At 44.3% G+C, this 144,179-nt stretch overlaps 3 protein-coding genes across 4 annotated transcripts; all 3 read right to left on the reverse strand.

The window, feature by feature from the left end:
* Positions 1-35,165: 35,165 nt before the first annotated feature.
* On the reverse strand, positions 35,166-57,046 carry LOC123621067 (Golgi apparatus membrane protein TVP23 homolog B). Its single transcript, XM_045526832.1, has 7 exons — positions 56,885-57,046; positions 51,763-51,845; positions 50,139-50,283; positions 44,431-44,520; positions 43,111-43,242; positions 37,692-37,820; positions 35,166-36,334 (listed from the first exon to the last, which is right to left on the reverse strand). The coding sequence occupies exons 1-7, from the start codon at positions 56,894-56,896 to the stop codon at positions 36,308-36,310; spliced, it is 618 nt and encodes a 205-aa protein (XP_045382788.1). The 5' UTR covers positions 56,897-57,046; the 3' UTR covers positions 35,166-36,307.
* A 1,806-nt stretch (positions 57,047-58,852) lies between these two features.
* On the reverse strand, positions 58,853-89,107 carry FBXW10B (F-box and WD repeat domain containing 10B). 2 transcript variants are annotated; one of them, XM_045526834.1, is made up of 15 exons: positions 88,836-88,896; positions 88,247-88,325; positions 86,290-86,454; positions 85,265-85,465; positions 85,046-85,173; positions 84,146-84,268; positions 81,136-81,245; positions 79,059-79,259; positions 74,139-74,260; positions 70,473-70,621; positions 69,347-69,489; positions 64,521-64,679; positions 62,648-62,919; positions 61,258-61,401; positions 58,853-59,717 (listed from the first exon to the last, which is right to left on the reverse strand). In XM_045526834.1, exons 2-15 carry the CDS (start codon positions 88,323-88,325, stop codon positions 58,900-58,902), a joined length of 2,814 nt encoding a protein of 937 aa, XP_045382790.1. In that variant the 5' UTR covers positions 88,836-88,896; the 3' UTR covers positions 58,853-58,899. The 2 variants fall into 2 exon arrangements, with proteins under 2 accessions (XP_045382790.1, XP_045382789.1); XM_045526833.1 differs by having other exon boundaries at positions 88,247-89,107.
* A 5,393-nt stretch (positions 89,108-94,500) lies between these two features.
* Positions 94,501-115,830, reverse strand: TRIM16 (tripartite motif containing 16). Its single transcript, XM_045526835.1, has 6 exons — positions 115,255-115,830; positions 108,138-108,233; positions 102,866-103,099; positions 100,921-101,089; positions 100,360-100,452; positions 94,501-96,875 (listed from the first exon to the last, which is right to left on the reverse strand). Exons 1-6 carry the CDS (start codon positions 115,753-115,755, stop codon positions 96,292-96,294), a joined length of 1,677 nt encoding a protein of 558 aa, XP_045382791.1. The 5' UTR covers positions 115,756-115,830; the 3' UTR covers positions 94,501-96,291.
* Positions 115,831-144,179: the final 28,349 nt, after the last annotated feature.

Raw genomic sequence — 144,179 nt, forward strand, 5'->3', positions numbered from 1 at the left:
TTTCAAGCTTATCTTGTGAAGAAATGAGCCCAAGTTGGCAATTCTCCTTTTCCACCCTGAAGGATGCAGGCACTTGAAGGGAAAGTACTTACTGAGGTTTTGAAAGAAGCACGTACAATAAATATTTTTTCTTGATGAATGTTATGTCAGAAGAGGCCATTTTCATGATTTCAAGTCGGTTAATGCAGGTGATATATCTCACTGATATTTTGAATGTGGATTTTTCAACGCAAAGCTCCATTCCCACTGGGAGGGAATGGGGTTCAGAAGTGGATGCTGCCTGTGGGGTCCCAGAGCCAAGCACGGCCTGTGTACTCTCTTCTGTTGGGCTTCCAAGCCCATCTGGGGGCTCTCTTAACCACCCCCCAGTCTCATGCTTTGCAGTTTACTTTGTGAGAGAGGGGAGGGGCCAGGGGAACTTCTAAGAAGCTTGGCTCTATTAAAATAATTAATTGGGAGGCTATCAGACTCAGAAAGCTCCAGCACCTTGGGTTCCCACTTAAGCAAATCAAAACCCAAATCAATGTAAACAGTAAAACAAAACTTAACCCAATCAGAAAATACCAACCCACCTCTAACTAAGGACTTTCCACATTAACCAATCAAACATTGTCTTTGTCTTGTTTTCTCGAACACCCTATAAAAATTTCCCCCCTGAGCCCCTTCCGGGGAGCATTGAACCACCTGTCATCTTGTGCTGCCCAATTCATGAATCACTGAATGCTGAAATAAACTCAGTAAAAATTTACTATGCCTGAGTTTATCTTTTAACAGCTCTTTTGCTTCTCCTTCATTTTCTCTCCTCCATACCAAAGACAGCTTCTAATCCCCTCTTGGATGAGAATATTTCCACCACCACCACCCCCATGTGAAAGTGCCCACCAGGATAGTGGAACAGAGACTCCTGCATGGGGTACCCAGGTAACTGAGCTCTAGGTGACCTCATAGAGTCCTATACACCCCCCAGGGTTATGGGAGCAACATGTGGAACAGAGGGGAACAGGCATGGAGCTGAGAGCAAGTAGACTCAAGGTCCAAGGGCCAGGAAGCCAGAGCAGATGCAGTAGGGACCATAAGACGAGACCAAACGGGGACAAGGACACATCAGTGGGCACCAGTGCAGAACTATAACATCCCTACGACTGATGCCTCTCACCACCACCCCACCCCAGTGTTAGATAATGGGTATCTGAACTCCGATACCTTTCCTGAAAAACACCAGGAGGTGGGGGACTTCCAGTCTTGAATTTAAGCAAAAAACACAGAAGCCCCTTGAATCTACTGAATGAACTCCCAACTGACAAGGTTATGTTTTCTACTATCAGGCAAAACCTAAACCTCAGAATTGAGACTCTAATGATGATGGTTTTAATACAATGACTACAATAAACATGGCTCCCTTTCTTGCAAAGCCAAGAACAAGGTTTGAAAATGGGAGGCTCCCTACACTCATAAACTTAAAAAAGAAATGCAGAGACTCATAAGAAGATATGGACTTTTATCCCATAGATGGGGCAAAGCTCAAGAGAGGGAATACTAACCCTTGAGGCACCAACATTTGACAACTAAATGGCAAAATCTGGGGACAGCAATTCTTGCCTTGGCTTTCATCCTAACTACCATACAAACATGGGCTCTGTGACTAGGATAGGAGTGCTCTGGCCCCAGAGACATTTGGAGAGCATTGAGAACAAACATCTGTAATTTAGAACATTTCCTTGGAACAGATTGTTTGGGCGTTGGGGTCTTCAAAAACACTAGAATTTCCTTTGCAGAAACCAGGGTGAAAGCCAGGAACTGGAAAGAAGAGACAGCTACAAAAAGTTAGAGTTCCCAAGAGCCTGTGGATTCCTTTCAATAGAAGAAAATAAGCAGTTTCAGACAAGTCCTATCTTGAAATTTCCATATGAATACAAATTCCCAGAAAGCAACAAGTTAATCCAGTGGAGTGATAGCTATAGCCAAAGCAAATCCTTCTCTCTTGACAAGTGGGAAAGGGCGTAAGGCTGTAACTATACAATCACAATTATTTTCAAAGCTATCCTTTAAAGCTTACTCCAAAGATAAGGCGCACACCCACATAAACCAACAGACTATGGAGCTCATCAAATGTTAGAGCTGAGAAGTGCTTCCAAAATTATCCAGTCTAGCAACCTAGTTCTTCAGATAAGGACTTGGATGCCCAGAGGTGATATGCTCTGCCCATTGTTACCAAGTTAGTTGGAATTGAAAATAAAACTCTAGTTGGTCTTCTAATTCCTAGTGCAGGCTGATTTTATCCATTGCTAACAGTCTTTAAAAAAACAAAAAAAAAAGGCAACAGTAGTGGTGGTGTTTGTTTTTCCAATACTGACTTTGTCCAGGATGACAGCAGAACACAGCAAGGAACAAAAACATGACAATGAGAGCTGGAAGGTGGAAGGAGACAAGGGGCTTTAGTCAGGTGGGCCCTGGCCCTGAGTGGGGAATTGAGTTGGTTCCAATAGTCTGGAGCAGTGGTTTCCAAATGTTTTGTTCATACATCATTTAAAAGTTTGAGTATTAATTTCTAGACATGTACTGCAGTATCAATATATGTATATACAGAGAAACACATGTATCAAAAGGCAGAAAATTTAAAAGATGATATTTTAAAAAACAAATTTTAATAGAAGTTGACACAGTCAGTGCAGGCTGATCATTATAACAAATATATCCCCTAAATTTCAGTGGCTTGACAGAAGAAAGTTTGATTCTTGCTCATGTTGGGGGTTGGTGGAGAGGACTTTGCCCCTTGCATGCATTTGAGGCTGCAGGATCCTTCCATCTCATAGCTCTTCTCTCCTCTAGAGATTTGAGGTCCTCTTCATTTAATCAGCCAGTGGAGAACGACAGGGAGCCGTGAGGACTGCACAGTGCAGGGGGAATAAGAGCTAGAGCTGGAAGGGGTGGCATCATGGCATCATAGCATCATGGCTACCCTGATTCTATTGGTCCAATGCAGTCATGTGATCCCACCTAACTGCAAAGGAAGCTGGGAAATGTACTCCAGCTTGTGCCTGGGAGGAAAAAGCCAATGGGGTTTGGTGAACACATAGCAAACATCGACACAGAAATTCAAGTCCCTCCACACCCCTTAAATCCCAGAAGAGTTTTTGAGCACTCTGTGGTACATGATTCCCATTTGGAAGCCATTGTTCTGGAGGAGTAGGCATAGACTGACCCTGTCACCCCTGTTCCTCTCCCATAACACAGGACTGCCTGAGAGACAGATTTGGCATAAGACGGGAAGGTGGCAGTAATAGTTAATCTCAGGCACGGGCTCCAGAGTCTGTGCTGTCAGCCACTACACTGTGTTGAGCCTAGAGGGAAAGGGAGCATTAACCCAGCTCTGCAGGCTTTGCACACCACGCAGAGATGGCTGGAGAGGCACAGGCCTGGGCTCAGGGCGGGGCTGCCTGTGCAGGGACAGCAGAGGCAGACAGCGCTAGGAAGGTGGGCACCAAGGTAAGGGGGGTGAAGAAAGTGGGAGTGGGGCCAGGCGTGGTGGCTCTCACGCATAATCCTAGCACTCTGGGAGTCCGAGGCGGGAGGATTGCTTGAGCTCAGGAGTTTGAGACCAGCCTGAGCAGGAGCGAGATCCCATCTCTACCAAAAAAGAAAAAGTAGCCAGGGTTGGTGGCGCACACTGGTAGTCGCAGCTAATCAAGAGGCTGAAGCAGGAGGATCCCTTGAGCCCAAGAGTTTGAGGCTGCGGTGAGCTATAGTGATGCCACTTCACTCTAGCTGGGGTGACAGAGAGAGACTTAGTCTCAAAAAAAAAAGAAAGAAAGAAAGAAAGTGGGTGTGGGCTTGCAAAGTCAGGCCGTCGGAGCTTGGCCAGGTCATTCAGGAAGCAAGCACTACGTGGAGGCTGCAGAGGGCCTGGGTGGTACCCGCTGCCTAGGGGAGCCCCCTCACTCTGGTCCCTCTTGTCAAATTAGGCTCAGAATGACAACTGGAAGTAAGACAGCCCCAGAGGGGTGGGCATGGCCTGCCCACATCGACATCTGAGATGCTCCCAGAGCTCAAGCCTGCTGCATCCACGGGACAAGCTCAGCCTTTCCCTTGCCCTGGCAACAGGGTCCAGTTGTCACCTACGCTGTGGCAGCCCCTGAGGCAGGCTGGGTCCTGCAAGCTCAGCCAAAGGGAAGAAGCTGCACCCTGGCTCTTTCAGTGCCCTCACCCTTCCAGCTGCCTTCTGAGGAGTCCACCCTGTCCTGTCTCCACAGTGGAGGGACTTGATCTGCCCAGGTAGAGAAATCTTCACCAGGTGTCTCCAAGGCACCGTCACCACAGTCAGCCCACCTTATACTCTAAGCCAGGGGCTGAACAACCTTGGCCTCTCTTTGAATGTCTGTGGCTAAGAAACACAGACTCTGTCAGATCACACATTCACCTGTTGCTCCTGCCGTAACTGTCTGACTTCCAGCAAATCACGCAGTGCCTCAGTTTCTCTGTGTTAAAATGAGCTTAGAAATGTGATGACTCAAGCACCCAAGGAAACTGCTGAGTAGTTCTGCATCTCTTCACATCAACACTGGGGAGTCCTCTCTCCAGGAGAATAATGAATCTTCCTCTGGGGATATGTGGGGTTGTCATTTGTACCATTATAGCTGTCCCTGGGGAGCCCTCACCCTACCACCATCATATAGACAATGAAACACAAAGAATATAAGTGACTTGGTCAAAATCACAGAACCAGTCTGTGGCTAAGCTGGGATTCAAACCTGGGAATCACCTGACTCCAAATCCCAGCCACGTACACATCACTCTGCCTCATCAGGAAGAGAGAAAAATTACATAAGCCAAGGAGAGGTAGGTTAAGAGAAAAGAAATAAAATAAAGAGGGAAAGTGAGTGAACTCAGCCATGGAGGGTCTGACAATTCAGGCAGTACAATGTGGGTCTGTTACCTTGGAAGACTCTTATGTGCCTCTTTGAACTTGCAAGATTGTTTTTCATTCTATAACTTATTCATTCATTTTTCCAATAAGAATTTGTTGAGAAACTACGTGTGAAAATATCTAGTAAAGTCTTAAATATGTATGCAATTATTATTATATATATATATATTTTTTGAGACAGAGTCTCACTCTGTTGCCCGGGCTAGAGTGAGTGCCGTGGCGTCAGCCTAGCTCACAGCAACCTCAAACTCCTGGGCTTAAGCGATCCTCCTGCCTCAGCCTCCCAAGTAGCTGGGACTACAGGCATGTGCCACCATGCCCGGCTAATTTTTTCTATATATATTTTTAGTTGTCCAGATAATTTCTTTCTATTTTTAGTAGAGACGGGGTCTCGCTCTTGCCCAGGCTGGTCTAGAACTCCTGACCTCGAGCGATCCACCCGCCTCGGCCTCCCAGAGTGCTAGGGTTACAGGCGTGAGCCACCGCGCCCGGCCTGCAATTATTTTTAAGCTTTGTAGGAGATACAAAAGATGTAGAAGACACAATTTCTGCCCTTCAGGAGGTGGCAGCTTGTCTAGCCCATAATGCGTACTTCCCTTGTACTTGTCAGAGCAACACCTGAGCGTCCTCAAACAACAGTGGAAGGTTCGGGAAGTGGCTAACTCATTGCCGCAGGGTTTTCCCAGCATCCCCCTTCCTCTTCATCACTGCCCCTTCCTAATTACTCATTTCAACTTAGGATTCACCGTAATCACTAGATCCTTTTCTTCTCTCCTCTCTTCCCCTTGCAGCTCATTCTGGTCACTTGGAGATTATTCAGTTCCGTATTCGTAATGCCCACCTCCCCAGCCTTGAGCTGACTAGGCACCCAATGTCTCCCTGAGGAAAGAGGAGACTATTACACAAGTGGGACCAGCTGTGTACGCCCCCAGTCAGGAGCCTTAGGATGAATTACCTCTCCCCAGGGAGCCCCCCTGGGGAGAGGGGGCAGGAGAGAGGGCCTCACCGCAGGAAGCCAGCTTGGCCTGGCCTGGAAGCTCTGGGCCCTTCTTTCCATGCATTTCCATCAAAACACAAGAGCGATAGAGAAAGCTGATGAGGGCCATGGCGGGGCAGCCAGCTGCAGCGAGACTGAGGTGGAAATGATGTGATTTAGAGGGACAGGTATAAGATTCAGGGGCTGCCACCCAGCTTGAGAACAGAGTGACGCACAGGCCAAATGCTCTCCCACCTGGGCCACGAAGGCGTCCTCTGGCCACAGGAGTGGGAAGGAGAACCAGCCCTCACTCCCCAGACCCAAGGCTGGTCCCACTGAGGCACAGCCCGCGAGGGAGCTCAGCTGCCTCACCCCCAGTCTCCCTCCGTGTCCTTCCCCGGTGCCCTCCTTCCCTACCGAGAGCGAACAGTGACCGGACATCATTGGCCAGGTGATGCCGCAGCCTGTTAGACCCCGGGTAGTGAAATTAATTCGTCAACTTTTAAGAACGCTTTTCATTAGGAAGGCCCAGGAAAAAACAAAAGGCGAAATCAAATTGGGGAGAGGATCACTGCCCTGAAGGGTGATAGAAAAAAACACAGATAATTTCTGGAATTCGACCTGTTTAGCCTTCCCCATTAGTCACTGCCCTCAGAAGCGAAGGCATGTCATCTGCGAGGACACAGTGGCACGCAGAGGAGGAAGGTGGAAGGCCTCCACCCCTTCCCTCTTTGTCGCCGCCTAGGAGGGACCCTGATTCCAGTAAAAGAGGGACTGGCAGGCCCCGAGCTCTGGGGATGCCATCCGCCATCCTTTGTTAAGAACCCCCTGGCTCTCCTTCCTTCCTGAGGCCCCGTGGCCCTGTCCCCCAGGGCAGACGGGGCCGGAGTGGCCAGCCGAGGGGAGGGGAGCCACGTCCTTCCAGCAATGACACCCCCGTATCTTCTGTCTCTTCTCCTCCCTGTCCCCCTTCCCTTCCCTCGTTTTTCGAGCTCCCTGTTTCTCTCTCTTCCCCCCCCCCCCGCCTCCCCGCCCCGCCAAGGAGATGAGATGCAGATCTGTGTGCTGTGTTTAATGCATTCCAGATGCCGGACGAAACCTTGGCCGGGGCTCAGCGGCTTTTCTGCCATTGGCCCCTCCCCCGCTCCCGGCCCGGGAGGCCTCGGCGCGGACACGGGCGGGCTGGCGCCACCTGCCGGCCGCAGCCCGGAGCAGCGGGGAGGCGGCCTTGGGGGCGGGGCGGAGCTTTCCCGCTGCAAACTCGGTGCTGGGGGAGAACCGAGCCTGACGACAGGTCTTCCCGCAAAAGATCGCGTGCCGGGAACGCTCAGTGCTCAGGCACGAACAGCGAAGGGACTAGGTATTCGTGGAGCACTCGGAGAACGCTCTCGGTCCCATGTGGCTGCCTCATTATATTCTATGTCAACTTTTTAAAAAAATTACCATCTGGAAATCAGCTGGGTCATCGCTAATGTCAAATTCCTTGAAGGGTGGAGACTTTCGCATCCAATCCTACGTTAACCAAGATAAGCTAAGGGAAGAATCTGTGCAAAGTAACTTTGAAGTACACGGTCTGGTAAAATCGAATAAGTAAAGGAAGAGGGAAGTTTACAGTAAACGAAGCGCGTGGAAACAGACGGCTGCACAAAGACCAGGGGAAGGCGGTGGTGAGGATTTCCCAGGCTGGCATGCCGGCCCCCCGCGTTCTAGCCTAAGCAGAAGGAAGCTCTTTTAGGACGGTGAATGAAGGCAGGGTTCTAGAAGGAGTGGATTCCAGTCTGTTGGCAAATGGGCTGGGAAGGGTGTGGGGCAGCACATGAATGATGTCCCAAAGCCGGGGAGCCGGGCACACCCGGGGCCGCAGGAGCAGCACAAACGCCTAGAGGACAGTTTCTCAGGGAAACCCAGGATGCAGAGCCCCGTCCCCGAGGGCAGAGCGTGCGGCCCTGACTGTGCACGTCGCACCTGGACGTGGTCCTGCCTCCGCCAATCAGGCCTGGCTGAGGATTCTGAGACAGGCCCAGGCCCTGGGCCCTGACGCCCCGACAGCCTGGGACCCAGGTGCCCAGGCTGGAACAACCGGAAGCTTCCAGTACAGTGCTTCTCCTTCCTGCATTTTCCACAGGAACAACACTTTGTAGCATGTGGGTTCTCACCCCATTTCTCCTTCTCTTCTTGTTAAAGCCACCTCTGTCTCTGCCAGTTTGTTCCTGAGCTTCGGTGACGGAGAGACAGTGGCAGATACAGCAGACGGAGGCAGAATCAGAGTAGTGGTCGTGGGGTTTCTGTCTCTGCATGAGGCCAAGATTTACTTGGCTAAGAATATAAAAACAGGGACCTGCTTGGGGAGAAGAGCTGTGCAGGCGAAGCTTTTCGAGGGGTTTATGCTGAAGAGTTGAGAGCCAGGGAGGGAGAGAAAGCAGTTGGGAAATCAGCTGCCACTAGCATGGAGAACACTGAGACTCATTCCAGTGAGGAAGAGATTTTTAAGGTGATTCATTGCCCATCAAGAATGCATTTTCTTTCCCTCCCCTCCCAGTTTTAGAGGCCTCTTGAGGGACTAAAAATTGGCAATCACTTTTCATTGCTCTTCTGGGGGAGGACAAGGGCCAGTAAGACAGTTGTTTCTTTGACTCATCCTCATGCGCGGCCTGGGACACGTGGACCCCCAGGTATATGCGGATTCAGTGCACATTTGCGCTCAGCACTGAAGAGGTCGTGGTAACAAAGGCAGACGTGGAGATACAGTTCCAGATCTTTTTTTTCTCCTTTAATATTTAAAGTAAACATTTCCAGTTAAACAAAGGAAAAAAAAAAAAACCTATGTCAGTTTTTTTATTGAGACTGTTTGTCTCTCCAAGATGCATGGAAATCTTGTTCCAGGGCACATGAATGTTGATGAGCCTTCGGGTGGGGTGGGAGTTCGTGAGCGGGCCCGCGGGGCTCGGAGTATGTGTCAGTTCTCCCACCAGTCTCCAGCTGTGACGCCTAGTGGTGCAGAGCACAGGTCCTGGATCAAGATGCTCTGGATCTGAGCCCGGCCCTGCCCCTTCCTCCATTTGTGACTTGGACAAGTCACTTACCCTCTGTGTGCCTCCATTTTCTTATCTGTAAAGTGGGGATAAAAGTAGTACCACTCCCTAGAGTCCATGTAAGGATGAAATGAATTAATAGGTGAAGGTGTTAACACAGTGGTGGCCACACTGTAAATGCTTATTAAGTGTTAGTTACTAGCCAGGCAAGGACATCAACCCAGGGGCCAACCCACACCTGTCCCATGGACTGACTGCATCCGTGGGAAGAGCTTCTCTTTGGGGTCCAAGGTGGCTCTGAGTTGGTGGTGACTGGTGCCATGTCCTCTACCTGATCCTGGTGCACTTTGATTCTCTTGTCCACACCCCTGTAACAGCCACTCCACTTGTCCCTCACTGGAGAGGGCAAAGAAAGGACGTTGGCAGACAGCTGTGGGCAGCTGTGGCGTTTGTCCCGTTCCCACAGCCCTCAGGAAGGAATGGAGAGAATTTACAGGCGGAGGAGCTCAACTCAGACCCCATGTAAGTGCCCGCCCACACGGCCCAAGGTGGGCACATCCTGCCCAGGTCCTGAAGAGGCCCACGTGCCCTGCTCTGACCTGGCTGGGAGCTCCCTCCTGTTCCTCAGGGGCTGGGGGTCCCAACTTCTGGCTGCTCCTTCCTTGGGGTGCACAGGCCCTTGTTCCCCTTCCTGTGGCTTCCCTGTTTCTTCTCACCACCCCCAAGGTTCCACCACCTTATAGAGTCGCGAGATATTGCTTTGGGACCATTATAAATGGGTACAGAACAAGGTACGGTTGCAATGTTTAAAAATATTTCTGGGTATTTCTGGATCTACTTCTTGGTCATGACTTTTATAGCCCTTTCCTTCACCATGTTCCTCTTGCCTGTTTCTAAGACGAAGGGCAAATTCACTGCACTGACTGTCCGGACAGCGTCCGGCAGGTGGGTGCACTCACCCAGGGGGAGAGTCCACGACCAGTCACTGCGACGTGGACAGAAAATGCACTCACTTCCAACTCTGTTTGTTTTTATCTCCATTTTTAACTTCTACTTTTGGGCCTACATTTATAAATAAATACACAGTCCTGGGGACACGTGAGCAAATTTTGAAGATTTGGCAACTGGGGTCCTGGCCCACAGTACCTGTTTGTCATTCCCCTATCTGGCTCCAGGTGGGTTTCCCTGCTTTATGAGCCCCCAGAGTCGTTCTTCTCCCAGCCAGGGTGGCAGTCACAACCTCTAACAGAAGGAAGGGACTGTACCAACCGACCAGTCAGCCTGAGCCCATGTCAACCCCTCCGTTGCTGGACTGTGGGGAGGTGGCAGGGCAGGGATAGCCCAGGCGGATGCACGGGGGAGGCCCAGGGCAGGTGCCGGTTACAACTAGTGGAGAAATATTTCAGCGAGTTACCAGCCACCAGTAGCGCTGAGTGTTGGCTGTGACTGCACCTTCTTTCCAAGTGGTGGCTCCTATCAGTCCCACCTTTGCAAGTCTCTTGGCCTCTGCTAATACGGTTCCCTGAGAGTGACATGCCCTTCCACCTTCCTCTGCATGTGACAATTCCACTCACCTTCAAGATCACGTTTGGAATCTCCCTCCTCAGAGAGCACCGCCTGCTGCTCTGGGTCAGGAGGAAGAGCTCCCTCCCTCGCTGCAGGGCACCCCCTCTCACTGTCCTGTCCTGCACAGAGGCTGGTGCTCTGGCCTCCCTCTCCCTCTCTCCGCAGCCCTCGCCCTGCAGAGACGGCCGGCTCCTGGAGAGGAGAAACCACGGTGTTCCAGCAAACCTAAGATGCCACGGCTGTCAGATGCATCACTATTTTGTGGGCTTCTAAGAAAGAAAAGCACCTGTGACTAGATGAGAGGTCATAAGACACACCCTGACGTCAGAGATTTTGGAATTTTTTTAAAAAGCAAAAGCACCACTTACAATGGATGAAACGTGGGCCCAGACTGCATTTGTGTTTAAGGCGGTGTTCTGCATGTGTGTGTGTGTGTGTCCAGTAGCTACTCTCGTTTGCTCCGCTGGAGATCGTAGAGAGGAGTCCAGGAGACGAGGCAGACAGGCGAGCAGGGTTGGGGGACATGAAGGTGATGCTGGAAGGACTAAAAATTTGAGCTGAAATTTATGGAGCCATCCTCAGTGTCAGATGTGTCGGCTCCCCACTTCCTCATGGTCCAGGGAAAGGAATTTGGGGCAAAGAGTCCAGTCATTCCATACATAGCTCCAACTCTGAGATGGCCTATATGTCACCAAAGAGCCACCACTTCCTCTGAGATTCCCTGTATTAAACCAGACAATAGAATAATAATGACAACTACCACTTGCCAAGTTCTAACGTGCCAGTGCTTTCATATACTTTCATATCTTTTCTTAAAAAATAAACAACCAGCATCACTGGCCCTTCTTATTTTACAAAGGATAATGGGAGAGGCAGCCACCCACAGGCCGCGGGACCTTCACAAAGCACTGCCTGCGTGTCAGAGCTAAGGAAACAGGATCGCAGACGTTGATCACAGGTACCCAGCCTACATTAGAGGCATTTTATAAAGACAAAATACAAGACCAAATGTCAAAGAGCTTTAAAAACCACAGAGCCAGACAAGAGTGAGAGGTTATCACGAGTAAACAATGACATGACAGATTCGCAAGTGCGGAGTGCCCACAAGAACAAGAATTCTCTTCCACCCTGGTGTAGCCCCATAATACAGAGTCCCTGGGCTTACAGGCATACATTTTGCCCCACTGGAAGCCTTCAGAAAATGTTAAAATTGTAACTCATTTATAAATCAGCATCCTAAAAGTTTCTGCAATTTCCAGGAACCCAAAGGAACTGGTTTTATTTAGGTCCTAAGGAATTTGAACCATTAAGAAATATAAACTTTCTGGTAGTTCTACAATTTTTGGTCTCTATTAATAAACTGGAGGACAGATGTTTTTAAATTGGTCCCTCTTTTGTTTCTTTTTGTTCTAATCAAAAAATTGTACCAGTCCTTCCCTGTCCCTCGATCAGAATGGCCCCAAGTTCACAGAATGGGCTCCTCCTTCATGGCTCAAGAACACCCCCGTTATAGTCTGCCATTCCCTTTTCAGTAGCATTTTGTGACTCTCTGGAAAAATATTAGACACTTTCAAAATCTAATATGATATTATCTAATATGAGATACTTTCACTATCTAATATGGAAAAGTTAAATAATCTGATATCTTTAATGTTCAATGCCAGACTTAAATGACAGAAGTGCCAGAGTGGTTATTTAGACCAGCAGTTCTCAAAAATCACCTGGACCGCGTGTTAGAACACAGACTGCTGGGTCTCTTCCCCAGAGCTGCTGATTCGGTAGATCTGGGTGGGAAAGAACGAATTGTATCTCCAATAGCTTCCCGGGTGATGCGATGCTGCCGATCCTGGGACCGCACTTTGAGAACTGCGGCTTTAAATGGCTACTGGAAGAACCAAGAAAAACCACAGAAGCCTCCTCTTCTGTTTTTCCTGGGATGTGGGCTGCTCTGATGTTGAAGGGGTGGGGTTAGGAAGAGACTAGGGAATACGTTGCTGTCTTGGGCAGGGTGGCAGGTCTCCTTTGCAAAACTTTTGCCAGTTTCCTTCTTTAAGTCAGGCTTTAACCACGCACTGGCAGTCTCCCTCGTGAGCTAGAAATCATGAGACAGAAGGTCCTTCCAGTGAGACCAGGCTCTGAATCCATGTGACCCTGGGATCCCAAAGGGAACTTCCCTGAAAGGACACAAAGGGGCCAAGTCTACAGGGGGAATTCACCAGTACCGGTAACCATGGCTGATGCCCAAACCCCTGTGATGTTCAGGGGTTCATAGGAAAGGAGATGTTCTTGTCCTATCTGGTGGTACCCAGCCCCTGCTGTGCATACTGCTGCTTGGATGAACATCCATCAAGTCCGTGCATATGTGTGTGTATATAAAATTTAAATAGCCCGTAAAAGATCACTGATATATTTTTGTTAAATCTGTATAGTTCAGATCAGGAAATACGGAGTTACACCCATGCTTACCACCTCCTGAAGCAGCTATTGCATTTCAAGCAAACCGATCCTACTCCCGTGACCAAACCTCACTGGACCAAGGAAAGATGCCCACTTAGGGGATACACCAAATCAGAAAGGAGGTGAACCGTCTGCCTCCTGGCACCCTCCGTGCTTGAGAAGGCTGAAGACAGGGAGCAGGAGGGCCCTGTGGGACTTCGGGCAAATGCCCTGTCCTCCCTGGGCTTTAATTTCTTCTTCTGCAAAGCTGAAGTGCTAGATTTCATTAGCGCAGAAGCCCTTTTGGCTCTGACTGCCACAAACACAGTGACTTTCTGTTCTTTCACATGCCACTGCTGGGCCCCTCTTCTTTGTACTATGCTAGGAACTTGCCCCCTCATCAGATTTGGGGGGGGCGTGCTCAGCAAGGCTGAGAACAGTCCCTAGGAAACCATGGCAGACTTCAAAATATACGGTCAGACCCAAATGGCAGGGATCTTAGACAATGTTACATTGTGGAGTTTAAAAACATGCATTTTTAAGAGCCTGGGCTTACTGAGTCAGCGATCTGGAACATTCTCAAGAGACTAAAAATATCCTGAGAGTGGACTGAATTTTAAACTATGCTTTAAAAATCTTTCTATGTGAAAACAATTGAACATTTCTTCTTTAAAACAGTTATTCATTTTCTTTATTTAGATTTTTCACTACTGGAATTGGTAAGTACAGAGGAGGCTCAAGCCTTGGATGGGGGATCGAACACCGCAGTTCAAAGGGCTCCAGGCCTAGAGTCTGTAGCAAGGGGCCAAGACTTGGAACTTTAAATCTCTCAAATGATTTATATTTTCAAAGCAAAGACATAAAATGCTTTCTCTTTTCCTTCTGACAGTTTGAGGATTCTCTTTCATAGCATCGAATAGCAGGACAAAGGGTTCTTTTCAATCAGAAATTAGTATCTGCCAAATGCTTAGTTCTTGGTATTGCCTGGCTGCCCCCAGAGAGACACGAACAACAGATTCGTCAACAGTCTGAAATGTCCAGGGAAAAGGTACAGCTGAGTGTCACCACCACCACCCCATGCAACGGGTCCCTAATACATTCGGAGACATAGAGGAGGACATAGAAAAGACGAAAGCTCATGACAGTGAAGGCAACCACTGCCTGCATCTCAGCACAAAGCAAAAGGAGCTGGATGTAGAAAGGGACTTCCACGGTTTTCCCAAGTGTGCCCTGAGTCCGGGAAAGTGTGCCCTGAGTCCGGGAAACTGTGCCCTGAGTCCGGGGGCAGAAAACCGCAGCATCAAGAAGCAACCTGTGCCCACTGCCAAGAGGGCGTTTCTTTCACCGTTCTCGAGATGCAGCTATTTGTTAACACCTTGGGCTAACTGCTTGGGAGCAGAGGCTAGACTCTAAAGCTGAATATGGACCATCAATCTGGCAGCCCATGTACCCCTGAAAGCTGAAAGAATCTACTGTCAGGTTGGAGCAGTTTTTTCATCTGCTTAGCTTGGGCTGCCATCACAAAAAATGTAGACTGGGTGGCTTAAACGACAGAAATTTATTTTCTCACAGTTTTGGAAACAGGAAGTCTAAGATCAAGATGCCAGCATGGTCAGTTTCTGGTGAGGGCTGTCTCCTTGGCTTGCAAACAGCCACCTTCTTGCTGTGTCCTCCCATGGCAGAGGAAGACAGAGATAGAGAGACAGAGAGTTCTCTGGTGTCTCTTCTTATAAGGACACTAATCCCATCATGAAGGCCCCATGCTCATAACCTCATGTAAACCTAATTATCTCCCAAAGGCCACACCTCCAATATCATCACATATGGATTTGGGGTGGGGGGAACACAACTCAGTCCATAGTACATCCATTCAACATTCATTCATTGAGCATCTACTATGTACTGAGTGCCAAGGATATGGAAATTAGGACCAAGATCCTGATCTTAAGGAGTTCCCAGTTGGTAGGAGGTACATGAGTAGACAGATGATTACAATTCAATGCAGGAGCCACAATAGTAGAAGCAGGCAAGAAGTGCCATGGGAGCAAAGAGAGAGGCTGGTGGCATCAGGGGAGGCTTTCTGGAAGAGGTGGCATCTGAGCTGAGTCCTTTCTCTTCATTTTATTGGATTTTTTAAAATTATGAAAGTAATAATTGTGCCCATATAACAAGTAGAATAATATAAAAGTTTATATATTTTTAAAAAATACTGATCTTCCCTGCCTGGCTACAGTCCCACCCTTCTAATGTAATTAAGGTTGACAGTTTGGTATGGGCCATTGCTCACCTCTTTTGTGGCTCTTGCAAACAGACACGCACATATATGAAGGAGTTTTTCTTTCTTTTATTTTGAAATTAAAATGTAATTATTCTATGCACATCACTTTGCACCTTGCTTTCCTCAATTAACACTGTATCCTTGACTCAAGCTATGTATCAAAAACATTTGTACCCCCTTAATATTTTGAAACAAACAAAAACGCTGTATCACAGCCATCCCTTTGTGAAGCAGCTCAGTCCCACCTACTCTCCTTCAGCAGCCGTGCCCAGGGTAGCCATGCGCCTTCCAGCACATCTTCCTAGTTAGTACGAAAGCACCAATGCATTTTCTTTATCTATTCGTATTTTTCATTCCATTTTATTCCAACTAGCAATCTTACTCTTCTTAGAGGAGCGTGGTGATGAAACTTTCGACAGAGTAGCATACAGCTGTCCATGACTGCAGAGATTTGGGGAGATACAAGCCGACTGTCAGAAGTCTGGCTGCACAACAGGCTTGGAAATGCACACGATTCTTATTCACACCTTTCGTTGTCAGTTCCATGAATTAACAAAGTGCTTTTCACACCCCAGCTGGAATCTGGGGAAGTGTACCTAAGCATTTTGTAAGGGTGGCAGAAGACGGCAGATTGCCAACCAGAGGCTGTGAGCCATTGACACAGGTGGCCCAGGGCGGGGCAGGGCAGGCAGGCTCGGCCAGGGGCCAGGTGTGTCCCACCTGGGACAGAGTGTCCGAGGCACTGTGTCTGGCATGGTTAACCTCTCTGGAGTGGGAGGGGTGGGGTAGCCCAGGTACATACTGTGCCCAGATGGTTGGGTATATGCAAAGCAGGCGGTGTGACAGGCTAGTCCACATACAGAGTCTGTCCAGAGTGGTCAGTTTGTCTGAGCTGCTGAGAGGCAGACCTTACATTGTATTTCCCCTGGAGGTGGTTATAGGTGTGGATAAAGTCTCCTGCTTTGACTGGGTGGGGCTGCTGGGCTCCTGTCACTGTGGCTGGGACTTGGACTCCAATCTCCCAAAGTTCTTCAAGCCTGGCCTGAGGCCACACAGCCAGGAAGTGGTGAACTTGAACCCAGTCTGACTGTTCTTGGCCTAGGCGACCTCATGCCCTCCTCACTGTGCTGGTATGAGTGTCAGGGGTGACTGTGGTGGACGCTGGGCCATGGGCATGGTGGCTCTGAGGGTGTGAAAGTCCGGGGGAGTCTGTGACCGGCGATGGGAGCTATTAGGAGACCATCACTATGACTACTATTGTTTGTCCACATTTTATAATAATAAAACCAGGGCTTAGAGCCACTGAGTGCTTGCCCAAAATCATGGAAAAAAGACTCAACCCTAGGCGGGTCTGACTCCAAAAGCTGTGCTCCTAACCTCCGTGCTATCTACCTATACAGAGGGCAGGAGTGTTTTTCTCTGCAGTTCAGCTGGGCACGGTCTTCACCACGGACAGAAAGTCTGTTCACAGGAAAATCCTACCTTATTGGCAAGTCAAATGACAAGTGCGTAGGGACACTTTGAAAGAACAGTGTTTCTAGACAGTTATTTGCTTAATCTTTAAAAATGAATCTTGGGATTTCTGTCACATGTAACATTTAGCACATCACCGCTTTTCAAAAGCACTGGTTAAAATATTTGCAAGCTCCGCGTACCTTTCTGACCTTACTTGCTTAAAGAAGTGTGTGCACCCTCTAGCACTTATTTATTACTTTTAAAAATGACAAAAAGGCTAAAGTAGATATGATAGAAGACAGAGAGCACGCTGAGAAGAGGAAAAACTGGGAAGAAGGATCACAGCATTCCCAAGGACAGGGAGACAGGCCAGCCGGCCTCGGCGTGGCGGCGTGTGACGTAGGCTTTGCGGCAGCACCGAGGCAGTTCTACGGTGTCAACGGTGAGGTCAAAGGTTGGCTCTCCCCAGCACGTGAGTCCTCTCCTCTCTTACAAGGGCTATTTGCAGGAAATACACATGGAACAAAAAGTCCCAGAGGACAAACCCAAGAGGGAAACTGAACAGCGGCATCCCGACAGTGGGTCCCTCTCCCAGGTGGATCAAACCGGGCGCTCTCAGCGTGCCACCCACGTGCCCCGTCCCTTTTACTGCAGGTGCATCTTTCCCGGCTCCAGAGTGCTTTACGCCCCCCACAGCCTCTACTGCCCCTCTTCCCCCGCCCCCCGCCGGAATACATAAGCCCAGAGGAGCTGGGCGTGCCGTCCCGCAGTGGGCGTGGCCTGAACAATGATTGATGGGCGTGGGAGGCGGCGAGCCCAGCTCCTTGGCACACCCCGGAGGTCCCCCGTGGCATCCGGCTGAAGTTACCCCCCCCAGACTTGGCCTGAAATCCCACTCCCTCCTCCCCAGCTTCCCCCGCAATTCTCCCTGTCTCCCCTGGAACCAACAACCCTCATCTCTGGGTCTGCTCCTGGGCTCCGGGCCCGAGCCCAGCCCCCGCGCGAACCGGGCCCCCCAGGCACCGCGGGGAACCTACCCGGGGCCCCCTGCCGCCCCTCGGGGAGCGCACGTGCCCGGGCCGGGGGCGAGACATGAGCAAGGAGATTTTTATGCCGAAATGTCACCGAAGTACTTCGGATTCAGAGAAGTGAGCGCATGGGTATTTTTAAAAATCGTTTATGTTTGTGGAGAATCAGAATCTAGAAAGGCCAGGTGATAGAGGACGAGTCTCCGAACACCACACCGAGGAGTTGAGACTGTTAATTATCCTAAAACCCAGCCTACAGCGAGCCGCGCTCTGGCCCCGGGGCCTCTGACCGTGTCCTGGGCAGACGAGGCCGAGGCCGAGGACCAGGACGAGGACGAGGACGAGGCCGACAGCAAGATGCGTTACAGACACGGTGAGGCCCACGGGCACCCGCGGGCGGCGCGTGGCCTGGAGGACGCGGCAGGAGCGGGGCGATGCAGCGACAGCTGAGCATTTGGTGGCGGGACGTGAGAGGTCGGTGGCGGAGACGGTTAGCACGTCGGTTCGCTGGGGCTGCCGAAACCGAGGACCTCAGCCTGGCTGGACTGAAGAGCGGAGGTTTATTTCTCACAGTCCTGGAGGCTGGAAGTCCACGATCAAGGCGTCGCAGGGTTGGTTTCTTCTGAGGTCTCTCTCCTTGGCGAGACGATGCTGTCTTCTCCCTGCGTCTCCGCACGGTCCTTCTGTGTGTCTGTGTCCTAATCTCCTCCTCATAGGGACAGGGTGAGATTGGATTAGGGCCCGGCCGTACGACCTCATTACACCTTCATTCCCCCTTCCAAGGCCCTGTCTCCAAATACAGTCACATTCTGGGCACTGAGGGTTACGGCTTCGACGTGTGAATCTGGTGGCGGGTGGGTAAGAGATGGCAAAATGACGCAGAGTTTGCTTCCAGACAGCCCGAGTCGGAGGTGGTGGCCAGACCTCCCCCGTGTAATGTTCACCCCCAGCAGGCCGTGCTCCAGAGCTGCCGGAGGCTGGGCGAGCCTGCTTGCCTGCCCGGCTGGGAAACGCGACCGCACCGTCCCAGCGCCGACCAAGCCCTGGTGAGTCCGTTCCCACCAAGCAAAAGCGGCCGCCGTTTAAACGAGGGTGCCTGTTTAACGATTTACCCACAGAGGTTCCTGGCGGGATAACGAGCGCCAGTCCTTCCGTGGGACACGCCTCCCTGTGGACTGCCCCTTCCTCCTGCGTGTCATCCCCCAAGTGGTAATGAGCTTGCTGTGGCTTGGAACTGTGTCCTACTCAAGTTCATAGTCCTGCTCACTCAGTCCTAAATGTGCCTTACTAGTATTCACATCCTCCCAGCGTCTAACACAGCTTCCTGCAGGGAGGAAATATGCATCAGTGGCCACGCTGGGACATGGGTACTGGCCTCTGCAAGGGGCACAGTGGGGCGGTTAAGAGCACGGCCTCTGGGCCGGATGTCCTGAGTCTGAATCTTGTCTCTACCAAGTAATAGCTGCGTGACCCTCCCTGGGTAGAGTGAGCCTCTCTGTGCCTCAGTTTCCTCATCATATCAAATAAGGGTGATACTTAGCTCATCACCTGCCTTGCTCAGTTGTCGTGAGCATTAAGTGAGCTAATATACATAAAGGGCTTAGAGCAGCACATGGCACATAGTCAACCTATACAGGTGCTGCTAATTTTTCATATCCTTGGTGTGCTTGACACATTACCTGGGTTGTCTCATTAAATCTTCAAACAATGGCTTCAGGTGGACGTTGCTATCCCACCTTAACGAGGAGGCAGCCAGATCCAGCGAAGGTAAGTAATGTGCCGACGACCACACAACTGGGAAGTGGCAGAGACAGAATGTGAACTCAGAGCTGAGTCCTGTGCCCATTCTCTTCCTCCCGCGCCACAAATTAGACTGAAGATAATCCTCAGTCAAGAATGTCCCCAGCCTCTCACAAAGGACCCCACAGGCACTCAGAGTCAGAAGGTGGTGCCAGTGTAGCATCAGAATCTGCCCAAATGTAAGAGTGTTCAAAGGGGTGATCAGGTCCTAAATCCTACTCGACACGGTCACAACCCCTCACATCACATCCAAGCCATTACACAAAGCTTTTCATGGGTATCATCCAGAAGGCATGCCTAGCATTCAGTGGCCCAAAATGTCCCCTGTGGCACTCAGCCAAGGCACCAGCATGCCCACTGATGCTCCTACATCTGAAAAGCAGGTGACAGCTGGACTCCCCAGAAGCTAGTGCACAACATAGGTTGCAGCCAGGACAGGTGCCTTAGAGAATCCCAAGCCTCCCTTCAGCCCCAGGATGGCAAACTGTTAGACACTGTCAGTACTAGTTCTAATTAATTAGAAGTGATTGCCTAGCATCAGTGTTTCCAAGGAATTCCATGGCTAAGACTGGGCTTGCAGAAGAGCTCCATGGTTGACCAGTGATGTCTGCCCAGGGCACGGGAGAGAGGAGCTCACAGATGCAGGTTTGCTGTCCTTTTTCAGGCCAAACCACTATGCATTCACTCAGGAATTGGAGAAGCACCTGGTATCCACGTACTACTGGTTTACTGATGGGGGACACAAAAATGTGTATATGACATGGTCCATGCCTTCAAGAAAAGGCCCACAGAGTTGAGAAACCAAATAAAAATATAAATACAAATGATGAATGGGGAAGACTCTCTTTTAAAACCCTACCTACTCTGTTTTGTATAGGGAGGGATCTTCAGGGACTCTTAGTTTTCTCAACATGCTTTAAAAATAGTCAGTTGATGTTAGCTGCCTTTTATGGAGGCCAGGCTACAAAAACTTACCCATGAAAATTTTTAGAATGGAAGGGACCCTGGTTGCCATTGTGCTCAGTGCTTTGCCACTGCAGGAATCCCTTCAGCAACAGCCCCGCCTGCTTGCTCAGCCCCTTCACCCACTCAGCTGAGCAGGGCCACCCACTCCAGCCTTATCAACCGTGATTGCTATTATTAATAATACTAAAGTGTTTCCGTGGACTTAGCCAAAATCCTCCTCCTCCAGTTTCAACCCAAATCTCCTAATTCTGTCTTTCAGGACCATACAGAACACAAACAACCCCTGTGCAAGCATGAGACTTTTTCTAATCTCTAAAGACAGTTTTCCTGTTGCCCCCAGGTCTTCCCTAGTCCCAGTTCATTAGCCCCAAGACTTCCAGCTATTTTCCAGATGACATGGTTTCAGATCACCTACCCTACCCTGGGCTCCCTTCTCTGGATCAGCTTTGATCTGCTCAACTCAGAGAGGCTCCGGGCTCTGTTTGGGTTCCTCCTCCCTGATCCTACTGTCAGAAATTGCCTCCAGGCAGAAAGCCAGGGCAAGGACAGGGTTCATTTCACTTGCTTCCCTTTTCCCAGGGATCATAATCATGTACAGCCTATTGTCAAATGCCTGAAAATAAGTTATTTTATGTGACTTGTCCAGCTTTCTAGTTGCTTACAGGGAGAGAATGAATCTGTTCCTTGTTAACCACATCATGGCTGGAAGTGGACAGCCCCACAACATTGTTGAAACAATGGTTTCAACGTTTTACCATTAAACGTAGTTTCATAAATGTTCCCTTTAATATTGGGAGTAAGCAAGGGTGTTTGATGGCACCATGTCTTTACGCCATTATGCTGGAGTTCCCAGTCAAAGTAGTAAGGCATAAATACATAAATAAATAGATAGATAATATAAAGACTGGAAATGAAAGAACAAATTTGTCTTTATTTGTAGCTTGCATGATTGTCTATATAAAAGTCCCAAAGTATCCACACAAAAATTCTAAAATATATACATTTAAAATGAACATTTAGAAAATATGACTGTAAACTATATCACTAATTATAGCAACAAAAAATAAAAAAGTACCAACAATAAAGGTAACAAAGATAGAAAAGGTCCCTATGGAGAAAATTATAAAAACTTTATTGAAAGAAATCAAGGAACTAAGAGATACACAATGTTCATGGATAAGAAGACTCACTATTGGAAAGATGGAAATTCCCCCAATTGATATATTGTTCCAATGGAGTTATAATCAAAATCCCAGCAGTTGATTATAGAATTACTATAATCTACACTAAGTTGGTGTGGTATTGTACAGGAATATTCAAATAGAGAAATAGGAACGGAAAAGAGAGCCGAGAAACAGACCCACATACATACAGAAACTTAATTGATGGGAGAATTGGTATTGGAGATCAATGTGGAAAGGATGGACATTTCAATAATTGGTTGCTCATATGAAAAATAAAAAGAAATTAGATCTTGTGTTAGTCAGCCATGTTGCTGTAGTGATGCTGTGTAACAAACATCTTCCAAACCCTCAGTGGCTTACAACAAACATTTATTTCTCACACACAGGTCTGTGCGTCAGCTATTGGCATATTGCAGGTCAGCTCAGGTCGGTCCCATATGTCTCTCATTCTCTGAGCCAGACTGAAGGAGCAGTGGCCACCTGGGGCATCCACTTCTCACACTGCAGGTAAGGAATACAAGAGAGTAAACCAAACCACATGTTTATAGTCTCTTGTTGAGTAAAGCACACATATCTGTTTGCATTCTATTCATCAAACCAAGTCACATGGTTAAGCTCAAAATCAGTGGAGAAGTAGAGCATATTCTTCCCAAAATTAATCATGGCAAGGACAGGAAGGAAAGAAAGGATTGTAAGCAAATATACCATTTACTACAGATTCTACCTCATACCGTACCACCGCACCCCCCAAAAAAATCTATTTGAGGAGGCTTAAAGACATGTTATGAAACTTTCAGGAGATCATATAGGAGAATATCTTCATATCCTTAGAGTAAGATATTCTTAGATATGACACATAAAAAAGAAACTATAAAAGAAAAGGTTGATAATTTTAATTAAAACTAAGCTTATGTTTATCAGAAGTTCAAAGTGAGACAAGACATTTGCAACATATATCAGTGGCAAAGGATTAGTATTCAGGATATAGAAAGTACCCCTTTAAATAAATAAGGAAAAAATAGATTTGTGCACACTGGGAACTTGGTATTTGACGAAATGGCATTAAAAATCAGTGAGAAAAAGCTGGACTATTAAATTCAAGATGCTGAGACAATTGGATGTCTATATGGGGAAAGATAAAATAAGATACCTAATTCACACTATATACTGAAATAAATTCTAGATTATTTAAAAGTCTCAATATGAAAAGCAACATTTTATGACATTAGAAGAAATTGTAGAGCATCATTTTTATGTTGCATAAGGAAAGAGTATTTGAAATGAATATTGAAAAGCCAAGCCATAAAGCAAAATGTTGCTAAGTTTGACCACATTTATTTAAAAAAAAAAAAAAAACTTATATAGACACCCCAAAGTTAAAAGTGAAGTTATAGACCAGAAGAGGATATTTTTAACAAAAGATAAATATCCAGGATATTTCAAAGATGTTCCATACACTCTACAGAACACTGCTGCAGAGAGCCTGGCACACTGGGAGAACAACACAGTATTAACATTTCTCGTGGTTGTAGCACAGAATGGTGTGTGCGTGTGCGCACATACGTGTGCCTGTGCACGCTACTGTCCACATCTTTGCACAAGAAATTCCCTTGACCTAGAATGCCCTTTCCTCGTTTTGTTCCTGGAGCTGGAAAAGACTCCACGAAAATGAGCAGACTTTCCTTTACACTCCTCTGGCTCGTTTTACATTCTCTGTTAGACAAGTTTTAAAGTATTACAACTCGTGAGGAGTATCATGCCTCCCCCCACTCCCTACTCCTAACACGAGTGTTTCCTGTTTTTTCAAAGGGCCTTTGAGCATTGGCCACAGACCCTGCTCTGTCCTAGGGACTGCGGTATAAAGAGGAGTGTTTGGTTGTTGCCAGGCTGTGCTGTGAATTCTAAGGAAGGGGTGAAAGTCAGGATTCTAGGAGGTGGTATGATGCGAGCCCAGAGACAGGAGAGAGGAGGAGATGAGCCAGCCTTCCAGGACGTGTTTAAATCTCATCCAGTAGGAGGTGGCGCCGTTCTCTTTGATGTGGAGCGAGGTATGAAATCAGATGCCTGAGAAGCCTCCCCAGTGGCCATCCTAACTCTTGGTAGATGCTTGCACCATCTGGGTGGCATCCGCCACCCTGTCCTCTGTGTTTTCTCAGAAGGGGCTGCTGGGACTCCGAGGGACGCACACAGTGGCTCTAGGTGCTCACGGGTCCACAGTTCTACGCTCTTATATAACCTCGGCTGTTTTGCTGCTTGAAAACCTTTATGCCTTCATCCTAAGACACAAACTTGCAGACAGCACCAGGGGCTGGAAACAGGTGCCAGCTGTAACCTAAGAACAGAGACAGCGAGGGCACGGTGGCCTCCAAGGACCACCGCTCGGGTCTTGGCGGTGGCAGCTCTGCTCATGGCCAGCTGGCAGTGACCACCAGTCACTTCATCTTCTGAAGAGGAAACCTACCCCTCTGGCCAGGCTGGACCTCCGGCTAGGAGGTGTATCTGCCTTCTGCCTTCACAGCAGTCCTCCCGCTGCTCCATCAGGGCCCCCGAGACAGTCATATGTGAGTCGAACATGCAGGAAATCTGCACCTAGCCAGGTGCACAGCTGAGAACAGCATGCGTACATCTGCTTTCACCGAGGGCTGCTAAAGGGTGGGTACTGACTCAGGAAAAGTTTATCTAGTGGCATTGGGTGCCAGGCATTGGGACGTGCACTGGGAATATAAAGGTGAGTGAGAAAAAGAGGCTCCCTCCTGTCACAGAGCTTACAGACATCTGGAGGAGGGTGACAGTTAGTGTTCTGTGCCAGGCTGGCTAGGTTACAGTGCCCAACTATTTAATCAAATGCTGATCTAGGTGTTGCCATGAAGGCACTTTGCAGAGGTGGCTAACATCTACAATCCGTTACCTTTAAGTGAAAGACATTACTGTGTGGGTCGGTCTCATCCACTCAGGTGAAGGCCTTAAGAGCAGAACTGAGATTTCCCTGAGGAAGAAGAAGAAAGTCAACCTCGAGACTGCAACATCAGCTCCTGCCTGAGAGTTCTGGCCAGCTGGCCTGCCCTGCGGATTTTGGACTTGTCAGCTCCCATGATCACATAAGCCAATTCCTTGAAATAAACGTGTGTGTGTGTGTGTGTGTGTGTGTGTGTGTGTGTGTGTGTGTGTGTGTGTGTGTGTGCATTTCCTACTGGTTCTCTTTCTCTGGAGAACTCTGACACAAGGAGACCCACGTGCAAAGGTGGTGTCCTAAGTGTTATGATGGGGGAAATTTGTATGTGGTGCTTAGCTGCGTGTGCCTAAGGCAAACTGTCCAGATTTGGATTTTGGATCCATCTCGCACCATGACCTTGGGTCAATTCCTATATTCTCCAAGCCTCAGTCTCCTAGTTACGGCACTAGATAAACATTCATTGAGTCAGGACCCACCCTGTGGTAGCCTAGGTGAAAGCTGACGTGCACGTGCTGTTTTCAGCTGTGGGCCTGTGCTGGGCACAGACTGAGTATGTCTGACTGACACATGACTTTCTTGAGGGCTCCCCCGGTGGAGTGGCAGGAGGACTGTAAAATGGAAACACTATCTCCCTCATAGGTTATTGCAAGGCCTCAGAGAGGTTAAGTACCTCATGACATTTAGGAGGTTGAGTGCCCACGAATAACACACAGCTGGGAAGTATGAACCCAGGATCTAAACTCAGGTCTGTCTCCAATGCGTGTTCCCTTAACCCTTTGCCACTTTCTCCTTGCTCTTTAGGAATAACACTTCAGCTGTCAGTTCTTTAACAGACCCTTTTGCCATAGACCACCCACATTGTTATAACTTCAACTCTGGTCTACAGAGATGCCTCTTAAATGTACACCTTTGGCCTAATCCTCAGGTTAAGTTCCAGGTTTCCGCTGCAGTCTGCTACTTGACGTGACCCATGGCCTTCAAACCCAACGAGTCGTAAATTCAAGTTCATTATCTTCCCCTCACTATTGACAACTTCTGGCTCCACCTCTCTCTAGTTATATGACTCTCTACTCCTGTTTTCTCACTTGTTAAACAGGAAGATTTGACAGTCAGGAAGCAGACACATCACGCCTAGTTCCCATGTCTCTTTGCATCTGCAGTGCCTATCCTGGCGTCTGGTACACTGTGGGTGCTTTATTGTACCTATTCATTCAGCACCTAGTCATTCATCAGCATTGATTTTAATTAATTTCATGACAGGAGACAGATTTGCTCCTCACTAACTACTTGCAGGAAAACCATCATTTCTTACTAAACCAAGTAAACAGGGCACAGTACACGCTGTTTCATTTACAGCATATGTTGGTATACTGCCATCTAGTGGACTGTGTGCAGGTTACAAACCAAAACAGGAAACGGGGCTTGCAGAGAAAGGCAACATCCAGAAGAAATATTTAGAACTATAAAGACCGATTCATAGCGTTGTTGGATTTTAACAATTACCTGAAAAACAAAAGTAACAAGATGTTTTAAATGTAAAATAAATTAGAAATGAACACTATAGCAAGTTACCATCTCATAATCTTGAGATCTCTGTTAAATAAATAAAATGTATAGGAGACTGTTGGTCTGAACGGAGCTCCCGCACTAGGCCCACAGACCAAACCAAAACAGGGTCACTCGTGCTGCACTTCCAGGCCACCAGGCAAAACCAAGCTGTTTACCTGACCTTCAGAGAAATCAGGCCCGTCTTAGCCAGCACGATAACAAAATCCCTCTGCTTTAACCTTGACGAGGAAAGTAACTTCAAAACAACCAATCCACTTTCGAACTCCTTGCTTCTGCTTCTCCAGCCTTCTGTCTACGCATCCTCACTGTCCACCACGCCGAGTGGAGCTCTCTGGACTTCTTCTGGTTCTGAAGGTTGTCAGATGCATGATCATTCTTTGCTCAGATAAACCATGAAATTTATGTTGTCTAAAGTTTTTCTTTTACCATCTCTAACTTGCTCTAAGCAAAATAAAAAATAAAATAAATTCGGCATTCTTTCCCATAATTGACTGCTTTGCTCCATTTGGATAATCCGTGCCATATGCTGCATGAGAACCTAAATGAAAGAGGAGACACTTAACCAGGGCTTAGATTTCTGACTGCTCTGCCTTTAGCTCGAAAAGAAACTCAGTTTTCCATTCTGAATAAGTTACCATTGTTTCGTGCTTACTGTGAGCTTGGGACTGGACTGGACCATTTCCATGGATTATCTCATTTAATCCTCATGGACTCCTCCCCCGTCAAGACAGTAAGTACTTACTCATCCTTATGACTCTCACCCTGTTGCCTCATCTGTAAAAATGGAATAAGTGACTTGCTCAAAGTCTAGACCAGGATATGTATGAGCTGGATCCACAACTCAGATCTGCCTGAGTCAAACACAAGTTCTTAATGATGACATTCTACTAAATACAACTGCTCCTGCCTTCTAAGGATGTCATGAGGATGAACAATTCATGGAAAGCACTTTTAGGAGAAAGAACAAGGTTTGAATGCTCACATAACACAATGTTCATGCCAAAAATAGGCATAAAATGTTTTATATTCTATTGGAATGACTACTTTACAAAAGTATTCAGTAAGGATTGCTTTTTCAGTAAATAGTAATGACATCCCGTTTTATTCCTGATTTTAGATAATTTTAGTCTTCTTTCTTTCCGTGGTCTAAAGATTTGTAAATTTTATGAATCCTTTCAAAGAACCAACTTTGAGTTTTGTTGATTTTCTCTATAGTTTTTCTAGTCTTTATATTTTTTATTTCCTCTAATCTAATGTTTCCTTCCTTCTGCTTACTTTAGTTTAAATTGGTCTTCTAGTTTCTTAAGATGAAAGGTTAGACTATTGATTTGAGATCCCATCTTTTTTTTAAAAAAGTGTTAACAGTTATAAATTTTCCTCTAAACACTGTTAGAGCTGCATCCCATAAGTATTGGCATATTGTATTTTCATTTTTATTAATCTCAAAGTATTTTCTAACTTCCCTTATGATTTCTTCTTTGACTCATTGGTTATTTGGCAATATGTTGTTTAAGTTTCATGTATTTATAAATTCCCCAAATTCCCTTCCATTGTCGATTTCTAATTTAATTCCATTTGGGGCAGAGAACATATTTTGTATGACTTCAATTCTTTTAAATTTATTGAAGCCTGTTTTATGGCCTAACATATAGTCTATCCTGGAGAATGTTCTATGTGCATTGAGTAGAATGTGTATTCTGTTGCTGGATGGAGTCTCTGTAGATACCTATTAGGTCTAGTTCGATTATAGTGCTGTTGAATTCTCTATTTCCTGGTTGGTCTTCTGCCTACTTCTATCCATGATGAAAAGTGAAGTACTGAAGTCTCTAACCGCTATTGTTAGATTTCCTGACTTCTTCACTTTTAGCAAAGCAACTCAGTTTTTCTTTCTAAATAACAGTTACCATTATCAAGTGCCTGGGACTATGCTATTTTACATGAATTATCTCATTTAGTTATTATTTTTTAAATTACCTATTTATGCCTTTAATTTTGTCAGCTTTTGCTTCATGTGTTGAGGCTCTGTTGTTAAGTACATATTTGTTTAAAATTGTTATGGCTTCCTGATCAGTTGACCCTTTTATCAATATGTAATATGTCCTTCTGAGCTCCTTATAACAATCTTTGCCTTAAAGTCTATTTTGTCTGACACAATATAGTCACTCCAGATATCTTTTGGTTACTCTTCTTATGGTATGTTTGTATCCATCCTTTTACTTTCAACCTACTGTGTCTTTGAATCTAAAGTGTGTCTCTTGGGGACAGCATATAGTTGAATCATATTCTTGCCAATATTTGCCTTTTGATTGGAGTATTTAATTGATTTCTAATATAATTACTAATAAGGTGGGAGTTATGTCTGATATTTATTCTTTTCTTTTTATGTCTTGTCTTTTTGTTCTTCTGTTGCTCCACTACTACCTCTCTTTGTGTTAATGAAATAGGTATTTTCTACTATATCATTTTAATTTTCTTCTTGTTTCTTTACTGTATTTTTTTTTTTTTGAGCTTTTTTCATAGTGGTTGCCCTGTGGCAACCATTGTGGACTACAATTAATATCTTAAAATCTAATTCAGATTAATGCGAAGCTAATTTCAATAGTACTCACAAACTTTACTCCAGTATAGCTCTATTCCCTCCCCCCACCTTTATGCTATTAATGTCATACAAACTACATCTCTATAAGTTAAAAGCCTATCAACACCATTTCATAATTACTGCTTTATGTAGTTGTCTTTTAGGTCAGATGGAAGAATTACACAGAAAAATACAAATTCTATCATATTTCATATTTGCCTATGTAGTTACCTTTAATGAAGCTCTTTATTTCTTCACGTGGATTTGAGTTACTGTCTAGTGTCCTTTCATTTCAGCCTGAAGGACTTTCTTTAGCACTTCTGGTAAGGCAGGTCTGCTAGTAATGAATTCTTAGTGTTTCTTTACCTGGCAATGTTTTAAATTCTCCTACATTTTTGAAGAAGTCTGGCTAAACCTAAAATTCTTGGTTAAGTTTTTTCCTTTTAGCAGTTTGAATATGTCATTCTACAGCCTTCTGACCTCTGGTTTCTGATCAGTGGCTTTTAGTCTTATTGAGGACCCTTTAAATGTGATGAGTTGTTTTCCTCTTGCTGCTTTAAAGAGTCTCCTTATCTCTGACTTTTGACAGCTTGACTATGACGTGTTTAGGTATGGAACTCTTTGAGTTTATCCTACTTATAATCTATTTAGCTTCTCAGATGTGGAGTTCATGTATTTCATCAAATTTGGGACGTTTCAGCCATTATTTCTTCAAAGATTCTTTCTGCCCTTTTCTCTTCTCCTTCTGCAACTCCCATAATGCATGTGTTGGTACACTCGATGGCATCCCACAGGCACCTTAGGCTCTGTTCACTCTTCATTCTTTTTTCTTCCTGCTCCCTAGACTAATTATATTTGTCCTATTTTTAAGTTTGCTGATTCTTTCTTCTGCCTCCTCAAATCTGCTGAAGCCCTCTTAAGAATTTTTCATTTCAATTATTGTAGGTTTTCAGCTCCAGAATCCTATTTTATTCCTTTTATATTTTCTATCTCTTTACTGATATTCTTTGTTCATACATCATTTTCCTGATTTCTCTTAGTTTTTTGTCCATGTTTCCCTTTAACTCTTTGAGAATATTTAAGACAGTTGATTTAAAGTCTTTATTTAGTAGATCTGACGTCTGGGCTTTCTCAGGGATGGTTTTTGTTTATTTTTTTCCCCATGCATGAGTGGCCAGACTTTCCTGTTTCTTTGTGTGTCTCATTTTTCTTTTGTTGAAAACTGGACAACTTACATAATACAAGGTGGCAACTCTAGAAATGAGATTCATTGCCCCCTACCTTTGTAGAGTTATCATTGCTTTTTGTTGTTACTGTTTTTGTTGTGGTGGTGGTTTAGTGACTCTCCTGGACTAATTCTGTAAACTCTATATTCTTCATCATGTGCAGCATGAAACCTCTGCTTGGTTAGTCTTCAGCTTATGATCAGATAGGAATTTCATTAAGTGCTTGAAGTAGTAAGTCTCTCACCTGCACATGGCTTTCTAGATCCCCAGAAATATGTTGGAGCTTTTCAAAGCTCCCGTGGACATCTCATTCCCCATATTTTTAAAGTTTCTGGTCAGTCTCTCGTTTGTCCCAGTCTGTCTCAGGCAACTGTGCTATTTAAACAATTGCCACAAGCTGTTTCTGACAAACACCTGGGTATAGGGCTTTCTTCATTGAGTGACCCATGAGTCAGGTTAAATGAAGACAAGCCCTGTGATTAGGACTATTCCTGGGAGTTGCCAGATAGGTCAAAGAGTGACAGTCCTCTAGGTATAGATGGGGCTTTTTGGATAACTCCAAACCCATTCAGGGAACTCCAAACTCCTTCACTGGCTGCTAGGCTACTGGTTTTCACAGCTACTGCAGTTTCAAGGCTGCTGATTTTCAAGACTACCAGAGAGCTGGGTGAGGGGGATGGAAACAGGACACATTAAAAGCCCACAAAGCTTACTGATCTAACAGAGGTCCAGCGTTTTTCCTCAAACACATATTCTTCATATTGTTGCAATCCTTTAGTTAATTTCTGGAGTTTCAAAAAGTTGATTTTGATAGTTTCTGCCAGCCAGTGTTCTCATTGATTTTTATGGAGAATCAGATTTTCAAAGATCCTTACTCTACCACTCTGGAAATGCTTCTCCAGGATTTATTACAAAGTGGGATACATTGGATTTCTTTTACATTAATACAAGCAGCATATACTGAATTTACTTAGAACACTACACTTTACCACCTATGATATACCACCTGTGATGTGCCCTTGAGAAAACTGCTTAGTTTCTCAGATATCACAGTAGAATGTCCATGCCAGGCTCCAAAGCATATGGCATCAACATCCACCTTCAGTAAGCAACACAGAATATTAGAACACCAGAGTATAAGCTCAAATCCATCCACTCTCCAGCTCCAACTAAGGAGGTGTGAGGGACAGCCTGTCATCAATGACTGTAGAACAATGTTTTTCACCCCTTCAGACCCACAGCTAGTTTTTATTACAAATATTTTAAACATCTTTTTATTATTCTAAAAAAACTTAAAGGATAGATGACATAACTTACCTCAGGCATTTTTTAATCAATATAATATCTAACCATAACATAAAGGAGAAATAAAAGGAAGCAATTTATGGTAATATGTAATTCAACATGAAAATAAATGGCCACAACTGCTAAAGACACAAGCAGATGCTTGTGTGTGTGCATATAATTACTGTTAATGTGGCCACTACAGATGCAGACTACTGCAGTTTTGATTTGCAACTCAAATGCCACAAGCAGTGTTGCCACTGGTGACCATCTTCAAAATGGTGGACACCTCTCGGTAAAGCACCGAACAAAGAACACAACCTTCCCTCACTTGATTGGTAGTTGCCTTTTTGGGTATTGTAGATCTGCAACAAAAAATGTAAAATGGAGTTTTTTTATGTAAGGTGGAGTTATAGTCCAGGCTCAAATAATTATTGTCAGTGTCCACCAGCCAGACATCATGAGGAACAGATCTGTGATTGAATCAAGTTGGGTTTATCAGCACATTTTTTGCACAACGAAGACCACACACCATGGGGAACCATAGAGTACCCAGGTATGGGGGTGCTAGGAAGAGCTTTTTATAGGATTTGGGCTTGTGTAAGGTGATTGCAAGAAGAGTTCCATGAATCGCACATAGTTTGACTCTGGATTGGGTGCTTTCAGAAAGCAAGGCAATTCTAGGTGCAGATATCTGAAAAATTTTAATCTAGGAGGCAGGAGAACAGAATGGTCCAAAGCTGCAGTTAGCAAAGCAGCAGCAGTCAGAAAATAGGGATGTCTGGTTGTTTTTTGTAGTTTGCACACTACCTTGTTTCTATGCCCCCACATAGACTATGGGATGTCCTTATTTTTGTCTTGCTTCATCACAGAGTGGCCTTGTTGGATGTTGGTGTTCTGTAAAATTGTTTATGTTCAACAGATCATCGCCTAGCTGTTAGGGCCACGTCAGCTTCCAGCTGACAGCTGGGGGGGGGGTGCTTTTCCTTTCTCATTATAAACGGGATTTCCATGTACACAATTATCCAGTGGGGTACAAAGAAGTTATGATACAAGACAAATCTTTGTTGTATACAGGTGTCCTATACAGGCACCTAGCATCCCTAGTCTCCACCCACTACAATATTGGCAGCTCTCATCAGTCATGTGTTAACCAAGCCCTCCTCAAATTACAAAAATACCCACTGCGGGGGTGGCTCCATCCCCGTGAGAACCACTGTCTGGACAGTCTAAATCCAAACCCTGAATCACATTAAACAGGGATGCACCCTTAAGAGTACAGCAGCCTACACCCTCACAGAACTATCTTAACAAGTAGTGCTTTAATGGCTTTGCATCAAAAGTTGGCTAAAATAGATGCTGTGCAGATAGAATGCTGTTTATTTATTTTGGAAATGACACTGGAGGCATTAGCCACTGCATGCAGCATCTGATGTCCTCTGCACAAAACCCCACGAGAAGTGTGCGGTAGACACTGCTAGTTGCCCACCCAATGTCCCTTCCCCCTTTCCCATACTAACAAAATCTCACTTTTATTCAAGGCAGCAATGTGTCTACCTAAATATCTGTTTTCCCAAACTGCCTTACACCTGGGTGACACCATTTTAGCCACTGAAATGGAAGTAGAAGCAAGTCTCCTGTGATTTCTGAGAAAGCTTTTACTTTTGTGATAAAAGGGAACATATAACTGAAGCTTTCATCTTTTTTCCTTCCTTAAAATAGATGTCATCTTCCCTGTGACAGTCATCTTGTGACCATGAGACAAGCATGGGGACAGAAACCAGCTAAGGATGGCAGAGCATCAGGGTCCCTGATGGAGCTGTTAAATAGCTGCATTGACACCAGCAACTGCCTAGTTCCAGACTTCCTTTGCGGGAAAAAACACAAACTGTTTTTTGTTTTAGCCACTATTATTTGTGGGATTTTCTGTTATTTGCAAGTGAACTAATTCCTAACAGAGGAAATCAACAGGTGCAAAAGATAACTGATGGGACTAAAAAAAATAGAAATTTATGTACAACGTTTAGTATTACAAACAACTGAACAAAAAACACTGCTGAAACTCTATGTAGGGGAGGGGTTTGAGTTAAATCTTCCCTTTTTGTAGCAGGAAGTCAACAGTTAATACATAAAGTTGTTAAGTCTAGAAACACTATAAGCATTACAAGTGTATTATTTAGTGGTACAGAGATAACTATCACAAAACGTAAAAACAGAAGCAGTTCTGAGGAACAGAATTGAGAGTGGGATAAGAGACTGTTGCTTTTCTTTACAAGCCCTTCTATACTACTTGATTTTCTCACCATGTGTAGTTTTTTAATTAATCATAGTAGGGAAAAATTGTATTTAAGATTACATTTTTTCCCCAGCACTAAAAGATGACTTCTTGAGGAGATGCTATGCTTCTTTCTTTCTTTCTTAATAAGAATGACAATATAAAGGTTTTAGGGAGTATGTCCTGTTTTTTTTTTTTTTACAAGAATAAGATAATAATATCTCACTGTTTTACATACAATCTTAGAACGTATTCTTCAGAGCCAGGAAGAGACTCTGGTTTTGCTCTCTTGGGAGGCTGTAAGAACCCACTGTCAGGTTTTGAAGAAGCCCAGATAACCCCCCACACAGAAACCACACAGAGAGGTCACAAATGTAGATGTTAAAACCACTAGCCTAGCTGGAGCCCCAGGATGCAGCCAACGTTGACCTCCAGACCCGGGGCTGGAGACACCTTAGATATCTCCTGCTCCAGCTGCCAGGTCAAACTCAGCCCTCAAATCTTCCTAGCTAAGCCGCAGATACTGCTGAGCAGAGAAAAGCTGTCCCCACTGTGCTCCCTCCAAATTCCTGTCCCCCAGAACTTCTGAGAATAACATGACTGTTGTATACCGCTAACTTTTGGGGTGAATTTTTATGCAGCAAGTGGAACAGTGAAACTCATCAGCACCTATAATGTTCACTTAATTACTACACAGAGAAAAGATCAAATATGTATTTATTAAATTACTACATCTCAAATACTGTACTAATGGAAACAATTATGGGTGATGCTCAAAGTGCATTGTATTGACAAGAATTCAGTTAGGCTATGAGCAACAGAGAAGCCAGAACAATAACACTTAAAGATCTTTGTCTCTCAAAAATTTAGATAGGCAGTTCAGAGCTGCTGTACCCATCAGATGGGATTCAGACAATCTCTACCTTATTTCTCTGCCTCCACCCCACGGTCCAAGGTGGCTGCTCCAGCTCAGCTACTCTGTCTACATTTCTGCCAGCAGAAAGAAAAAGAGGAGGAAATGGGTATTATCCCTCCTTTTAAGGATACTTCCTGGAAGTGTATCATTGGCTAGAATTTAGTCACATGGCCACACCAAGCTGTAGCAATAAAATCTAGGAAAAGTTATCTGTATTCCAGATTGCCAAGCCCCAGCTAATTAAGTGAGAAACCTGGAGAAGGGAAAAAATGGATATTAGCAGATACATAGAATACATGCATGTTCCAAATTCAATTCTTATTTGGTTTAGGATTGCAGGTTCAAATAACAGTTACCTCAAGAACTGTATCAATGTATCTCCTGACAGAATCTCAATCCTAAAGATTTAGGTTAGATCTTTCAAATTAAATAAAATCATGTCTTTAGTGCAGTACCAACTTTTCTCACCAGATGGAATAGCTGAATATAAGTAAAATGGCAAACAAGCACTTAACAAATTAATGATTCTTAAGAAAGGGAAAGACATTTAGAGACAAATATTTCCTCTAAAAATAGTAACATATCCAGTTTTATATCCTATAGATATTCCTATAATATGTGTTTCCCTGGGAAAGTCACTCAATAATCTGAAGTTCAGTTTCATCATCTGAGGTATCACATATTTGGCGTGAGGGTTAAATGAGATTACACATGGCAAATGCTTTGTAAACAGTAGAGTTTTATGCAAATATAAAGTTTTGCACCTTCAAAGCTATCACTACAATAGAGATACTTATTCAGTTAAACATCTTAAAAAATATTTTAACAATGTATAAATACATTCACAACATAATCTGCTGATTAAAAGACTCCACCAAAGTTTACAGTACATACAACAGAATTTACAGATGCCTACAATAGTTTATAGATCAGTTTAGTTTACAGTTAAATATATTGCTTTAAGAAATACCATTAATACAAAAGTATGATTCACAATAGCAAGGAAAAAAAAGATTCATAAAATAAAAAGTCTTTTAGGCATTTATTTTGCCAAGTATTTAAATGACTATTCTTATCATGACATAAGAATAGTGCTCTTTTAGTGATAAAAGAGAGATCTTATTAGTCCAAGGAGTACTGAAGAGCTTCCAGAAAGTTCCAGAGTAGAATCTGGCTATCCTTGCCATAAAATAAATAGAACAGCAGCAACCTCTGGGTATCCCCTTAAACATAAACTGTGAAGATTCCATTTATGTTAATTGGGCCTTAAGTAAATGACTTGTTACAAATAAAAATAAACAAAATTTTAGAAACTAGGTAACACCACTGGCCCGAATTTGGTTTTTACTTGCTTGTGTATATCTAAGAAGTTTCATCATGAAGTACATATTTTAACAATATAAGCCAAAGTGCTGACTCTTACCATGGAAGCAAAGATTACTTCTGAAAATAATCTACACAAATAATATGTAAACACATAGAGCTTGGAGATAAACTAAGAACATCCTCTTATGTTCCGTGGATCAAAATGCAAAGGCCTCTGTTACATATATAAATGAACACAAACACTTTTATTAATTTGGGATATATTAATCCTACATAACTATGCACATATGTACACCATAAAACAAATTTTAACCATGTTTCTAATGACAACATACTTTCTAGCCCCAACTACTAGAAAGAAAATAAAAACTTAATATGAAAATTACTTTTCCTTTTTTTTAAATAAAATTGTTAAGTGGAAAAACAAACCCAACACTCCTCACTGCAACACAGACTGAGCTCTAAAAGGTTCAAAGTCAAGAATCTCTTCAGTTGTTCCCCAATGTAACAAAATTTATAACCTTTCTCTCTTTATTCAGGAAGTCTGATCATCTCCAGTGTTCTGCAAAAGAGAAAAAATTCTCCTTAATATTTAGTTATTTCACATACCTTGGCCTTCAAAGCACTAGGCCTAGGAAAACATTCCCTATTTCTAATCAGAGCCAGCTACTATTAATACTTTACCTTACATTCAATGGCCCATTCACGTTAAAAAGTAGACAAGCTGAAGATACAAACCCATGGAAACCATCACCCACCCAGATATCCAGCTTGTCCCGTTTGAGCAAAGAATCGCCAGGTGCCACGAAAGACACTAACCCCTCAACCATGTTACACCAGGCTCAAGGTTCAATATCACCTGTATTCAATGTCCCTCCCTACCTACAGAAACACTGAAAATCTTGAGGGGAAAAAACCTAATAAGCACATGCATGCATGAAAATTACCCTAAGGTGGACCACAGAAAAGGTGTATCTGCTTTCTCTACTTCTTATCTTCTGTAAGAGGGACTGTACAGTAGAATGGAAAGAACGATAAATTCTGAGTACACAGAGCTGGGTCCAATCAAGCCAGAGCTTTGTACCACTTATTAACTGTATATTCTTGAGTAAGTCACTTAATATCTCTCAGGGCTTTAGTTATCTAACGTGTAATCCTGGGACCAGCATCTCACTGAAACTTGTCAGAAATGCACATTATGAGATTCCACCCCAAGATCTACTGAATAAGAAGCCTGGGGGTGGAGCCTAGCAACCTTGTGCCCTCTACGTGATTCTGACGCATGTTCGAGTTTGAGAACCCTGTCCTAAATACTAACACTACTTGCCCAACCTACTGCACTAAAGAAACGCAAGGTATTACTCACATAAAGACCTAGTCAATTTTCCCAAGAGATCTAACCAATAACTATTTACCTATGACTACTATTTATCCCACTGAAAACCCTGATACTGGTGAATCATAGTAAAAACATTTATGTTCTGGGGGAAAGAAACATGAGTGCTTTAAAACACTCTTTTTAAAGATTAAAGATTAAAACAATCTTTAATGATATAGTCTTATGTTTCAACCTGTTCTTGCTATAAGCCCTAAAACCATTCGATATACATTCTTCAAGAATATTCATTTAAAAGCCAGCACACTTAATGGAAAGTACCTAAAAAAGTAACTTTTAAAAAATGTTATTATCAATGATAGTTTATCCCTCCTGGTTTTAAAATATTTTAGGACATTGACAATACATTTCTAGAATGTCCTAAAGGCTTCCAAAGAGCAATTAAAACATCTTTATCATTATCTCATATTTAAATAACTATGTGTCTTTAAAAAACTTTTTAAGAAGCATTTCATAAAAATTAAACTCTACAAAATTTAGAAATCATTGCATTGGTCACTGATTACATCCGGAAAACACTTACTTGTCTTAAAAACTGCTTTCCCAGATACGAAGTAGCCATGCTGGTGAAGTTCTTCCTGCTGCCCACTTTACACCTGATGTAACCATACAGGTTGGCACCCTGGAGCACCACACCCATGATAACCACCGCCTGCGACAGGGGGAAATAATCCATGGTTACTGACCTAAAACTGACCTTTCTCTGTGCCATAAATGAGACAAGACGGACTGTCACAGAAGAGGAAGGAAAGAGGAAGTTCTGCAAAGCAGGGGTTGTGCCAATGAGCCTCCTTCACTTGGCAGAACAGACCTATCTGATGATAAGCTCTGCACAAGGCACTGAGTAATTCACCCAAAAAACATTCATTGAACACAAATGCTGTATGCGCCAGGCGCCATGCTAGCCAGTGGCGATGCAGTGTAGGGGGAGCCTTCTAATGTTTCCCATGGCTCTGTGGGTAAAGTGACGAAGAAAATGAGACTCAGGAAAGGGTCAAATGTTAATTATTCCTTTAAGAATTACAAAACAATGGTCAGGAGGTAGATCAAGTTGAATAAACCTAGACCAGACAGAGGTGAATCTCTGCTTTATGCTAATGTATGTGTGACAACTGGCTTCTGGGAAGGGAGACTCAGTGCCCTGAGGCAACAATCAACAGATGTTTGCCTTCTGTGAGGAGAGAGCTCCTCCTGGAGCTGTCTTTTGCAGAGCTGTTTCTTGTGGCTACATCAGCAATCCTATAGGTGACCCCACTAAGATCACTGAGAACTGAGAATAAGAAACTCAAGCCTACTCTTTAAATATTAGGGAAGAAAAATTAATTAGGACAATGTGAGAAGGTCCAAAGGTGAAATATTCTAGAACAGGGATCAGCAAAGTTTTTCTATAAAGGGCCACATAATTATTTTACGCTTTGTGGGCTACATGGTCTCTGCTGCAACTACTAAACTCTGCTGTTCTAGCCCAAAGGCAGCCATAGACACTGTACAAATAAATGGGTAAGGCTGTGTTCCAATAAACCTTTACAGAAACAGGTATTGGGCCATCTTTGGCCTGCAGGCCATAGTTTGCCAACCCCTATTGGAGAATAAACAGCGCATCAACCCCTCTACTCTTTTACATCTGTGACAAGCAAAGCAGCTCAACAAAATGTCTGTTTTCCAACCCAGATTTATTCTCATTAACCCTTACTTAACAAGTTGTGTAGTTTATTTTAAGCAAGTCAGAGAATTTAAATGTTTAATTAAGGAACATGTTCAAACTCCTAGCAATAGAAGTAGAGCCAGTATTTTCTGTTCTAAACTTATGTTTCATGGAAATAAACACATTAGTATTATACAAACTTGCTAGTTACCTAAATAAACACAAAACTGTATTTTTATTTAAACAAATCTCTAAATTCCTACGCTTGTCATATTGGGGAGCTCTTAGGTACGTATGTACCAACATGCCAGGGGGCACCTGAATTCACAGACTAAGCACAGGTCTTGCTGAGATATTAATTTTGCTCAATGCCAACAAATTTTAAAATGTATTTATAAGTCAAAATAAGCAGACTTCTGGTTTAAGATGTTATATTAAAAGTCAGACATGAAGACCTTCCTCCCCTTAAGATACAGACAGCAAACAGTTTTTTGTTTTGTTTTGTTTTTAAAACAAAAAAGGCAAATAAACTAGTACCAATAAACACAAAAAAAGGATTGGTGGTCAGAGAAAAAGCCAGCTTGGTACAGTTCTACACAGCTCCTAACTCTCCAAAAAAAAACACTAAGGGAAATTTCACTAAAATTAGCAACCCAAACAACTTGGAGAGAAGCAGAAAGCCAGAAGAAGATACAGACAGCCCTGAGAAAAGAAAATGCAGAAATACCCACAAGAGCAGAAACTCCTCCCAAACAACAGTGACTCAAAAAGGCAAGAAAATCCCTGCACCTGGCCATGGCAGTTCCTCGCAGATGGGAAGGCAGCAGGAGAGGAAGCACAGAGGGTCACTGGTCGTGAGAACTGACCATCTTATGAGGGTAAGAGGCTCATAGTGAGCCTGACTCCCTTCATGTCCTGTGGTCTTCACACAGCACCAAACAGCCTTTCACATGAGCTCTCCCTGTTCTGTTTTAGGGAAGTGGAAACACTGGTAGAGAATCACTGGGCTGACTCTCCTAAATGGATGCTAAGGCTCTAGGGTCTCATCGAAAGCAGGAGAGAGGAACCAGAAGAGAACACAATCAGGATATGAGAACTCCACCAGGTAAGAGAAGACAAAACCCAAGCAAGCCAGCCAAGGCAGCCAGAGCCCAGCCGAGCTGTCCTCCTCACACCTGTGTCCTCAGGCCAGCAAACCCAGCACTCAAACTCTAGCTGAGAGCAGCAGCCACATGCCTCAGACGTGAGAAGGCAGCCAAAGAGGATTCACCAGAAAGGGATGGTCTGCACAGAGCTGCCACTGTAAGCATGAGCAAAATGGATAAGGAAAAAGGGAAATGCATCTATGTAAAACTATAGCAAAAAAAAGAAAATAAGAAAGGAACATAGTATATAATAACACAGGTGAAGAATCTACTCTAAAGAAATATAATCCACAAAAATAAAAGCATTCCTTGGACTGTTTCACTCTAAAGAATCTCAAGATAAGTCAAAAAACATGAAGGTACACCTGTAATCCCAACACTTTGAGAGGACGAGGTAGGAGGACTGCTTGAGGCTAGGAGTTTGAGATCAGCCTGGGCAACATAGCAAGACCCCCATCTCTACAAAAAAATTTTTTAAAATTAGCTGGGCATGATAGCGTGCACCTGTGAGCCATGATCACACCGCTGCACTCCAGCCCAGGCAACAGAGCAAGACTGTCTCCCTGCAAAAAAAAAAAAAAACCCTGAAGGTAAGACAACAGGAGATAAAAATGGAGCAATGGAGCTGGCAGAGCTAAGGAAATACAGAGCAAAGCCTTTGCTGATGCCTAATCTACAGTAGCCTATTACCTGGTGTCATTATTTAAGATCCCTATTACATTTTTTCATTGTCTGTCTACCCTCCATGACAAGATAAGCTCTACGGGAGAAGTTATCCTGTCTGTCTAGCCCCTAACTGTACCCCCCTCCTATATCCCCAGTGCCCAGAACAGTTCTGACATATGGTGAATTCTTAAAAATACTTGCTGGGGGAATGAATAGAAAATAAAAAGATGAACAATTAAAGCAATGAGAAAACAGTAGATGAGAACAGACAAAAATGATACAACATAGACATAACTGGAACCTCAGAATTAGGTCAAAAAATAGAACATAAATAAATTTTGAAGATTTAAAAGAAAACAATTATCTTGATCCCAAGCAAAACTGGGAGTCTGCATGTCAGAAGGGCATGTGAGTTCCAGAAATTTCACTATGGAAAGATAAAGAGACACATCCTGGTTATGATATTTTAAAATTTCAAGAATTAAAAAAAAAATCTTTAGGGAGAAAAATGATTCACTTACTTACATGGAAGTGAGCCTGGCCTCAGATTTCTTTAAAATATTCAATATAAGAACATGATGGAGTAACTTCTTCCAAGAAGACAGACACTGTGCCCCAAGAATACTAAATATTAACCCAGCCAAGTCATCATTCAAGAATAGTCAACAGGCTCTTACTCTTAAACAGAAAAGAATCAAAGGAAAATAACACCTACACGTTCTTTTGGAAAATATCACCCAACAATAAAATATAACCAACTAAGAGGTAAAAGGAGAAGTTGCAATAAAAGGACTGGTGGTAGGTCAGTGTATTTAAAAAATAGATCAAAAACTGAACAGCCAATAAGGAATATCATTTCAAAAACTAATTTGTTATAAAACTTGACAACACAAAAATAACATTGGAACACAGAATATAGGAAGAAATATAAAAATGTTTATTTTCTTCCCTTTCTAAACAGAATCTATTAAGTCAATTAAAAGGTTTAAGTATAATTACTTAATGTTATAAAGAAAACCACTGGAACAACTAAAATAAGACTATAACACATGAAAATCCAGGGCAGAAGCAGGAGAAATGGGAGAAAGTATATGAATGTTAACTTTCCCATCTTTCATAGCAGGAAATCCATAAATATTGAATAAATTTCCTAACTCACAAAAGAGGGTTATGATGTAAACATGTAAAATAATAAAGATTAACTACTAGAACTGAAAATGGACAATAAAGCTTCCAAATCCCAAAGTATGAATGTATGAGCACACACAAGGAAAAAGAGAACTTATATAGCAAAATAGCACAATACTAAAAATTGGGGGGAAAACATAATTAAGGTCAAAATGTATCTTATATCAATAAATGTTAAGTGGAATAAGCTCAACTATTAAAAGAACAAGTATATTTCTAAAGATGGCAGCCACAGTATCTCCTATTCTAAACACTCTTCCAGAACCTTCTCACGCCCCCATCAAGATAGAGCCTAATTAAATTCCCATTACCTTGAATGGGGGTGGGTGGCAAAAGTAATGTGTGACCTCTTAGGCTAAGTTGTAAAAAACAATTCAGTTTTTTTTTTTGTTTTTTTTTTTTGAGACAGAGTCTCGCTCGGTTGCCCGGCTAGAGTGAGTGCCGTGGCGTCAGCCTAGCTCACAGCAACCTCAAACTCCTGGGCTCAAGCAATCCTCCTGCCTCAGCCTCCCGAGTAGCTGGGACTACAGGCATGCGCCACCATGCCCGGCTAATTTTTTCTATATATATTTTTAGTTGGCCAGGTAATTTCTTTCTATTTTTAGTAGAGACGGGTTCTCACTCTTGCTCAGGCTGGTCTCGAACTCCTGACCTCGAGCGATCTACCCGCCTCGGCCTCCCAGAGTGCTAGGATTACAGGCGTGAGCCACCGCGCCCGGCCAACAATTCAGTTTTTAAGCTAGAACACCCCGAGCGGAGTTCTGGGCCTCCATGCAAGCATTCCCACTGCCAGAAGGCCACCATGTGAGGAAGCCCAAACTAAGCCACGTGGAGAGACATGTGGAGAGGCCATGGGACCTCATGAAGAGGAGATGTCTCGCAGCCTCCAACCACTCCAACCACCGTATGACTACAGCTCCTCAAGACCCCAAGCCAGAATCTCCCAGCAGAGCCCTTCCCAAGATCCTGACCCACAGAAACAGTGAAATAATAAAATTACTGCAGTTCTAAGCCACTGAATTTTGGGGTGATGTTAAGCAACAATAGGTAAACAAAGCAGGTTACCAACCACTATTTTCAGAAAAGACCACTCTGTTATAGACATACTGGTGAAATGGGGTCTTTTATAGGATCTGCTCTCTGGTACTTAGAGAAAAATGGAGTTGGGAAACAGAGCCTGGGAATACACGAGAAGCTGCCTGTTCAAGTGGGTCCCCAGTATGAAGGGCACAGAAGGTTTATTATGATTACCACCAGACATCCAGCGGATTATTTAAAAGTTCTACACTGACACTCACCAGCCACTTTACTCTGAAGGAGAAGAGGGCACTGAAGGCAAATATCACCCACAGCACTGGACAAGCAATAAGTCCTAACCAAAAGATTCTTGATTCAGCCTCTGAAACAGCTTTATTCTCTTGAGGGGACGCCTACAAAAGAACATAAATTCAATCATCACTGTTGTGAGATTTATCAGTACAAAGTTTAACATTTTTAATAAAAAACACTTTACCCTCAAATTCAAATATTAATACGGACAACCCAAGTCCTAAGTTATAAATCAGTTAATGACTCTACCACTGCTATAATTTTAGGAAATGATTTTAGTATACTTTAACTCAAGAATTTTGCATTTTTAGGGCAGAATGGACAGTTTATCATGACCTAAGACAATAAACACTGGTCTCTGGTAGGCTTCTCCTCAATTCTTCTCACACTTATACTACTTATTCATAAGGAAGCTTTGAATAATACCTTTTGCGTGAAGATCAAGGAAATCAAGGGTACAGTCATCCTGGAGACCAAAAGGTCAAGTCAGAGTCCATAGAAAGAAATGGAATCAAAGGATTCTGGACATGATCAAAATGTCTTAGCAATATCCAGGAAGTTACAAAGGTGGTGAATTGTTTCCAAAGTAGATTTTATGATATAAAGGAATACAGGCTCACTGAGCACAGTGCTGCTTTCTGAGAAGTATTACTTAATCAAGGCCCTTCCAAGCAGAAGGCAAGCAATTTAATTGGTACTGTCCTCTGCCTCCCAAATTGATTTCCACAGGCAAACTGAATATTTACTATTGAGTAGCAGGCTAACCCAAAACAGACAAGGGTCCCCTGCAGGACTCCTGAAGGCACAGGCTTAAAGAATAGACTGCTCTGATCAATTCAGATTTTCTATACAGTTGCAATCCTTCCCTTTCTTTTTCCTGCCCAGAAGTGGAAGATGACCATGGGAGCAGAGAGAACAAGATATTGGAAGCAGTTATCTGCTGGACATAGAGGGAGCCATGCAGACACCTGGCAAGGCAACAAAGCTGGGGGCAGCAGAAAGAGATCTTGTATCAGCAAACCCTGATAGACAGCTTAGTATACTGTATAAACTCTGACCTAATGTCCTCTCTCAGGACTCTGTCCTGTACATCCCTTGTTTCTGTCCTGAACTAGACAGAAAAATCTACTAAGTTTTAAAAGGCCATCTGGTTTAGTACTAATATGCCAAGTGATTGGGTGTAGTGATTTTAATCTTGAACACTTCTTCCTTAAATATTCAAATGTAATTTACACATAATTTATCAAATGATACTATTTTATTTAAAAAAAAAAAAAAAGGCAGCTTACCTTCCTGGACTCAAACACCCAATGGCTCTTTCCATCTTCATCAATATGATTCCACCAACGTAGGCCAACCATTAGTCTACCTGTGACATTCTGGTAAAGGTTAATATAAACACACATATTGTAAAACATTATTTGAAGATCTACCATAAGCGCACATCTTAGTGTAACATTTCACAATCAAAACTCTTCAGCTTTACCTCCATAATATCCAGTTAACAAAGACCACTATCTATCAGGCCTGTCTACAAGACCAAGTAAAATGGCAATGAGGCGACAGGGTAAGCAACAAGTCCATCCATAAACATTTACACCCCGCCCTTTTCCTTCATGAACACTTGTCCTTTCTCCAATTTCCTAATTTCTTCCTAAGCCCCTTGCTCTTTGGCAGCTGTGACCTATCTTATATTCTGACTATCGCTACATATATTTTACAAGTATATATCCCTAAAAATGGTTATAGGTACTGGCCTTCATTAAGTCCCTCAAATGTACCCAGCTCTTTTCCAGCTTACTAATGTAACACTTTACTTTGATAGCTTTCTTAATGTTTATTTACTCAACAAACATTTACTGAGCACCTACTATGTGCTGGTAATAGCAGGGTGACTAACAGACACCATCCTTGCCTTCAGGAGCTATTAAGTGTTGTGGGGAAGAGAGGCAGAAAACCACTGCACAAATGCACCATTACCAACTGTGGTAAGTGTTATGAGGAAAATGTGTGGGACGCTTGAAGAGTATACCAGGAAATCTGATCTAATCCGAGTATCAGAGAATGACTCCCCGAGGAATCAACCTTCAGAATGAAATGAAAAGGGTAAGTAGGAGTCACCAATACAGGGGATGTGTAATTAGTGATGTCCACTAATAGATTCAGGGGTTCTGATTCAGGAGAAAAAATTATCTTTATTTTCATTAAAATTTAATGTATTTTTAAATTATGAATGTTGACAAGAAACCATGTACACAGATAGAATTAACAGTACCCCTTACTTTGTCACAATAAAAACCACAGGTACTTTTTCACTTTGTACTACACTTGTTGCATTTATCTCAAAATATTGTTTATGCTCATCACTGCCTTGAAAGTAGTTATTAGACCTGTCGCTAGACCTTACTATTAATATATTCATAAAGTAGTACCAAAGTCTCCGCTTATTTGCTGAGGATATGTTCCAAGACCCCAAGTAGACGCCTGAAACCATGGATAGTACTGAGCCCTATGTATACTATGTTTTTTCCTATACATATTTACAATAAAATTTAACTTAAAAATTGGGGATAGTAAGAGATTAATAACAAAATAGAATAATTATAACAGCATACTGTAATAAAAGTTATATAAATGTTGTGTCTCTCTCAAAATACCTTACTGTACCATGCCATGGGTAACTGAAACCACAGAAAGGCAAACTGCAAATAAGAGGAAAGTACTGTACACATAATTAAATCAAAATTTTACCTTTTTAATATTTCAAAATTTTATCTCAATATAAGTTACTTCCTTTGTAATCTTATGTATTTAAAAACCTTCATAGTTTGAGGAGACTGTGAATGGGGTCCATGGCACAAAACAGATAGGGAACCCTGAATCAAGGTGATGCGGGAACAACAAGAGCACTCCAGATAGAGCAGCAGGCACAGAAACCCTAGGGAAGAAAGTGACTATGGGACCGGTGATTAACTGCATATGGGGTAGGAAAGAGGTAACTTATACATTTCTGGTTTGCTCAAGTAAAAAAATAGCAACTCCAGGCCCTGTGAAAGGGAACAGTTACAAAAAAGGAGCATTTTGGGTGTGGAGGATGACAAGTAGTATTTTATACATGTTGGATTGAGATGTCTTCAAGACAGCCATGGAAAAATGTCAAGACGACAGATGGAGAGGTCTGGAACTCTGAGGACAAAGCTGGATGGAGACACAGATCTGGGAGCCAACAAAGCTTACAGATCACCAGTCAAAACCAGAAGCACAGGTGGCCCTCTTTACCGCAGAAGAAAAGGAGGAGCCTTAGAGACCAAAATTCCTACCACAGAAATGCCAACGTTTAAAGGCTAAGGAGAAGAGAAGAGCTGGCAAAGGGGACCGAGAACAGCCACAGGTCTATTTTACTGGCATTTTCAAAGAACTCTCAGAATATTTTCAAACTCCTCCATGTTCCCATTTTCCATTCTTTACTTTCTATTTTTTTTTTTTTTTTTTGAGGCAGAGTCCCGCTGTGTCACCCGGCTAGAGCGCCGTGGCATCAGCCTAGCTCACAGCAACCTCAAACTCCTGGGCTCAAGCAATCCTTCTGCCTCAGTAGCTGGGACTACAGGCATGCGCCACTATGCCCAGCTAATTTTTTCTATTATTTTTAGTTGTCCAGCTAATTTCTTTTTATTTTTTAGCAGAAACAGGGTCTCGCTCTTGCTCAGGCTGGTTTCGAACTCCTGAGCTCAAACGATCCGCCCGCCTCGGCCTCCCAGAGTGCTAGGATTACAGGCATGAGCCACCTCGCCTGGCCCATTCTTTACTTTCTGTTTTCATCATTATTATTTTCATAATTTCTCTCAGGCTTATTGCTTTTGTTCTTCAAACTTCTGGACCACAGTAGTCCATTATTTTCACTCTTTTTGTCTAATAATAAACGCCTTTAGTCTATCATTTTCCCTCTGAATTCAGTTTTACACACATTCTTTTTTTTTTTTTTTTTTTTTTTTGAGACAGAGTCTCACTTTGTTGCCTGGGCTAGAGTGAGTGCCGTGGCTTCAGCCTAGCTCACAGCAACCTCAAACTCCTGGGCTTAAGCGATCCTACTGCCTCAGTCTCCCGGGTAGCTGGGACTACAGGCATGCGCCACCATGTCCGGCTAATTTTTTCTATATATATATATATTTTTTTTTTTAGTTGTCCAGATAATTTATTTTTATTTTTAGTAGAGACGGGGTCTCGTTCAGGCTGGTCTCGAACTTCTGACCTCAAGCGATCCACTGCCTCAGCCTCCCAGAGGGCTAGGATTACAGGCGTGAGCCACCGCGCCCGGCCTACACACATTCTTTAAATGTGATTGTAGATGATCATGGTCATTATGGTGTAAATAATCTGTATTTATAGTTTTTGTTTCCTTTATAAACAAAGATATTTAATAGGATGTCTTTTTAAAGAGAATTTCAATTTTGACAACCACTTTTTATTAATTTCTAGCTTTGTTTCATTGACCTGGAATATATAAGCACTTTGGGCAATTTATTTGGATTTCTTCATAATGATATTTAATTTTTTGTAAATATTCCACAGACACTAAACAAGAAGGTATTATCTCTGTACAAACAAAGTCCCAAATACTGCTATTAAACTGACCTTATTTATTATTTCATTCAGATCCTTTAGACCATATTTATTTTCTGGCACTTTGATCTGTGAAAGACAGTGGTTTGTTAAACTATCATAATGCATACTTCTTCCATCTTCTAGTATTTCTAATATTTTTCACTATAATTTGATATAATTTTATTCTGTGAATGATCTTCATTCACTGTAGCTCATAAAATGACCCTTTTTTAGTCCATTTAGTGCTTTCTTACTCTGACTCCTATTTTGTCTGATAATATTATAATGTCAGGTTTCTCTTTGTTTGAATTAGTCTGATGTTATCTCTGCCCTCTTTTATTTTTTTCTAATGTCACTATTTTAGTAAGAGTTTTGGTTGATTTTTGACCAAATCTTAGAATTCTTATTTTTAAAAGGGGAGTTTAACCAAATTCATGTACTGCTGTAACAAATTTGCAATTCCTTCCATCACCTTGTACGTGGGCTTTGTGATACTTGAGCTTCCTTGACACTCTGACACTTGCTGTTTTCCTTCTTTTGCTATATGAACTGTCTTAGGTGCGCCCATCTTCTCCAATGTTCCAAAGATACACAACTTCCTTTAAATTTTACTAATAATTGCCATTACATTTTTAAAAACCATTATTTAACCTTTTTTTACTCTATTTTTCAGAGTAAAGTAAAAACCACAAACCCCATAACATACTTTTTAAACTACCCTCCCTGCTCCACCTCTTCTTGGTCTTTATTATTATCACCTAGGATTTTAGATGAAGATCGATTTTATTTTTCTTTTTAATAATTAGATCTCTTTAGACAACTGCATTGAGATTTATGAGAGTTATGACACATCTCTGCTTTAACTAGTTTCAGAACCCTGCATACCCCCTTTCCCAAGTCCATTTAATAATTTATCCATTCTTAACTTCTTCATTTTGCTTCATATCACAATTGTTTGCATATCTATAAGTAATTTTGCCAAGGATAAAAGGGTGACCATTTTTTAAGCCTTTGTTTAAAAAAAAAAGAAAAATCAGAACATATACTATTTTGATCATGTTTTTTAAAACCCTTAACCCAGAAGGATTTAATTATAAAAGTTTGGAAACTACCAGGAAGAACTGACTGAGGCAATGTTCTATCTGGTTGAACAGAAATTGTATGAACAACAAAAAGAAACATTCATCAAAACAAAACTGTAACCAGGATACAGTAAACATTTTAGAGCATAAAGCAACAGAAGAAATTCAAAGAGATACAAACCAAAGAAGAGTGGACAAAAGAAAGCCTAAAGAAAACAGACCTTTGAAATCTTCCTTCTCAGCATTATGTGGACTATGGAAACTGGCCATCACCCAGCCAACCACTTCTGATATCTGCAAGAATTAAAAGACCTAAAAATGGCTGGGTTGGTGGGTGTGAATAGACGTGTAACATCTTACAGGTCTTTGAATCAGTATACATGTCCCTGAAATTCCAAAATTAGCCTTTGATTTTTTCCCTCCATTATTTTACTAAGAAATTTTCAAATACACAGGAAAGTTAAATCTTACAGTGCATACCCAGATACCTACCTCCTAGAATAGAGTCTACATTTACTATCTTATTATAGTTATTTCATTACATATTCATCTATCAAGGTAACTATCTATCCATCCCTCCCTCTACCCCATCACTGCCTTTAAGTTTGAAACCATTTCTTACACTCCTCTCTATCCCCTACAGCAGGTTTCTCAACCTTGGCACAATTGACATTTTGGGCCAGAAAATTCTTTGTTGCAGTGCAGGGGGGATGTCCTGTACATCTTAAGATGTTTAGCAGCACACCTGGCCACTACCCACTAGACGCCATTATCACATTCCCCATCCTCAGTTGTAACCACCAAAAGAAATGTCTTCAGGCGTTGACAAATGTCCTATGGCACACAAACTTGCTTCTGGTTGAGAAACACTGCCCTAGAGCTCCTTCAGAAGCCTCTGCAAAAGGTGGGTACTTTTTAAGTATTTGTGGACAAACTATACTGGGACCTTATCTAGAGATTATACACAGAACACCTGGAGGTGGTCCTGAAGCAAAACTAGAGGTCTGATTAAGTAGGGTCTGTGGCTGCTAGTCACATTTGTTCACTTAATTTAAAACTAATGGAGGCTGACGTGGCACAGAAAACTCAGTAGTATAATAACCTACATGTTCTGATGTATGTAGAACATATAAAGTGATGACATGTAGTGATATATCTATCTGATACATGTAGCATTTAACACAGATGTGGCCTGAAGTAACAAAAGAGATAAATTAATACCAATCCAAAATGCTAGGTTTCATATTTTTTATTGTTCGTGTCATTCAATCTCATATTAAATATAATTTTAAAATAAAGACAATCAAACCTACCTTCACTGCCCAAAAGTCACATGACAACAACAAGATAATTGTCACCATACAGGCAATAAAGCTGCTGCTGAGCAATTCACAGAGAAGATAGACGATAATTGCACTGACTCGAAAGAATAAATGGAAAAATGATGCCACTGGATGTCTGAAAACCAAAACATAATAAAAGAAATACAGTTACATTTACTACAGGTACTAGCAGATGGAGATGAATAATGTTTTAGCTCTGGCATAACCGTGAAGAGTTTTGTCAAAATAAGATGACTTGAGGAGGAAGCAAATCTCCTATTTCTCTTTTTTCCTAAGCCCCAGTATTTGACTGGGCCTTGTCATCACAGAAAATACAGTATGTAAACAGGACTTTAACCCCTCACTGAATATAAACTTTCACAAAATATATAACGAGAAACTATACCTAGCTTGGAGAAATAAGGAAACTATAGTCTTAGGATTTGAATCCTGTTTTCAAATCATACCAAAAGAATTCCTAGGCCCTCTGAATTCACTTCAGGCATTAAGTCAAAGTCACTACCAGGTAGAGTTTTTTTAGTTTTTGGTTTTTTAACAGCCTTATTGAGATATAACTCACATACCCTACAATTCACCTATTTAAAAGTATACAATTTAATGGTTTTTAGTATATTCACAGTGTTGTGCAACCATCACCACAACAAATTTTACAACTTTTTATCACCCCAAAAAGAAAACTGTACCCACTGGCAGTCACTCCCCATTTACCTCCAACCCCCTCAGCCCTGGGTAACCACAATTTATCTTCTGTCTCTATACATTTGCCTATTCTGGACATTTCATGTAAATGAAATCATACAACATGTGGTCTCTGGGGACTGGCATCCTCACTTAGCATGTTTTTAAGGTTCAGGTGGAATTTGATTTCATTAAGTGAATTTCTTTACACTAGAGAGAACTAAATTAGAACAGAAATATGTCTGGCTTGATAGTTTCATGTTTTTTATACAAAAGATGTAATTCTGAAATTTGCACAATAAATCAAAATGTAATGTATCTACAGAAACTATATAATGAAATGGTGCATCCTTAGAAAACAGTAGCAAGGAATTAAAAACACAGGTGCTCAAACAATTGAATTTGCTGATTTAAAAACTCTATATAAAGCAAAATTCCATATGCCAATTATTCCCAAAAACATCTGAAATGACACCATTGTCTCATACTAAATATCAAACTAGCAATATACAATATTCACAAGTACATCGGGCGCACAATGTCTCATGCCTGTAATCCCAGTACTCTTGGGAGGATCACTTGAGGTCAGGAGTTCGAGATCAGCCCGAGCAAGAGCGAGACCCCGTCTCTACTAAAAATAGAAAAAATTAGCTGGGCATGGTGGCGCATGCCTGTAGTCCCAGCTACTAGAGAGGCTGAGGCAGGAGGATTGCCTGAGCCCAGGAGTTGGAGGTTGCTATGAGCTAGGCGGACCCCATGACACTCTAGCTTAGGTGACAAAGCGAGACTTTTCCCCCCACAAAAAAAAAAATGTTCACAAGCACATCACAACCACTTTGCCTTGACTCCCATTGGCTGCCACCTATGAACAAAACAGCACTGGACACCAACACAACTCGGTGAGCTATCCTCGTACCTGATTTTGGATTTTTTTGGTCTGTTAGTTGTCTCCTCTTCTGCATCAAACAGTGAAACATCTTCAGTGTCATCATTACTGTCCTAGTAGGCAAATTAAATATCCATGAAGCAAAATGAAATTCAGTATTTACACAGCCACCACATGCAAAGTTGCACACTCATCAAAAAAAAAAAAGATAAAATTAGGATATGGTCACAGCAACCCACAACCTAGGAAAAGGGGCATGTGCAGACCCTCCACCCCCACTCCAATCATCTGGCAAAAGCCTCCTGCGGTGATCCAGCAATCTGCTGCTCCTCCCCTGCCCCTGACTGCTGAGCACTGCGAGAAAACACTGTGGTGCACAAGACAGTCCTGTAAACTCATTAGTACATCTATTTTCAGTTGCTCTCTCCCAAGTCATAGAGAAAGCTAAGGCTATCAGGGATAAACTCGACGTTTTCGGGTCCTTCACAAAATCATCTGACTGCGTCCCTGTTTCCATGACTCCTATTCACAACTCCCTCTCTTCTTATCTAAGGCTGAACCAATTATTTGTGCTCTGAATCTCTTCTTCTCATGCCTCCTCGGGGGCTTGTTCCGTCATTTTTCCCTTTGTTTACATATTTACACTTTCTTCTATCTTCAAATGTTTCTATTAGATCTTTCTAATCAGCATACAAATTTCTTCAAATGCCACTTGTTGGGAGAAAAAGATTTTTTATAAAACCTGATCCTGAATCTCCCCTTCAATCTTCTACCTTGCATAGCATTCCTTTCTTTCACCATCTTGAGCTTCTGTAGAGTGGTTCATAACTCAAGTCACTGCAATTCCCCCTCAACCTCAACCACAAGAAGCTGTTCCTGTGCCTCTCCTAGTGCCGCTCACCAGCCTCTCTGCCTGTATCTCCAATCTCAGGCATGTTCCAGCCTCTCTTCCACCTTGCCTGGGGCAATCTTTCCATGTCACTCCCCTGCTCAAATTTTTCAATGGCACCTCTACACACACAGGATAAAACAACTTCTCCACTAGAAACTGCAGCAATACTGCTACTACACGGTCTCTGAGAACACTACGGACACTCCCATCTTTCTGCCTTTCATGTATTTTGTCTACTCAGAAAGTTGTTCCCGTCCCCAGCTGCTACCTAGCTCACCATCAGGCAAATACCAAATCATCCTTCAAGTTTCAGCTCAAATACTGAAATACCTGAGAAACTTTCCCTGAAACCCCCAGGTTCCCATGGCACTTGGACAAATCTCCATTTGAACAATTATCTCAGGGTCCTCTTACTGCAAGTCTGCACCCTCCTATCTCCATCTAGACTAAACTACTAGAGGACAAGGACTGTCTGTACTGTACGTAGTAAGTCCTAGTGTCCAGCAGAGCAACCGGCCAAATGGTACAATATTTGTTGAAGGCGTGATAAGCAAAGAGGGCAACTACCTATAATACACAGCAGACTGTGATTGGTACCAGGAGAACTGTAAGTGCAAATGGGAACACTGGAGAAGCTTCCTGGCAGACGGTTTGTCAGCCAGGCCTTAACAGTCCACGAAGGCCTCCTGCTCACTCTAGTCCCTAGACTAAGTATATGTTCAAAGGCACAGATGTGGGAATACAGGAAAAGGCCAAGTAGCCCACACAGTAAGTGAAGGGTGGAAGAAGCAGAGTACAAGCTAAGGCTGGGAAGGCAAATGGATTTAGATCTATGAGACCACTGGTTCTCAACATTGGCTACAGACTGGAATGCTTGTTTTGGTTTGGGGTTTTGTTTTTTCTTTTTTTTTAAAAAAAAAAGCTGGTACCTGGATATCACCCCCAGGGATTCAATATAATTGCTGAGGTATGATCCAGGTATCTGGATTTTTTTAAAGCTCCCAGGATGCTTATAATATGCAGCCAACATCCAACATATGATGTTATGAATAAAAAGTCCAGGCCTTCTGCTCCTAACCCCCATTGTTGAAGCTCTATCCAGCAGAGATTTTTTCACAGCAGATCATTCCCTTAAAACCCACAGCACTTCCAATAAAAAACCAACTCCTTATCTTGACCTATCACAATCTATCTGACCCCTGCCCACCTCTAGACCTTATCTCAGGCCATTCTCCCTTCATTAAATGCACTAGGCTTAATAATGCCTTCTCTCACCCCTGCAAAGATGTCTAGGTTCTAATCCCTGGAGCCTACGAATATGTAAATTTACTTGGCAAAAAAGAATTCTGCAGATGTAATAAAATTAAGGATATTGAGGAGGGGGAATTATCCTCAATTATTCAGGTGGGCCAAATCATGCAATCACAATAGTACTTATAAGAGAGACACAGGAGAGTCAGAGAAGGAGATAAAACAAGGAAAAGGAGAGATGAGAGAGGGATCTCAATGTTATGCTGATGGCTTCGAAGATGGAGGAAGGGACCACTACTAGCCTCTAGAAGATGGAAAAGGCGAGGAAATGGATTTCTCCCCTCACACCTCCAAAAGGAACAACAGCCTTCCCACACCTTGATTTTTAGCCCCTTGAGACTCATTTCGGACTTCTGACCACCAGAACTGTAAAACAATAAATTTGTTTTAAGCCACTAAGTTTATGGTAATTTGCTACAGCAGCAATAGGAAACTTATACAGTAACTAACCTCCAGCCAGACTGGCCTTCTTTTTAGTTCCTTAAACATGCCAAACTTGAACCCCATCAGGTCCTTCTGCACAGTTCACACTACCTAGAACACTCCTCTTCCCCTGCTCTTTGGAAAGACTGGCTTCTTCTCATTCAGTAATACAGTGTCCACTATGTGCCAGGCACTGATGTGAGTGTACAGCCAAAAAAAAAAAAAGGACAAATAGCACTGCCCTTTTTGAGTTGCATTTACCAAGTGAGGAAGACCATGAGCACAACAGATTTTGGGGCAAAATCAGAAGTTTGAATTTGGATCATTTAAGATGCTAGCATGTGAACTTCAAAAAAAATCTGAGAGGGAGAACTATTACAGTGTTTGGAGCATAGGACTGACATGTTCTGACTCACCCATTAAAAAGAAAATTCTGGCTACTGTAGTAAGAAGCTGGAGGTTGGGGGGAGGGGGAGAGACAAAGACACAAAGTAAGACACTGGTTAGGAGACCACTTCAATAATGGAGGCAAGAAGTAATGGACTGATCCAGGGTGGATACAGTGGTGAAAACCAGACAGATTCCAAATACATTTTAAGGTAGAGCTGACAGGATTTGCTGACGGGTTGAATGGGAGGTAAGAGAAAAAGAGTCAAGGAAGATGCTAAAGATTTTGTCCTGAACAGCTAAAAGGATAAAGATGCCAAAGAGAGACCGTGGGCACTCCAATTTTTAGAGGTCAGAAAGTTAAGAAGGAATAGGTGGTGGGCACTGAAAAGGAAGTACCAAACAGTGGGAGGTGAGCCAGGGGAGGGTGACGGGTGGTGTTCTGGAAGCCAAATGAAGTGCTTCCAGGAGGATGATCAGACCAACTGTGACAAATTTTGTTCACAAGTAAGATTAAAACCAAGTGACCACTGTAATTTTAACTGGCCATCAGTGACCTCCCTAAGAGTAGTTCAGTACGGCAGGCGTGGAGGAAAAAGGTTAACCAGAATGGATATGAGAGAACAGAAGAATTAAGAGACAAATATAGACAAGTCTTTCAAGGAACAAAGACTGGGGTGACAGCTGAAAGGGCATGTGAGGTCAAGTTTTTATTTTTTAAGATAGGAGAAATTAAAGCATGTTTATATGCTGATGTGAACAAGCTTCTAAAAAGGAAAAAAAAAAAGACTGACCATGCAGGAAAGAGAACTGCAGAATAATGCCTTTCAGTAGGCAAGAGGGGATGGAAACCAGTGCACAAGTAGAGCAGAGGGCTTAAGAATGGGGCAAAAACAGTTCAACAAAAGAATACATGCGAGATTATGGGTAAAGATGCATACACATAGGCAGGTGGTGTGAAAATTCTCTTCTGATGCCTTCCACCTCTCAGAAGAAGCAAGGCTGTCAGCTAAGACAGAATAAGGGAATAAATGTTTGAGAAGACAGAAGTTTTAATAGTTGCCTAGGAAGGTGGGAGAGTGAGGGGACTATGATTGCTGCACTGAGGGCTCATCTGAGGTTCATAGTCACAACTTAAAAGTGGGAACAGTCAGCACGGTTGTGTGTTTCTCCAGCCTCATTTGGCCTGGGAGCAAATTCAGAGAGCTGAATTTAACCATCATTGGACTGTCTCCACTGAAGTCATCTCCTCATTAAGTGGTCTTTCTGACCATAAATCCTAGTTGTCCTATCCTCAGATACTATTTCATCACCCTGTCTTTGCTGTTATTATCTGAAAATATCTTTAGTTATGTAATTTATCAGGTCACCCGACCTCCTTTACTGCCCCCATCTCCTAGAACTCACTGCCCCAAACTGACAGTTCAGGGCAAGAAACCTGTCTGTACCGTTCACAGCCCTATCCCTGGGCCTAGAACCGTGTCTGGGCCATAGTAGTCCCTCAATAAGTTATTTGTGAACCAAAAGAAAAAACACTTAAGATAATCTAAGTGATTATAAACAGTTAATTTTTTTTCCTAAAAGGAAGAGATTATTCATTTTACCAATCTTCAGTTGTAAACCTGTGGCCTATAATTAACGCTAAGGGCAAAAACGTGATAATCACCATCAAAGTCAGTTTGCTACCAGTAACTTGAAAGCAGGGCTCTGGCAGTGTCGCCTGTTCCTAAAAGACCGCAGCGCACCCCTAGAAGTCAGGCAAGGAGGAGCTAAGAGATGCCCGCAGGCCGCTCCCCCTCGCCCCCGTTTACGCACCGAGGGCTGAGGAGAGACCACCCGCAACCTCACCCCGGAGCGCTTCTGCAGCCCAGCACAGGGCCCACCCAGCGCTCCACGTCTGCTGGCAGTCGGCTTCTCCACAGCCCCAAGACGCCGGGCTCAGCGCCGCCTGGGTCACGCCTCCACCAGAGCCCTCGGAGCGCCAGCCGCCCGCCCTGGACAACAGCCACGGCACTCCACTCCCGCCCGCGCACCCCGCTCCTCCTCGGGTTCGGGTGCCGGGCGGAGACGCTCGACTCCCGCCCTACGGACCCTGCAGGCGGGCCCCCAAGAGCCGCCGCCTCTCCCAGCGCCCCTCACCTGCTGCAACATGGCGACCCTGCGCCAGCCCCACTTCCGGGAGCCACGTCAGCGCGGCAGCCGCCAGGTCCGAACCGGAACTGACGCAATCCGTTACCACAGACCAGGAGGGGCCTATACACAAGCCCCAGTCCCGCCCCACTTCCGCTTTGAGGCGCCTCGCGGGAAGAGCAACTCGGGGGCGGGGCGGCCGGGGGCGGGGCGAGAAGTGCAGACCCGGCGGGAGCCAAATCTGGTCCAAACGGGAGCGAAAAGGAGCTGGGAAAGGAAACCAGGACCACTGTAGGCTCCAAGGAGAAAGCTTCGTGGTTTGTGTTACAGAGAAATGTTTGCTATCTACTGGGTGCAAACCCTAAAGTCATTACCGCCAGCGTCGATGCCATGAGTGAAGGGGTCGGGACTTAATTATGCCATAAATGAATTTTGTTTGAGTGTTACACAATGACATGTATTTTTGTACAGTATCACATTTTGTGCTTTAAATTTTAGAAGCAGTTAAAAAAATAAACGTGCTCTTTTGAAGGGGTAGAACGTTATTAAGAAGAACAAGGCAAGAGGACGATGGAGGGAATTATTATGGAAGGATAAAATAATCTTAGATGCTAGGAAACAGTAAGAAATAGTAGAGACCATGCGCCTTGGAGTTTGGGGTCCTGGGTCCTCTATTACCAATTATATAACCAACCTTTATGTACTTCTTTTCTCAATCATAAAGTGGGGGTGATAGTGGTATCCTTACAGTGTAAGTATCTTGCAAATGGGAGACGTTATTCTTATTACTGTTCTAGGCCCAGCTGCTCATGAAGTGTGTGATCTTGCCGGGGCAAAGGACATGAAATTTAAGGGGTGTTAGGTCTTTGAAACGGCGATGATAACAATATCCTGTCTGTCCAGCCTAGTCAGGGTGCTGTTGGATCATGGAATAATGTTTATTCACACATTTCCTTGATTGAGGGGATTTTCTCCATTAAAGTTGCAACTTAAAAGTTGTGTGCCAGTGCTTTCTTAAACCTAATACCTGAATAATGAAGGGGGAAAAACCCTACATTTCTCAAAGGAGAGAGCGCTTGGCAAAGCCATTGCATTGGTGCCCTCGGAGGTAAAAAGCTGAAGCCGTGAAATCCAGGCATCCAGCCTGTCCATGGCATGTTTTCAGTGGCCCACTCATTGTTGTGGGGGTTCATGGAGTTGTCTTTTTGTTGCTTTTGCTTTTGTTATGCATTCTATTTGAATTCATTACCATCCTTTAAAATTCATGTCATTTCTTGGAAAAATATGAATTTCTGGCTTTTCTTGAAGAGGCAAAAGATCAGGCCTTGCTGAGCCACTGAGTAGTAGGCTTTGTGTGGGGCTTGAGCTCGCCAATGGGCCATAGACCCCATGGGGGGCTGCACTCTTCTGAATTACTCATCTGGTCCCTGATACCATCCTCCGAAGGTTTAAGTAGAAACATCAACACACTCAATATTATTGTCCCTCTTTGTAGACAGGATGAATATGCTTAATTCTCTTCCATAGGAGTTAGCCCTAAGAAGGAAAAGCACACAAAACATTCTCCAATGCAGCAGGTCAACCCCATTGAGGGCTTCCCCTTTTAGATTCTTAACTGAATTCACTGAGTTTCATCAGTCTTCTACACAAAAATAACAGGAAACTCCAATGCATTATCCTGACATAATCCCAGCACTTCATTGCTGGAAGAACTAATAGCCCTAAACTGGTAATGATATCTAATTTCCAGTGATCACCTCCCCACCCTCCATCAATGAAACTAGGCTTCCCTAAGTCTTATTGAATGGTTTTCAGTGGGAATACAGATGCTGATTTCTCTCAGACTCCTGCCATTTCTTACTTTGATGATATCAATTCTTTGGCTCATAGGAAGATAGTTAGTTCTCATGTTAATTGCAATTACCAGGGAGGAAATAGTCAAAAAAAAAAAAAGGCCAAACACCAACATCCACCTGACTTGGCTTTCTGTTTATCATAAGACATGGTAATTCCCCAAGGCTGGTTTAGATAAATACATTTTGTCCAAGTTCAGGGGCTGCAGTTTTCCCTTGCTTCATGAAATTATCAATAGGCAGGCCTTTGATCTTCCTGATCCATGCAGTTTTGCTGGCTTTTCCTGGATCAACCACTGCAGTTGACTCCCTCGCCTGATACTCCTTCATCCTGGCTTCCCCATACTCTTTCTCCTCCTTCACGGTCAACAACATGAACCTGGTGTTCATTCTAAGGGGATCGAGGGCTGTGCAGAAGCGAGCCCGTTCTTTCTTGACAGACAGGGTGGCTGTACTCACATGTGGAGCTAGCATGTGGTGCTGTTTGATGACCTGCAAACTGGTCAGGGGGCCAGTACGGCGCATTGCCCCTTCAGTTGAACTGGTCACTTGGTCTTCCTTTAAGCTGCCTGAGAACTTGGGGCGGATAATCATGGGTTGGGGGATGGTGGACTGCACTCTGGGACTGTGCAAAGAGTTCTTCAAATTGGGCTGCAGTTTCTGGGTTTCAAGGGGAACATTGGTTTTTTTCACGTCTATGGGAGGATTGCTGAATCTCAACAGATCAACTGCATGTTGGACTGATTTTCCTTTGAAATTCAGGACCTTCCTTGGGTGCGAGACTGAAGGTCCCCAGGCATCAATGACTTGGGTTTGGGGCCTATGGGGGTAGGCAAATTTCCCTGAATTATGAGCTTTCTGCAAGGCACTGATAGTCAGGAGGAATCGGTCAGGTGACATAGGCATTTTCCAGGACTTTTTCTTTTGGTGATGGATCAATTCTCCAGGAGTTTCCAGTTGTCCTTGTTTTCGTACTTTCATCACATCATCTGCTTTTTCAAAGAAAAAAAGATCAGCATTCCATGGAAAATATTAAGTACTCATGCATGAAAGTTAGAGCCATTCTAACCACTAGGCATGCTGAAGTCTTTGTTGCCTAACAGGCATGCCATCACATGGGCAGACATCCCCAGTGGTATCAGAAATGGTGATACCAGAAATGATTTAATAAAATAAGTTTTTAATAAATACGCTAGTATTGTGCAAAGTGTGTATTAGCCTCTAGATGTGATTCCAATGGTCCACATATTTTTGAAACTTCCCTTTGGGGAATGACCTTCACATACCATTTATGCTTCACACAAAGCAGGCTTTGTAAATGTGTAATAGTAACATATCTGTATTTTTCAACAACAACAACTGTATTGCAAAGTTTGATCTCTACTTATTGATCAAATTTGACTCCAAATAATCTTGGATGTTTCCCAAAATCAAACCTGTCTTCAAAGAATATATCACCCCTGGGTAATGCAAAATAATCAAAACATGACTAAAAGATGGTTCCTCCAGAGGAGTTCCCAAAATGTTTTGAACAATAGCAGCAGGTCCAAAAGCCACTGACCAGAATAAGAGATTCCCTCTGCCATAGTGTTTTATGGTCAAGGCCTCAGAGGTGTCTAAGATCATTAAGTTAACAAAAATGTCTTCACAGGCAAGCAAATCTATAAAGTCTCTTCTATTTGGGCTTTTCAGTCCCTACAATACCACACAGAAACACTGAAAGCATTATCCTCATTTTACAAAAAGGAATAACTGAGTCATGAAAAGTAGAACTGATTTGCCTAGTCTGACCTAGCAAGTAAAATCTGTATCCCAAGCTACACCAGGGAGTAAAATGCAATGGTGTGTTAAGTATATAATTTTCCTTGGCCAAATAGGTTTTAGCCCAAGATGTTTGTGTGTGGACACACTAGGACAGAAACCTCAAATTTTTCCCTGATCTTTACTTTGCTAATTAAACAATATTTTATTATAACATACAAAACTGAGTGAAAATAAGATGTCAAAATCTTCCCTGCTCTCCTTCCAAACACTAAAGAACAGATAATTTTTTCTCTTTTTATAAAAAAAATTGTGATGAGCTCATCATTTCAATTTGTCTTTTTTCATATGATAATATATTGTGGATCTCTCTCCAAGTTACTGTATACGGATCCTCCTCAAACAATTTTTAGCTATATATAATATTCCATAGTATAGATTTTTCATTATCTGCTCAACCATTGCCCCCAAGAAATGAGGAAGCTGACTGGCCAGGAACAGAGGCAGGCTGTGAGCCAAAAACTGGAAACTCAGGTCTTAGAAAGGTTCTCCCTCTATGGCCTCAAGGTAGTAAGGGGACAATTAAAGAAAACCAATCACTCTTAGGAGAAGCCAGGATCACATTCATTCTGAATTCTGAAAGATAAGCAAAGTTGTTGGCCTGCTGGACAACAAAACTAAAATTGACAGAGATAGAGACAGAAAAAGAGAGAGAATGAGTTCTAATCTCACCACTAATTCAGAATAAGGTATCACCATTCGTCTTACCTCCTGCCTCAGAGTTTGCTTCCAAAGTCTCTTGCCCACCATCTGTGCCAAGTGCTTCTTTATGAACAGGATAAGCTCTCTTCTTGCTATCTCTTTGGGGCGATTTTGGGTTTTCTTGACTTTGAGGTTGCTCTATTGACACTGCTAAATTGAATTGAGATTTAGGAAGAAACTGTAGTCATGATATACTTCAGTTAGGTGTGAATGACGAGGGCATAATAATAATACTATAATCAGTAATAATGAGGGCTGATAATTGGACTGATTTTCATCCCAAATGTCACCATTTTGGTTTTTATGGGTACATAATAATTGTACATATTTATGGGGTACATATGATATTTTGATAGATGTATACAATGTGTAATGATCAGATCATGGTAATTAAGCTATCCATCATCTCAAACATTTATCATTTCTTTGTGTTGGGAATATTCCAAGTCTTCTCTTCTAGCTATTTTGAAATATACAATAAATTATTGTTAACTATAGTCACCCCACTGTGCAGTCGAGCACTGGGACTTACTCCTTCTCTCCAGCTGTATTTTTTGTACCCAGCACCATATCACTTATTGCCATAGGAACTAAGTAGCCACCTGGAGTTTCAGGTCTAGATCACATCCTGACTCCCCTCCCACCCACTTTCCCACTGAGTTATGAAGCTTAAGCATTATCTGAAACTCTTGGTTGCCTCTTCTCAAAAGGGAGCTGACTATGTGTGGTGCGATATGCTTGGGAATGATCTATTAGTGTTCTCTATAGATCTGTAGATCCAACTTCACATGCCAAAGACAGGACAGGTGAAAAGGAGTCTTGCTACTCTAACCTACACATAATTTATTCTTCGGATGTCTTATAAATGGCATGAGCCATGCCTGCTCCCCCACTTACACACACACACACACACACACACACACACACACACACCTGGCTTTATAAGTAAGATTTTCTAGCTACACATGTCCTCTCAGAGCTCTCTCAGAGGTCTAAAGAGAAGACATTCTGTTTAGAACACTTTTCTGCTTAGAGTTACTTCTTGTCTCTGTCTTGAGGAAATAGCTATAATTAATATATGTTTGAATTTTGGGGGGTGAGGATGTTGTTTGTTTGTCTTATTTTAATGGCAAGTATTAAGGCTGGTCTTATCTACTGTACAAGGATTATAATAAGTTTGAAAATCTAGGCCTTGAAAATCAGGAGATTCCCTTTAACCGGCTAACAAATATTAGTAATTTGGTGGATGGAAGAGAATGGGTCCAACCTTCCCGAAGGGTTAAGATTTATACCTCAGGAAACCACTAGCCAAAATATCTCACAGAGAAACCAGTCCTGGGCCCCCCTCACCTCCTCAACTGATTATCACTGAAACTGCTGGGTTTGGCTCCTGTACCTGAAGGTAACTTGGCCACTTTCAGGACGACACGGGGCTTGTGAGTTTTACTTGATAGGAACTCTGTTGTCACAGTTTGTTTACTGGATACAGAGTCTCTCAGGCTATAAATCTGAGTGCTAGACCTGGAGAGAATTTCCGTGAGGCCGTTTTCTTCTTTTTCCTCCTCTCTCTCCTTATTCTTCTTTTGTTTACTTCTTTCCTGGGCGTACTGCCATTTTATGGGCTCAAACTGGAACATGAGGATGTTGCTCTCTGTGTTGACCATGATCCTGGAACCAAAACAATAAGATTGCCCACAAAAGGAGTGTGGAGGCCACCAAAAGATGCATCGTGATCAATTACGGTCCCCTCCAATGCTTAGGCCCAGGGAGCAGTGCCCAGGTAATGGCCACACTAACAGGCTAGTGTAGGGTGTTGGAGAGCCGAGGGTGGTGAAAGGTATCGGGCCATGCAGCAGAGGTCACTTTGTAGCTCTTTTCTTTAAAAAATAAATGTGAATGGACACATATGTTCTGATTGTTTCACTTCTTAAGTTAAAATATTTTTAAATGAATTTCTGTTCCTAGAACAAGTGCCAGGTACCTAAGATGCCCAGAAGCTTAAATACTCTGCACACTATGTCTTGAAACTCATTCCCTGTTTTTACAGCACAGCTTCCAAACCAATGTTTCCATTGCTGCGATGGCAATGAGGAAAACTCTCTAATGGCACCAGCGACCCTCCACGTGGACCCCACGCTTTTCACACTATCACTCCAGGGTCTCTGTGCTTTATAAAGCAGGATGAGTTCTGTCTGCTCTAATCCACACTTTTATGCCCCCTAGACGAAGAGCTTTGGAACTTGCACCCCTTCCCCAGCCCTGCCTCCCCCACCCACTAGTTTCTGTCATTTACACAAAGCAAGCTGCCCCCAACCCCATAGAGATCTCCTGTCACTGCAAACAAGAAATGGAGACTCTATGTGTAGGTTCCTTTCTGCTCCAAAAGGCTGCAATTTTAAGACCTTAATTGTTAACATAAATGCTCTAGAAAAGTAGCTTATTTTGGCTGGAAATGCTGGAATGGAAGTTGGGGACTCATTCCAATAAGAAATCTCTTCCAGAGTTTTTTTTACTTAAGCCAAAAGGAAATCATTCTCTTTGGATGCTGTGAATGAGGAAAGGCCAGAGCTGATTTGTTTTTTACAGCATCGTTACTTCATAACTGAAAAGTGTTCATTTATTGAGCCTTATTACCAGGCTACCCCCTTGAAGATGATATATAGTATTAATGAAGTTTCATTAAAAGGAAGGCAATGTGGTTCAGAGAGATTAAGTGATGTCTCAAGTGAGCCTGGGGTAGAATTTATAAATTGATGCTATTTGGTTATTTTCGCACAATATCACCCTGAACCTATTCCTGTGTAATAAGCACAGCACCGTATACAATTAGTGCAGTCATGGCACTGGTTTCTGTAAGCTCACCTGCTCAGCTCTCCCCGACTGGCCCCCTGCTGCTGCTGTAAGTCTCTCTGCATTAGAAGTGGGCATCAGAGACAGCCCATGGAGCTCCAGGCAGCTGAATGCACAGTCCAAGAGCAAGCAGGGGCCGCACCTTGGCAGACCATAGGATCCTTACAGAAGAGCTATCCTGCACCCATTGCATGATTTCCCCAAACACCCAGAATGAATGAAGAGTCAGAATGAACTATGACTGCTTCCTATTGCTAACTTTTGTGCAAAGCCCAATTAGTCCCCCTCAAGACTATTACTCCACTACAGCCAAAGTTGGAGGGAAGCATGTCCACTCTCTTCCCCTGACTGCAAATCCAGGGCTGGGATCCCAGAAGTCAGAATTGCTCACGGTTATGACCTCCACACCTATCACCCACCTGTTGCCCTGAATAAAGAAGGACAGCACAGGATCACCTCTGGCATTGGCTTTTATCACCTTCAGACAGTTCCCACTGAGGAAGTTGTAAATGCGGATCTTGCCGTCTCCACAGGCGCTGATGACCCGGAGGAAGAGAAGGGACACATGAAGCACCTCCCTGAAAGGAAACAGAGCAACAGGCAGTATCCGGCAAACTGCTTGGGCTTGACTATAGTTTAGGATATTTTGTGTGTGGTTGGGAGGCAGTGGCCATAACTGTCTTAAAGCCCGTGTTTGCCATCATTTTATAATCCCGGATGTCAACCATGCACTTTCAAGGCATACCTCTTGCTAGTCTGCAGTTACTTTTCCTGCAGTTAGGTCACAGTGCCACAAGGGGGCAAAACAAAAAGGCTGGTGTCACAGGTTTTTGTTTGTCTGTTTTTTGGTCTACTATATAGATCACCATGTTTTTCTCTTGCAATTTGATTTCTAGCTATCTACTTATACAAAAGTCATGCTGAGAATTATTTAATGTTTTGATTCCTTTTAAACTAATATTATATAAAAAAGAAAAAACAAGAGGGAAAATGATTATATAAGGCAAAACCTTTTATTTTAGCAGTTTCTTTTTGCTCTTAAATTAGTGGCTTTCCTTCTTTCAGTGAAACATCCTTAAGGAAAATTGTACCCAGAGATGAGATTTATGAGTCTCCTTTGTGATGACTAGTAGGAGAAGAGAGGAGACCAGGAGGAGGAAGACCTAGGCAGATTCCTCCGACAAAATCCTCCCTACAATAGCTGGGTTCACATTGGACCTCAGATATGTGGAGCATTCAATTCTAAGAACTATAATCATCCCATTTCTGTTAATGACACTGAAAAGTTGAATTTAATGCCACCAATTTGTTAGATTCTATATGCAAAGCAAGTCCATCGATCACTGCCTTGTCTACCCAGCCAAGTCCATCCATGGCCTAGCTCATGTGCTACCTTCTCCAAAAAGCCATCCCTTATCTCAGTCTCCTCCCCACATCTCCCCTTCCCCGCCCATCACACATGTACAAAACCTCCAGGTATACTATCATGTATAAGTATAAGACTATTCATGTCTTTTTCATCGCTGAATGCTCATTACCTAGCACAACACCTAGCCCACAGTAGGCCCTCAATATATATTTGGTGAAAAAAAAGACTGTCTGCTCATGTTTTCAGAGTATGGTCATTTCTACAGTGCGTTAAAAGAATATCTATCCGTGGCATTTGGCCTTAGCCTTGGTCAGATCCCAGGGCTAGATGAAGATTTTTCATGGCCCTAACCACTAACAAAATAGAAATAACAAAGACCCCAAAAGGCAGAAACATGTTTAGCCCATTTGAAGGACAGCAAGGAGGCAAATGTGACTTGAACCCCTCCTTATGTGATCGATAGGTAAGATAGATGATAGATAGTTAGACCTAAGTTGTAAAATAAATATTGAAAAGTCCAACAGAGTTCTAAGTTTTTCAAGATGAAAATATAACTTTGTTGGTGCCCTAAGCAGCAACTCAGTAATTGAGGACTGGGAGAAAAGTCCTGAGATAGAAGGGTTTGTCTCTTGGTGTATCTCTTTTGGTCTTGCTGAGCTGAGCCTACACTTCCCTTCTCATAGGTTCCTGTGACATTTGGTGGGTCTGTCTACGCCACTGTAGCCTACTGATTAAAAGCACAGGCTTTGGGATCAAAAAACTTGGGATCAAAACCTGACTCTACCACTTACTGGCTGCATAACCTTGAGGGAGTAACCTCTCAGTCTTCAGTTTTTTTCTTCTATGAAATGGGGATAGTAATTTCTTCCTCACAGGATTGCTGTCAGGATTAAATTAATTAAGGTATTTTAAAAACTTAGCCCAGTACCTGATACAATAGTGATATTATGATATTAGGACAGCCCAGTCTTCTTTCAGGTTTTATCCTGCCTTAGAAATAAATTATTTGTCTCCTTCTTTGCTCTTTTGCTCCTTGTTCATCAAAGACACTGCAGAAAGTAATATCAGTGATAATAATAGAGCAAAGAACTCTGAAATTGTGCTCTTCCATAAAAGCAATGGAAAAATTCATTAAAAAAAAACAAACATCACAATGAACTTTTCCAGAACTCTGGGAAAAAAACAAAGGTGTGCAACAACCCAGAGAGTGCTCAGACAAGTAAAATGGCTTTGTGTCAGTAAGAACAGTGAGCTTTGTGGCCTGTCAAACTGCCCTAGTCCCATTCCTCACTCCCCAGCTTAATGGTAGCCATGGACATAACAGTACAGATTCCTGGTACTAGAGGGAACAGAAAGGACTTCATTCATTATTTGACCTGTCTGGTAGCTTCCTGGAAGCCTGGATCAAAAGGCTTGTGTTTATGTCACCTGACTAGGAATTCATCCATTGTTAAAGCTGCTACCTGGGGGGCATTTGTTGAAAACATTTACAAGCAAATGTTGTAGTTACTGCTACCTGAGGCAATAGATGTCCATTACTGCAAACAATACACTAACCAGAAAGCTTTGGAGGAAAGGCTGGGGAATGAAATGTCCATGAAGGTTTTGAAAAACTCAGACACATTCCTGGAAATCTAAATGGCCACACACATGCCCAGGGCTGTGCACATGCTTAAGAAAGACCTGAGAAAGCCCTAAGCTCTCACCCCTGGCTAACCTTGATGTTCTGTATGAACAGGAAGTGAGCACTAGGATAGAGTTGTAAACTACCTAGCTGAATGTTGAAGTCTTCCAGCAACAGGCATACAGAGCCCTTTGACAAAGAGTGGGAAAAAATTGGTTCTAGGTGTTCAGATAAATCTCTGTCAAGTCATTTGCTCACCACCAAGCTAATAAAACAGAGACTTTAGTGGCCAAAGAGAAAGAATACAGACTTCACAAAATTAGTTCAGAAAAGTCCCTAAACAAACTATAAAAACTATTAATACAATAAGCAGCAACAAAAACAAACCTTGAAAACAGGCGAAAATCTGAATCTGATTTCCAGAGTTGTGACATTACAATATTCAAAATATTCAGTTTGGGGGCTAGGCACAATGATTCATGCCTGTAATACTAGCACTTTGGGAGGCCAAGGCATGAGAATTGCTTGAGGCCAGGAGTTCAAGACCAGCCTGAGCAACATAGCAAAACCCTGTTTCCACAAAAAATTGAAAAAAAATTAGCCAGGCACAGTGGCACACACCTGTAGTACCAGCTACTCAGGAGGCTGAGGCAGGAGGATCACCTGAACCCAGGAGTTCAAGGCTACAGTGAGCTATGATCAGGCTACTGCACTCCAGTGGGGGCAACAGAGCAAAACTCTTGTCTCTTAAAAAAAATTTAAAGAAAAAAAATTAAAGAAATTTAAAGAAAAAAATTTAAAAAAAACGAAAATTCTTTTAAGAGGCAGAGTCTCACTCTGTTGCCCTGGCTAGTGTGCAGTGGCATCATAATAGCTCACTGCAACCTCAAACTCTTGGGCTCATTATCAATCAGTTAGATATATTTTTGAGGACTTGGGGGAGAAGGGAACCTATAAATGAAAGCATTGAACGTGTCTTCCAGATGTCTATGGCTTTTCTGTTAACAAGAGTCAACCAATATGAATGGGGCTGTCATTCAATCAAAGTAGGTGTTGTCCGAGGTCTCATAGCAGAAGCAGAGTGGGAGACTCATGCAGTGGTGGAATGGTGACCAAATTGCTGGGTTTGCTGGAAACAAATTATTTTCCAATAACTAGCTAAATCCTACTGAATCCTGCTTAGAAGGTTTTAAAAACATACAATTGCCATTTTGGTGTCATAAAGTTTGACTCCCTCCTTGAGATCAAGGCTTGATAGTCCAGATGACATGCTAAAAGGCTGATAATTATCTAAGGGTTGGCTAAATCACTGCACATGGGCCCTTTCTGGCACCCACCTGTTAATAATTCAGTCATACACCACAGACAGAGGACATGCACATATACACGCATACCCCCTTACACCTTCCATAAGACCAGTTGTGCCTGTCTGAAAGGTTCCTAGGAGAGTATAAGGATATCTAGGGCCATAATTTACTAAGATAAATACACCCTGAGAGATCCCCTGGAAACTCCACTCACTTTTGAATCAATTAAGATAGCATTTAGTTTCCTGGAAATTTGTATAATGCATTCAGGGGAAGGTGCATTATTGACATAGTGTAAGAGGGGTGTAAAGCAGCCTATGACACCCATGACCATGGCAGAATCATTAACTGACCACAATACCCTTTCCAAATAAGCCCAGATGTGACCTCAGAACACTTATTAATTGGCTCCAAGCAGCCACCACTAAATTTGAATTGAATTGTAAAATGAAATCCATTTGCTGTCCTGAAATGGAATCTGGCCCACAGACATAGGTATTAGCTTCTTTTTTTAAGGCCTTAGCTGTTTTTAAAACTTTGGCACTCGGATCATTTTAAGCTTTTATGAGCACAAACTTCCTGGATAAAGACCAAGTCCAAGAATTTTCTGGAATTATTTGGAATGGTTCTGCTAGTATTCATATGTCTGGTCAATAACAGGTATGGCATAACATAAACATAAAACTTCAATAACTTGTCAAAACCCACATCTGGTAGTACTATTTCTCAAGAGACACGAGGGGAGGTGGGAGAGGGAATGGCCAGACAGAGACGATGGTGGGGAAAATGGGCACCGGGTGGAAAAGGAGGGGAGCAGAAGCGGGTGAGGCACAGAGCGGAGGAGAGGCCGGCAGCGGACAGAGGGCCTGGCCAAGACCGCAGGCCGGGCTGTGACAGGGAGCGGGGAGCACCAGGCTTGTCAGTCGCGGCTCCAGCGGCACCTACTTTGGATGCTTGAAGGCCATCAGGCAGCGCTCGTACTTGCCCACCATGCTCCAGGCCATGACCAGCCCGTCAGCACTCCCCGACAGGACATGCCACTCATCAAAAAACAGGCATTTCACAGCTCCCTGGTGGCCACTGAGAGTCTGCAAGAAATGACGCCGCTGCTTTCAGCCCCTCTTCAACTCGGACTGTGACACCTCCCAGAACCAAAGCTGGAGGCTTCCTCCGAGGAATCCCTGAATCACGCTCCCAATCCACGACTGCCGCTCACTCAGCACGGCCTGAGCTGACTTCTCCTTTGCTCTAAGAGGGCCAGCGGCGCCCATGCCTCCCTCTCTCGAAGGGCTTTCTCCCCAGTTAAGGAGGAACGTGATCAGGGAGGGGACTTGCTCCACCGGGTCTGTGGCTGTGGCAGACCCCATCTTCTTGGAGCACCAGAGAGGGCCAGAGATCGCTGTCTGCTGCCGGCAGATGAGTGAAGGTGAGGGGCCCCAACCCGGCTCCCTGCCAGGACCCGGAGTGCACACGGGGCGCCCTGTGCCTGCAGCTGCTGGCTCGACAACAATGGCAAGACTGATGGGGAAAAATCCACAAGCCAAGCCAGCCCCCTTTTCACTATGATCCTGAGTTCCTGGTGCAAATGACACATCAGCACCATCCACTGAGGCCAGGGGTTCAACTCCAGCAAGAACTTGTTTTGTGAACACCCAATCACTTTCAACACTGCCAATGTTCTCTCTTCATTGGCGAGTAAGGACAAAAGAAACGTGTCTGTTCATCCCCCAATGTTTTGGCCTTACTGACAGAGTAAGGAGGTAAAAAAAAATGCTTTGTTCATCCCCTCAGTCTACCCCTCATCAGGGTAGAATGCTCTGGAATAGAAAAAGGCACTTGACCTCTGCTGCTGTTAAAAGGCCCTAAGGCCGGCATCCCTTGCTGAGTCCGAATGCAGCCTTCCTGCTCCATGCCCATGACAACCTGGTGGAGCCCCTACCCTCCACGGACTCAGCATGGCCCGCTCTGCAGCCCTCCCCCAGGACGGCCTGGGGAGCGACATGGGGCATCCCCTCCATCCCCTCCAACCCGTCACCGCCACGGCCCTGCCCCCAGCCCACTGCCCTCGCACCTTGACAAGCTGGGCCATGGCAACGTGCCACACTTTGACTATCCCTCGCTCACAGCTGCTCACGATATAGGTGTCATTGATCCTGGTGGCCAAGATGGGGTCTTTGTGTTTAAATGTCTTCAGGCACTTCCCTGTGTCCAAATCCCACTCTGAAGAGGAGAAGGAGAGAGGAAAAGAAACAGGACTCGAGGAGAGGTGAGGGAGAGGGGAGGGGGGAAACCGTTCTGGTGCCATCCACTCCCCCTCACAGAGGCCAGGACTAGCCCAGCCCTTCAACCAGACTCTAGAAGGCCCTCGCTTGGCCTGGCAGCCCCCGGGGCAGGCTCACCACCAGCTCCACATCCCTACAACACAGCTGCCCGCCCGTGGGTGGGCCCTTGGGAGAGCTGGCAATGCAGAGGACCTTGGCCCTGACCTAGAACTCAGCCCTGGAGTCCACGTGCTAGACAGCTCGTCTCCAATAAGCCTATTCCTCAAGTCTGAAAAAATGCTTGCTGTCGGGTAGAGCTCACGAAAATCACGGCAAACGTTTGGTGTTGTCATTCCTCCCGGACACTGGCTTCCTGACCACACTTTCTGTCCCCAGAAGAAAATAAAGTTGTCGTCTACCTTCACTTACATTTTTAAATATTTCTGGATCTGCTTGTGGACTTTATGGAGCTGCTGCTTCCACACCGACGGTGTCAGAGCAGCTTCTGCATCCTGCAGGTGTCGCGTGGGGAGGAGCGCGCGGAGGGCGGGTGGGAGAACAGAGCTAAAAGGAAGGATCTGAAAGTGGGCACCCTTAATTCAGGAATGAAAACATTAAGTCTGCTTCATCAGTCCCCAAAGCACCTTCCTCCTCAGGAAAGAGAACGAGTGGCCTGGGACAAAATAATAACTGTGGCTGATACTTATGTGGCACTAACAGAAGATGAGCCAGGAGCCATTCGAGCTGGTTACAATAACAATGCAGGGATTAACTCACCTTCGTGAGACAGGTACTATTATTATTATTCCCCACTGCAAAGTTGAGGAAAGTGAGGCATAGAAAGGCTCAGTTACCTCCTGAGGGGGCCACAGGTGGTGGGTGGCAGAGCTGGGATTTGAACCCAGGGAGTCTGGACCCAGAGGCCATGCTCTTAATCATTTATGCTAAGTTAATTCTAAGTACATAAGTATGCTTTTCCTCACTTATTTTTTATGTATATATCTTGGGCCATTTATAAAATTGCCAGTGCAAAAATTGAAAGATGAATTAAAAGATTCACTGGTAAGGTGAATTTTAAAGAATTTTAAAAGTGAAGGGTTGCCTTTCAGGTCTCTAATAGTCTCCTTGTTCATTCTATTTTTGTAATCCAGGCAGGCTGGTGGCCGGGACCAGGAATAGGGTGAAGCGAGAGAGATTTTGAAATTTGTTCATCGTGGATTTTGTGCATTAATTTTGCCTTTTTAACTATTGCACTGAAATGTGTATCTTGATCACTGAGGAGTTTTTTTGGTGTCTCCTTAAATTTTACATCTGGGGCAAGGACCTAACTCCTCACCCCTCCAGTCCTGGCCCTGCTGGCGGCCCAAGAGACTCTTCCAGCCTGCTGGGGGGCCATGGCTGCCCTTCCATCTCAACCCTCACCGGGGCAGCTCTCATCCTTTCTGTGGCGCTCCCCAAAGCAACCACAGCAATGACTACTCGGTCAGGCCGAGGAGGGTAAGGAAGAACAGTGAGATTTCCCAAGCAGCTCTGCATGTTTGTGTATGACGCCACTTCACCGCCCCTTTCCCACACGGCTTCCTTCCACCTGCTCCTGATGTGCTGTGGCTCCCAGGTTCCTTGCTTCCCTTCTCTTCTCACTCTTCCCTGGTATTCTTCTACTAGAATCTCATCCACACCTAGGGCTTCCACCTTTCTCTATAACTGACAACTACCAGGTCCACACATCCTGGGCCCCAGACCAATGTATCCACAACTGCATCTGTCTTCTGGAAATTCTCACCTGGGTGCCCTCAGGAATCTCATCCTCACTATGTCAGCTCTCTTATGGCTGCTATAACGAATGCCCACAGCTTAGCGGCTGAAAACAACACCAATGTGTTATCTAATGGAAGTCCACTGTGATCTCACAAGGCTGAAATCAAGGTGTCTATAGGGACACTTTCCTTCATGGAGGGTTGGGGGTGGGGCATCCATCTCCTTGCCCATCTTCCAGAGGCCGCCCACACTCCTTGGCTCACGGCCCCTTCCTCCAGCAATGTCGGGTCTCTCTGACCGCTGTTCCATGGTCACGTCTCCCTTTGATCACAGCCCAGACAGATTCTCTGTTTTTAAGGATGCGTGTGATTACATTGGATCCACCCCAATAACTCAGGAGAATCTCCCCATTTTAAGGTCTTAATTGGGTCACATCTGTGAAATCCCTTTTGCCAGGCAAGATGACATAGTCACGGATTTCAAGGATTAGGACGTAAACAATTTTGGTTGGCCATTATTTTGCCTACCACACCCAACATGTCCAAAACTGAACCTGTGACCTCCTCCTCATTCTCACCCTACGCTGTTCTTCCCTTGGAGTCCTTATTTTCATTAATGGTTTTTCCATATACCCAGTGGCCTTATCATCTGCTCCTCCACCTTCCTCGCTTTTCCTATCCAGTTGGGGGTAAAATCCTGCCAATTTCCCCCTGAGCGATCTCCCTTGGGTCTGGCCCATGGAATGCAGAGTCACATCTGTCCAGTCTCTTCGCACTTGCTTGTTCTCAGACATTCAGAAGACACTGTGGCAGTTGTCTAGACCAAATAACATCTTAACTTGTCCCCTATCTCCACGTAGTCACCCCTCTCTGAATCTTTCTTCCAAACTGTCACTAGAGTTATCTCTCTAAAGTATACATTTGATCATGTCAGTTCCCAACTTAAAATGCATTCCTGGCTTTCCACGTCCCCAGGATACTGTTCAGTTCTGTACCATGCTGCAGAGGCCCTTTATAATCTGGTCCCAAACAGATTTACCAGCCTTATCTCCACAACTGGTGGTCCAGCCACACCAAACAACACCTCAAGACCACGCTCAAAGAGCACCCCACCTGCGGAGCTTTCCCTAATTCACTCTCATCCATATGGTGCCTTAGATCTCTGCATGTGGTTAGGAGCACATGATTTAGAGATGGTGGTCTTGGGTGTGAATGCTGCCCCCCACCACCACTTAGCAGCTTGACTGGGGCAAGTTGTTTTTCTCCATGAGTTTTGGATTCCTCATCTGCATCCACTTCATGGAGCTCTTGTGAGGATGAAATAAGATAATATATACAAAGCAACTGTTACAGTGCCTGTCACAAAATTGGCACTCGGTAAATGGCAGCTGTTATCATTCATGTATATATTATATCCCCCATTCTATATTCACACATCTGCTTTCACTGAGAGACTGTGAGCCTCTTGGAGAAATAAAGAGCCACATTGAAGGGATCATGTTGCGTTCACTTTCTCCTCGTCAGCACCTCGCACAGCATGTCTCACCTTGCAGGGCTTTAGCAGCCGTGGAACAGACAGGCTGGAGGATATATGTGTGTGTGGACAGATGGATGAATGAAAGAATAAATGACTGCCTATAGAAATGAGCAAAACGAGCATTTTGGTAACCCATGGATTTGGGGAAACGTTTTAGAAAATTTAAGGCATTTCTTTCTCACCTTTGACCTGGCAATCTCTTGCTCCTGATGCGATCCTGTTCTTATATAAATCTATGCAAGTGATTGTCCCCTGGTGGCCATTGAAGATTCGTACACAACTCCCACTTTTCAGATCCCAGTATCTGCAGGAATCAGGCCAAAAAAAATGTTTTTGAGATTTTCTGAGGGCCCAGGGGATCACACTATGCAGAGTCCCTTTAGATCAGTAAGTAGTTGGAAAGCAGCAGAGTTTCATGGTCAAACTTAGAGTCCGAGGCCCGGATTTGAACGCCAGTCACAGCACCTATTTGGTGTAACTTAGGGAAAGTTACTTTATTTCTATGTCAGCCTCATTTCCTCGTTGATGAAATGGAAGTGATAACAACAGCAGTTACCTCACACTGGTTTTGTGAAGAATTAAGTGCACTAATGCAGTGATTGTCAACCAGGGGGGATTTCTACACGGAAGGGCCATTTGGAAATGTCTAGAGACATTTTTAATGGTCACAAGAAGGGAGGAAAGTGCCACTGGCCTCTAGTGTGTAGAAGCCACCTATGCTGCCAAATGTCCGATGTTGCACAGGGCAGCTCCACAACAAAGAATTTTCCAGCCCCAGCTGTCAATAGTGCAGAAGCTGAGAAACTCTGCACTAACACATGTGACATTAGAACGGTACTAACTCGAAGAAAATGCTTGATAGATATTAGGTGGTTTTAGGTGGAAGGGTCCCTGGAATGACCACCAGGCTTAGAATCCACAGCACTGACTCAACGGTAGAAATGACCTTCAAACAAAAGCAACAGAATAATTTACCACAGTCATTTAGATTCAAAATATCTTATATATCTAAAGCATATCTAAGAGATATATGGGAACGTGTATGAGCCACACATTTATTAATTTATTTACTGAAGATGGGGTCTCAATAAGTTGCCTAGGCTGGCCTTGGAACTCACGGGCTCAAGCGATCCTCCCACCTTAGCCTCACCAGTAGCTGGGACTGCAGGCATGTGCCACCTGCCTCTCAACTGCCACTGATACAGACTTCCACCTCAGCCAGGCTGCTTTTGTGACAGGACAAAGTGAAATGTTAGGATAATGGGCTCTGGAGGTAGGCTGCCTGAGGCCCGATCCCAGGCCACAACTTACTAGCTGTGTGACCTTGGGTAAATAACCGAACCGCTCTGTACCTCAGTTTCTTCATCTGTAAATTGGGGATAATAATGGTACTTATCTCACTGAGTTATTGTGAGACTTGGCACATAATAAATGATTAATAAATGTTTCTTGTGCAGTTTTTTTTGATATGTTAAGCTTTTCCTTCTAATATTCCCAAAGGCCCAGCAGCCTCACTGACGTCTTACTCGTCTGTCAGAAACTACTCCGCAGCCACAGTGCGGGGGCAGCATCCCCATGCTCCGAAAGAAAGCACGTTTCAAATTTCTGTTTCCAACAACATGGCAGTCCCTGTGTCCAGGTTAATTTCCTTCATTTATGCAGAAAACTGTTCACTTCATTTAAAAATAAACAAATAAAATGGAAACCCTACATTGGGCCACAAAGTTGAGCTGCAAGTGTATTAAAGAACTGAATGCAAAAGGTGAAACTATAAAGTTACTAGAAGAAAATAATAGAAAATATCTCTGTGACCTAGAAGTGGGAAGAACCACAGACATAAGAGGAAAAAAATGCTGATAAACTGATAAATTTTATTACATCCATATTAAGAATTTTTGTTCAACAATGGATACTATGAACAAAGCTAACGGATAAATTAAGCAATAGAGACAATATCTGCAGTTTTAAAACTATAACAAAAGAGTAATATCTAGAAGGAAATAGAAGGAACTGCAAATCGCTGAGAAAATTAGAGGGGTCCCAATAGAAAAGTAGGCAAGGACATGATCAGGCAATTTATAATACAAAAGAAGTCACAAAAGGGGATCAGCAAACTCATTAGTAACCAGGGTAATGTACATGGCAATGGTTTTACACATATTCGTTTGGCAGAAACTGGAAAGCTAGATAATGTCCAGCATTGGTCTGGAAGCAGAGACACATGGGTCCTGCCGGGGAGCATGCAGACTGGTGTGGTCATTCCGGACTTCAGTCTGGTACTGCTTACTTAAACCAGGTGCTGCCTAACCTACGTCTCAGCAAGTGCACTCCTGGGTTCATATCCCTAAAAAGAACCTCACAGTGTCCCTGAAGGGACATATACAAAGATGTTCAACGCAGCAGTATTTGGAGACAACCTAGTGTCCATCACTAGAGAAGCAAGTTGGTAAACCATGTACGCAAACCACAGAGTGCTACACAACAGCCATAAACAGCTGACTACACAGATGAATGATAACACAGACGACTCTTTGAAACATAGGGTAGGTGCAAAAGTTAGAAACCAAGAGGGGTTTACCACAATACTATGGGTGTGAATTATAAATACATGTACAAAATACTCCAATACACATTTTGAAAGAACACACATAAATAAAAAGATACACACTAAGAAAGACTAGGTGGTAACTCATGCAGGGAAGAGAACTGGAGTGAAGAATAGAGATGAATGAATGAATAAATAAATAAATAAAAACAGGAGCGGAGCCTTACACAGACCAGTGATGATATGACATGAACTGAGAAGTATAATCAGCTCAATCCTCTGCACTCAAAGTCCAAAAAAGAATGAAAACAAACAAAAAAGATTTTGATGGAAGTGTAAAGGTCCAAGAATAGCTAAAACACTCTGCAGGTGAATGAGATGAGGGACTTGCCCTACCCGATATAAAGACTTTAAAAATCAAACTAATTAAGACAGTTTGGCATTGACCAAGGATAGCCAAACAGACCAATGAAATAGAGTAGAGAGTCCAGAAATAGAAAGGTACTGACACTTGTCTTATGACAAAGCCAGTATCACAGAACAGTGGAGGAAAAGACGGTCTTGTCCAAAAACGGTGCTGACATAATTGGGTATCCAAATAGGAAGGAATTGGACTCCTACCTCATAGCATAACAAAAACCAGGATTTTTGAAAAATCAGGTAGATTAAAGACCTAAAGATGAAAGGCAAAACAAAAAAAATTAAAAAATAATTTTTTTAAACTTTAAAAAAGATACCACAGGAGACTCTCTTCATGACTTTAAGGTAGAGAAGGAATCTTAACATGTTGCAGAGAGCTTTAATCATTTACAAATGCTACTACATCAAAGTTAAGAATTCCTGTTCATGAAAACACACCACAGATAGTGAACTGACAGGTCTCAAATTAGAAAAAGGAATTTGCAACACAAAAATAAAGAATTAATATCCAGAAATTACAAAAAATTCTTATGAATCAAAAATAAAAGGATATGTAAATCAACAAAAAAAGTGCAAAAAAAAAAAAGAAAAACCACTGAACACGAATTTCATAGAAGAGGAAGCACAAATGGTTCCAAAACATATTATGATGGTTAATTTTACATGTCAACATGGACGGTATTATTGGCTGAGGTTAACATTTAAAGCAGTGAACTTTGAGTAAAGCAGACTGCCCTCCATGATGTGGGTGGGCCCCATCCAGTCAGCTGAAGGCCTGAATAGAACCAAAGTCTGATTTCCCCAAGTGAGAGGGAATTCAACAGGTGGCCTTGGGTTTCATCAGCACCATTGGCTCTCCTGGGTCTCCAGCCTCTCGGCCCACACTGCACATTTTGGACTTGCCAGCCTTCATGATCATGCAAGCCAAGGCCTTAGAATAAATCTCTTTCTATGTTTCTATGTATATACAAGTCCTACTGGTTCAGAACTCTGACTAATACACATACGAAAAGGTGTTCAACTTCACTAGCAATTAATTAATTAAAATTAAAACCCCAATAAAACTCAGTGGGTTTTATTTAATACCCATCAGATCAACAAAACTGTTAAAGACTGACAATAATAAGCATTGGTGAGAATCTATAAGAAGGGATATTCTCATAACCTGCTGGTGGGAATGTAAATTAATACAACCACTTTGGAAAACAGTTTAGTACTCCTTCCTAGGAATTCTCCTGCTAAGAATATACCTTTAAAAAAAACTCACGCAGGTGGGCACCAGAAAACATATCCATGGGCAGCACTCTTTGAAAGAATTAAAAACTAGAAACAATGCAAATGTTCACCAAGAGAAAAATACATAAATGAGTTATGATACAATCATCCAATAAAATACTGTATCTCCATAAAAATAAATTAATTTCTGTTACCCAAATCATATGGGTGAATCTCAAAAACAGTTCAATATAAGAATAGAGTACTGACAAATTTTAAAAATATGATTCTGTTTATATAAAGGTCAAAAATGGGCAAAAGTAATTAATATATTTGGAGATAAATAAGCAGAAAGTGAAAACTATAAAGAGACACAAGGGAATAATTAGTGTAAAATTTAGGATAACATTACGTCTAGTTGGAAGGAAAAAAGAAGCAAGAAGAGAAGGACACAGGAGGGTTTGAGGAATGGTTACATCCTCTTTCTTGGCCTGAGTAATGGGCCTATGGATGCGAATTGAATTATTTAAAAATATATGTATAAATACATTTTAAACACTATTTTGCTTCTATACTATATTTTATTGCCAGAAAAAAAACTACTTTCCCCTAAAGGAATCTATAAGAAGAAATATAAATTATGTCTTCATCTATGAATGCTAAAAAAAAGAAACTATTTCGATTCGTAGTCATCAACTAGAAAATATATCTGATAATTCTTACAAATCTATTTCATCCAAAGTTTAAACAACATATAAATTCTTGTCTTTTACATTGCCAAAAAAAAAAAAAAGTTGTAGGTATTCTAGAAGTCAGTATCACTTTTCAATAAATATAAATAGGAAAAGGCAGGGACAGTTCTTACACGAGCTGCCTTTAGGCCCTAGGTGGATGGGGATCATGATGTCCTTGGACCTCTCACCTGATACTTAGGTCATAACTTCCGCTTAGGAGAAAGTTTTCCTCCTCACACAAGAAGAGGGCCCGGACGCTCCCAGCATGGCCTCGGAATTCCACGGGTAACTTCGTGAATTGCATGATGTCCAGAAGGTGGATCTTCCGATTAGATGACACAGCCACCAAATCTCCCCCAGAATAGTGGATGACTCTGCTGTTGTCCCACCTGAGTTGCCAGGGGAAAAGGGTTATCCATGAAAGTAGAGTTCGGGTCCTTCCTGGAACTTACCTAGCAGTGACTTTTGCATACAATGGTGCTGACAGGCAAAATTGAAGGCAACAGAAGGCGGCTGAGCATTAACAGGCCCTGAGGGAGTCCCTACACTTATACCTTGACAAAAATGCATTTCAGGTAGATTTAAAACCTAAAGACACAAGGCAAAATTATTTTTTTAAAAAAAATTCTGCTAAGGTATGCTAAATCCCCAAGAGAGAGAATAGAGCTTGTGGCATTTCCTAGATTTATTTGACCATGGAAACCTTTTTTCATGGAAAACCTCAGAGGAACACAATTGGGAAGCCTTACACACATTGCTTTCTTTTCTTTTCTTCCTTTAACTGATATCCAGGGAGCACACACTGGGTTCAAAGTCCTGTGCTAGTTGGTGCCATGGAAAATACAAAGATGAATAAGACATGGACCCGGCAACGTGCTTTCAGTGAGCTTACAGTCCAATAAAACTAGGTGAGTTGAACTCATTTTCCAATCATGGGATTATGAGCAAATAGGTAAAATATGAACAGGATGGCCAAATAATTTATTGTCCAAACTGAGACTTTTTTATTGTGAAAGGGGACACTATTATTAAGTACACTAGGACCACAAAGCAAAGTGGGATTACTCCAATAAACAAGGATGTATAGAAATAGAGGAGTAATTTTTGACATTTTTGTCCTCATTCCATTTGTCATATCTGGAGCTCAGTCACCATCTCTTCTACAGAGCAGTCATTGCCAAACTATCCATAAAAACTCAGCTTTGCCTTTGCCCTGTCTGCTCTGTCTTCCCCATACTGACCGGTCTATTTTCAAGATGCAATTTGTTAATAAGATTGATGGCCAAAAATAAAGTAGAGGTGGCCCTCCCAAAACCTTATGAACAAAAAATGAAGTCCTAGGCCTAAAATATGGCAGAAAGTTGATTATTAAAGGGCCTTCTTCTTAATGGTATGACCAAATAATGTCACATTATGCAATTATTATAAATACAATTTTCATATTTACCATGGAAAGATATCCACAGTAATTTGCTGAATTGGGTTGCAGAAATGTATGCAGCATACCCCCATTTCTATTTAAAATACGTGCTATGTGTGCAAAGAACAAATTCTAGAAGGGTAGACATCAATGTTAATGATGGCTATCTCTAGGTGACAAGATTGTAGGAGATCTTTGCTTTTCTCTATACATTTTCTGGCACTTGGAGGATTTTTTTTTCCAATAAGCATATATTACTTCTAAAATTAAAATAATACAATAAAGATAATCCTAGCACTCTGGGAGGCCAAGGCGGGAGGATCACTTGAGCTCAGGAGTTTGAGACCAGCCTGAGCAAGAGCGAGACCCTATCTCTACTAAAAACAGAAAAAATTAGCCAGGCATGTTGGTGAGCATCTGTAGTCTCAGCTACTCAGGAGGCTGAGGCAGGAGGATCACTTGAGCCCAGGAGTCTGAGGCTGCAGTGAACCATCATGATGCCACTGCACTCTAGCCTGGGTGACAGAGAGAGACTCTGTCTCAAAAAATAATAATAATATGATTAAAATATCTCAAAAAAATAAAGATTTCATGAATGAGACTTGTGCAAAAGGTTGTTGGTCAGTATACTCAAAATTTATAAAGGAAAAGTGTCCTCTATCCACTTCCAAGAACGGTGCAAAATCAAGCACCGATGATCCACCGATTTCGAGGAAGTTCAGGGCTGGAGCTTGAGGGGAGGAGGGGACTGCCTTTCCAAGTAAACAATGGCCAGGGGAATCTGAGAAGCCACTGTGGGTGATTCAAGGGTCCCCGGAGACCTAGGTTCTGACCCTGGTACCTACATGTCGGAGACAACGCGGACATTGTAGGTCCCACAGAAAACATTTCTCTCCTCCATCACCACCTGCTGAGTTTCCTGGTTCTGGTATGCAGTCCACAGGCTGTAGTCATTCTAACAAGGGAATACTCGGAGTCAGAGTATGGCGGCACCTTTACCCACAGTCCCAGATCCCTAGCGCGTCCCCCTGCAAGTCTGAGGCTGCTGCTATGTGTGAAGGGGGCCCAGGGGCAGGCACCAAAGTGATCCATGAGTTAGAAAGTGCGGAGTCAAGGGGCCTAATTCTTCTTTCGCCTTTTTGTATTTTCTGTGTGTTCTAATTCCACGAACTTTCGAGGCTGAATTCCAAACGTCACTGATTATACAACTTTTCCAAAAATGAGCTCACAGACGGTATGATCACAGGTGCCGTATGACCAGCCATTGCACGGAAATTGGGGTTTCACAGATATATTCCAGGTACCTGACAGTACCAAGCACACTCACAGGAACTTAAGCCCTGTGTGTAATTACTGCTACACACTCTATGCATTTGCATTTCCAAGTTTTCATACATCTACAAGTTTCATTTGTCCTTACAGCTGCCTCACAAAGTAGGTCACTTGCCCCACGACATGTTCTTATCAGTTTACAGACGAGGTGTCTCAGGGAGGGCAAATAAATTTTATCAAGCCTCGACAGGGGCGCTCTCCTCTGCTTCCCAATCAATCCATCCATCCTTTCTTCCTTCTTTCCTTCCTTCTTTCCTTCCTTCTACCTTCCTTCCTTCCTTTTCCTTTCTTCCTTTGCCCCTTTTTTCCCTCCTGCCTTCCTTTTTTCTTCCTTCCTTTCTTCCTTCCCTCCTTCCTCCATCCCACACTTTCTGAGCAGTTAAGGCATGCTAAATTCTGGCATAGACGACTGAATTGGACTCCAAGTTCCACTTTTCTTCCCAGCCATATGGCACCCTCAAAAAGCAGGAAATAATAGTCACACTAGACTGGCAGGGGAAAAAAAAGTAGAGTGAGTTTATCGTGAAAGCAAAGAAGCCTACAGCATCGTGTTTGCAGCCCAGAGTCCTCCTGGGGACCTCTCCTCTGAAGTCTCCTTCCAAAACCTTAGCCTTCTCCATGCCTTTAGACTCTTCCCTGATGCCCTCTTTCCTCTGCTCACTCTCCTCCTAAATCTTTAACCAAACAGTGATGCCCACCGAAAAGTCAGCCCCCAGAGGAATCCGCTAACCTGCCCCGCCTCCACGGTCTGAGCAGTGTCCCATATCCTGGCTTGAATTCAACCAGGCTTCCCTGGCTTCTCCTGGCCCAGGCAGGAAGTCCCTGGTCCTGGCTCATTTCCTAAGTTTTGTGAGTCCTCGAAGCCACATGGCAGAGTCACTGGGAAGGAAAAGACCTGAGTTCAAATCCCAGCTCTGCCACTGACCAGCTATGAGACTGTGGGCAAGTTTCCCAACATCATATCCTTAATGTCCACATCTATAAACCAGGAGTGATGATCCTCCTTGACCTACGGTGAGTATCAAGCAAATGGTGTATGCAAAGCCATGGGCCCCGTGCCTGGCATGCTGCCTGTGCTCACGGCCATCGGCACCCCTCCGAGCACTCACCGCCACCTTCAGAGACCCTGTAACTGCTTAGCCTAGCTATTCTCCTCCAGTCTCCATACTGTGTTACCTGTTTCTCTCCCTTTTCTTGACTTATACATTCCTAGAATATCAAACACTGTCTGAGTACTCCTTGTTGTTGGGCCATTACTAACTGCTTCACCCAAGGAAGAAGGGCATTCATTTTCTTACACTTAATAGAGCAACAGACTTGGAAAGGGCAGGGCTGCACTGGAAACGTGCCTTTATCACTCGACTGGCAGGGAGATCTTGACCTCTCTGAGCCTCAGTTGCTTTATCTATAAAATGGGTGAGTGGACCAGCTCAGAGACAAAAAATTACAGGTCAAAGGAGATTCACAAATGTGCTTTTTTTGGCCCATGTAGTTTTATAAAATGCTTTTATTTGGTTGCCAGCATTTAGGAAAAGAGATTTCATGTGATAGTTTAGATTTCTATCTTCTCTTGAAGGCTCAGATGATCTGGCAGGTCCACAGTACCCCAAGGCAATAATCAGCAGGAGCTGAATAGCAACTGGCTTTTCAGATGGGGCGTAAACTCTGCAGGCTAGCACAGCACAGCCCACCACCCTCCACTGCCCACGCAGCCCACTCCTCCCTTGTGTGGCCTGTCTGGCCCCCAACATGTCTGTCTACATGGGCTACATGGTCTCTCTGGATGCTTTTATTTCTCAGATTCTAATTTATAACGTACAACTTCCTTATGGGGAGCTACAGTCAGATCACCCCTCATTTCATATCCTTTTTGGGACAGTTGAATAAACTTCGAAACAGAGGGACCTTGGGCAGAGAGGAGTGGGCAGGAATGTAACGGTTTTAGCAGTAACTACCACGCCTGCACAGGCAAGACACAGAGCCCAAGAGTCTTCCAATTACTCTTGTTCATCATTGCCCAAGAATTGGTGGGGAGGGCTACAGTTAATTAACTCTCTCCTATCCTGGAACAAAAAGGAACCTGGGAGTGAGAGATGAGGAAGCTGAATTAATTCCAGGCCCTGGACATTCAGGACAAGCGCTAGCCCTTCCCATGTGTCCTTGTTCCTGAGCCACGCACGCCAGAGGCAGGGCTGATAGTGTTGAGGGGAAGCCCAGCTGCGGCCAGCATGGCTCCTGGCCTGGAACTCTCCACTAAATGACCTGGGGCTGTGGACTCAGAACATGGCCGTGGGGGTTGAAGTAACAACCAGATCACCCGCTAATTCAGCAGACGAGGAAATCAAGGCTTCAGAAGAGGTTGCAAGTCAGGGGCAACCAGGAAGAACTCTGATCTCCCTTCGGGAACGTTACCTGCCATGGTCCTCTGTCCTTATTCGAGGGCTGAGCCTGGACTTCAGCCTTCAATGGCCACTAAGAATGGGACACTCACAGCCACTTGCCCCAGGTGCTGCTGGAACCCACCTTGGTTCTCGGCTTCAATTTCTGGCTTTTCACACGTGTGCGCTTCCCGTCATCCGACACTTTAGGGACTGGGACAGGCAGCCTGTTGGCGTAATTTGGATCTATTCCCCTTGTGTAGGACCCCTGGGAAAAAACAGAAAATGGCTGCTCTCGGTTCCACTCTCTAGGAGAAAAGGGAAAAACTAGTTCTTGGCAAAATCCGAAAGGCGGGTAAGCCCTGGCTGAGGAAGGAAGGCCCGGCCCGGCCAGCTGTGCCCACAGTGTGTGCAGACTGACTCGAGGAGGAACCTCGACTGCCTGCAGGGGACCAGCAGGAGACGGGCAGCAGCTTCCAGACTACGGCCGGCCTCACTGCACCTGCTGCTTCTCGTCCTCTGTCATCTCTCTCTACTGGGAAAAAATCCAGGCTACCAAGAACCCATGGCTTAGGGGGAGGCTTCCAGCAAGAAACTAAGAAGTAAAAGTGCTAGAGATGATTACTATCTGGAGGACAATTGCCTTTTAACCTAAAAATAGACTTTGTGGCCTTGTAAACGTCTATGTACCATAGGAGGCTGACGCTGAAACATACTTATGGCTTTCTTATTGCTTAAGCTGCAATAAAACTCCCTGTGGGCAAAACATTTCCCTGTTTTGTGAGGTTTTGGAAAGGGCCTGCCTCTCTGCTCCTGAGTGGTTTCTATGCGTGTTGTCCCTGCTGGCCGCGCTGACAAGAGACTAAATGGTGACCGACGACCGACGGGAGTCTGGACCAAAAGGAAGGGACTGCGGAAGCCTAAGGAGCCGCCGATGTGGAGCAGGCGGCCAGCCAAGGGCCTGCCAGGGCGACAGAAAGGTCAGGCCAGCCTGAACACGGAAGCGAGGCAGGTCTCCAGGTGCTCCCCTCCCAGCCAGGAGTACCTGCAAGACAGAAATCTGGTTCTGAACAAAGTTCTGCCACGACATGTCTATCCTGACCTGCTGAGCCACGGCGGCCCAGTGCTGGCTCACGAAAGCACACTTGTGCAAGGTGTTTCTGTCCAGCAGTCCTGGAGGAAAAAAACAAACATGGACCCATAAACTCCAGAACTGGGCCAAGATGGGAGGTGTCTGTGAAACCTCTAGGCCATCCCAGCATACTTAAAATGTACTTGGAGAGGTGGATGGGCAGGTGACGGATGAAGTCTCGGTATTTGCTGAACACAGAAGACACGTCCTTAACCTCTTCCAGGTCAACCAACAGATTGCAGGGGTCGTACCCAAGCTTGGCACTCCTCGCTTTCCCAGAAAACAGCCTGTTCATCTCCGAAATACACTGCAGCGAACTCTTCCACTGTCCCTCTAGAATGAAGCCAGAGAAAGATGCAAGGTTGAGTTGTCTCTGTCACAACTCCAGGCCAAGAACAAGTCCTTGCCAAAAGCTCTCCCCAAAATAAAGCTCATCAGAGTCTACCCTTAGGCCACTGGATTTCTGTCACCTCTTTGTCTACATGACAATAGAAGCTGCTGACCCAAACATACATGTGCTTTTCAGCCTTCTCAGCTCAAGGAGACATCTATATTAGCAAAGTCTGAAATGGCATCATGGAATTTCCTTGAAAATATCCCAACAAGAAAAAATTGTACATAATTTATAACACAAAAAGGGGGATGAATCAAATCAGAGTTAGTAAAATGTTGGTCATTGTTGAAGCTGGGTGATGGTTATTTGGGTGGTTTTCATACTGTTCTATCTACTTCTGAAATTTGAAATTTCCCATAAAAAAGCATTTTAGTACCTATGCTTTGTGTTTCCTATGGTATTTCCTCTGGTATATTGTGCTTCCTATGGTATTTCATGTATATGTCTTGCTTCAGAACCCAACTTAGGAGGGCCTGGAGTTCAGGGACCTAATTCCCCACTGTTTTTCTTCCCTCCTCAAGACTGAATCCAATGCTACAAAAATAGCTGCTGATGGGCTGGATTCTAGAGCTGCCCACCATGCTGGCACCAGGGCTGGATGATGGGTTATGGCCTGGGGCAGGAGGTCTTCAAAGGAAACCCCCCTGATAGTTTCCTTTCTGATCTCTGCTTTCAAGTGTCTCCAGGTGAAACACGGGCTTTAGCGTATACCGAGCAATTTTAATCCTTGCTTCTCCCCTTACCAGCTGGCGAGCTCACTCACCAGGATTAGATGCTCTCCCCGGCACATTTTTACTTCTTGAGGCTCTGGACAAAGGAAAGGATGTCTGCTGAGTTCTAGCTGCCCGATAGACATGTGAGGTCTCAGAGGTGGGGCTGTACTTTCTTTCGGGTAAAAAATACGCATTGGTGGAACCTTGATCAAGCTCTGAAAAACAAAAGACCAAGACAAAATTGCTCTTTAAAAAGCAGGTGTGTGAAAGAAAATGAGGTGGAGAGAAATGGTTTTATTTTTCCTTCCTTTTTTTTAAATATACATAAAACAGAACAGGGCAGTTATGTTTGTTTTTATTTGGGGCCTCTGAGTTTCTATGCAAAGATCTCAGCAGGCCCCCTGTTCGACTTTCAGCCCATCCCCAGTGCAAAATGCAGTAGAGCTCTATACATTAATATTTAATACAAGGAGAGAGTCATGGGCAGGAACTTCAAGAGGAACTGATTTTGGAAGCTCTTGCTGAATTTCTTTAAAGACAGAAATAACTTCCCTTGAGTCACATTAGAAAATTTAAGTTCTTAGAGTCTTCCCTAGGAAAAGAGGAAGGTTGCAACAACCTGTAACAGGACTCACACAACTCCAAGATAAATAGCCCATTCCTATGGTACAGGATGAGGCCTTTGAAAGGAAGCAGAGAGCGCGTCATGTGGGTACCACCCAGCCCTCCCCTGTGGGGAGTGTGGCCCGGTGCAAGGCGCTCCGGAGGAGATCCTGGTTTTCAGCCCACTTGCTGGGTGACCTAAGCCAATCCCTCAGATTCCCAGAACTTTGGCCTACTGATCTATAAAATTAAGGAATTGGACTAGTTGATCTCTAATCTAATTTATAGTTTTAAAACCCTACGATTCTCTGATTGTTTTCACCAGGTCTTTATTCTATATTATCCTTCTTTTATATCCCTCACACAATAAAGAAGTCAAGTGACATACATTGCAATCTAATCGCTTCCTAGATCATCTAGCTTTAAAATTCTTTAGGATTCCATTAGTCTACAAATGTGACCAAAACTCAAGTCTCACTGGCATTAGGAATTATGCACCTTTAGAGCCCAAACTCTGAAACTCCTCCATGCGCTGATACCTCCCAGCCTTCCCCCACCCCTGCCTGCACCTGCCCTTCTCCACCCTGGACCCCCTGCTCCCAGAGCCCTCCTGATAGCAAGTCTCCAGCCTCCCTTCTGGTTTCTTTTGCTTCCCTGAACCAGCTAGCCAGATGTTTCCAAGATTCTCTCACTAACACCTTAAACCAGTGATTCTCAAAGTGAGGTCCCCAGACCAGCAACACTGGCATCAGCTGGAAACCTGTTAGAGTCAGAAGCTCTGGGGGAGGAGCCCAGAAGTTTGTGTTTTAACAAGCCCTCCTGGAGACAGGATACAAGCTACAGTTTGAGAACTGCCACCCTAGACATATGTGGTCCTTTAGCTATCTCCAGCCTTGGAGAAACTCTACTCCAAGTTTTGATTTTATGTGTAAGCAAGGAATATGATGGAGTGAATGAAAAAAAAAAAAAAAAAGCCCCAAGGTTTGACCTCTTGGCCTAGTTTCTGGGCAGGACAGCTGAAGGCAAAACAATTTAGCAGCTTCTCTCTTAACCCCCTCTGAAGCCCAGTCCAGTCCCTAAAGCAGGAACAACACTAGAATTAAGTGGTCAGAGGCAGGGATCAGACATTTCTCAGTCTAAGGGACACAAAAATCCATTTTAAATGCTTGACATTTAAAAGTTCTGTATTTCCTCCTGCATTTGCCATTTTACAGATTCTTGAAGGAAGTTACATTCTTCAGTTTCTCCTTTGGTAAACAGGATCAGGTGTCAGAACAAGGTGTCAGCTCCAAGAACCCTGTGCTGCATTCTGGACACTCCCCATCTACCTGAGCTTGCCCAGACCTGCAGTTCCCTGCAGGCTCCTGAGGTCTTGCCCTGTGGTCTTTGTGGGCCCTTGTTTACCTGAGATATTATTCTGCTCTCTCAGAAAGAGGACTCTGATCACATTGGCAGCAGTGAGCAGCAATTTGGGGTCGCACATCTGCAGAAGCAAGAGAGTGTAAGTAGCCTTAGTCTGGTGGGTGCTGTTCCCAAACCAGTACAACATCTCCTTCATCTTCTGTTCTACGGTTTTATCCAACATTTGGTTCAACGAGGACCTCGCGGTTTTCCCTTCCTTCTTGCTGAGGTCGATCCGGGACCTGCTATAGATGAAATCCTTCCCCTGTGTGGCCTGAAGGATATTTTGGAAATAGTGTAACAAATATAAGTTATTTAACTGCTCCAGAATGCTAACTAGAAACCTGGTCTGCGATATCTCGTTGATCCTCCGGAACCACTCTTTGGTAGAGAAGATCTTCCATGCCAAGACACACGTCTCACACTTCTGGCACACGGGGACAGAATCATTTCCCCTCTCACAGCGAAAATACGGGGCATTCTTAAGCCTCGACTCCAGGTTTTCCATGATCCTGAGATATCCAGCTCATGTTAGCCTTGCCCATTTGCAACGCCAGCAAACACCAGGGGAACAGGGGAAACGGATAAATACCCAGACTGAGCCTTTTCTATTATAAACATCTCCTGGAGAAAAAGTAAACTGCTGCGATGGGTGGAAAGTGTATGTCTCCCAGAAACTGCCAACAGAAGTCTGGCTTTCTGTACTGACCTCCTTGGAAACATGGCTTTACCGTAAATCTCCTAAACCTGGCGCCATGTATGCAGAGGCAGTTGCTGTATATTCTAGAAGAGCTGGTCATCTCATTTCTAGAACAACAAGAATGCTGTTAGTCAAATTTAAGTAACATGTGGACTCCTTTTAAAGAAAAAAATATAATATATTGTAGAGGCTGGTGTTGAGCTTCAATTGTTGTTGTTATTAATGACTCTTAAATATTCATGAATATAAAATAAGATGTAAACTTCTTATGTTTACAGCCGTTCAGTTATGAGGTGGCTAGCCCAACGATCCTGAGGATCTTTATATTCATTTTCTGAATTCATCATCCAAGTAAAGGCAGAAAGTTATTTAACTGCTTCGGAACGCTGGCCAGAAATCTCACTGCAGTCAAAGTACCCATGCAAATGTTGGGCAGCCCAGAAAAAGAGTTTCTAAGGCACTCTGAGACATTCTCCTACTTCAGACAAGACTAGGCTCAAGCCTTGACTCTAGTACTTAGAAGCTGTACGGTACTGAGCAGGACACCTGGCCGCTCTGGGCCTCAGCGTCTTCACTGTACTTAGGAGGATGGAGCAGATGAAGGTAGATGACAAAAATTGTAGCTACCTCCTAGGATTAGATAAAATATTGATATATTTGAGTAGCTGTTGCTGCTATTGTTATTATTATTATCATCGCTCCAGATAAAACCAAAAGGTTTGCAATACTGCATCCTTCCTAGAGCCCATGTCTGAAGACCAGGCACAATCAGAGGAAGGCAATGGAGGCCATCGCAGGGATGGGGACGACTGGCAATGGCAGTTGCACAGACGGTGAACATCTAGTTCTTCAGGAAGGCCAGACAAAGGAGGATGGCAAGGAGAAGGCAGGCCCAAGGCAGACTTTGGAATATGGGGGGCAGGGATGTTACCCCCAGAAGTGCCACAAGCTAAAAGTATTTTGGTTTTTATTAATTATTTTTTTATTTCTAATAGCCACATAATAAAAGTAGCTTATTTTTATAGGTTCAGATAAACTCAGATATTAATCTGTGAGGCTGATGTACATAAGGACTCAGTTTGATGCACACAGCTCAGTCTTTATTCCGCGTCTGAGTAGTGACTACAGCCCCATGGAGGGGCATGGACTTACGGTCAGAGAGCGAGCGACTAGCTCGAATCTCATCCTGCTTCTTTCTCACTAGCTGTGCGGTCTTGGACAAGCAATTCAGTCCTCTCCCACCCCGATTTCCTGATCTGTAGAAGACACGGTAGTCTCTACCCTGCAGGGTGCTGTGGTGTGAAGATTACATTCATAAACATCGGTGAGCGTGGCAGCTCCTCCTACCCCCTCCCCATCCCCCTCAGCACCACTGCATACGCACACGTGCACACGCAGGCACACACACACACACACACACACACACACACACGGCAACTCACCGGCTTTTCATTAGCACCCAGTACACTGGGTTTCAGACATCAGCCACAGTTCATTTTCCATCCCCTCTACCGCAACACGTGCACATACACACACATTCTCCTCAAACACCAGGGACCAGAGTACGGCATCGCCACACGTGGCACCTCCTTTTCTAAACAGCTTCTTGGCAATGACAAGCGGCAGCCTCCTGAGAACAGAGAGACAAAGGGTGCTCCAGAGCGAGCAAGTGCGAGCAGGTGACTCCCTGCTACCTTGGTCCCTGCCTGCCACTCGCCTGTGCCTTGTGGAGGGCGGGGCCTGCACTTGGCTCAGGAAGGAGCTGGAGCCTTTTGGGATCTGGGCTGAGACTGTGGCCTGGGTGGAGGGCCAGATGGGCCCATAGTGGGGAAGTGGCGCCAGCGGGACCCACAGAGGCGACACATAGGTGTCATCAGAGTGAGGCATAGGAGCCCAGTGGAGAAAACTCTGGGACGGGAAATGCACCTGGAGATCTCTCAAATGTCCAGGCTACAAGCAGCCCACAGGCTTCGTGCCAGGCCCCTACCTTTCCTTTCTGCCCTGCTTTATTCTGTTTCCTTCATGATCCTGGCTAAACCCTGTCACCATACCGCCACAAACCTCCACTTGCTTTTCCCACCCTCCCACGTGGCACGGAGAAGCCCAGGAGCTGTGACCGTGGCTGGCTGGATATAGGACATCACGTCGTCCCCACCGCCTGTGCTGTCGTGTCTGACACTGCCCCAGAGGACCTGAGCCTCTGCTGGTCCAGCCCCATCCCTCTGTCTACCCCACGGCCACCTGCCCTGCTCAGCCAGCAGGGACTCAGGAAAGAGCACAGGTTTCAGGGGAGGAGGACAAAGCAGCAAGCTGGCTCTGCTGTGAGCAGGTAGGAGGGCGAATTATACCCCTGGATAATCCACTCCCTGCTCTCAGCCTACTTCCCTTCCACAAAATAGAGAGGACTGTCCCACCCAGCTCCCAGGCGGCTGTCAGGTCAAATGAATGGACTTTTGTACGGAGAAGCTGTGATGTCTTACCCATCACCTTCCCATCATGTGGTATCACATTTGTTGGCAAAGTTAAATTTTTTAAAAAAAGCTTTTGTTCATGAGAAACCAGTGAGTTTCCAACTCACCAATTTGCCCTTTGGTTTGAAAAGGAGAAGTTAGGGAAACAAGGGCATTGGCTAGAAATGTTTCGTTATCCAGAAGAGGGAGAGCTTAGCACAGAAAAGTTCTCAACTTAGCTGATCCACCCCCGCGCCCGGGGAGGTAGCGTACGCCCAGGGTGGCCAAAAACATCTTTCTGTTGTGCTGACATTGCAGATACTTGCTTCCTGGTGGTTGAAGCACAGAACAGGTTAAAGCCAAGCGTGCATCAGAATCCCTCAGAGGCCTTCTTAAAACAGACTGCCGGGCCCCTCCCAGAGTTCCTGACTCAGTAGCTCTGGGCTGGGACCCTGAGAATGTGCATTTCTGACAAGTTCCCAGGTGACACACTGACGCTGCTGGTCGGGAAGTAAGCTTTGCTCATGTCTCGAAATCTGTGAAGGTAGCTTCATTTCAGAAATAAGCATAAATTACTTAATTCTTTCACAACTTATTACTGAGTGACCTTGAGCAAGTTACATAACCTCTCTGAATGGCTAGTGTTGTCATCTTCATTCCAGAAAATAGAGAAATAGCATGTACCTCACAGGGCTGCAAAGATTAAATGAGCAATGTCAGGGCAGAGACCAGCAGCCTGACACACAAAACCTACCGGATCACCTTCACATCGCAGCGTGAAGCCTGGAGCACCCTGTGGGAAAATAAAGTTTCACTTCAAAACTAAGCTTTGGACGGACGGAAGGGAAGACGGAGGAGGAGCAGCAGGAGGACGGGAGGAGGGGTCTGAAGAAAGGCTGACAGTTTGTACGTGAACTTCTGGAGAGCAGGCTGCTATCTGGAAAGGCCCCAAACACCGAGCTCCTAACGCTCAATTCAACGCCTCACAGATGCCTAAGGCGTTATTTGCAGTTTGGCTGCCACGGCTTGCTAGAATTTTTGAAAATTATTTTTTTATATGAGACAGTAAAATCATGAGTGAGCACGCACGCTCACCCACACGCATACACCCACTTTTTTTCAGGTACTCATCAGGGTCACATCTTAAGTTATGAATTTGGGGAAAAGGATTCTTACCTCAAATGACCAACCACTGATGTACCGCCCTGGTCATTGTGAAATGACCTGTGCTCCCTCTTCTTTTCCAGTACCTGCCTCCCTCCTTCTGGGAGATCCTGAGATTTTTCTCAACAAGACTACAGAGCAAGCCCACGATAGAGATAAAAACTGGGCCTGCCCCCAAACCCAGGGTGGCCAGCACTCTGCCTGAGTCTGACACAGCCAGTGCCCCAAATGTGAATATCAGGGGCAAGTGGCGCAGTGGACCCCCCCTGCAAGGGCGTCCTGCCCAGCCACCGAGACGTCCAATCACAGGAGCAGAGGGAGGGGAGCAGGTGCCGAAACCTGAGGGAGCTGGGACAAGCAGGAAACGTGCATCTGCCTCTCCTCCCACCTTCCATCTGCGGTTACAGGGCTGGAGTGGTGGCTCCGGGAGTGGGGAAGTTGGTCAGTGATGACACAATAGAGAACTCAGTCACCAAAGATGGCCTGAGAGAATGAAGTGGCACACCAGGACACAGAGATGGGGCATCCATTTCATGTATCGCCTCATCTGTCACTGTCTCCAATAATAGATTCCTATCTAGCTCTTCACATACGAACACTTTTCACTTCAACTTAAATCATCTTGTGATCAAAGCTAGTTATCCTCTGGGTTACTCTACCTTAGTACCTAGCACAGTGGTTTACACGTCATAAATGCCACAGATGTTGAATTGACTTGATTTGAGGATAGTCATTCCAAAAACATACTGAGCCAGGCTGACAAGATAAGGGCTTCAAGTTGGGCCAATATTGCTATCTCATCATTCCATCATGAACCACAGGGGGATGTGGGGAGTTACCCAGAATTCATAAGACTCCTGGAAGAGAATGCCTCATGTGCTTGGATTTCAAAAAGCTGAGACAAGAATAACTCACGTAGTGGTTAAGATTACATTGTGACTCTGCAATCACAAATGGCCTGGTCATGGAACAAAACCATCTGGCACCAAAGCAAGCTCTTGACAAGTTCAGGTTTTTGTTTAATTTAGTTTTATTGTGTTTATTTAATAAGTCTGCATAATGGAAGAGGAGATAAAGGTAGGTAGAAACAAAAGAGTGGCACACACTCACACAGCTCGGGAAAATGCCAGAGAATATAAAATAGGCCTTTGTTCTCTGCTTTTCTTTCCTTAGTTTTTTTTATTTGTTTTAGGCAATTTTCAGTTTTCAGACCAAGAGAAAGAAAAAAAGATATGCTCATTGCTTGAAGAAATGACAGAAAGAAAGCAGTTATGCCCAACCCTTACTTTTGCTTTCATCTTTTATATCGAGAAGAAAGGTCTTGAACCTGAAAACTAATAGACAAAAAAAAAAAAAAAGCTGACAGCAAAATAAACTTTAAGACAGGTAAGGAGACACCTAAATGGTTTCTTTCATATGAGATCCAGTGTTCTGGCCTAAACAAATTACATGTCAGGACACTGACACAACTTACCTACGTGACTGCAAATCAGGCAGGAATCTTTGAGAAACCAGGAAAAATAGTAGAAGACGGGAACAGGCAAAATCATCTTGATTTTTTAAAACTCAAGGTACATTCTGGAAATAACAGACTAGTAAACTTGACATGAGCCCACAGCAGAATTCTAAAATGGTTTATCAAATATTTTGTGATCATTTAGAAAAGGAGTAACAAGTACCAAAAACCTACAGGGGTTCTAAAAGAACAAGGCAGGGCTGCCAGGTGCCGTGGCTCACACCTGTAATCCAGCACTTTGGGAGGCTCAGGTGGGAGGATCACTTGAGGTCAGGAGTTCGAGACCAGCCTGGGCAGCATAGCAAGATCCCATTGGGCATGGTGGCACATGCCTGTAGTCCAAGCTACTCAGGAGGATCACTTGAGCACAGAAGTTCAAGGCTGCAGTGAGCTGTGATCAGGCCACTGCACGCCAGCCTGGGAGACAGAGCCAGACCCTGTCTCTGAAAAAAAAAAAACAAAAAAAAAAAACAGCCAGGCCAAGCTGACTTCATTTTCTCTTTCGAAAACATTGTTAGACAAGTAAGATCAAAGAAACTCAGATACAGTGTATTTTGATTTCTGCCATCAAAAAGTCTTTCATCATGTCCAGTGGATACGGGTGCAAAAGGTGGGGGCTACATTATCATACAGTTCTACCCATGCCCAGCGTGAGTATAACTAAACCCAGGAGCTGTTGACTGAGTGCTGTAAAGTTCTGGATTTGGTCCTACCTTCATCAATATTTTTATCAACAAGGTTAAGACTGAAGAACAGTTGCCAGTCCTGCAGGTGACACTAGGCTAGGAAGGACATCTAACATACTGGTTGCAGAATCATGAACCTAAACTATCTCAGCACGCAGCAATGATGTGATGAAATTAAAGTAAAAAAAAAAAAAAAAGCCTTTTAAATCCCAGACTGTCTATATCCTTAGATACAAACATGGGACAGAGTCTTTGGAAACAAGTCAAGCAATGCTAAAGTCACATACTCTTGAGATGGGCCCACCAGACTAGCTGAAGAAGAGACTTGCCTTTGAACAGGTTCTAGGAGAAGACCCAGAAGTTCCACTTTTGGTGAATTGCACCAGGCCTTCAGGTTATGGCCTCAGAGACCTATTTAAAGACAGTTTGTCATTTTCCTCAAGGCTTGAAGAATGTTCACTGTTAATCTTAGGGAGCTTATTTGTGGAAAGCAGGATGAAGTAACCAGTGGGGGAAAAGGACCGTGAAGCAAAGTGGGAAATGTAGCATGAAAACAAGAATACCTCCCTGAGGGGCCTGAGAGCTGTCCTCAAACACTTGAAGAACTGTCCTTTGAATAAGAAATCAGACAAGTCCACGTATCCAGGTGACTTGAGGAGAGGAGACAGACCCCTCTCAGAGGCCACAGGGACTAAAACTTGCACTGCGTTGAAGACATTTCTTCTAATCTTGCTGTCCCAAAACAGAATGAACAGCTGTGCGAGGCAGTGGGCTCTCGGCCAATGCCCAGAGGGATGGCCGAGTCAGACGCGGCATGTGCACAGGGATTTGCATACTCTAAGAGGCGGATTTAAGGCGCCCTATTTCTCCGCCATGTAGTTCACCATGTAGTTTATTCCCTTACATACAATGTCCCTCATCTCCTGAGGAAGGCAAGATGGTGTGGTAGATAAAAAGTTCAGTATGAGCCTGCCCAACTTTGAATCCCAGCTCTGCCACTTACTCACTGTGAGACCAGAGTGACCTTGAGCAAGTTAGCTAACCACCCTGGACCACCCTGGAACGTGGTTTTTCCATCTGCAAAGTGGGGGTGGCAGAGGCATCTACCCCGTGGGTCGGCTGTGAGGACTGGGTGAGTTAACGTGCAGCAAGCACTCAGAACAGCATCTGGCACGTAGGAAACACACAATTAAGTTAGTAATTTATTCTGATGACTCTCCAATCTTTTCAGCCACTCTGAAAATTCCTGGTTATTATTTCTGGGCACAGTGTGACAGAGAGCTGACAGGACACTATCATTAGAAGATGATAAGGGAGACGTTGGCACCTAACAATTACTACAAACATATAGAGGACAGCACTGCACCAAGCAAAAAAAGAGCAGCCAGAGAACCTTCCCCTTTTCACAGACACACACGATTTCCAAAGCCAGCTACCGCTGGCAGATGCTTCTGCCTCCAAGTCTCCCTTAAAATGCAAGCTGCTGCCTGGTCACTGTGGTTAGCAGAGGTCTGGGATATGGATCCTGGAGTCTAGGCAGCAGCCTCCACGGCGGATGGTGCTGGCTTCTCGGGTTCCTCTCCCAGATCCGCAATCCGGATGGTGTTTTCCTTCTTGGAAAGCCAGAAGGCAGCATAGACTGGCTCTGAAAACTTGCAGTCAAACTTGTGAACCAGAGTCATGGCATCGTACTCCACGCCGTAGAAGGAAAGGGTCCCTCCCGGGAAGTCGACGTAGATCCCGAGCCTCCGGAAAGGGCTGGCTTTAAGCGGGGTCTCGGTGTCACTGTGCCAGGCCGTGAACTCCTTCCCGTTCCACTGCAGGCTCCAGGAGAAGTCGTTTCCGGAAATGCAGCCATTGCGCTCCTCCCCTTTCCGGTCGATGCCTTTGCAGGTCAGGCCGACGTAGGTGCCCGCCCCCGAGATCTCTACCTCGAAATAGTACCTGTGCAGGAACAGACTCTGCTGGGACAGCACCTGCCGCCAGTGCGTGAACCTGCTGGGCAGGTCCGGGTAGGGATGCTCCCAGGGCGAGGTGTTGGTGACCTTGCGGTTGTCCTCCTGCAGCCGGAGGTACCTGTGTGCCGTGTCTGGGTCAAACGTGATGTCATGCGCGTCTGAGGAGATACAGAAGGCAGGAGAGTATTTCAGGAACTGACAGCTGATCGGACACAGAACGCTTCAAACCCAGCTGGCCTCCAAAGCATGTGTGAGAAAACATCCATTTACCCTGGCTGCTGTCCCCCCGGGAAAAACAGGCGAGTGAACACAGAAAACAAAACACAAGTCACTCTCTGCTGCTTTGCCTTTCTGAAGCTCAAATTGATTGATTACTGTATTATTTGGTGAACTGAACCAAGAAATAAATTAATTTACTCATTCATTTATTCAACAAATAAGTGCTGAAATCCAGGCACCCTGCTACCCAGTGCGGCAAGGATTTGGGGAAGTAGGTACTCATATACCCACATTTGATCCATTCATCCATTTTTTAAAATATTTGACCAATATTTAGCATGGTGAACTCTCAAACATGCCTTCATATTCTCTTCTTGACCCCAGAGAATAATGGCATCTCCAAGCACCCAGTTGCTCAAGTCAAACTCAAAGGCATTTTTGATATTTCTTCTGCCCTCCTCTTCACTCCCCCCCCCCCCCCACACACACACAGGCAGCAGCAAGTCCTGTAGATGCTACCACTTCTCTCCAGCCTGCGGCTTCAGTCCCCAGCTAAGGCACCACTGGTCTTGCCTGGACTCATGCGACAGGCTCCTGACTGGTGGTGCTGCCCTCTCTCACCCTCCCTTGAAACCCTTTCCATGACAGAGCCACGGTGCTTGTCTCACAGGATAAGGTGAATCATGTTGGCCCTGCTCTTAGGATAAGGCCCTGCATGGCTGGTGCTTGCCTGTGTCACCCACTGTCTTCCCCTGGATCACCGCGTCCCAGTCTCCCTGAGCTCAGACCTGCTCAACACTCACCCCACTTTGGGGCTTCCGCACAGACTGTCCCCTCTGCGATGTGACTGTTGCCCTGCTCTGAGTCTGGGTGATTCCTACTGATCTTTCAGGCTGTGGCTGAGCATCCATGTCCTCTGAGAGGCCCTCTGTGACTTCTAAACCCCTTTCTCAGAGCACTCTGGCTTTTTAAACTTCACAGTACTCATCACCGTTTGGAATAATAAATTCACAGGTGTGTTTGCTTCATACTTGTCCTCCTTCTAATCTCTAAGCTCCACATTTTGCATGGGACTCCCCCAAGGCTCTAGCTCAGAGAAGATGCTCAGTGGATACTTGCTAAATGAATTAGCATATTAAAAGTTATTTTTAAAATCTTGTAATTTCAAAAGTTCTCTCAAATTTAACCCTGAGTTTTCCAAACTTCTTTATGTCCAGAAAAGAGAAATTCTTAGTGGCCAATAAGAACACACCCTGGAAGAAAAGAAGAACACATAATCTAATAAGGTAAAAGGGAAAATAAGGCATAAAGTCTGCAGCTCTATGTTACTAAAAGGGGCCCAACAGCACAGTGGTGGCACTTTTGCTCACAACCAACTCTTGGCAATTCTTAGCACACAGCTTTGGAACAACAATACTCTTCTCATCTAAGGGGATCCAGTACTCCTTGGAGAGTAGGCAATTCTATGTCTTGGGACAAGGAAACAAGAAGGGGTCTGGAACATTCTTAGTGCCAGAAAGCAATGATACTTTTAACAATGTCAAGGGCAGAATGTCACCATTTGCAGGAAAAAGAGGCCAGCTTGAAAGTGGCTCCCACTGGTCAAGTTGGCAGCTGGAGCCACAGAACTTGGACAATTGAAACAATCTGAGTTGATGACAGGTCAAGAGTTCATAATAATATTAACAAGAGAAAAATTAATATCATGAGTGAAAAAAGATACCGTAATGCAAAAGAAGACGGATTATAAAAAGATACGTTAAACTTTTATTTTAATGTTAAGAATAAAGGATACTTGGGTTCTCATATTAACTATGTCTCTCTGTAAAATATGGATGTGCTTCTGTCGGGAAGCAGGAAGGAAGGAAGGAAACTGTGTGGGAGCCAAGAGAGCCGGGGAGACAGGAGGCGCTGTGGCAAGAACCAGGTAGTCATGGCAACCTGCAGCCCCACATCACAACCAGAGGAAAAGGGGCCTGCGCGTTAGTTAGCCAGTGGTCAGCGCCAGAAAACAAGCAGAAGCAGGGTTCAGTGTTCCAAAAAGATGTCATAAAAATGAGCATGAACTACATAGATGCCAGTCTTTCCTCTGCTAGGAGATGAAACCTCATGGATGTGTTGACTATAATGAAGTATGTTTTTAATTCAATTTCTTACTGGACAAATAAAAATTATATATGTTTATGGTGTACAACATGATGTTTTGAAATATGTATGCATTGTAGAATGGCTAAATCAGGCTAATTAACATATGCATTACCTCACACACTTATTTTTTGTGTGTAGTAAGGACACTTAAAATCTACTGTAAGCAATTTTCAAGTATATATCACATTGTTATTTAACTATAGTCACCATGTTGTACGACAGATCTCTTGAACTTATTCTGTAATGAGTATTGATTAGAATACCGTTGACCCTTGAAGAACACAGGTTTAAAATGTGCGAGTCCACTTATGCGTGAATTTTCCTCTGCCTCTGCCACCCCTGCGACAGCAGGACCAACCCCTCCTCTTCAGCCTACTCACCGTGAAGACGATGAGGATGAAGGCTTTTGTGATGATCCACTTCACTTAATGAATAGTAAATATATTTTCTCTTATTTTCTTAACATTTTCTTTTCTCTGACTTACTCTATTGTAAGAATAAAGTTTATAATACATATAATAGAAAACATGCTGACCATGTTATCAGTAAGGCTTCAGATCAACAGTAGGCTGTTACTATAGTAGTAAGTTTTGGGGAAGTCAGAAGTTGCATGTGGATTCCCAACTGCACAGGGAATCAACACCCCTAGCCCCTGTATTATTTGAGGGTCAGCTATACAGTGTTTTTTAAAATGCTAACAGACCAGGTCAATACCACATAACGACAGGACAATGGGTTATGCAATTCTGGCCAAGCCAGACTTAAAAATGAACCATCTGGCCAGGACTCTTCAAAGTACCTAGGTCATGAAAGACAAAGACTGAGGGACTGACCCCAAACGGAGGGGACTAAGGAGACATGGAAACATCTGTGATCCTAGATTGGACTTTGGGCAAGAAAAAGGAATATGGTGGAACATTTGGTGAACCCTGAATCAATTCTGTAGATTAGTTACTAGCACTGTAGCAATGTTAATTCCCTGGTTCTGATCAAGGTACTACAGTTATATAAAGTGCTAACATTTGGAGAAGCTGAGTGAAAGGTATGTGGGAATTCCTTGTCCTATTTCTGTAATATTTTTGTAAGTTTTAAATTATTTCAAAATGAAAAGTTAAAAAAAAAAACTTTTTTAATTGCATTTTTAAAAGTCTGTCCTTTAGAGTTGGACACGAGGTTGCAAGAACCTGAAACCTCCGTGAGAGGTGGTGGTTCTTGCTTCAGCAAGGCATTACGCTGACAGCAACAGACGGGGAAGGGGAGCTGTTCGTGACTTACATTGGAGGAACTGCTCTCTGGTGCTGGGCTCAGGTTTCCAAGTCCGATATTTGCGCTGAACAGCAGACACTTGAGTTCTGATGTCGTATTCCTCTAGAGAATCAGACAGTTATGAATGCACACCTGCCCCCGTTGTCAGGAGAATGAGAGGAGCAGGACTTCCCAGCAACCCCATCTGGGCTTCCTGAGGCAGGAAGGGGCTGGAGCCTGGTAAGGTCTCAGAGAAGCATGCTTGAGGGACATTTCCCTCATGAGTAAGGCAAAATCTGCTGAAAAAGATCCCAGACTGACTTGGATTTCAAGCATAAGCAGCAACCTGAGGAGCTAGTCCCGGAAACGCCCGCCAGTTGCATGATGTGACCATTTTACCTTCTCTTGGTTTTACTTGTAAAATAAAAGCATCAAGGTGAGGGCCCCTTAGTCACGGCCTATCCGAACGATGGCTTTGGAAATGACACATTCCCTCTGATTTCACCCTCCCTTCTCCGGCCACGCTTGCCTGCCTGTCAATCACTGCTAGAGACACACCTACCACACCTCAGGGCCCAGAAAGCCTCTCACCTTCCTTGGCAAACTCCTGGAGCTTTCCCTTATAGTTCTCCAGCAACTGGATTAAGTGTACAGTGGAGTCCATGATGACCTTGCGGATGCCCGAGAGTTTATCCTTCAGGCCTATGTAAACACTGGGGAAGGCGTCGCTGTCTTCCGTGTTCTTAAACTGGCAGTACTCCTGCAGAGAAGGAAACGGCAGAGCTCGCTGTGCTTTCTGTGTTTCTCAAATTAGGCTGCTCTCCTCAGTATGTCACCGTCTACATCTGTACGCAGGGCTGCTAGTAACGTGTCCTTCACAAAGAAAGCATACGGAAAGTGTTCAGCTCAGGGTCTGACAAGATAGAAGGCACTTTTCTATGCTGCTAGTCCCTAAGAAAAGCGGGTCTGTGAAAAATCAAAAGATACTAGACGTCCACGAATAGCTCCCATGCACAGCCCCGAGTGGAGGCCAAAGAATAAGAACGTTCCTGCTACATTCATTCTCTCTGCCCTTTTTAAAAATTTATTTTTAATGTTTAATTTTTTTGGATAATTTAAACCCAAGCCATGGTGGGTAGAGAATTGAGGAGCTGATTGCAATATTTGAAGATCCACAAATAAGTCCTCGGGCAGGAATGCTGCCTTTTCCTTGTTAATTCAATCCAATGCATAATTTTCTGTAATTCTTATACTGTGCTTGAGAGTTTGGAAAGTGTTTTCACATAAACAATTATATGAAGCCACTTAAATTTCAAAACAATGTGGTGATCAGGAAAGATTGCTTTCAGGCATAACACAGTATCAAAATTCAGACTCAACTGAAGCATTAAATAGCAGAAAACTCAGTGCTGAAAACCATTTTTATCCCAAAATGGTTAGATAGAGCCATGGAAGTCCAATGCAGAGAGTTGATAAGAGAGAATGACAATCAAATGTTAATGTTGCATATAGATTTGTACTGTACCTATCAAACGTAGCATTTTAAATCAGCGGGGGAAAGGATGAATTATTCGATAAATGTTATTGTTTTGATTGACTAACAATTTGGGGGAAAATAAGTCATCTTTCACCAAAATAAATAAGTCAAATTTATTTTATACATATTAAAGTTGTTATGCTAAAAATAAAGTTACAAAACAAGAAAAGAAAACAAACAGAAATTATTTGTATACTCTTTAAGTAGGAGATCTTGAGAGAAACTTGTGACACAGGAAGCCAAATGTTTATTCTTTTTTGTGTGTGTGATATTAAAAAAGCAACTAAACTGACAGAAAGCCAGATACTGTCCATGTTTTTGTCTATCTTTCTCTGCTTCTCTTTCTCTTACTCATTAAAACTATGACTATCTTTGAGTGCTGGGATTGTGGGTGATTTTTTTCCCCTCATTCTGTATTTTCCAAGTTTTTCCACAACAAACATTTATGTTTGTTATAACCAGAAGGGAATTTTTTCAAAAACGCAAGTGAGAAAAATTATTTGTATTTTGGAATATTAAAACTTAGAAGGAACCCTATAAATTGTTTACATCAACCTGCTTGTTGATAAATGAGAAATTTGAGACCCAGAGAGGTTAGTTCACAAAACACGCTTACCAGCTCTCATCACATTCTTCGCAGCCAGATGCCCGCCCGGCCTCGTCTCCAGTGCTCCCCGCGTCCTGTGCTCCACCCTTGTGAAAGTGCCTTGGCTCCCAAGTCAGCTGTGTGTTCCTAAACCTCTGAGCCTTTGCATATGCTGTTCCCTTTACCTGGAGCATACTGCACCTTGAACCTGACTCATCTTCCAGGACCTGCTTCAAGCTTCCCTGCTCTGAGCAGTCCTCCCTCCCTAACCCTCCGGTTCTCTGCTGAATTAAGATCCGCCCCTCTCCGTTCTCACAGCTCCCTGTGCACCCCATTTATCAAAGAGCAGATTTCCCATTCGCGGATCTGTCGCAGCCTAGCGGGGTGAGCCCGGCTCCCCGCCCGCCCCGTACCTCCAGGAACAGGACGGTGTTGCTGATGGCCGCTATCCTCTCCAGCTCCTCCCTGCTCTTCTCCATCTCTGCACTGCGCTTCTCCAGGTGCGTCTCGATGCTGTTGGCCTGGCTCAGAGCAGCTTGCTCCTTCTCCTCCAGGAAGAGCATCACGTCGGCCTGGGCCTTCCTCACGGCGGCAAGGAGCTCCCCAAACTGCTCTTCGGCCACCGCTCTTACCTCGGACACTGACACCTGGCAGGGGTGGGGTGGGGGACAGCCAGGCACCTGTCAGTGAGGCGTCCAACCTTATCAACACTCAACATGCAGAAACATAAACTTGAGAAACCCATAAATTAGGGAGCAATTTTCCATTGTAAAAGGAAGCCTTTATTCTCACACGAACTCTGGGTTCCTGGAAAAATGATTTGCTTGTTAACGTAGTCTCCTCATCCATTTGATCAGAAAGTGACAGACTACTCTGACAGTCTGGGACTGTTGATCAAGTTTCTGAAATCGATTTTCCCACAGGGGCACTACATGTATTCACTATACCTGATAGTCCTATTTTAAGAAGTCAATTACTAATTTGGCTTTTTGGTACAAATCAGTAGCGTGAATTAGTTTTCTTAGCATTTCATTATGCCTGATGAAACTGACCACTGAGTCTGTCAGAGCCAAAAGCACGTCTAAACTTATAGTGTCTCTACCAGGTAGAGAGTTCCCACAAAATGTTTAGGGTGTGTGTAGACAACCACAGCACCCAAGCAATTGCAGTATGAGCATATTTATCCAGAATGGAATGCTACATTCAAATGAAATATAAAACAAAATCAGTGTGAGAGATATTAAGAGGTTGCATGATGGGGCTTGTGTGTATGGAACTCGTATATACAAACATGGCAACATCCTTTCTGAATGCCTTCAGCCAATATCATATTCACAAAATCCAAGCTCTAAATGTTTTCCTCTTTTTTTTTTTTAGACAGAGTCTCACTCTGTTGCCCAGGCTAGAGTGTCCTGGAGTCAGCCTAGCTGACAGCATTGTCTAACTCCTGGGCTCAAGCCATCCTCCTGCCCTCCTGCCTCAGCCTGCCTAGTAGCTGGGACTACAGATCTCACCACTATGCCTGGCTAATTTTTTGTTTGTATTTTTAGTTGAACGGCTAATTTTTTTCTATTTTTAGTAGAGACAGGATCTCACTCTTGCTCAGGCTGGTCTCGAACTCCTGACCTCGAGCGATCCTCCCACCTCAGCCTCCCAGAGTGCTAGGATTACAGGAGTGAGCCACTGTGCCCGGCCTATTTTCCTCTTCTCTTTGGCAGTTCTTAAGTATCAGTGCAGACAGCTCCTGCTGCTATTGTCCAGTTGCAACTCATTACATATATATTAATTACCTTGTTAAATTTCATGTAAAGGTCTTGGACACAATTGCCTCTGCTCAGACTCCTTTCAGTCCCCCACAGCCCACAGACATTGATTATCTTGCTAAACCTCATATAAAGGTCTCAGATACAATTTCTCTTGCTCTTCCTCCCTTTACCGCCCCCCCACCTCACAGCCCAAAGCCCATTCTCTGCATGCCCTAGTCTCCCTGCTGTCCTGCCCACCCCCATCCCATCCGACAGAGCCCCCTAACAGCCCCTCCAGGTGCTGTTTTCTCTTCCTCCTCCCGAAGTTAAGGCCAGCCCTGCACACCAGGGCTCTAAAGGCAGCCAGAACGACAAATATCCTCAGTCAGAGGCTACAGGGGCACCTCCCCCCTGGCAGGGAGGAAGAATAAGACCCCAGCCCAGTAGGAGGGGACTCAGAAAGGATGGAACTCTGGGCCCAGGACATGTGGGAGCCTTGAGGCTTGGAGGGAGAGGGGAAGAAAAAGTGATGCCACCAGATAGGCGGTTCTCTGCCTGGCTGGGGAGCCTGGCTCCGGCCAGGGCTCGGGAACGCAATCCCACTGGAATGACTAGTCTCTGATCAGTCTTTCATCCGGTGGCAGAGGGAAGAATGAGCTGGGAAAGAAAGCAAGGGGCCTCTTTACTGGAGGGGGTACTGGAAAGACATTAGAACCTCCCCACGTTCTCATTTTTATGCCAACTTTTCCATCACCCATTGGCTTCCTTGAGGTAGGGGCAGCTGGACAGAGCTGGAAACAAGTAAACTGTAGTAAGAGCATTGAGGAAGAGGGCAGATGGCAGATTTTCTCCAGAGTCCTCGAGCCCACACCGGGAAGAAACTCTGAACAGACGGCGGTGTTGAGAAGCGAGGGCAGTGTGGGACACCCAAGGACAGCTGTTGCTGTGGCTCCCTTTGGAGACCTGGGTGCTCAGGGCCGGCCCTGGCCCTTGGGAGGAGGAACAGCCGCACCTGAAGGGTTGTGCAGAGAGCTCTCAGGTGGGCCGGAGGTGGGTGGGGACAATGGGGAAAACAAGGCAGGCAGAGAATGGGCTCTGGGCTGTGGGGTGGGGGTTCAGAGCACTGTCTGAAGAGTGAATACCTGAGGACCGGGGAAGCCACACCTGCTGCCAGGGGCCCTGCCAAGTGCAGGCTCCGCAGCCCACTGACACTTCCCCTCTCTCCCTCTTCCCGCTCGCCTGGGAATGAGAACCCTCTGCTGCCCACCTGGTCACCCCTTTAATTACATAAAATAGTAGGCATAACAACAACCAATGTGTGGTAAGGTCTCACTGCGTGCCAGGCCCTGCTCTAGACACCTTACTCATATTATCTCCTCACAACCCTAAAAGGCAGGTACTACTATGGTCCCCATTTCTTAGACAAGGAAACTGAGGCACCGGTGACTGTAGTGATTTGTCCGAGATCACACAGCGAAGGGTGAACCCAGACAGCCTGTCCCCAGAGCCCATCCCTTTGACAGCCACTCCACACTGCCGTGGAGCAGGGGCCAAGGTGGGGGATCCGTGTGGCTGCAGCCCAGCACTCAGCAGGCACCGCCAGCCCCTCCCTGTGGACACGGGCACTCGCTAGGACGAGCTGGGGATGGGAACGGGTAGGTCAGCTGAGCTGTCAGCCCACAGGTTCCACGTAGAGGTTTCAGGGAAGGTTGAGCCTCAGCTCATTAAACTAAAGCCCTCCCGGGACCAGACAAGGGACAGGACTTAGCTCCTGGGTTACTGTGGGCACCAGTTAAGGGGCGCCAGCTATACCCATAATGGGGTAAACACACAGGCTGCTTCTGGGCAGGTGACCAAAAGAAAATGATGCCAAGTCTCCCCAGCAATTCCTGAACCAACTTTTACAGGCGTTGTCTCCTTGTCATTGCAAATACTCTGAATTGAGGCAATCGTAACTGGATTTAAATCTAAATGTCAAATTATGTTTCCATATCACCAAGAAGTAAAGATGGAGAAACCCAGCTCAGAAGACAGCTGAGGTTTGCTCTAACCGTCTGGGAGTGGGAGGGAGTGTTGTTGGTGTTTTACCCTAGCTTCCTGCTCACTCACCCCTTCCCACCCACTCGGGCTCCAGGTGTCCAGGCCCCATGAGTCACAGGGGCCAGAAAGCAGGTGCAGGACTAGGTGTGGGAACCAACACGAGGTGTTGAGGGAAAGGGGCAGAATCCATTTACTCTCTGGCATTATGACACGCGGGTTCCTCCTGGAAGCTTGACTAAGACACTTGAGTACAAAGACAAAATTCAAGACCCAAGTCCCCCACGACCACAGAGGCCACCGTAAGGACAGATGGCAAAAGGGCGGCCTCAGATGCTGCTGGTGGACTGACTCCTGCCATGCCATTTCATTCCGGAACCTTCCCACTGGGAAATACTTCTTTCTTGCATGTAAATGGTATGTGTGGAAGGACATTACTGCCCAAATGATGACAAGTAAATAGTACAGGCAGGAGTGGCCACAAACGTATCAAAGCAGCCAACAGTTAATGGTTTAAAGATCTAGGGTGGTGTATATGCCTGTCAACAGACTGAGTCATTCTTAGGTGGAGGAACACCAAGCCCAGGCTCTCCTGTTCCACCAGTCTGGGGGGCCCTAGACAAGTCTTCTCATCTCTCTGGGTCTTCATGGCCCTTGTACATGGTGGCCATTGTAAGAGCTACCTCCCCTGGTCCCCATGCGATTACATGGAGAACTAAGTAGTAAGGATCAAAATGTCTAAAAATGAAAGAGCTGGGAAAACATACGCTGCTCCACGTGGTTCTCCAGTTATATGGAGCCTGGAAATCAACTATCTCTGAAGATTTACAAGGCTTTAAAGGCACAATTATTTTTCTTCCTTTAATAAAATATTGTGGGTAAGAAAGATGTTTCTGCCAGGTGCAGTGGTTCATGCCTATAGTCCCAACAACTCAAGAGGCTGACTTGGGAGGATCACTGGGGCCCAGGAACCCATCTCTAAAAAAATTTTTTTCTCTAATTAAAAAAAAAAAAAGTCTTTTCATCTTTCTGCAGCTCGTTAGTTGTAAACACCCGGGAGGTGGAAATTAAGTTGAAATGGATGCATGCATTAGAGATGGATGGATGGATGATGTATGGATAGAGGATGGATGAAATCATTCGTTCTCAGTATACAAAGATGATACTCCTGACTCACTGCTGTAGGGAAGGGGCTTTGCATTCTCTTTTCATAGTGTTATGGGCTTGCCACTAACGAGAGGCATTTGTAGAACTGCTTGGAGTCTATTTGGAGACTGCCCATTGCCTACTTTGAGTTTATTTGCAAAATGCCCACAAACCAGAGACACTAAAGCTAAGCGCTTGGCACACCATTGGCCTTCTCATGTAGCATCCACTAATCCAGCAGTTCTCCACTCTTTTGTCTGCCTGCCAGGACACAAGACTGCTGAGACTTACACACAGAACACACTTTTGTGATGGAAGAAACTAAGATGACGTATAATTTCTGGAGTTCTGACTGAACATCCACCCCACACACACACACACACACACACACACACACACACACACACACTCTTCTCCTGGTCAAGAAAGCAAGTGCGAATGTATTAATAAAAATGAGAATGCTGGTCTTACAGAACTAGTCTTGGTTCCACTGTAGATCATTAAAAAGCAAATCATTTGGCAGTATGGAAAGTTAAGCTAATTTTATAACAAATCCTGGTATCAAGGTATCAAGGTGAGCTCCCCCATGGTGTAGCCAATGGTACCAAGTTCTCACTCCCTGAGGAACCCCAAGGAACCCCTAAACACAGAGGCTGGGCCTGCAGCCCCGTGTCCCACGACCCCAGGTGGGCCTGGCTGGCCCTGAAGCGGCAGCCAGGTGTGCGGAAGCCTGACAGGTGACCCAGACCCGCCTTACCAGAACAGATTTATGGTTGGCTTGGAGCCTGACGATGGCATTTTCATTCAACTTGAGCTTCCGCTCCAGGTCTAACTGGGTGCACCGAAGTTCAGCCTGAGGAGTAGAAAGGAGAGAGTCAGGGAGGAAGGAGCCCAGTGCACACAGAAGGTCCCAAGGAAAAGGGCACTCTCCGCCCTTGAGGTCTCTGCCCTTCGTCTCCGAGAAGGAGTGTGACCTCTGAAGCTGATGTCAGAAACCAGCCTGGAGGCCCATAGCATCAGCGGTGATCCAGCTCACTCCTGCAGCTGAACGCAGCATAAATCTGCCAAAACGCACCGAGCACATCCGCTGTGCTAGTCATCATCTCAAAGCATTTATATGGATTACCTCATATCATCCTTACCACATCCACATTAAGTAAAAATTATTATTATCCCCATTTCATAGATGATAAAATCAAGCCAGTTATCCACGTTCATCCACGGAGCTGCGCCTGGGCCCTCAGAACAGCCTCACAATGAGAACAGGCTGGAGCCAGGCGGCCAGGTGGCAAACCCAGTTTTTTATCTACCGGTTGAGATTTTGGACAAATTTATTCATGTACAGGAAAAATGCACTTTTTTTTTCTTATAGTCACATTCAACATACAACACTTTCATGACCAAAACATGTGAGTTTTGTTTCCTGCACCAAGCGATTCACTGACACCAGCTGATATCCTAAGCTTTACCTCAATTCTGACACTATCTACTTGCAGAGAGTGTCAGGTCCACAGGTTAGGGCTCAGTCCCACAAGACTGCCCCCCTTCAGATGCCAGTTGAAAGTCCAGCTGCTTCTGTGCTTCCGACCACGCAGCTATAAATCAGAGGTTCCCAAAATCCCTTCCTCAAGTTTGATTAGTTCCTAGACTGGCTCACACATTTCACAGAAACACTTAGCTTGCATCTACCTGTTTACTTAAAAAGGATACAACTCAGGAACAGCCCACGGGGGAGATGCCTGGGGCAGGTCCGGGGGAGGGCTGCCAGGCTGCGGGGGCCTCTCTGGGGGCCCCATCCGCCAGCCATCTCCACATGTTCAACAGCCCAGGAGCTCCCGGAAACCCGGCCTTTTGAGTTTTGATGGTGGCTTCATCACAGAGGCATGATTGATAGATCATTGGCCATTGGTGATCAACTCAACCTTCAGCCTTCTCTCTTGAGGGTCAGAGGATCGGGCTCAACATTCCAACCCTCTAATCACAGGGTTGGTTTCCCTGGCAACTAGCCCCCATCCTGAGGGTATCCAGGAGCCCCAGCCACCAGTCATCTCATCAGCAGACAAAAAAAAAAAAACACTTATTACTACAGAGATTCCAAGGGTTTTTTGAGCTGTGGGCCAGGAAATGGGGGCAGAGCCCAAACACATATTTCCTATTGTTTCATGACTAATGCCTCCAAACTCATTTCTTCACCTGTGATCTGGGGATAAATAAAGTGTCTACTTCACAGGATTACGAGAGAAGGGATTGAATGAGATAATGTACATTAATAAGAATTTGTATAGTACCAGGCACACTGGAAGTGCCCCATAAATGCCAGTGATTGCCATCATCATCATCACCACTGTTGTTACTATTATTGCTGCCATGGCGGCTTTCCGTCACAGGCTCTGGGCAGAGCCACCCCCCGCCCCAGCCACTGCCAGTGCTTGCCCAAGAACCTGGGGTTTGCCCGCTTTGACCCCGGCTACACTCTTGCCTCCTGGGACTTACTAAGCACCTTCTGCCAAAGAGTGTGCCAAGGCACAAAACTTAAGCCTTTGCAAACTTCAAAGGCCCTGTCGCTTTCCTACTTCCATAAAGGCAAGATAGGAAAAAAAAAAAAAAAAGCTTTCACTGCTTTTAATAGTGTCTGTCTGCATTTAAAGCTGTGAGTCATTACACGCTAATAAAACCCAGAGGGCAGAAGTTAAGTGTCTCTTCATTCTCTCACTGAAGTCTGGGGGAATGCCAGACCCCCACGAAGGGAGCAGCAGCAGGCAGGGGCTCACCTGTCAAGGATGCTCTGCAGAAGGCACGTACGGTTTGCTCAGGCTCCAGGTCACTGACAGTGGAGCTGAGGGAGCCCCAGTGACCTGTCACCCCTGACGCCTGAAAGCTGATGCCTGGGAATGGGAGGGTGGGGGGTATCTGGTCAATTTGGGGGCAATCCTGGAATCCTGATCTATTGAAAAGGTTCACTCAGTGACCCATTCTGGGGGAGGAGGGTAAAACATGAACTGCTTGCTTGAAGGTGGTGAAGACACAACACAACACACCCTAGCAACAGGCTAGTGCAATGCGGCACCCAAACAGCGTGGACCTCAGAATACGGCAAAGTAGTCGGCAGCAGCAAAGCCATAGAGAGACACCCAGGGGGTATTCAGGGAGTGGGCAGGCGTCTCTCTGCCATCTGCAGACTGCCATTAAAGGAGAAAAGGAACTCTCTGAGTGAGTCACCCCAAGGGAAGACACTCCCAATTACCACAAAGGTGGAACCACTTGGGGAGACTTATGTCTCCAGTTATTCCTGTTCTAGAAAATAATGGGATGCCTCAAACTCCGGCTTTGGGGTTCCCCAAGATGTCAGCCACACACATCTCAGGGCAGGGTGGGCCCCGCACAGGGCAGGACGGAGGTGCCTGTGAGCGGGGAGAGCCCTACACTGACAGGCCCGGAGCAGCCTTCCTCCCTCAGCAGGGTCATTGCTGAGAGCTGAGAGACCAAAGCAGATGCCCCTTTATCCACTAACACGGACCCTAAGGGTAAGGAAACAAGAGTTGACTACTGGTCAAGGGTTCAGGGCCCAGCCGGCATGGCAGATTTCTGAATTCCTACAGCTACAAGAAAACCCCCACTCTTGCTAACCTCCCTAACAACAGGGGCTATCAGGCAAATTATCAGACACCACCTAACTCTGATTTATGACCCACTCCACTGCAAATCGGACTGGACATTGGACGGCCTTGCAAGCACTCTTTCCTGATAAGCAATGCAGACCTTAAGCCAGCTTCGGCCAGCTTATACAGGCCACATACAAACCGGCTTTGTGTCCTACAGTTCACCTTTTGACAGAAAGAGCCAAATTCCACCCCATTTTAATGCTAAAACCTTGCTTCAAAGTGAACATGGGATGTATATTCCATGTGGGTTTACCCATTGTGCCTGTGCTCAGCTCACCTCATAAATATGTATAGCTTTTCCCCAAAACCTGCAGAAATAGATATGACTCTATTGTGTAACGTGGACCCTGTGAGGCCTAAAACCCAAACTGCCCCTTCCCTCTTCTAAGACAGAGCACCTTCAGTGCACACCATACACGATCTCTTGCTGGTTTGCAAACCGATAGCACCAATAAAGCTCTCCTTTGTACTATTTCTACTAGCTATCCTGATGGCCTTTTGGATAACATCACAAACGTGCCAAAGGCACAGTATTTCAGGTCCAAAGACCCGCCACTTGCTGGCTATATGATCTTTGTCAAATCATTTAGCTTCTCTGGTGCAAGACCACATAAATATGTTAACAGAATTGTTCCTTCTGTCTACAGAGCTAAGGTGGTACCCAGAGCTTGGTGGACTGGAGCTGGATTAGAGGTACGAATAAGAACAGCAGGAGTGAGAAGAGAGAAGAAAATCCCAGGTGGCGGCAGTGCCTTTGTATTTCCAACCACGTGAGGACAGCCCTTCTGGAGAGTCTGCCCTTGGCAGCACCAGAGTCCACATGGACATCTCAGTCAGCTGGTCAGAACCCACATACCAGTACATTCCAGGCAAATGAGACACACACTCCCTGCTCTTGAAATACTTATAGCCTGGAAGAATAGTTAAAAAAAAAAAAAAAAAAACAAGTTACATAATACTGAGTCCAAGACATTCCTCAAAATTTCTGGAAGAAATTCTTTTCCTGAGTGGCCATATGTCACCTGCATCTTGACCACAGCAAACAGATGGTGAGCGATGCTGGCTAACTGCTCCCCAGACAGGCAGGAACACTTCTGGCTCTCAGATGCTTGGTGCTTGCTCGACATGGAGACAGCACCCACAGTCCGCATCCAGTCCTGAACTTTCTGGGACCAATGCTGTGGGTGAATGCCATGGCCTGGCACTAGTGGTCTCCAAAAATCTAAGACAAGGCCCAGCTCACGTCTTCCCTCCTCTAGCAACCCTGACCTGACCTCGCTCCCAGGGCCAGCTCCCCACTTTGAATGTGTGGCAGTTGTGTTGTGCTAGCCCTTTGGCACTCCACTGAGCCAGGGCATGCACCTTGGCGTCCTGATCAGAGTTCAAGCTCCCAGAGAGTAGAGAGCGCAGCCTAGCACTTAGCCCGTAGAAGCACTCGATAATGTTTGATAAGCTTGAAGAACAGAAAAGAACCATACGTGCTTCATGAGTTAGAACAAAGAGCAAAAAGGTCATAGAGGAGTCCAAATTTTCCAACACACACACACACACACACACACACACACACACACACACACACACACACACACACACACGCAGTCTCATTTGCATGGCAGCAAGCCTGAGATTCAGAGACTGTAAGAGTAAGTAGCAGCCGGCAGCCAAGCCCAGCTGCCCTTAAGACCAAAGGGGCCTGGAGATGCTGAGCGAGGTCAAACGGAAGTGCTGAGGTCCCCGCCAGGAACAGCTAGAAGCTCGGCAGGACAGAACAAATAATCAAAGAACACCTGCCTCTCAAAGCCCGGAGTTTTCCCCCACTGCCATAGCTAAATCCACGGGAGCTTCAGAAAGGGCTCACTTGGTTAACCAAGAAATTAGGCACTCTGTGGGGCCCAAGCTGGATGTCAGCTGCTTTGCATCATGGCTGCCCCCGCCAAGTGCAGTTTCCTATACACAGCACGCCTGCCTGGGTAATCAGCCCTCAGCATGCTCCACAGTGACCTTCAGCAAGTAACTCCAGCAGGCTTGGGACAGCTGAAGGACGCCTGGGCTTCTGGAGACTCAGTTATGTCCATTAACAGTTTTAAAATAATCCTGGCGGAAGTTGCAGCCTCCTGTGTCTTCTGGTCTCGTATCTTGGGCTCCTTGCAAGAAATCTTTTGGCTCCTAAGCTTTGGGGGAGCCACCTAAAGTGTGACTTCACTTAGAGTAAACTTGTTCTCGGAGCTGAAAACAAGCACATAGTACAGAAAGGCTCTTTCCAGCAGAGGAGTCTGGGGTACGGGACTGTACCTACAGCCATGCTGCTTTTCAGCCCAAATTGCCCTCAAGCCCCTTTCCCACTTGTCCTCATTTGACCTTACACAGTTCTCTCCTAGGATGTCTGAACTCTAGAGTTCTTCACATGCTCTAAACAACTCCTCCTGCTGGGAATTACAATTACCCCAAATCTCTGTAGTACACTAGGCGCCCTCTTTAAAGTGCATATTGTATCTGTGTTGGTACAGGCATCAGTTTTAAAAAGAAACAAAGTGTAGACCACAGATAGTAATAGCCCCTGAGGGCAGAAGGGGGTGTGAGGATCCAGGAGGAGCTGGAGACCCTCCTAAATCTGTTGCACTCTTTAGTGGAGATTTTTTTTAACATCTTCATGCATCACTTTTCTGGTTAAAAGTAATAATATTCAGATATTATCCCCAAAGGGAAAAGCAGTATACTTTGTCTTAATCTCTCTAGTATATGTGTGACAAGGTTTTGGGTACAAAGAAAAATAAAGTTATAATATTGTGATTTTGGAGTCCTTGCTGCATGTCCCTCTAGTAGGAGGGCTTTCCAGAAGCTTCCACTCCTCACTCCGTGACTTAGTTGATCGTATGAGCTTGGACAAGTGTGGTGGAGATAATGAGTCCCCAGCTCATAGAGTTATTTGAGGATTGGGTGAGAAAAACCACAAAAAGCATTTAGCACATGACAATACTCAATTAAGTCGACTTTCCTCAACTATGTGGAGCTTTTTCCTTTGCTATATTTGTTGATCTACGTGCTTTCCTGATGGGACATACCCTGACACTAGAAATCCCGGAAACAGTTGGCAAGTGGCTTCCAGGGCCAGAAATGGTGACTCATTACCATCTGAAATACAGAGCTTTCCAGAATAAGTCCCACTAACACCAGATAAAACCTATATCTGGGGATGAGTACAGAAGAGGGGTCCCAGCTAGTAAACCCCCTTTTCCAGAAACCTCTTTCCTTTGACGCCTGGGAACATTTGCCAAGAAATGGCTGTGTGCCTGCCGTCTCCGTGCAGTGCCAACAGGGAGCCGCCACGGCGGTGGACATAGGAATGTGGGACAAAAGTCAACTGCACTTCCCTGCTGAAAACAAAGTTCTCATGGAAAGTCACAGTAGGGGAAACAAAGCATCCAGAGTTGCTAAATCAATTCCCAAGAACTTCTCTAGGCTCTCAGCTTCAGGGCAAAGAAAAGCTAGTTGTTCTAGAAACAGTTTCCTTATCTGATGGAAATACACTTACAGGCTATGAGCCTAGTGTTTCTCAGTCTCTCCTGATACCTCTGTCTGGTGAGGGACTTTTATTTTCTCTAAGTTAAGCCATCCTTGGCATTGGACCTGGATGTGAGTTTCAAATTTTATGTTACCTTAGTGCTTTTCAAGCTCTTGGATTTCACACCAGTTATCTCCAGAGGGGCTTATTCATTCTACTAGCCTCTTGTCTGGGGGTAAAGTTAAAAAGAGAAATTAGGGGAAAGATTTATTCTTTTCTCTTGAATTCCTGCCAAGGTTTGCATTTCATTAATAGAAAGCGGACATGCCATGCCGATCCAGCCACGGGGAACCACCGCTCCCCGAAGCCCCAGAGCTTCTGCAAGCCACACCCAAGCACAGATCCCTGAGCGCTGCATGAGAAATAGCAGGGAATGAGCAAGCAGGAGAGACAGACACACACAGAGATGGCACAGACACGGGGGGGAGCAGAGACGGGGACAGAGTGACCTGCTTCAAACAGTTTCCAAAGCCAAGTGCAGTAGATATTTACGCCAACCAAGCAGCCAGGTGCTGAGGCTAAAATCCTTCTTTTCAGGTGCACTCAGAGCAAAGAGTGAAACCGGCAGATCCCGAAGCTGCAGCATGTCGGGCCCCTCCCTGGCACATCCCCCACTGCCCTCTCCCAGACGGAGGGACCCAAGCACTCGCCTCCTTGTCCCTGCGCGCTGCATCCAGAGAGACCTTGGTGTGGCCCATGTGCTCCTCCTGGCCGCACTCCTGGCAGATGCTCTGCCGATCCTGGCGGCAGAAGGCGACCAGTGGGCTGTGGTGGGTGGGGCAGGTGCGCAGGTCGCGGTCCCGCACGGGCTCGGTCAGCTGGTGGCTGTGCAGTTTGCTGTTCTCCTGGTGCGGCCGCAGGTGCTCTTCACAGTAATTCATCATGCAGGTCAGACAGGACTTCACCGCCCTCACCCTGCTGGTCCCGAGGCAGAAATCGCACAGGATCTCCTCCTGCTCCTCGCCTGCAGGAGCCCCCTGCTCCGGGGAGCCGCCGTCCTGTCCCTCAGCCTCCCCATCCGGCCTCTCCAGGGAGCCCACGTCCTCTTCTTCTGCCGGGCTGGCCGGCCCCGAGTCTGGGCTGAGAGGGGCCAGAGAGTGAGCAGTGGCCCCAGGTAGTGGCCCTGGAGCCATCAGATCCAACTCCGCCATCTGGGAGGCTCTGCCGCCTAAGCTGCCCTTCCTCTGCCTTTTGGCCCAGGATCTGCACAGCCCAAGCGGACAAGAGAGCCACGCCTGCGTGATTACAGCTGCTGCAATTTTAACTGTTTCCTCCCTCCCGCGGGAAGCTCAGTTACTCATTGCTGCGCCCCGGGCTTGGATGGCGGCCAGCAGCCGTGACAGGGCAGCTAGATTACTCAGGCTCCGGTTAGCTCTGGATGCCTCCTCACCGGCTCAAGACTTCCCTGGGGTCCAGCCTGGAAACGCCTATTCTCAGGTGAATCCGTTGCTCCCCATGGGCTCTGCTGAAGGCCACGTGTGTCTGCGGCTGCTCTAGAAAGATTCCTGAGCTTTGTCGGAAGCCTGCATGGCTTTGTGTAGTCTGACAAGCTAATTTTTGTTTTGTTTTGTTTTCATTTTTAAAAAGGATCCAAAATAGAAGGACTTCAGTGATAGGGTAGCCATTCACCCCTTCCCGTCTCCTAGACCTGGACACAGGCAGCTAGGAATAGGATGCGTGTTCTGACCCTGACCTTTCCGTGTCACCTTCCTGTGTGTGCACGTGCGCATTCAGCAGGGGTAGAAGGGTGAGGGGAGAGCTTGTCTCCTTTCACACAGAGCTCCATTCAGACGGCCCCTCCAACCACACATCCTGCCCTGTGGTTCCCCGAGAGGGATGTGTGCCAAGAAATAGCCCCTCGGCCCACTTTACAAAACATTCCTAGACATGGTGTATTAGTTTTCTAGGGCTGCCATAACCAAGTGCCACAGACTGGTTGGTTTCAACATCAGAAATTTACTTGCTCACTGTCCAGGAGGTTAGAAGTCTGAGATCAAGGCGTCCCAGGGTTGGTTTCTCCTGAGGCCTCTCTCCTTGGTCTGCAGGTGGCTTCTCCTGTCTTCACATAGTCGTCCCTCTGTACACGTCTGTGTCCTAATCTCCTCTTCTTATAAGAACACCAGTCATATTGGATTAGGGCCCACCCTGATGACCTCATTTTGCCTTAATCACCTGTGTAAAGTCCCTACCTCCAAATGCAGTCACATTCTGAGGTCCTGGGGTTAGGGCTTCAACATACAAATTGGCAGCGGGAGATGGGGGGAGTCAGCCCATAACACAGGGCCAGAGTCTGAGACAGGAAGTTTCCAGCTCCTTAGAAGAAAGGAGGCCCTGAGCACAGCCACTGGATAGGGACACACAGTGTACTCAGTGTTTGCCAGATGGGCGCAGAGGAATTCAGGATTGTTCCAGGGAAGCTGGACTCCAAATTCTGTATCCTAGAGAGGTTGTATGGCTTTCCCCCAAGATTCATTCAGATACACGCTTAGACTCAAATGGATTTGGAAAGCGAATGGAACAGAGATGGGGTGGAGAGGTCGGGGTCGGGTCCAGCCAGCTCCAGACACCAGGGGTCAGGATGGTTCCCAGACCTTACACTCCTTGCGGCTCTGCACCCCTGGGGGAGTTCTGCAGGATTTGGGTTAAACTAGATAAATCCAGGGATGTTTCTTGTCACTGACCAGGAAATTTCAGAAATCCAAGAAATCCAGAGGCTACTCAGAGTTGGAGGGCATAGAAGACTTTACGCCCTCATCCCAGATGTGGCCCTGTTTATTGTCAACTATGCATATAATATGCATATCCTGATTGCCTAAAAGCAGATCTTTTGAGCAATGTGAAGTTTCCTGAATGTTCATGTCCTGACTACCCTCTTCTACTGCTGAAGACCCTCCAAAAGACGTGTCCTTTCTGACCCTGGGTAGGGTCTTTAAACAGATAATTAAGGTCAAATGAGGTCATTAGGGTCGCCCTAATCCAGTCTTGCTGGAGTCCTCATGAGAAGACGAGATTAGGACACAGATGTATCAGAGGAAGATACAGGAGGAGCCACACACACCCCATTAGGATCCTAGGATCGGAAACATCATCCTCTTCCTAGCTTCCTCATGTCCACTCCTATGGGATGGGAAGGGATGAATGACTGCCCTGTCATTGAAGTCTTTACATTTTGGATCAGTTTTAAAAATGAAAACAAAAAATTTAGCTTGTCAGACCACACAAAGCCACACAGGCTTCCAACAGAGCTCCGGAATGTGATTTTGTGGTTTTTATATCTCCAGCTAGGAGGGAAAGGAGCTACCAGTCCAGCCCATTTTTAGTGCTTTCTCCAATGTTAACAGACAGGTTTGCTTTCCTTCTAATCCCTTTTTCAGAATGACCTGGAACTAACTGGAAGCTGAACTGGTCCACCCACATGCCACAGAGCCTCTGATCTCTCTGGGAAGGGGGAAGGGAAGGCAGTTGCCCTGCCTGGCCCTTCCACGGCCTCAAGTATGAGTCAGAGGTGCTGGGCCTGCCTGGGTTTCCATTTGGCCTCTCACTGCTCTCTCATTCTTTCCCTCGCTATCTCACTCCCTCTCTTTCTTCTTTGGTAAATTGTTTCCATGTCTGTCCCTTCTCTATGGCTAACCCTTTAGGGCAGCTCGTGAGCAGTGCTCAGCCCTCCATCCATACCCCATTGGACGCCTGAGCTAGCAGATGTCCCACAGTGGTATGGAAAACAGGAAATCTGAATTTTGGTTCCGGCCTGGCCTGGGCCAATCACTTGCCCTCTCTTAACCTCAGCTTCCTTGACCGTAAAATGAACATGTTGGCCTAAGTCAAGGCTGGTAAACAGGTTTCTGGTTTTGCTGTACGGGGAATTGTGTGGAGAAGGTGTCTTAAGTTCACGTCTGAATGTATCGGGAAAGGGCGTCATGCTTAGGTTGTGATGTCTGGCATGGGCATGGGATGGAGAGTGGAGGGCCCTCTGGAGGCTGGTCTCTGACCATCTGGGACCACAGAATTCACCACAACTTCTAAATCCCCTCCACCACCAACCCCTAAAGCAGAGGCTTCTGAAGGACACTGCTAGGGACTACCAGGGACTCTGGCGCGTCTCATCAAGCTTCAGTGCCCTTGCTCAACACCTCGGCACCAGCAGATTGAAGCTCTGAAGTCATGTGATCCTCCTGAACTCAAATTCATTATTGACCCAAGCGCTCCACAACTTCCACCACCCTTTGTTCCTGCCGGGCCCTGAGGCAACCTGATATTCTCAGTCTCTCCTTGGACGCTTTGCTCTGCCTCCTTGCCTTAAAGACACTGTCCTCTAAATACACTGTTTCTTCTGCCACCTGTGAACTGCCACTGTTCCTTCTCACACCACCTTATCTCAGAGCCAGGTGGGATGGGAGCCCTCGTCAGGCCCCGCCATCACAACACCCAGACCACCACTCCAGCCCCTGGCAAAGCCTGCTCCCCTGATGCATGTGCTGTCCTGCAGTGCCACCTCCTCTGCTCCTCCTGGCTGTCTTCTACCAGCCTACCCCCACCCCAACTCTGTTATCGTCATCAGAACTTCTAAGTCTTAATGCTTCCTGCCACCCACACCCTATGGGCACCCTGGGATTTCTTTTTATTTTCAATTGTGGTGAAATACACATAAATACACACAACATAAAATACAAATAACATAAAATTTACCATCTTAACCATTTTTAGGTGTGCAGTTCAGTGGCATTAAGTACATTCACATGGTTGGGCAACCATCACCATCACTCATCTCCACAACTCTTTTCATCTTGCAAAACTGAAACTCTGTGCCCATTAACCAATAACTCTTCATTACCTCTCCCTCCATCCTGGAAACCACCATTCTACTTCCTGTCTCTATAAATTTGACTACTCGAGGTATCTCACATAAGCAACATCATACAGTGTTTGTCCTTTTATGACTGGCTTATCTCACTTGGCATAATGTTCTCAAAGTCCATTCATGTCGTAACGTGTGTCTTAATTTCCTTCCTCACACCTGGATTTTGCATTCAGCAGAAATCTCAACCTCCAAAATTATGAACTGACAATTGACAAAATAAAAATTGCATCAGAGTCTCTCAACAGCAGAGCTGAGCAGAAGAAAGATTCAGTGAGCTTGAAGACAAACTATTTAAAAATACACAGTGAGAAGAGAAAAAAGAAAAAAGAATAAAGCATAGCTACAATATCAAGAAAATAGCCTCAAAAGGGAAAATCTAAAAGATATTGGTCATAAAAAGGAGGTAGAGGCCATGTGTGGTGGCTCACGCCTGTAATCCTAGCACTCTGGGAGGCTGTGGTGGGAGGATCGCTTGAGGTCAGGAGTTCAAGACCAGCCTCAGCAAGAGTGAGACCCTGTCTCTACTAAAAATAGAAAGACATTAGCCAGACAACTAAAAATAGAAAAAAAAATTAGCTGGGCATGGTGGTGCATGCCTGTAGTCCCAGCTACTCGGGAGGCTGAGGCAGAAAGATTGCTTGAGCCCAGGAGTTTGAGGTTGCTGTGAGCTAGGCCGATGCCACTGTACAGAGCCTTGGCAACAGAGCAAGACTCTGTTTTTAAAAAATGGAGGTAGAGAGAGAAAGGATAAAAAAAAGAAAAAGAAAAAGAAAAAAATAACATATAAAAGAACACATCTGGCAGCAGATTTCTCAGTGGAAATCTTACAGGCCGGAAGAGAGCAGCATGACATTCAAAGTGCGAAAGGAGAAAAACCTTAACACTAAAATATTATATCCTGCAAAAATATCCTTCAAACATTAAGGAAAGATAAAGACTTTCCCATACAAACAAAAGCTGAGGGATTTCATCAACCACAGACCTGTCCTACAAGAAATGCTAAAAGGAATTCTTCAATATGAAAATTCTTCAATATGAAAGAAAATGACATTAATGAACAATAAGAAATCATCTGAAGGTATAAAATTCATTGATAACAGTAAGTACACAAATATAGAATACTCTATTGCTGTAACTGCAGTGTATAAATCCCTTATATCTTGAGTAGGAAGACTAAAAGACAATTCTATCTTTTTGCTTAAGATTGCTTTGGCTATACGAAGTCTTCTCTGGTTCCATATGAAGTGTGGAATTATTTTTTCTAGATCTGTAAAGAATGATGATGGTATTTTGATAGGTATTGCATTGCTTTTGTAGATCACTTTAGGTAATATGGACATTTTAACTATATTGATTCTGCCAATCCATGAGCATGGCAGGGTTTTCCATCTGTTTACATCTACAATTTCTTTTCTCAGTGTTCCATAGTACTCCCTATATCATATCAGTCTACCAGACTTCAAGCTTTACTACAAGGCTGTAGTAACCAAAACAGCATGGTACTGGCATAAGAACAGAGATATAGACCTTTGGAATGGGACTGAGAACCCAGATATAAAACTATTCTCATATTGTCATCTAATCTTTAACAAAGCAGACAAAAATATACACTGGGGAAAAGCATCTCTATTCAATAAATGGTGCTGGGAAAACTGGATAACCACATGCAGAAGATTGAAACTGGATTCCCCACCTCTCACCTCTTACAAGAATCAACTCAAGATGGATAACAGACTTAACCCTAAGATGTGAAACCTTAAGAATTCTATAAGAAAATGTTAGGAAAACTCTTATAGACATTGGCCTAGGTAAAGAATTTATGAAGAAGATCCCCAAAGGAATCTCAGCAGCAACAAAAGTAAATAAATGGGACCTGATCAAATTAAACAGCTTCTACACAGCCAAGGAAACTATCATTAGAGTGAATAGACAACCTACAGAATGGGAGAAAATATTTGCATGCTACACATCTGATAAAGGGTTGATAACAAGAATCTATATAGAACTTAATTAACAAGAAAAAATCAAACAACCCCATCAAAAAGTGGGCAAAGAACATGAACAGAAACTTTTCAAAAAAGACAGAATAATAGCCAGTAAACATAAAAAAGTGCTCAACATCTCTAATTATCAGGGAAATGCAAATCAAAACTACAATGAGATATCACCTAACTCCAGTGATAATGGCCTTTACCAAAAATTTCCAAAACAGCAAATGCTGGCATGGATGTGGAGATATAGGAACACTCTTACACTGCTGGTGGGACTGCAAATTAGTACACACCCTGTGGGAAATAATTTGGAGATATCTCCAAGAACTGAAAATAGAAATACCATTTGATCCAGCAATCCCACTACTAGACATCTACCCAAAGGAAAAAAAAGACATTCTATAATAAAGACATCTGCACTTGAATGTTTATGGCAGCACAATTCACAATTGCAAAGATGTGGAAATAACCCTAGTGCCCATAATACATGAGTGGATTGATAAAATGTCGTATATGTATACCATGGAATACTACTCAGCCACAAAAAACAATGGTGAACTAGCACCTCTTGTATTATCCTGAATAGAGCTGGAGCCCATCCTTCAAAGTGAAGTATTGCAAGAATGGAAAAACAAGCACCACATATACTTGCCATCAAATTGGTACTAACTGATCAACACTAAGGTGCTCACTGGAAGTAATATTCACTGGGTGCCAGTCAGGTGGGAGGGGGGTGGTGGGGGTGGGTAAACTCACAACTAATGGGTGCTGTATGAGCACACTGTATGAGGAAAGGGCATGCTTGTAGCTATGGTTTGCATGAGGCAAAGGCATTATATGTAACCAAAATGTTTGTACCCCATAATATTCTGAAATTAATAAAATAAATAAATAAACAAATCTATCAAAAACAATAAATACAACTTTTTGAGAGATATAGATAGTATAAAAAAACATAAATGGAAACAACAAAACATTAAAAAGTAGGGTGGGGATGGAGCTAAAGTATAGAATCTGTTAGGTTTCTCTTTGCTTGTTTATTTGTTCGTTTGTAATCAAAGTTAAGTTGTCATATGTTTAAAATAAATGGTTATAAAATGTTTTTTGCAGGCCTCATGGTAACCTCAAATCAAAAACTCACAACAGATACACAAAAAATAAAAAGCAAGGAATTCAAATGCACTGCCAGAGAAAATCACTTTTAGCAAAGAAAGACAGGAAGGAAGAAAAAGAGGACCACAAAACAGCCAGAAATCAAACAACAATGTGGTAGTAGTAAGTCCTTACCTATCAATAATAACAGTGAATGTAAATGGACTAAACTCTCCAATCAAAAGCCATACAGTGACTGAATGGATTAAAAAACAAGACTCAACTATATGTTGTCTACAAGAAACCCACTTCACCTATAAAGACATACATAGACTAAAAATAAAGAGATGGAAAAAAGATATTCCATGCAAATGGAAACCAAAAAAGAGCAAGAGTAGCTATATTTCTATCAGATAAAATAGATTTCAACTGTAAAAAGAGACAAAGAAAGTCATCATGTAATGATAAAGGGGTCGATTCAGCAAGGGGATATAACAATTCTAAATATATAGTCACCCAACACTGGAGCACCCAGATACATAAAGCAAATATTATCAGAGCTAAAGAAAAAGATAGACCCCAATACAATAATCACTGGAGACCTCAACACCCCACTTTCAGCATTGGAGAGATCATTCAGAGAGAAAATCAACAAAGAAATATTGGGCTTAATCTGAGCTATTTACTAAATGGACCTAATAGATACTTACAGAATGTTTCATCCAAAAGCTGCAGAATACACGTTCTCCTCCTCATCTCACGGATCACTCTCAAGGATACACCATATGTTAGGCAATGAAAAAATCTTAAAAATTCAAAAAAATTGAAATCATATCAAGTATTTTATCTGACAACAATGGAATAAAACTAGAAATCAATAACAAGAGGAATATTGGAAACTATACAAACACATGGAAATTAAGCAATATGCTCCTAAATGACAAGTGGGTCAATGAAAAGATTAAGAAGGAAATTTAAAACTTTCTTGAAACAAATGAAAATTAAAACACAATACATAAAAACCTACAAAATATAAAAAAAGCAGTACTAACAGGAAAATTTATAGCAATAAGTGCCTACATCAAAAAAGTAGAAAAGCTTTGAATAAACAAGCTAACAATGCATCTTAAAGAACTAGAAAAAACAAAAGCAAACCAAACTCAGAATTAGTAGAAGAAAAGAAATAATAAAGACCAAAGCAAAAATAAATGCAATTGAATAAAAAATTCAAAAAAACATCAATGAAACAAAAGTTAGTTTTTTTGAAAAGATAAACAAAATTGACAAACCTTTAGCCAGACTAAGAAAAAAGAGGACTCAAATAAATAAAATCAGAGATGAAAAAGGAGATATCACAACTGATACTGAAGAAATTCAAAGGATCACTAAAGACTACTATGAGCAACTATATGCCAATAAATTTGAAAACTTAGGAAATGGATAAATTCCTAGACACATACAACCTACCAAAACCCCAAACCTGAATAAACCAGTAACAAGTAACAAGAAAGAAACAGTAATAAAAGTCTCCCATCAAGGCCGGGCGCGGTGGCTCACGCCTGTAATCCTAGCTCTGGGAGGCCGAGGCGGGTGGATCACTCGAGGTCAGGAGTTCGAGACCAGCCTGAGCAAGAGTGAGACCCCGTCTCTACTAAAAATAGAAAGAAATTATCTGGCCAACTAAAAATATATATACAAAAAAATTAGCCGGGCATGGTTGCTCATGCCTGTAGTCCCAGCTACTCGGGAGGCTGAGGCAGTAGGATCGCTTAAGCCCAGGAGTCTGAGGTTGCTGTGAGCTAGGCTGACGCCACGGCACTCACTCTAGCCCGGGCAACAAAGTGAGACTCTGTCTCAAAAAAAAAAAAAAAAAGTCTCCCATCAAAGAAAAGCCCAGGACCTTAAGGCCTCACTGCTGAATTTTACCAAGCATTCAAAGAAGAACTAATATCAATACTACAAGACAAGGATGCTCACTTTCATCACGGTTATTCAATACAGTACTGGAAGTTCTAGCTAGAGCAATCAAACCAGAGAAATGAATAAAGTACATCCAAATTGGAAAGGAAGAAGTCAAATTATCCTTGTTTGCAGATGACATAACCTTATATCTAGGGAAACCTAAAGGCTCCCCCAAATCTATTAGAACTGATAAACAAATTCAGTAAAGTTGCAGGATACAAAATCAACATACAAAAATCAGTAGCATTTCTATATGACAACAGCAAACAATCTCAAAAAGAAACCAAGAAAGTAATCCCATTTGCAATAGCTACAAATAAAATAAAATACCTAGGGATAAATTTAACCAAAGAAGTGAAAGACATCTACAATGAAAACTGCAAAACATTGATGAAATAAATTGAAGAGGACACACAAAAAAATGGAAAGATATTACATGCTCATGGATTGGAAGAATCGATACTGTTAAAATGTCCATATTACCCAAACCAATCTACAAATTCAATGCAATCCCCACCAAAATATCAATGACATTCTTCACAGAAGCAGAAAAAATAACCCTAAAATTTTATAGGGAACTGCAAAAGACCCAGAATAGTCAAACACATTCTGAACAAAAAGAACAGAACTGAAGGAATCACATTACCTGGCTTCAAATTATACTACAGAGCTGTAGTAACCCAAACAGCATAGTGCTGGCATAAAAGCACACACAGACAAATGGAACATAGTACAGAACCCAGAAATAAATCCACATATCTGTAGTTAACTTATCTCCAACAAAGGTGCCAGGAATATACAGTGGGGAATGGAAGGTCTCTTCAATGAATGGTGCTGAGAAAACTGGATATCCAAATGCAAAAGAATGAAACTAGATCCTTATCTCTCACAATATACAAAAATCAAATAAAAATGGATTAAAGACTTAAATCTAAGACCTGAAACTATGAAACTACTAAAAAAAAAAAAGCATTGGGGAAATGCTATGGGACACTGGTCTGGGCAAGGACTTCTTGAGTAATACCCCCAAAGCACAGGCCACTAAAGCAAAATTGGACAAATGGGATCACTCAAGCTAATGGGCTTCTGCACAGCAAAGAAAATAATCAACAAAGTGAAGAGACAACCCACAGAATGGGAGAAAATATTTTCAAACTACTCATCTGATAAGGGATTAATAACTAGAATATATAAGGAGCTCCAACAACTCAATAGGTAAAAATCAAATAAAAATGGACAAAAGATCTGAATAGACATTTCTCTAACAAAGACATACAAATGGCCAACACGTATATGAAAAAATGCTCAGTATCATTAGTCATCAGAGAAATGCAAATCAAAACTACAATAAGATATCATCTCACCCCAGTTAAAATGGCTTTTATCAAAAAGACAGCAGTAATGTGTGCTGGCAAGGATATGAAGAAAGGGGGATCCTCATACACTGCTGCTGGGAATGTAAATTAGTGCAACCACCATGGAGAACAGTATGGAAGTTCCCCAAAAAACTGAAAATAGAAATACCATATGACCAAGCAATCCCACTGCTACATATATATCCAAAAGAAAGGAAATCAGTATTTTAAAAAGATATCTGTATTCCCATGTTTATTGCAGCACTATTCACAATAGCCAAGATATGGAATCAACCTAAGTGTCCATCAGTGTATGAATGGATAAACGGATAAATAAATTGTGGTACATATACACCATGGAATATTATATACCCATAAAAAAGAATGAAATCCTGCCATTTGCAACATGGATGGAACTAGAGAACACTATGTTAAGTGAAATAAGCCAAGCACAGAAAGATAAATCTCATATATTCTCATTCATATGTGGAAACCAAATATTAAAACAATTGATCTCATGGAGACGGAGTAGACTGATGGTTACCAGAAGCTGGGAAGGGTAGCAGGGAGGTGGGAATAAAGTAGGGATGGAAAAATAAAGTTAATTAGACAGAATGAACAATATTTGATCGCACAACAAAGTGATTATAATTGACAAATTAGGGTATACTTCAAAATAACTAAAAGAGTGGAATAGGAATGTTCCTAATGCAAAGAAATGATAAATGCTTGAGGTGATGGATACCCCAATTACCCTGATTTGATTAATACACATTGTATGTCTGTATCAAAACATCACAGGTACCCTATAACTATATATATTATGTTACCTATAATTAATTTTTTAAAAAAAATATGAATTGATAATCCTACTCTGACTATACCTACACCTCACTTGCTCGAATGTCCCATGGAAAAAAAAATGCTTCAAGTTTATCAGGTGTTAATTGGACAGTACTGGCTTCATCCTAACTCCAAGCATTCAGCCTTGCATAAAATGAAATGCCTTTCTCATCTTCACATAACAAATGTAATTTCACCTGGATAGCCTTCTTTCCTAAGCCAAACCTGCCACCAGGAATGGTAGGGCCAAGGTAGTCCTTTCCAGAACTGAGGGAGTTTTCCCTGTGCAGAATTTTGATGACTCAAACTCTACCAAGATATGTGGTAGGTAATTGTTTATTAATCTTTCATCCAGTTGAGTTTGTGACAAAGTATTCTAACAATTGACAAACTCTGAAAGTGGTATATAAACAACGCATGCCAACAGATCCCCTCCTGGCTTAGGAGTTTGAGGCCATCACTCTCAGGAATTTAGAAAAACTCAGGTAAGAAGAGCTCCCTCAACCTAAAGACTCTCCCCAGCAGTTCCTGCTAAAGAAACTTCCCAGGACTTTTCTCCTACACAAACAGCCTTCAGTTTGTCTCTTTGAAAATCTTGCTGGATTTTTTAAGTTTATGTCTCTGCTGAGTCATGCAGAGCTGTGATTCACAAACACAGACAATATTTATCCATCAGACTGCAGAAACTAAGAAAAATCAGTCCCTCAGACTGAGAAAAATAAAAATAATATAATAAACTGGTCATAACCCTGAATTTGATTGATGTAAGGGATTATGTTAATACTTTCCTGAGACTGTGTCCTTTCCCCTTTTGTGAAATTAAAAGTCTTATCTTTTATGAAATAATGGTGAAGATAGTAGGAATGGGGAAGTCTGGAAGAGTTATATCTAAATCAGTCCTCCAAATTCACTTTGCAGTTTTTCTGGTAAAATGCCAAAGTCTGAGAACCACTGAGCTGGAAGTTGCATCACGGTTCCATAAAGCAGCCTAGAACTTTCCTGGCTTACCTGGGGGTGTGGTTTGGGATCAGCAAACTGATCTCCAGCCCTGCTTCTCTCCTAAAATAAGAAGATGTGCTCTTAGATTGCTTTGTAATTAATTATTGCTAGGAAAACAAGGGAACAAAATGAAGGTGAGGAGAACCGAGCTTTACAGACTCAAAGGATCGGTGCTCCTGGTCTCAGAACCTGAGCCGTGGTGACGGCTGCTCCCGGGAAGGAGGGGCCGTCCCAGGCTGCTGCACGTGCCTTGTCTTCACAAGGACAGGAGGACACACGTGTTGGCACGGAAGATGGGAGTGCCAGCTCCGCAGGAGGAGGGACAGGGGCTGTCTTGCTCGGCACCTAACACAAAGCCTGAAGGGCTGCTTGCTGTTGGATGAAGAAAGCTGTGCCTTTAGCCACAGACATCTTCCAGTGAAGGGAGTGCGCCCCAGCCATTCCCTCCCTACGCCACAGAAGGCCTGGCCTGGGCTGTGCCAGGGTTCCCTTCTGTTTGCCGGTGAGGCGGCCACAGCGCACAGGCATAGCCTTGCTCACTGCGGCGAACAACCAAGCTTATGGGGCCGGGATCAGCAGCCGGACCACCCAGGAACCCACGGCGCTGCCCTGGAAACGGAGAGCTCCAAGCACGTGACCGCATCTCTGACTATTCTTAATAACTTCCAGACACCAGGCCCTGGCATTTTATGTGGCACAAAGTTAGCACATTTGAACTGTGCTTTGTTATGTCGCCATATCAACCTCTGTAACAACTCTAACGTTGGCATAATGAAATCCAAATAATGACAAAAGTCCAGTTACTTTTATGTTTTTTTGCCTAAAATGGCAAAACAACCTACAAATAACAAAGAAAATAAATCTTTTAAAATATGTAACAAATGTTCCATCTTGCCCTGGGGCAGAAGACGGTTTGCAAGGCCAGCTCCCCTCGGGAAGCCCTGAGCCAGTTGTGCGTGGCGCTGCTGGTTCTCTGGAGCTCGGGCAGCTGCCCCGCAGCTGCTCAACACGGGCACCTCTCCTCTCGCTATTTGCTGGGACACCGCATCCCAGGGAGCCAGATTCACCTTCACAACCGGCAGAATTATCTCAGGCCGGCCCAGGCCGGCCAGGGTGTGACTGCCTCCAGGGCTAAGAGAAGGCGGCCAGGCAGACGGCCAGGGCAGGCCAGGCTTCCTGCGCAGGGAGCACCCAGGTGGGCGTGCGGACAGACGCCTTCGTGGAGCAGCAGGTTACAGGCTCAGGGCGAGGGCCCTCTAGGTCTTCCCAGTGAGGGATAGACCTTCGGAGTTAGAAGGAACCTCAGAAAATCATCCCCACTGCCTTTACCTTCCCAATATTTATAAATAAGGAAACTCAGAGTTTTTTGTTTTGTTTTGAAGAATAAGTAAGGACTACTGACCTAGACCCCTGAACAAAGAAAGGAAAAAACATTCTTCATTCCAGGGCCCAAAACACGCCCCTCCCCCCAGGGATTGCTGGTTACCAGGGTCAGAAGACAATGAACGGGTCCCTTACTCTAAACAGTATATTCTCTGCCTCGCCATCAGGAGCCACTGAAGCTCAATTTTTAACTCCACCTCCCCCAGGATATCCATTTGCTCAAATAGTTTCAGTTTTCACCTCCTTGTTGAAAACCACATGGTTAAAGAATGCTCAGTACTTGTGTCCCCTGCTCGTCTGGGTGGAGGAAGCCCAGCATGTGTACGTGGGTTTCCTGGAATGAGGGGACAGCCCTTCCTCCAGTGCACAGTGCATGGACTCAGGAAGCAAGTAAAACACGGAGAATGTTCAGAAGAAGCTATTGTCTCTGCAAGAGTGACATAATCACTGCCTTTCCAAGAATATTTTAGCTGGAAGCAAACAGGCTTAATAAACAGGAGGCTGGAGTCCCAATCCCAGCCTCTTTCAGCTGTGTGACCTTGGTAAGTAGCTTAATTTCTCTGATTCCTCCTTTTAAATGGGGACATGGTATCTGCTCCAACTACTTTACAAGTGGTTTGTGAGAAAATGGAAATGAAGACATCATACCAATGCAAGTGAATTTGTATACTAATATTATATTACGGTCACAAACACACCAGGATTTGATGAGCTGAAGATTCCTTCAAATGAGTTCTCTCAAGCAGTGAGACAAGGAGCTGGCTAAAGATTGCCCCCTCTCTCTAAAATGTAAGAAACCCTAATTTGTCCAAGTGCGGTGGCTCACGCCTATAATCCCAGCACTCTGGGAGGCCGGGGCAGAAGGATCACTTGAGGTCAGGAGTTCAAGACCAGCCTGAGCAAGAGCAAGACCCTGTGTGGTGGTGCACACCTGTAGTCCCAGCTACTCGGGCAGCTGAGGCAGGAGGATGGCTTGAGCCCAGGAGTTTGAGGCTGCAATGAGCTACTATGACGCCACCGCACTTTAGCCCAGGCAACAGAGTGAGACCCTGTTGGAAGGAAGAAAGGAAGAGAGGGAGAGAGGGAGGGAGGAAGGAAGGAAGGGAGGGAGGGAGAGAGGAATCCTAATTTCCCCAGAACCCTGTGAATATATCAGGGCCACATTTACAGTCAACCTTCACGTTTCACAACTCCTTCCTCTACGTACTAAGGCAAGGGTCCCAGACCTGCCCAAGCCCTCCTCGCAGTGTTTCTTGGAGTCCCTGGGGGCAGTGTCACATTGCCTGGACACCTTCTCCCACCATTGCTGCCTTTGATGCCCTGGAGTCCTGGCGGTGCCCAGGTTGCCTGGAAACGAAGGAAGTGTAACACGTTCTGGTTGTTAGAGCAAGCCCAAAGCACAGGAGCTTGGTACACTCTTTGCCTCTGATGTTCCCGAAACTGCTCATTCTCTTTTTACTCAGAGCCCTTTTTCACCCTAAAACCCCCTAATTCCCTGGAGGCTGGTTTAGGGCAGATCCTAGTGACAGATTCTGCTCTACTCAGGACCACTGTCCCTCTCTGACCCTGAAATCCTGAGGCACAACTAAGCTTGACACAATTAACTCCCTTGCTCAGGATTTTTCCAGTAGGAGGCTTCTCAGTCTCCCCTGCAGCCAGACTCCTGGTGGGATGCCTCACGAGTTCACTGGCTGGGCCCAGACATCTCAATCCCAAATTCAACCTCCATTCTAAATCACCTAAGGGAAGGACATAGCTTTTTTCTTTTCTTCTGCAGTTTGGAAAACACGACTCCCCAACATCCACTCACCCCAGCTGCTGGGATGGGCTCTGTTTACCTACCCCAGGCTTGGTCATTGCACCCCATCAGCCAGTGACTGCTTCAGAAATGGGGAGGTCTCCAAATTTAGGCCCATGATGTATGAGAAGTTTGCTGAGGTTTTCTTGGCTCTTAAAAGAGATACTTGGGAAACCAGACTCTTTCCCCCTGATGGTGTCAGAAGTGGGGACTCCCATCTTACTCCAAATGATGGAGTCAGAATTTAAATGCCCTTCTGACTCCAAAGCCAGAAAAGGGACTGCGTGGGAACGATCTTGCTGGTGCTGGAATAGGACAGGGCTACTACTAAATGGCTCTAGTTTTCAAGAGTCCCAGGTTCCTTACCGTGACCATGCCAGGGTTCCTTTGAATGTCTTAGTTCATATTCCCCTGTGTCTCTACTATTTACATACATTGTATACCCCCTATTTTGAATTCCTCAGTTTGCAGTTCTTAAATTCCATCTTTCACATAATTGGGCCTTTGGAACACAACAGCCTAAATTCCAATCACAGGGTATTTCCAGCACAAAGTTGTGACTTTCTTACACGTGTCTTCCTGAGCTTGAGTGCAGATCTGTCTGAAACCTGCCCCCCCCCACCACCACCATCCCCACAGCCAGCGACACATTCTGTGCAGGGACTGTGCTAAGCAGTGAATACATGTTATCTCCCCGAGACAGGGTTTTGCAGATGAGAAAACAGTAGTTTCATGAGATTGGGTAATTGGCCCAAAGCCATACACTGGACATATAATGGAGTCAGAATTTAAATGTGCTCTCATCACTCCAAAGCCAGGAAAGGTCCCAGTAGACTGTGTGTGGGGTAGGGGGACCTTCCGGCTGATCCCGGGATAGGACAGGGCTACTCCTAGGTATCTTTCAGTCTCTCAGGAGAGGGGGAGGTGGTCACTCACTAGCAGGTTTGTGAGTTTCTTTAGACTTGGCCGGTGGTGGAGGAGCCAGGCTGTCCACCCCTCAGTCCCCATCTGCCCTTCAGCTCTGTTTCCTCGGGACCCTTCTCAAGAGAGCAGGACACTGGCACATTCCCCGAGGAGCTGGCATTTCTTCTCTCTCCTCAAACATCTTTCCTCATTTTAGTTCTTTCCTAACCACCTAAGTGCCCTCTGGAGTATGTCCATTTGCCCCAGAGCCAGGCCTGGCCTGAGAGAGAACTTGGACAATATTTCCACGTGACTGTCTCCTCTCCACTCGGGATCATTTCAGCCATTCATTAAGTATTTATTCTGCATCCATCAGATGCTTAATGCTGGATACTACGGAGGTCACAGAGTAAGTACAGAGCAGGACACACGTCCTGCCCACGAGGAGGACAGGTGCCCGTCCTATATTTACAGTATCTTTGGACTCCACCTTTCTTTCCCACATGACTGATCGCTCCGCCTTTCAGGCCGCAGAGCCTCCTTGCAGCCAGGAGGACCAACGAGGGCCAAGTCCACAAGCTGAGGCTAACGGACCAGAAAAATGGAAAGATCTCCAATGATAGTGTTAAGCTGTTAAACTAACTCTAAAACTTCTTGTTTTGAGGCTTCAAGTCATATGAGATGATAAATGTCTCTGCTGTTCCAGCTGGAAGCACCCCAGACAGTACGCCCTCTCCACGTGCCAGGAAAGACGCCAAGGGCAGGTCTGAGGTATATCCTACGCCATGGGATCCAAACAGGGAAAACCCCTTCTCCCTCCCAGTCCCCACGCAGCAAATGTCACGAAAGGATGCCAACTGATCCTGTTTACTCTGCTTGCCCACCACTGGGGCCACCCCTGGGGCCGCCCCTGTGTGTGGTCCGAGGTGGCCCTGTCCTCAGCCCAGGTTGCAGCACTGAATCGTGAGTCCCCCTTGTGGCCACAAAGAAGGGGACCGTGTTTGACTAAATCCACACCTAGTGGGTTCCCCCATGGTGAGTATAGCCCGACCAAAGCAACACATCCGCTAGAATGGGGTTTAAGAACGAGCTGAACACCTAGTTTTGAGATCACCTATGAAAGCAAAGTGGGTTCCAGGAGCCATATGTGGTGGCAGCTGTAACTCAGAAAGGCTAGTACAGGTGGATTTCCTACACTGGGACTTAAAAGGTGGGAAAAGGGCAAGATATCCATTGTAATGTTAAAGAGGCAGCCCAGGCAATCCCTCCTTCTCTCCACGGGGGCAGAGAAGTGGGCACAGAGGAAGCTCAAAGAGGAGCACATCCCAGGGTTGGGCGCAGCCTCGGGGAGCCTGGCCTTGGATTAAGCCAAAAAGTACATTCAGTGTCGGGTTTGGCCACAGCTGGTTGGCAAATTCATAAAGCACCAGAAGACAATAAATATGAGAGTTAGACGATAGATACAAAATATGAGTGACAAGACAGGTGGGCAAAATACTGAAATGACCCAGATAGAGTGGAAGGAGGGTCCACTATGACCTCTGACCACACCCTCCAGGTTCTGTTCAGACCTACTTGCTATTTCCGTACCAGAACCTGTAAGTCTAGCATCTCAGCACCAGCAGACTGCATCAAGATATGGCTTCCTCTTGGGGACCTGGGGAAGAGTGTTCCTTCTGTCCCCATAGACGAGAAACATGCCCATGAGGTAAACGGGAGGGTCGGGGTAACATCACGTTGGGCTAAGACGTACCACTCACGCCTTCAGAGGTTGCATCAGCATGGCAGGGATTACAAATGTGTGCGCTGGAGACTTTAGTTCTGCATCATCCATTCCGAAAAGTGAATGTATATGTGTTGGCTTCATTACAGAGTATGTTAAAAGGCACAGGAAGTCGGGTGGCAACATAAATCACCTACTCAGCATGACTTGTTTGCTTCTGGCAAGTTATTTTATTTGCTTTTCTAAGCCGCTGCTATAAAACTCATTCAAAACCAGTTTTTCATTATTTAATGGCATGCGGAGAGGCTCACAATATTTTAAGCATTTAAAAACAGATTTTAAAATGAATTATACACTATGAGTCCAACTATGTCAGAAAGAATAGCTTTAAGTGTTATGAGTGCATAAATGTATACAGCAGGAAGAGATAATAAAAATGGCAATGTTGGCAAGACATTATGGCAGGCATTTTCTTTTTTGTGCTTTTCCATATTTTTCAATTTTTTAAAATAATAACTCATAATTTACATAATCAGGGAACAGTAACTTAAAAAAAAACAAACCTGTTTTTTGTCACCTCTCCTATGGTGGGTCACTGACTGCCTTCACAGACAGACCCACCCGGGATCGAGGCATCAGAAGACTTGGGTCTGCATCCCAGCTCAGCCATGTAACCAGCCACTTTCTAGAAGTCACTTGCCTTCTGAGACTCAAGTCTCTTCACCTGTAAACTTAGAGTACAACCTGCTTTGTCTGATTCTTGGGGTTCCTGTAAGATTCTAAGTTTTAGAACAAGATAATGTATTGGGAAAGTAGATACTAAGTGGGTAACATTCACGTGATAACGCATTCTCCTGCCGGCCCTCGTCTCTCTGGCCAGGACTTTCCAGCCTGATTTCTTGCCCCTCTTCCTCTGCCTGGCTGTTCAAGGTGAGAAGCTCTCTGAAGCTCTGCCCAAGACCACTCCTTCTTCCCAGCCTGTTCTCTCTCCCCGGATGAGAGCATCATTCCTACGTCAGTTACCATCTGGATATGACTCACAAGTTGGTGTCTCCAGCCTAGGCTTTCAGGCCTGTACATCCAACTACTTTGTAAATATAAAAACTTGACTTTCTCACAGGAACCTCGAACCTAACACATCCAGAATTAAACCTAAGACCTTCCCAGGTCCCACCACATAAACCTGACCTTCCTCTTGGTTCTTTTCTCAGAGATTGCTGCCAGCACCCAACCAGATGTACAAACCAGAAACACGGGGAGCTGCCCTACCCCGCCCTTCCCACATAACCCATCACCATCCCTTCACCATTTTACACACCACGTATCTCCAAAACCTCACCCTGTCTATTTCCACTGCCGTTACTGCAGCCCGAGCCATCGCTGCCTCTCACCTGGATTATGCCAACAGGCTCCAAACTAGAACTCCCAAATCTACTCATTGCTTCCTCAGTCCATTCTCCATGTGGCACGCCGAGAAAGCTTTTTTAAAAGCCAGCTTTATTGAGGTATAATTTACATGCAATAAAATTCATACATTTTAAGTATCTGTGAGTTTTAACAAATGTATCCATTCATGTAACCACCACCCAGTCAAGGCAGAATATTTCCAGCACCCTAGGACGCTCCCTCCTGTCCTTTTATTGGTCTACCTGGGTCTTGATAATTAAAATGCATCTTTTGTAGGCATCCTGCAAGAGAGGCTTGTTTTTTTATCCAGTCTAATAGTCTCTGCTTTGAGAGGAGGGCAGAAGTAATAGATTTATTAACGGGGTAAGTATAGCAAGCATAAAGTATTTATAGAGGCTTGCCTTCATCTTCCATCGACTCTCGATACCTGATGTCAATGCAGTGGTTCTAAAAGTGTGGTCTGTGCTTCCCTGAGGCTTCGCTGAGACCCTGTCAAGTATATATGAGGCTAGAACTATTTTCATATAACACTAGGGTATTCTTTGCCTTCATCACCATTTTGTCATTTGCAAAGATGATGCAGAAGCACTAGTGGGTAAAACTGCCACAGCCCCAGCACAGATCAAAGCAGCAGCATCCAACTGTACGAGCAGTCATTGTACTTGCCCCTCCACACACTCACATATTGAAAACAAAACAAAACAAAAGGCTAGTTTCATTTGAGTATACTTGATGAAACAGTAAAAATTATTAATTTTATAACTCAACCCTTGAGTACATAACTTTACAATATTTTCTAGGTGACAAAATGGGACTCCTGTTGGTTTTCTAGCAAAAATTATATAAGGTGCAAACAAAAGTAGATATTTTTTTCCAGAAAGAATATTTTTATTAATTAACTTCTTGATACACATCTATGATACTTTCTTCTTCCTATATTTTTTGGCTGGCTTCTCTTTGAGTGCTTCTTCACGTAAGAATTCCATAATTTCTATGGAAAGAATAAATTTCTCTATCATGGCAGATCAAACTTTTCTTTTTTACAGAGTTCTCATATACTCCACACCCAATTTCTCCTACTGTTAACAGATTATGTTATAATAATTTATCACAATTAATGAACCAATATTGATATATTATTAACAAAAGTCCATTCTTATTCAGATTTCCTTAATTTTTACCTAGTATCCTTTTTCTGTCCCAGGATCCCACTCAGGATACGTCTTATTTAGTTGTCACGTCTCTTTAGGTACCTCAAGATCGTGATGGTTTCTTAGGCTTTCCTTGTTTTTGATGACTTTGAGAGTTTTAATAAGTACTGGTCAGGAATTGTGTACAATGTCTTTTAACTGAGAATTGTCTAATGTTTTTTCATGATTAGACTGGGGTATGGGGCTTGGAGAGGAAAACCACAGGGGTAGAGTGCCATTCTCATCACACCGTATCAAGGGCACAAACGTGATCTATCACTGTCGATGGCTGGCCTTGATCACCTGGCTGTGGTACTGTCAGGTTTCTCCATGGTAAAGTTACACTTTTTCCCCTTTTCCATCCTATGCTCTTTGGAAGGAGGTCATTCTGGGCAGTCCACACTTAAGGAGTGGGGAGTTATGCTCCACAGAAATTACTTGGAATTTTTCTGTATGAGAGATTTGTCTATTCTCCCCAATTTATTTATTTACTCAGGCATTTATATATATGAGGATAGACTTGTATACAGAGACTTTATATATTGAGTTATAATACAATACTACTTAATTGTGTTGCTCAAATTGTGCCAACTTTGGCCATTGGGAACTCTTTCCATTGGCTCCTGTGTCCCTTTGATATCCCCCATTTTTATGTTTTTGTTTTGTTTTGCAGTGGGTTTTTTTAGAACTATAAGATATTCCATGTTCATCTTATATATTTTCTGCCCCAATTCTAGAATCAGCTGTTTCCCCAAGAAGCCCTGCTTCCTTTTACAGTCACTTAACAATGGAGATACATTCTGAGAAATGCATTATTAGGCAATTTCGTCATTGTGTATGAACATCATAGAGTGTGCTTATAAGAACCTAGATGATATAGCTTACTACACACCTAGGCTATACAGTATAGCCTATTGTTCCTGGGCTATAAACCGGTACAGCATGTTACTGTACTGAATACTGTAGGCAATTGTAACACAGTGTTCAGTAATTGTGTTGTGTCTCTAAACATATCTAAACATAGAAAAGGTACAGTAAAAAATACAGTATAAAAGACAAAACATGGCACACCCATATGGGATACTTACCATGACTACTGGAGTTTGCAGGACTGGAAGTTGCTCTGGGTGAGTCAGTGAGTGAGTGGTGAGTGAATGTGAAGGCCTAGGATGTTACTGTACACTACTGTAGACACTTAGGCTACACTCAATCTATAGAAACATTTTCTTTTCTTCAATAATAAATTAACCTTAGCTTACTGTAACTGCTCTGGTTAAAATCCTTCCAGAAATCTAAGGATAAAGATCCAAGTTTTAAAATGGCCCACAGGGTCTTGTACAATCTGAGCCCCACCTGCATTCCAATGTCAACCCCTTCCTCCTTGTGCCCTCGTGCCTTCTTTAGCCTTGACCTTCTTTCAATCCCTTGCATGTCTTCTCCTAGGCTTTTGCACATGACAGTACACTGCCTGACATTCTTCCCATCCTTCTTCACCAACCAGCTACAAAGCTACAATAAATAAAACACTGTGAAACCAGCACAGGATTGGACAGCAAAGAGTCCAAAGGTAGACGTGCATATTTCTGCATTTCAATTCAATGAGGAAGGGAGGAATTAGTCAATAAGGACAAGTCAATTGGCTAGCTATGCTATCCTTAACTCACTGTATATTCAAAAAGAAACTTCAGTCAGAGCACTAATAAGAAAATGTATAAAAAACTACTTCCAAATTGATAAAAAGAAAGCAACCTAATATAAAAATGGGAAAAGGAAATAAATAAGCAATTCATGGAAGACGTACAAATGACTGATAAACAAAGGAAAAGATAAACATATGAAAAGATATTCAGCATCATTACAAAGGAAATAGAATAAAATATAGCTTTAAAAAGACCAATAGTATCAATAGTATCTAATTTGGGAAAAAGCACTCTCTACACTGTTAGAGTATAAACTAGGACAGCCAGTTCATCAATATTTCAAATGTACCTACACTCTGACCCAGCTCTCACATTTCCAGGAATCTATCCTACAGAAATAACAGCATGACCAAAAAATTGCTTGTATCAGCAAAAAATTGGAAAGAATGCAAATGCCCATTAATGTGAATATATAAAAATTATAGTATCCCATACACCAGAACACTATGCATCCCTTTAAAAATTGAGGTAGCTCTAAATTATTGTATTTTAAAAGATGTTTACAGTATAATGTTGAAAGGTAAATGTGAGTTGAAAAAAAGAAACAGTACAATATTAATTATCCATATATTCTCATACACACACATACACAAGAAAAGAATCTGAACAGATAATACATCAAACAATTCTAAAGAGTAGGATTTGAAGGGGGGAAACAGGAACTTTCTTTTTTTTTAACTTTATACATTTCCACAGTATGTTATTTGCATCTGTCACAAGGAATATTTCACTTTTGTAATGTAAAAACATTTAAGAGCGTGTTTTTTAAGAGACTAGAGTGATTAACTGTTACAATCAACTGCTCTTGGCGAACTACAGTATCTGAGCTTAACATCTCAGCAGGAGGCTATACTGCCCCCTCGTGGTGGCATGCTGCTATTCTAAATTGCTTATCTAAGCGTTTCCCGACCTCAAGGCTATTGCCATTTTGGGTCGACAATCCTTTGTCGTGGGGGACTGTCCCATGCATTGTAGGATGTTTAGCAATATTTCTTGCCTCTATCCTCTAGATGCCAGTAACACCCTCTCCCCAAGTTGTGGCAATCAAAAGTGTCTCCAGATGTTGGCAATTGTTCTCTGGGGGCGGTGGGGTGGGGGGGTGGAGTGGAGAAATCACCCCTGATTGAGAATCACTGATCTAAGAGAATGACACGACAGTCTTGTCAGTGCAAAGTATGGGGTTTTTTTTTTTCTCCTTTTTTTAAAAAAAAATATTTTTTTAAAGATTGGGGTGAGGGTGTCTTGCTATGTTGCCCAGGCTGGTCTCCAACTCCTGGCCTCAAGCAATCCTTCTGCCTCAGCCTCCCAAGTAGCTGGGACTACAGGTTCAAGCCACCATCCCCAGCTATTTATGAGATAATTTGCTAATGTAAGTTGGAATGAATGATCTCTAACCCACGGGTGCAGTCACACAGAATTCTTTTCATAGGTTTGAGATATTCTGAGGTTCAAATTCAGTAACAAGAAAATCCATTCTTATCCAGTGAGCCCCAACTGCTTCAGGCAGTAGCTACAAGGATGCAGTGCCTGGCACGTGTGCCCCCACTTCACTCCCAGGCCCAGGGCAGGGCTTCATAGCACTCTGCACTGTGCCCTCATCACAGGGTGCCAGCCAGCAACTACCACTAAATGGTAAGCCAGTTCCCTCCTGCCCCTCACTCAGCCCACAAATTTCCCCCATTTAGAAGTGTCCCTATGTCCGTTGCTCTCCCAGATGCTCTCTCTATGGTCTACATGTCACTGAGAGGTCTTTAAAAAAACGTCTGTGGAAGTTCAGCTCCGCCAATGACTATCCCTCAGCCCCCAAAGTAGCCTGGGCATATCATTAGACCTGTCTCATTTGTAAAACAAAAGGTCTATACTAGACATTTGAAGTTCCCTTTCAGTTCCAAAATCTATGATCACAGATGATTAGAAATGATCCACTATAGGCTTTCCATACTATTGCAATATAAATATTTTCTCCAGGAAGGATTATCCTGTATGCAATTAGGTTGGCGGTACTGGAATGTTTCTATTTTAAGTTCTCATGTTGGGGCCCTATAAACATTGTGATCCTGAATAAAGAATTATAAACCATGGCTTCGCTGTACACGTATTGTATTTCCAGGGTTTTGTTTTTGCCTGTGTACATCATCTAACATCAATAATGTAGGAATGAATCTTCTCTAATGTCTTCCCACTTTCATTATAGTCATATTTATTACAGACCTAATATGTGATTATCTGAAGCTGATTTAGGTTAAGTGAAGACAAAAGGCTTTGCTATATTTATATGGTTTCTCCAAGATGAATCCTCACATGTAGAATAAAAGCTCAGTGGTGGCAGAAGGTTCTCGCAAATTCATAGCATTTGCAAGGCTTCTGTTCAGTGAATTCTCTGAGGAAGAACAAGGGGACACCATGATAGAAAGCTTTGCCACACTCTCGGCATTCGTGTGCTTCTCTCTGGTGCGAGTGCTTTAGTGAGGAGTGAGGCATATGTCACGGCCAAGGGTCTGCCACACCCAAGACATGCAGAGGGCATCTTTCCAGTATGGATTATTTTACATCAGTTAGGTCTCAGTGATTATTGAAGGCTCTTCCACACTCACTGCATTATATGGCTTCTCTCTAGTTTAAGTTTGTTTGGGTTTTTTTTTTTTTTTTTTTTTTTTTTTTGAGACAGAGTCTCCCTCTGTTGCCCGGGCTAGAGGGAGTGCCGTGGCGTCAGCCTAGTTCACAGCAACCTCAAACTCCTGGGCTTCAGCGATCCTACTGCCTCAGCCTCCCGAGTAGCTGGGACTACAGGCATGCGCCACCGTGCCCGGCTAATTTTTCTATATATATTTTTTTAGCTGTCCATATAATTTCTTTCTATTTTTAGTAGACACAGGGTCTTGCTCTTGCTCAGGCTGGTCTCGAACTCCTGACCTCAAGCGATCCTCTCACCTCAGCCTCCCAGAGTGCTAGGATTACAGGCGTGAGCCACTGCGCCCAGCCTCTAGTTTAAGTTTTGATGTTAAGATATCTATATAAATATATATCTACATATCTACCTATATCTATATATATATAGATATACAGTTCTATAGACCTATGAATACATAAAGTGGCTGTAAGATGTCTATATATATTGCCATCAATCTACCTACAGGCATATAGATACATAAAATGGCTGAGAGCCACACACACACACAAATGCACCCACACATATAATAGCTGAAATTTTCCTCCCCTTTAGGAGCTAAGCAGTGTGAAATAATATCTGTTAAAGAGATATTAAACTGTTAACATTAAATTTTAATGTTAAAATTATATTCCCCACACCTATCCAACTTAGAGGTCTTTACAAAGTCAACTGTTACTTGCCTGAAACCTATCTCTCGAACAAAAGATTTCTCTACCTCTTTCCTAAGGTGTTCTTACATATTTCTAACCAGTTCTTCTCTTCATAGTCTTTTCCAAATGTGGAGCCCAAAGAGACATTCCCCAGAAGTCTTTCTACTACAGTGCTACCTTGAGGTCTCCACTCTGTCACTCCAGGGGCGCTGCTCACATAGACTGTGGGGTGAATGTCCCACTAGAATCCTGTAACAGCGGTTCTGCAAACAGGACCAGTTGGCGGTTAGAACATAGATCTTTGAGAGTATGGATTATGGAGAACCTCCAAGGTGCTTAAAATGCCTGTGAAATATTGCCCTTTTTCCTCATAATAAGTGGATAGAATTGACAAAATGTGACTAATATCTATGTCTCTTAAGAAAGGTCCCCTAGTCGTGCACTAGAGCAATCTCACACCACTCAAAAGAGCCAAGCGTGCCCATTTCTTCCCAAATCTATGTTCTGTGCTGCTGGTAGTTTGAAATCAGCCATGGTAGGAGTATCTACACCACTGAAAATGGCTAATACTACAAATCAGCCCCCAGCCCCTCAGGCACCACACAAGAGGTGGTTGTTGAAAATCTACCAATTACCACCGGGCATTCCTAAGCCCTAGACAGAACCTGCACCTCTGCAGTAAAGAACAAGTAACATCTACAGGTTCCCCAGCTTAAAATCCATTTTTAAAAATGGGAATTATGCTTCCTTTATCTTTATGTTCTTACAAAAAATCAGAAAGTTTGTTTTTCAGTGTCTAAATAAGGTAAAACAAAACTGTCATTGATATCATCACAGCTCACCATTTCTGTCCTCTCTGAATAAACACTCTCCACCCCCAACCCCAACTCCCTCCGGCCAAGCCCCCTACCTTCCATGGTTGCCTGGTCCAACCCCAGAGGTTCTGCTGTCAGTCAGAGCAGCCCTTCCATTTTCTGTCCCCATTTCCAAGGGAGCACACCAGCAGTGAAGGTAAATAGGTACCTTTTTGGCAGGCAATCTGACAATATATATTGAAAATATGCATACTATTTGACCTAGTAATTCCACTTCTGAGACTTTGACTTAAGGATATAATCAGTCATACTGCAAAGATGTCTGTATAGGATGCCAGATAATTGACACCCCAGGAGCAAACTTCTACCAATGAGGAATGGGAGTTGGTGAACAAAATTGCTCCTTGGTGGGACAGTTCTGAGATGTATTGCATACAGTTTCTCAGAGGGTCTCCAGAGGCACTGAGCCTCAATGGTCACCTGCTCTCAACAGCCTGTTGTTGGGTTTCCTTCCTTTCCTTCCCTCTTTCACCTCCCCATTCCTTCACCAAGCTTCCTGGGATCAACCCCAAATTAACAATTTGCACCCAAACTCTTGTCACTAGATCTGCTTTTGGGGACCCCTATGATAATAAGGTACGTGTGTGTGTGTGTGTGTGTGTGTGTGTGTGTTTTAAGCATAAACTGATAATTAATGAGTCCTCACATTGATTTATCCCTCTCGCCACCACACACACCTCCACCCCCCCAGGAAAAAAATACAAAGAAAATAATGAAGACCATTTTCTAAAACAGTAATTCCTCCACAGAGTGTGACTTTCTCAGAAGTATTTTTATAATGTTAGCTATTTGATAGTCTTGGAGTTCATGGTGAGTGCTTTTCCTTTTGAAATTGTTTCCTTAAGCCTAGTTCAATGTTTCAATAAGAAAATTCCTAATGGTTTCATAAATCACTTTAGTTCATTCATGGAAGTTGATCACAAGAGGGAAGCTTTAAAATAAAAATGTAGAGAACATTGATTTATACTAAAGACTAAAATATTTGACAATTATTTTACATATCAAAAATGTTTGAAAACATTTTACTGCCCTACTACGTAATAGTGCTATTATCATTAAAAGAATCAGCCTTTATGTTTCTTAAAAAAGGGGGGGAGGGGAGAAGAAGGTTCCCATCTTTATCCTTTGAGAGATTAAATGTCTTGGTGGCGAGCGAGGAAAAATCATCTCATCCTAGAATATCCAAAGCTGGCGGAGACCTGCATCCACGTTTGGAGAAGTGTGCCAGCACGTGCTCCCCACTGAAAAGAAACAGGCGTCCAGACGTGCCTTTCTGCACCCAAACCACGTTAGGAATCCCCATACATCGATTTATGACACCACCCAAAGGGAAAGCGGGAGCAGCTTCAACAGAATTACAGACGTTCCTCGGCCAGCGACATCGTCCGGGATTTACTCTTGTGCGGGTTCCAAACGTACCCTGCATGTACTCAGCAGGACGCGAAAAGTAACCCCACAGAGCTGCGAATCCTACGACGCCACCCTCCGGAGTCCGCCTCTCCCGCGCTCGCCATCTCCCTCCCTCACAGAGGAAAGGGGCCCTCCCCGGGCGAGAGGCGGTGGGTCAGGCGGTCCCCGCTCGCCACGTGCTCATGTAGGGCAAGCTCTGCCTGAGCCTCCGGGCTCCCGCCGGGCACACGGCTCGGACGGTCCTTTGCACTCGCACCCCGGGTCGCCGCGGAACGTCTGCCTGAGCCCCTGCCCGGCCACCGCCACCTCCCTACCCCCAGTCCCAGTCTTGACGGGGTCTTGGAGGGGGCGGCAGCGCCTGGACGTGGGGCTGTTCGGGAATCAGCTCCAGCCCTGGAACGGCCGGTTCCCGGGAGTTCTGCCTCGGCACTAGCGGACCAGACAACCCGGCACCACCCGAAGGGACCCACCCCAGCAACGGGTGGGCCTGAGCGCCTGGGCCGGGAAGCAGTGCGCCTGCGCAGAGCCAGGTGGGCGTTTACCCACGACGCAACGGAATGGCTCCCTAGCCAATCAGCAGCGGGGGCGTTCCTCGACCCGCCCCCTCCGTGCCTGGCAGCCTTAGGTCTCCATCCTGCCTCTGAGGTCACAGCCGATCCCAAGGAGGGGTTGGGATTTGTGTGTCTATCACCCAAGCAGAAGGGCCGTCATAAGGGGTACAGGTTTTCAATTCCTCAACTGACTCATGAACAAGAGGTTACAGAG

This window comes from Lemur catta, chromosome 15 (genome assembly GCF_020740605.2).
Source record: "Lemur catta isolate mLemCat1 chromosome 15, mLemCat1.pri, whole genome shotgun sequence".
NCBI lineage: Eukaryota > Metazoa > Chordata > Mammalia > Primates > Lemuridae > Lemur > Lemur catta.

What these genes read in the sequence shown, in the direction of transcription:
- LOC123621067 (XM_045526832.1), bottom strand. An exon ending in CCTTCAGAGTAAAGTGGCTG is followed by an intron (nt 37,821 to 43,110) that starts GTGAGTGTCAGT and finishes CCCCTGTCGCAG; the next exon opens with GCGGTGGTTATCATGGGTGT. An exon ending in GAAAGCAGTTTTTAAGACAA is followed by an intron (nt 36,335 to 37,691) that starts GTAAGTGTTTTC and finishes TCTCTTTTGCAG; the next exon opens with AACACTGGAGATGATCAGAC.
- FBXW10B (XM_045526833.1), bottom strand. Translation starts at nt 88,751, where the DNA reads ATGGAAAACCTGGAGTCGAGGCTTAAGAATGCCCCGTATTTTCGCTGT. An exon ending in CCTCTCCAAGTACATTTTAA is followed by an intron (nt 85,174 to 85,264) that starts GTATGCTGGGAT and finishes TTTTTCCTCCAG; the next exon opens with GACTGCTGGACAGAAACACC. An exon ending in AATTGAAGCCGAGAACCAAG is followed by an intron (nt 81,246 to 84,145) that starts GTGGGTTCCAGC and finishes TTCCCTTGTTAG; the next exon opens with AATGACTACAGCCTGTGGAC.
- TRIM16 (XM_045526835.1), bottom strand. Translation starts at nt 115,755, where the DNA reads ATGGCGGAGTTGGATCTGATGGCTCCAGGGCCACTACCTGGGGCCACT. An exon ending in CCAGGAGTTTGCCAAGGAAG is followed by an intron (nt 100,453 to 100,920) that starts GTGAGAGGCTTT and finishes CTGATTCTCTAG; the next exon opens with AGGAATACGACATCAGAACT. An exon ending in CAGAGAGCAGTTCCTCCAAT is followed by an intron (nt 96,876 to 100,359) that starts GTAAGTCACGAA and finishes GTATCTCCTCAG; the next exon opens with ACGCGCATGACATCACGTTT.